A 144179-nucleotide genomic window follows, 5' to 3' on the forward strand; every position below is an offset into this window, starting at 1 on the left:
AAGGTCAAACTTTAATTCACCTTCGGTCTCAAAAAAACAGTCCTTACAGCTTTCTGACGAAAACATAGCTTTTGATGATCACATTATGACTATCTTGAAGTCAGGAACATTAAGTCTAGCTATATGCTTTATTCTAGAAATTCTTAGCTTTGCTATAGCAGCAGATTCACACCCCCCCTACCCCCCCTCCTTTTTCAAGTCCAGGAACAAACATAACTACTGATCAATTTCTTCAAGATAGATTCACTTAATACTGATTGAAAGTGTGTTCAGAAGGTAGCTTCTACCAAAATGATCATATCATTTCTGAGATAGATGTGTTGTGTTTAAAATATATGCAGTAAAAGAAACAAAAAAGATTTGTATTCTATTTCATTGTCTTTCTTTGTGCCTTCAATGACAATTATATTGCAAACATTCTGCAAGTAATCTGTGTGAAATACCAGTGGAATCACACTTTCAATATGAAATCTGAAGAAAAACTTCCATTTTTACTACTTTAAAATGTATTCCTTTTCCCAGAGCCCTCCATTTTTCAAAATTTGCAGTTTGAAGAAGCAGCTTTGGTAACTTTTCATAAAAAACTTTTATGAATGCAAACTTCGAGTGATTTTTCTGGTTAATCTAATTTAAATAAATTAGCTTTATTTAATTGCACACACAGCTGTTCCGTGCCCTGAAAATAGCCCAAGAGACCATTTAAAGTGCTTCAGTCTAAATGTCATGTCTTATCACTATGTAATATGTTGCAACCCACAAAAAATTTGTTGCTCATTGTAATGTAGATGTGATTGAGCTATAAATATGAGAGAACTTATTGTTCACTGAGTAGTACTTCAAGGATGTAGTATTCCTCTTTTCTCTGATGATACTCATAAAACTATAAGCTAAATGTAAGTAGAACTGACTTTCCTTTCACTTGAACACCATTTATACCATAATTAAAGTTATAACCCCCCTTTTTTTTAATTCAGAGAGACTGCTTCTATTCCAATGGCTTTAAACACCATCTCTAATTAAGGTTTCCAATATCCATACCACCAACCAATGTCTCTCTCTAGTGCTATGGGCCCTATATCAATTTCACATGAACATTAGCTCTCAAATGGTTCACAGGTCTAAGGGGAATTCATGATCTTTCTGTTAACCAACTAATCTTCTTGTATTCTAATATCACCAAATGCAGTTTCATTTACCGTCTGGAATACTGATTATCAAATAAAATTTGAGTCAAGATATCAGAGACCTGCCATCACCTCTATCCTTATACAGAACAGGCATTAGCCAGGATCACAGTTTGGCACATTGGAAAGAGTTGGGACTCTGGGACCAATTGATCTTGGCTTGAATCCCAGTCCTACTGTTATTGACTAAGTGGTCTTGGGTAAATTATTTTTAAAAGGCTTGATTTCCTTAACATTGAACTTTCCAACGACAACTAGTTACTATTGGAATATATCACATTTAATATACGTGAAAGTGTTATGTAAGACAAAGGTCTTATATAAATGTTGATGATTCTATTTAACATATTCCTAAAACAACCCAACAAAGAGGCTAGGCCTAAAGACAAAATAAACCATATTAGTTTATAAAACAACAGTCTACAAGTCACCATGACTATATAGACACAAAATGCAATTTGGTTCTCTGACCTTTTCTTAGGACTTGGTCAATTCTAATACCAACTAACAACACAGAGGGCAGAAGTACATTTTTCAGAAACATTTGACCCATGTGTGTATGTATGTATGATAGAGAGATATATATGTAGATATATTTAAATAGCTATATGTAGATATCTTTATATAGCTTTAGAAAAGGATTTTACTTGTAATATATGAAAACATTTTAATTGCTAGAAATCAATGTACAGTTGTTTATATCAAAGCAAAAGTCAGAATTGCTTCCTTAATTTATAATCAGGAAATGCCATAGGAATGTGAAAACTCATGGCTGGGATGTTATTGGCCTTAAAATTTAGATATTTGTCCCTCTGAAGGATCTTCCAATACAATAAAATTTAAATGAGATTCTGCAACTAGATCATTATTTAACCTCAGCAGTAAATTAACTCAGAATGGATAAAAGACTTGAATGTAAGTCCTGAAATCACAAAACTCATAAAAGAAAACAGTCAAAACACTCCATGACATTAACTTTAGTGACGTCTTTGGAGACCTGAATCCAATGACAAGGGAAAAGAAAGAGAAATTAAATGGGTATATAGTAAACTAAAATGTTTGCAAGTGAAAAAAAATTACCACAAAAGACAAAAAGGCAATCTACTGAGTGGGAAAAAGTATCTCCACAGCATATGTCTGACAAGGGGTTAATATTCAAAATATATAAAGAACTCATATAATGCAACAAAAAACAACCTACCCAATTAAAAATGGTCAAAAAGATTTGAACAGACACTTCTCCAAAGAAGACATGCAGATACACTATAGGCACATGAAAAAATGCTCAGCTTCATTTATTAGGAACATGTAAATCAAAACCCCGATAGTACTTCTCACCTATGAGAATGGGCTTAGATCAAAAAGACTGGTAATATCATATGTTGGTTAGGGTGTAAAGAAAAAAGGCACTCTTGTATACTGTTGATAGAAATGTAAGTTGGTACAGCTCTAGGGAAAATGGTATGAAGAATCCTTATAAAGCTAAAAATAGAAATACCATATTAAAAAAAAAATCAATAGGGCCTCCCCTGGTGGTGCAGTGGTTGAGCGCTGGGCTGCGAGGCTGCCCGCAGCCTCTGCAGCACCGGTTCATTTCCTGGCCACCGGCGAGGGTCCCACACACCAAAATTAAAAAAAAAAAAGAAAAAAAAAAGAAATACCATATAATCCAGCAGTACTAGTCTTAGGGATTCATCCAAAGGACATGAAAACAGAAATTCTAATAGATATTTGTACTCTCGTGTTCAAAGTAGCACTATTCACAATGGAAAAGGCAAACATTAGGAAACAACCTTAATGTCTTTTGACAGATGGCTGGGTAAAGGAGTTGTGATACACAGACTCAATGAAATACTACTCAACTATCAAAAATAATGAAATTTTGTCATTCATGGATGAAAAGAGGTGATATTGTAATGCAAAAATAAGTCAGAAAGTGAAAGACAGTACAGGAAACTTGTCTCATATGTGGAATATAAATAACACAAACCAACTAACATAACACAACAAATGCATCTCATAAACTGCACGGAAACATGGTGTTACCAGGAGGGAGGGAAAAGGATCAGTTGGTTGTGGGTCGTGGTGTGGTGAAGTTTATATACACATGGAGGCATGGAATTATACTCCTGAAATTTACATTGTAAGATAATGGTAAATCAATGAAATTTTATTTAAAAATATTTCAAAATGCACATAAACATAAAAATATTTAAAGGAGAGCCTGTCATAGGTTCCAAAATATTATTATGTCTCCAAATCAGCCCACCAAGCTTAAATATTCATGCCAAAATTTGGCATGTATGTGGTCTCATAGAGTATTATTTCATGCATTGATTTTCTTTAAAGATTTATTTATTTACTTATGCATTCAAGAATTGGGGTACAGGCCAGAGGTGTGGGGGTTGAGAGGACTCACCAGAGACAGATTGGGGAGCAGAAGAGTCAGATGTACTGAAATACACTGCTGAGGGGAGCAGAGGGCAAGTCAGGAGAGGTCTGCTATGCCATGTGGGTCACTTCCCTAGCCAGGAATCAAACCCATGCTGCAGTGGCTGCGGATTGCTTCATAGTGTTGCCACTAGGGAGGCCCCCTGATTTTATTTAAATTGGAAGAGCTGGCAAGTCCCCTGCTGATCTAGCCTCAACAAGTTGCAACAACCCTAAAACTGTTGAGAAACATCTGCATCCAAATGACATTAGTCTGATCAGAGCATCTTTTCAATAAGTAAGTCACTCAGCCACGTATGCAGTCACTGGGATTTTTCCACTTTGAAAAAGTAACTAATGGCAATATCTGAAAACAAAATTTTAATCTTTTTCTCCCAATAAAGCAATCCAAGTTTGTCTGTGTTATACCTTCTAATATTCATGTCACATAACCAACCTAAACACCCACAATGTCCAATTTTCACTGCACTGTCATTGAGTTTGTTTATACAGCTAGTTTAATCTCAGGTTCAAACCTTTATCACCCCCAAACATTTGAGGACTGACAGTTTTATCTCATCATATTATGTCAGTCTTTTGCAAGCAAGATGTAGCAGGTAAGTTAATATCTTGGGAATAATTAGTCTTGCAATTATTTGCAACACTAATGATCCTTTTTCCAAATTTTATTGCCGGGGACCGCCTCCGGCAAAATGTTGTGTCAGGGGTTCCTGAAAGGATGAAACGGCCTAGGCGACCTGTAAGGGGCTGAGAGAAAGGGGGTTAAGGAGACACTGATACTGGATGGGGTGCGAGTATATTCTGCTGAGAGACTCAGCAGGTCTTTATTTATTCATTTTTAGTAATCAGAAAAATTACATCATCATGTGCAAAGCAGAAACAATTAGTGTATTTTATTCCCATGGACTACTGGCTCCTAAGGGTCTCAGCTAGACGGTAGCCTTCAAGGTTAATAGATAAAAAACTAAACCTAACACTAAAACTTAATATTTCAGCTAGACAGTTACCTAAGACAGTTGATAGTCGCCAGTACATTCCTATCAGCTAAAGCCTAAGCATCAAAACTCTTCTATTCTTATGGCCTTCAGCCGGAGACCAGCTGCTAGACAGCTATTAGAACTTTTTCTACCTAGAAACTTAACACAGTTAACTTCATTTAAAAACTTTCCTAAGAAACTTCTAAAAAAGCAAAAGAAGAATTTACTATAATTGTTGTGCTGGATTGCTTGTCAGATATATACAATAAATTGTCTCCCATTGTCAAGTGGGCCAAATTGTTTAATAACTAATTTCTAAACAGATAATTTTCCATGCTGTTTATTTGCAGTATACTGATGCATATAATTTATTGCCTAAATGTACTTTCTGATAAGTTTTCTCTCTCTTTATGACCAAGAACAAAAAATGAAGGAATGTTAGATCTTCTGCCCCACGGTGTGAGACCCTTTAGCTTCCCTGCTTGCCAGTGTCTTATCTAGCTGGGGCAACAAGGCCCCCTGCAGCATTTTATGGTACAAAGGTTTATGCTTTATTAGTTTGCACTTGGTTTTTTCTTTGATATTTTTCCTCCTGTCTGAGATTTTACAAGTCTACATTTGTATTATTCCTACAAAGAATGTATTAGACTCCGAAAGGAAGAAAATGATTATGTTAATACTGAAAAGGTCAGATGCTGGTCTTTATGAGTAAAAACATTATAAAACTTGGTTTTGTGTCTTTCCTAGGAGGTTAATAAGTAAATTTAGTTAAGGAGCATGTGCTTCAAGTGTATATGCCCACCAGCATGACTTCAGTAAGCTAGTATATTTTTAAGAGACTAGGTTAGACTAGGAGGATCAACTCCCCCCAATACTGAGCTCTCAGATAGGTCACTATGCAAGATTCAAATTCTCTAAGTTGAGAGCATAGGTAGAGCAGAACTACAAATTGACCTAAGATGAAACTGTGACTCTGTTTTCTGCCCCCAAGTTTATGCCTTTTCCAGAATGTCATAGAAATGGAATTATACAATATATTACGTTTGGAGTCTGACTTACTTCACCAAAGAAAATGTACTGCAGAGTCATCCATGTTGTTAGATCAGACTCGTGTTCCTTTATATTGTTTTCTGTTTGTTTTATTTATCTTATTTTATATAAATCTTACATATTTTTTCATCTTTGCACAATGCATGCATTTTCATTTTGGTTATATTACCCATACAATTGCACCCCCCTTATTTTGACGCTAGTCCTTCCTTTCCCTGCCCCTTCCTCCCCCTCCCCCGCCCTTGTAGTGTGTCTCTGGTTTATAGTTGCTTGTTGATTTTGATTTTCACTTTGTGTTGATTAGTCTTTTTCCTGGTCTCTTATTTAGGTTTTCTAAATTCCTGCTATGAGTGAGACTATTGGTATTTTTCTTTTTCTTTCTTTCTTTCTTTTTATTTTGCTGAGCATGATCCCTTCCAGCGCCATCCATGTTGCTGCAAACTGCATGTGTTTATCTTTTTTGACTGCTGAGTAATATTCCATTGTGTATATGTACCACATCTTCTTGATCCAGTCGTCTATTTTTGGGCATTTGGGTTGCTTCCATAGCTTAGCTATTGTAAATAGTGCTGCTATAAACATAGGGGTGCAGGTGCCCTTTGGAATTACTGTTTCTGTGTCATTTGGGTAAATACCTAGGAGTGGGATTGCTGAATCATATGGAAGCTCTATGTTTAGTAGTTCAAGAAATCTCCACACAGCTCTCCATAGTGGTTGGACCAGTTTGCACTCCCACCAGCAGTGCAGGAGAGTTCCTTTTCTCCACAACCTCACCAACATTTGTTGTTGCTAGTTTTTTTAATATGTGCCATTCTCACTGGTGTAAGATGGTATCTCATTGTAGTTTTGATTTGCATTTCCCTGATTACAAGTGATGTTGAACATTTTTTCATATGCCTGTTGACCATTTGCATTTCTTCTTCAGAGAAGTTTCTTTTTAGCTCTTCTGCCCATTTTTTGACTGGATTATTTTCTTTGTTGTTGTTGAGTCTCATCAGCTCTTTGTAGATTTTTGTGATCAGTCCTTTATCATTAGTGTTGTGTGCAAAAATGTTCTCCCAGTTGGTGGGGTTTCTCTTTGTTTTTGTTATTGTCTCTTTTGCTGTGCAGAAGCTCTTTAATTTGATGTAGTCCCAGCTGTTGATCTTTGCCTTCACTATCACTGCTTTGGGTGATGTGTCTGTAAAGATGTCTTTGATGTGCATATCATGTAGTGTTTCGCCTATATTTCCTTCTATGTATTTTATGGTTTCAGGTCTTATGTCTAGTTCTTTAATCCATTTTGAGTTGATTTTTGTGTATGGTGTGAGGTAGTAGTCAAGCTTCATTCTTTTGCATGTAGCGACCCAGTTTTCCCAGCACCATTTATTGAACAAACTTTCTTTGATCCAATGCATATTCTTTGCTTCTTTGTCAAATATTAGTTGACCATAAATCTGTGGGTTTATTTCTGGATTTTCTATTTTCTATTCGATTCCATTGGTCTGAGATGCTGGTTAAGAACACAAAGTTGCAGTTATGTAGGATGAATAAATCTAGCATTCTAATGTGCAGGATAACAACTACAGTTGATCATACCCTAGTGTATCCTGGAAATTTGCTAGGAGAGTAGATATCATTTACTCTCATTACACAGTTACAAACTGCTGACTATGTGAAGAGACAGATATATTAATTAGCTAAATTTTAATAATCATTTCACTATGTATATATGTAAATCAAAACATAATGTCATGTAATCTAAATATATGTTTATAAAACCTGTCATTCTAATAGGTATGTAGTAGTATCTTAAGGTTTTAATTTGCACTTCTTTAAAGATTAATACTTTTGAGTATTTTTCATATGCTTATTTGCTTCCTTGGTGAAGTATCTGCTCAGATCTTTTGCCCACTATTTATTAGTTGTTTACTTATTGTTGAGTTTAAAGGATAAAATGTCTTTATACTTCCTTTTCCCCAGATGACATCTGGGTGATGCTGACACACACGGGCCCTCAAGCTAGAGAAGGCCCTGGGATCCAAGCATTGTGACCTTACGCTATTGTTGACCCTTGTTCAGAATGGCCCTTTGTTACCTCCTGGTAACTACTCCTGTGGCATCAATTACTGAAATCTTGGCTGAAGTCTGCATCTGATATTCTCTACTTTCTCTTCACTTGCCAAGGCCTGGAGTCCTCCTTTGGTATAATCCCAGCTCAGCACTTATTGGCCCTGAAGATTACTTTAATATTCAGTTACATTTTCTTTCTGGTCTGTGACTTAGAAATTATGTATCCCACAATCCCTGCAGAATTTACTGTATACCTTGCTTTGGCTGCCTTCATTGAAGGTCCACTTTTTCCAATCCACAGGCTACAGAGGGAAACATCTGTATTTTTTCCATAACTGGGAGTCACTGTAGACTCTGCAGGTAGACTCTGCCCTCATGGTATATGGTGCACACCCATCCAGCATGGTGGTCTCCTCTTGGCGTTGAGTGAAAATACAACTGTATAGTTTCATTTGGAGTCTTTTTTAAATGACATTTTGGAACTTGGTATATAGATTTCAGAAAGTAATGGATGAAAACTTCCTAATTGGCTTGGTTATATTTAATGTCTTTGATGACATTAACCACATCTTTACCCATTATGGCATAGAGGAGGAAAACAAAATTCAAATAAAACTGCCTGATGCAATAAATTCTAATAGAGCCAGTCACCAACTAATCAAGCAACTGAAAAAATGTAGATCTAATTCCTCCATTGTAATGTAGATGTGGTTGAAGCTATAAATATGAGTTAACTTATTGAGAAATGCACTTTTCTCCTTCATTTCTTGCATTGGATTTCAAATTATCCCACTTTAGCAGTTACATAAAACGCTCTACCTTTGCTATGTCCTACTATAGCTAATTGACTCCACTGTATGGTGTGCCAATTTCTAACAGTCTGTGGTTCCCATTGTCAGGCTTTCACAGATTTTCCCCTTACACTATCAAAAGCATAGAAGAATAACTTTAGAAGCATCACATATATATGTATGTAGGTATGCATATATATATACATATATATATTCAAGTAGCTCATAGTTATCTCACTTCTAATAATACTGTATGAGAGAAATAATTCCTATATTTTCATAGGAATGAAATATATCTTTGTATTCTATTGCTCTAAACTCAAGACTCATGATAATTTCACTTCAATCCTTTAGTTTTTAAGGTATAGTTTCTCAGGTCTCAATCAAACCTCATACCTCACAATCAAACCTTCTTTATATTCACTGAGGGGGTGTCCCTCCCCAATCAAGAACTCAGCTATACAGGCATTACTGTCTCCAAGAGTAGCCTTGCACATTAAACTTTGTTTTTTGAAGTCAATTTTTCTGAATTGCCCTGGTTTTGTTTAATTAGTCCATTAGCCTATTCAAATCAGTGCAAACCCCTTTTCACAAGTTCTCTTCTTTTCATGCAGATACACAGATGCCCTCATTCCAGGTAAGTGTTGCCATAGCAGTTCAGTCATTAGGGGAGAGGGTGTGATTTCAATGAAGAGGCTCCCATAGAAATCTTAAAATTTGCAATGATTTCAACATTGCTAATTAGAGTCAGGCCAGGAAGTAATCACCCAACTGGTTACAGTTGCAGTGAAGTCTTAATGCGATTATTAGGGAACAATTACTGATGATCAGGTGGCTGACCTGGTTTATTTTAGGTCATGTAATTTTAAAACAGAAATGGGCCATAGACATCATCTATTAGAGCACTTTTTAAAGTGTAGTGTATGCTGAATGTAGTTCATGAGGTAGTTACAGGATCAGACATCTTGATCTTGGTTGTTAATATTTCCCCACTGCTGTATACTCATCCAGAGTGAAAACAAAGACTAGGGAGGGAAAAAGGGACAACTGATGAAAGAGTTGGGCAAAAAAGGTCATTCAGAGGATGAGAGGGCAGGAAGCCATCTAGAGCTAAGACGGAGCAAGGGTGTTTGACTCCCAAGACTCTGGGTATTGTGAGTTTAGGGGGCAGAACAGAGTGTGAGCATGTGCATGAGTGTGGGTACACATGTGTCCAGGGGAGGGGGCCAGTGGGGGGAGAACAGAGAGGGAAATGTGTTCTGGTGATTTATACTGACTTTGCAGTTCTTTTCTGACAGCTTGAGGTCTCTAGCTGTAGAACTCAACACCCCCAAAAGAGCCATGCTCTATTGAGAGTAGGAGAGAAGAAATCTCGGAAGCCATATGGAATTAGAAATGGGAAGGTATCTAGAATGGGAAATAAACAATAAAGCTTTCAGAGACAGATTGAAATTTTAATTCTCAAACTAGCTCACTAGTTTGCAACTAGGAAATGCAACTAAGAATGGGGGAGCTGCAATTTCCAGAAATCAGCCAGCAGGCTGATGAGATGCTAATGAAACGAGAAGGCTAACCTGCTGTTTGGTGACTAGACTCCTGGAAGGAAACTGGAACACTGGCATTGTCTTCCCAATGTGCAACTGAACTATTCTGAATTTTGGGGCAAGTAAGTCTCCGTCTACTCTGATATAATGCAAGATAACTAAATTTATTATTATCTCTGTGCTTTTAAATTAACAGCCATGTTTTGTATCTTTTTAATATTTATAGTAAACAGCTTGGATTGATGACATTGGTTTTCCATTTATGATAGGGGCAAAAGGTTTCTTTTAAAGTAAATTTATTAAAATTAACAAGGAAAAATTCATAGAGAATTAAAATCAAGAAAAATGTTACATTAAATGAAGTACAATGTAGCAAATAAACAGGAATCCTGGAAGCCACTGATTTGGGCTGAAATACACTTATGGCTATGTAAACTTGGCTCTGCAGTTAGGTAATGAGGATGATGGTTGTACTTAGATCAGTGTTGCTGTGAAGATTAAATGAGCTAAGATATTTAAAGTTCCTAGAATAATATCTGGTATATTTGTATGTTGTTTTTATCTTCGAGCATGAAAATGACAAAAATTATTTCAAATTTCCTGGAAGGTGTGAACCTATTCCCTTAGTCATACACAGTGTTGAAACCAAAGTTACTTCAATAAAGAATAGGATGAGAGAAACATACTTATTTTAAGGCCACAGGGGTAAAAACAAAATGCTAAATGCAAACCACTTTCTTGCTCAAATAGCCGTGTCCACAAAAGTTTAGGAAATACTGGTTGCTCAATATCTCCTCCAGAATTTGGGTCAGAATTCAGTTTTGAGTCCTGCTTCTATCTTCTTGTCTTACCTACATGTTTTAAAATGAGTGTTTTCACTTCTGCTACTTGCAAGACAAAATAAAACACCACTGCATTACAAACTTCATAGCACAAGGAGGAGCATGTCCTGGTGCAGAGCAGTATCACAGAAGGAAAAACAGCCATTTCATTCATGAATCTCATATCTTTTTTTATCATCTTAAAGCATGATGGTTATTACCATTCCTGCTTTTGGGGAGAAACAAAAAAAAGCAAATGAGTGGTGATTGCACAGTAAGAGATAATAAAGACAACAGTGGTGAGTGCCTTCTCTCCCAGTGGTGGATAACTTTGCAATATGGATAACCTACAATCAGCCACCTCATGGATTCGCTGAAAGAATCCTACAATTCTTAACTCTTCATTTGCCACAATAACCACTGGAGCATACATTCTTTGTTTAGTCATTCGATTTTTACAGATTATGTCAAGTATAACTTTCATATCATTTTTTCATTCATTTTCATGTGTACCTTCTGGTTAACATACACACAAGTGAAAATCCTTTTTAAAGAATCTCTCCTAATAACTCATTGTTTAAAAAGGCAATCAGAATATCAACCTCTGTCTTATAAGGCTGGGTGTTTTCTTAAATAAGTTCAGTAATTGTGTCCTTGTTAGGAGCTCCTTAAAAGCTTTCAGAATACACAATTTGAGATAAATAATGCTGATCAGACACCTCCCATGAAAGAAATAATAGAAAGGGATCAAGTGATAAATGAAATGAATGTTGCTCTATCAAAGCAAATGGTGATAAATGGAAGATCAGTGCTCTTGCTTACACTGGCACTTCTGCAAGCTGGTCACAGTATTTATAATTGTGTTTTAGCATTTTGCAGACCAGTCATTTATACTAAGAGTAACATTAAAGTGATAAATAAGGAAGAAGCAGGTTGTCTAATCAGCAGATAAGCAGTGAGGCCACTCTGATCAAAAGGAGAGTCATCCTGTTTCTTCTCCATGTTCATCATTAAGGCCTGGAAAGATCATTTGGTTCAAAGGGAAATTTGCCAAATGTGCAACCACTCAAATTATTTTTTGTATTCTCTTTCTTTTCAAAGTGGAGTTTCCTTTTTATTTTAGCCCTACTTCAAATGATCTATCTTTTACTTGAATCACCTAAGAGAAAGAATTATAGTCAGGCAGTGCTGTAAAAAGAAGTCATTTCTTGTACCTTAACTATTCGGTTTCAAAAATTTAATATTACATACAGACAATCCTGCTGTGACTTATAACTTTACAAGGAAAGCACAGTCAGCAAGCAATATAGTACTGTCTATTGGATTTTAATATTCCATTAAGTTCCTTCTTAGTTAATATTTTATATATCTTATAGTGAAGATTTTTAAGAAAATATATAGGTGTATTTAGTATTAAAAATGTATACTCACTAATAAAATGAATATTCATTAATAAAATGACCCACAATTGATAATGACTCTGTTTAAAAAAATTTTCAGTGATGAAATATTGTAGTTATTTCAGGCAGAGGACTGTATTTTGTTAACGCTTTGGTATCCTGAAGTGATTTTTTTCTGGTTTAGAAAACTTTCCTTTTTACCAAGATCAACAAACTTACTTTCTACTTTGGGGGTTCTCATATGCTCACATTTGTAGACAGTTTTTATATTATGAGCTCGTAGTTTATTTTTGTTTTATTTTTCCCTTGATGTCTGTATTCTGAGAGAAAGGTATCCGGTGACCATTCGCCACTGTTTGTGTACTGATGTTGGATCTCCCACTGGATGCTGTTTTACAATGTTTCCCTTATTTTATTCTAAAGTTTCTTGTTATCTATTGATCACTTACTTGGCTTTGAAACTACCAGAAAGGCAACAAAACTACATAAAACAACCATATAGCATGAATACAAGAGAGTAAGAAATAACAAGGAGGGAAAAAAAGGCAAAACACATAGAAGAAGAAAGGTAAAGACATTAAATAAATAAATAAAGCACCATGATCAACACTTTGGTATAAAAATATGGCATGAAGAGGGTGAGCAAACTACTCTGCCCAGGGACGCACCTGGTTTAACACATTTTTCATGTGTGGGGAAAACATTGAACATGAGATCTACCTTCTTAAAAAACTTTTAAGTGCATCACACATCATCATTAACAAATACAGTACTATTAACTAACACAGAATTAACTAATAATTAGCCATTATTAACTTACATAAGGCCTAAAGTAAAGCTGATTTCTAGAATGTAGTCATGTTGCATAAGAAAAACTTCATACCCACTGAGCAGCAATTCTGTATTTTCCTCTCCCACAAGCCTGGCAATAATCATTCTATTTAATTCTATTTCTTTCTATGAGGTTGACTATTTCACCTGCCTCAAATGAGTGGAATCATGCAGTACTGTCCTGTGACTGACTTCTTTCACTTAGCAAAAGGTAGGTCCTCTAGATCACCCATGTTGCCATGTGTGACAGGATTTCCTACTTTTATTAGACTGAATTGCATTCCACTATGTGTAAATACCATGATCACTTTATTCAATCATCATGAATATTTTTTCTCAAATTTTGTTGATTTATCAAATGTTTACATACCTATATGTAAAATGAGACTCTAATCTTAAATTGGAAAGGTTCAAATTTCGAGTTTTAAATTGGTAAGGATATGGTTTTACTCAAATATAGGCGTCAGAAAATAAAAAAAAACGTTAAATCAAGATTATTTTAAAGATCTTACTAAAAAAAATAAATCTACAGGGTGAGCCTTGTGGAAGTGGAATGTTCTAAAACCAGGTTCCTGTTTCTTCCTCATCATTGAATTAGTAAGACTAAGTGTATTTCTTTGGTTCATGTGTAGGTTTATTTTCCATGCATTTTCTTAACAGTAAATAATTATTAATAATGAATATCAAATTGATTAAAATAATCTTTTCTTCGTTCAGCTTTATTTTTTTGGCAGTGGAGCTGGTACCTTGGCTACACATGGGGAAATGATGACAGGAGAAATGTGGGGCCACCAAATATGACAATAGCACTTTTTCTAAGGGCAACAAGCGGGTTTTACTTACCATTCAGCGTTTTGAGACACCTGATCTCATTGTTCGCACTTGCTCGCTAGAGGCTAAAGTATTACTTTTAAAAGGGGGGTGGAGTTGTGGGAGCATCACCGCGGCTGGGGGGCGCGGGGATGAGCTCAGCAGCTGCAAGTCCTCCCGCTCCACAGCGGAGAGCGGGGCTCCTTCCTCTCCCGGGGTCCCTCCTCTGCACCCCCCACCGGGCTCGGTACCGCCCCCCGGGGCACTACCCACCTGGCTGCCCTGCGGGCTGGGCGCCCGAGGCTTTGCACCCTGGGGCTTCCCGGCTAGAGAGCGTGGCCACCCTCTAACCCCTAGGACGACCGTGAGGTCTGGCGGGGGGCGCACTGTGGACCCGGGCGCACCTCCACGCCCCGAGCGGCCAATGCGGCCAGTAGCTACTGCCCGCCCGCCTGGCCCCTACACCAGCTGCCGGGTTCAGAACTCCCTGGCGGGTGGAGGGATGCCGTGCAGCTCCGGTGCAGGGGGGAGTAGGAAAGGCCTGACCTTCCACCTGGCCGCTTCACCTGCCGGCCCCAAGGCCAACCAGCTGAGACCTCTTCTGGCGCTCCGGAAACAACACAACCCAGGCCTGGCTGGGGGAAGCCAACCTCCTCTATCATCTGGCTTCGGGAAATCCAAAGGATAGTAAAAAGTATAGAACATGATGGAGCTGGAAGGGATCATGCTCAGCGAAATAAGCCAAAAAGAAAAATACCGGATGGCCTCACTCATAGCAGGAATTTAGAAAACCTAAATAAGGGATCAGGAAAAAGACTAATTAATACTAAGTAAAAATCAAAATCAACAAGCAACTATGAACCAGAGACACACTAGGGGGGAGGGAGGAGGGAGTAGGGTCAAAATAAGGGGGGTGGGAATTGTATGGGGAATATAACCAAGATGAAAATGCATACATTGTGGAAAAAAGAAAAATGATGTAAAAATATACAAAATAAAATAAAAAGTATAGATTAGCAAGTAAGTACTTCCAGTGGTCTCCCAGATGACAATGATTACAAACACTGGAAAAGATTCTAGCAAAAGAGCTTTTTGAAATAGACACTAGATGTGGAAGAAAAGGAGATACTCGGCAAGCCAGCAAGAGGGTGACACGGGAGTCTGCCTCTTCTCAGAGCTGGAGCCAGAATGCAAACCACCCACACAGGATTGAACTACACAACATTTTTAAAGAGGCACAGTCCCTGATGAGAAATAAGATTGTGCCATTTTATAGCGGAGGTGACTGTGTGACTGATGAATTTGAAGATGGCAACCAGGTTATCATTCTGAGGCCGACACATGTGAAAACTGGAGTGAAGGTCTTGCAGAAAGCTTGCACCATACACTGTAACCAGAATCTTTGCAGTGCAAAGGATTTGCGAAGACTGCAGCAAAGTGCAGACTTCTCCGTCACTGTCTGAGGCTGCTCATCCTTCCCTCACCAAAGCCAGCCTGTTGCTCTGGGAGATGAACAAGGCCAGAGGCACTCTGGTCACCCACCTGATGGGCAAGAAAAATGAGACCTGCAGGCGCTTGAATGGGTGCCCTGGGGTTGATGGGAGATCTGAACTATGGATGTCTATAGGGGAATAGAAATCAGAAACTATCAAGTAGTAGATGAAGGTATCAACAAATGATTGAAGTGTTTGGATTTAGAATAGCAGATACCACCTGCTTATACAATGTGGGACAGAATCATTCCATTTTAAGGTGTCAGAAGACAAGTGCAGTAGGCCAGTAGGCCCCGGAGCTTTGTAGCTAGTCAGAGCATGCAAGCTGTCAGTTAAGAACCCTAAAACCTTGGCCAGCAGCACTGAGCACCTGTTGGGCACCGAAGCCTATGACTGGCACTGGGTTGTTTCTCTGGAGCCTGAAAGAGCCATTGAGGTGCCCAGGAGGAAACAGCTCACCCTTATCCTACCTGCTAAAGGTGCCACGTTTCTGTAGCTGCTTTCTGAGGATTCAGTTTACAGTGACTTGTTGAATTTCCCAAGTTCTGCTGTGACTACAGACAGATCTTTCCGTGGCTGCCTTCACAAAGGAATTACAGTAGAGCATATTTTTCAAACTCTAGTATATGTTTTTATTTTTAAAAGATTTTTATTTATTTATTTATTTATTTATTTATTTATTTATTTATTTATTTATTTATTTATTTATACAAGAACCAGGGTAAAGGCCAGAAGTGCGGGAGGGTGAGAGGATTCACCAGAGAAAGCGGGGAACAGAACAGGCAGACTGACTGAAACACACTGCTGAGGGGAGCAGCAGGTGTGACAGGAGAGGTCTGCCACACCATGTGGGACCCTCGCTGGCATCAAACCCGCGCTTCAGAGGCTGCGGACAGCTTCACAGCACGGCGCTCAACCGCCTACCCCACCGGGGGAGGCCCTAGTAATAGGTTTTTGAACAACTAAAAATGAGATAAAAAAATAGCCCTGAAACCCTACAAGAGGATAAAAGTGTAGCCCTAAACAAATTTCTTAGCCCCTGTATTTCCCAACTGTTAAAAAGCCCTTGTTAAGCTTTTCTCACCAGATATGTCCTAGAATCATTGGATTGTGGCATCAGAGGTGTTGGGAGCCTCGCCACACCCCGCAATCCTGGCACCTCAGTGTCAAGTTCCTGGGTGCTCATTTTGGCCAAAGCAGTTTTAAGTTTCTCTTGGGGGTTGTCATTGTCAGGTGCACATAACATGTTCTCAGTGGTGCACTGGAGATCAAGGCTGTGCCCACCCTGGGCTCGGCTACTTCATCTTTCTTTCCACATTTGTAAGTCAGATAACAGCATTTCTTTTAAAGAAGTAGTTGAAAACAGATCTTCCCTAAGGTGCTTTTCGCACCCTGAGCTCTGTAGCTGTCCTAGTGGTTCAACAACCCCCATATCCCACCCCCCATCCCTGCCCCAAGCTGTTGCTCTTGGGGCTGAGCTTCCCCAGACCTTTTGTGACCCTTCTCCACTGCTATTTTGACTTTCCCACATGGGTCATTTTGGCCATAGAAATGACCAAATTGGCCTTGATGGAATGTTCAGGCACGATGTTTTCTGTTTAGCCTCTGCTCCAGTTCCTTGTACCTGATTATTCTTGTACCATGAACCTTAGTGACCCTAGATTTCTTTTTTTTTCTTCTGGGGAGATGTCTGTATTAACATGGCTGCTGAATGTAATTTTTAAATTGGACTTATTATATTGTATTGTCTTTTTATGATCTTGCATGTCAAGAATATATAGTGGAAGTAAAGCCCACCTCCTAAAACTGTCTGCCCTTGGGTCTGCATTAAACTGTATAAAAAAGAAAAGAAAGGCTTCACATAGGGAACAATTTCTTCTGCATACCTGCAGCTCCAATAACATTAAGAACTTTGGATACTCAGCATCTGAATAATGCAGCTTTTTATTATACAAGGTTTCCTTGATAAGGAGCAAGAATTAAATTTCAGATTCTGCTTTATCTCTTGCATCTTTGCTATAAGTTGTTTCCAGATTAGTGTCATTAATCATATTTTGTAGACAAAGAAATGAGACACAAAGTAAGAAGCGCTTTTTTTTTAAAGATCTTAAAAGTCTAAGAGACATAAAAGAATATTTTATTTTCCCAGTTTCTAGTTCATGCTAATCTTTTTAAAAAATCCATTGCATAATTTACAACTTGAATAAAACAATAGTAAAAATTGGAAAACAGTATCATTCTTTGTTAGGTTTTCTTTAGTAATAAGATTATTAAAATTATTATAATCACCTGCTATTAAACCAAACTTTTATTAAAGTTATTTTCATTTTAATAATTTGTTGATTAATGACAAAGTCATCAGTATGATTGGAGAAAACTAATAGTTCTACATTGATATATTAATTAATGCAAAGTAAACACCCTCCACTAGGAGACTTTACCAGAAATCCTATTATACACTGCAAATGCTAAAGACATAAGCAAAATGCTTTCTTGCCTACAGCAGTCTACTTTTTCTTAACCCCTCTGGATTGATTATTGAGAAAGAGACTAAATTTTGGTAAAAGGTTAAAGATTTACATGATCTGAGAAACTAGAGTAAGGGAAGATAAGTTTTGAGTCCTAACTTTTCACTAGCCGAAAAAATAATGTGAATGGGATGATTAGTTTACAAGGAATATTCTTTCTGCTATACTACCTAGAAATGTTACCTTTAAAAAATAAGCAGGTTTGCATGATAGAAAATCCTTTAGGTCAAAGAAATGAGGAGAATAATAAAACAGATGCTGAATATGAAAACTCTTGTTTATTTGGAGGCTGGTTTTATGCTACCTATATGTTTATGAATTAAAAACTGACAATAAAATATTAAAAATTGATTTCAAGTGGAAAAACAAGAGCACATTATACTTAAAGTTAGCAGAAGGAAGGATGTAATAAATATTAGAGCAATAATTAATGAATTGAGAAAATAAAAATAGAGAAAAATCACTGAACCAATCATTACTGGGAGAGAACAAAATTGATAGAACATTAGCTAGACAGGCTGAGAAAAAAGAAAGAAAACTAAAGTGTCTATGATGGGGGATAAAAGAGGAGACATTACTACTGACTCTACAAAAATAAAATTAATTACCAGGTAATACTTTGATTAACTACATGTCAACAAATTAGATGAAAGAAGAAATGGGCAAATTATTACAAAAATGAATTAATGAACCTGACTAATAAATAGAAAATCTGAATAGTTGTATAATATATTAAGAGGTTGAATTAGTAATGCAAAACACCTCATAAAGAAAATCTCAGGTCCAAATCACTTTGCTGGTGAAGAATACCCAAAATTTTAAAAACAATAACAAGCACATGTAAACTCTTACAAGAAAAACAAAAGTTGGCAACATTTCCAAAGTCGTTTTATAAAACCAATACTATCTCAATACTAAAACCAAAAACATTGTAACAAGAGCAAAAAGAGACAATAGCTCTCTTATGAATATAGATGTAGAAATCCTCAAAAAATTATACCTGTTCCTCAAATATATTATGTCAATGAGAACAATCCCAGCGAACATTCAACAAAATGATGTATTCCAAGTTTTTCTTATAGGTTTTGTTTAAAGTCATTTCCCAAGAAGTTGTCAATGACATAAGGATTTACTGTACTCCTAGCTGAATCCAGAAACATATAACAAAGATTATATGTGACAAATTCAGAAGTCACTCACAAAAGAGCATATATTGCATGATTCCATTTCTATGAAATGTCAGAATAAGCAAATCGGTAGAGACCCAAAGTAGATTGGTGGTTTTCTAACCAGGAAGTGAACATTTACTAAAGGGCACGGGGTTTCACTTAGGGTGATAAAAAATTTCTAAAATTTCTTGTACTAATAATGGTTGAAAAACTCAGTGAATCTGCTAAAAATTTTTTTATTGTACCTCAATAAACCTGTTTTATATATATATATATATATATATATATATATATATATATGTGAGATCTCTCTCTCCCCTATTTATCTATTTAAGCCCTTAGCATTGCAAGTGTTATTTAAAGGTATTTTTCACATTTGTATCTTCAAATCTCGTTGAACATAGTATTTTATTTCTATTTTATTTTGCGGGCTTTGGCGAGCTTGACAGAGAGTTACTTAATCAGTTTGTACCCCAGTAAACCTCTCTAAAAAACTACATGGGATTTTTGTGAAGACTAAATAAAAGTTTATGAAAGACTCTAGCAACATTGCCAGGATTATAGTAGGAATGATAGTCTCTTTTAATTTTCATCACCAACCATTGACAAGGCGCACTTTTACAGATGAGGATCCAATAGGGTTAGATGAAATGCAGAAGCTCACCAGGTCCACAGTGGGAGAAATAGCAACAGTTTGATACCTGTGTCCATGCTCTTTCCCACTGCATGGTACCCCCTGAGTTTTAACCAAGCAGCAGCTACTTTTACCTTAGAGAGACATGGTAACATGTAGGAATTTAATATTTTAAACTATTTCTTGACTTAAGCAAGTAATTTGTCATGCATTCGAAGTCTTTTCAGATGGGATCTATGTTATTTTTTTGTAATTTAAATTCCTTGCCTATCTTATCTCTTTCCTTTGAATGATTTATCCAAAAAGGGAAATTTTATTTTGATTTTATCCAAAGGAAAGGAACCCTTGGATTCTTTCTTAAAGGCAGAAGAGTAGATGAATATGAAGAGTAGATTGGCACTTTATTGACTATTGATGAGGTCCTATGTTTCCAAGATGCAGAAAATCCCCCCTTTGAGTTCTTTCTGTCATTGCCTTTGAGAAAAATATGTCACAGAGATCTGGGCAATTGAGAACTTTTATTTCATTACTTTAATGAAGAGGTTTAGTATAGAGCACTATTTAGACATTATCCCCATTTTGACCAATTTATAAATTATATATAATTAATTTAATTTAATTTATAATGATTTAATTTATAGAATACATATTAATATATTAAATAATATCTATAGAATAAATTTATTTTGTCTGCAATGCACTGTGTGGTTCCTTATGGAATCCCAGGCAGTGGCTGCTACAGATGTACACCCAAAAGCATTTCATGAGTTGCTGTTCCAGAAAGAAAATAACAATTTTATTATTAAAATCATAGTACATACTTTTCAAACCAGAATTATGCTTTTTTGCTGAGTTGGGTCATCAGTGGAAGGTATGTAACATCCATCTTGTAACCAACATTAGGCTGACCCTTTACTTAATAGCTGGGGAATCCAAATAGGAAAAGAAGAAGTCAAACTATCACTATTTGCAGATGATATGATAATATACATAGAGAACCCCAAAAACTCCACAGAAAAACTAATTCAACTCATCAATCAGTTCAGTAAAGTGGCAGGATACAAAATCAACACGTAAAAGTCAGTAACCTTCCTATACACAAACAATAAATCTGAATAAGAGGAAATCAAAAAAACCATCCCTTTTATTATCGAAACAAAAAAAATCAAATACTTGGGAATAAATCTAACAAAAGAGGTAAAGGACCTATACAAAGAAAACAATAAAACACTGTTAAAAGGAATAGAAGAAGACGCAAAGAAATGGAAAAACATCCCCTGCTCATGTATTGGAAGAATAAACATTATTAAAATGGCCATCCTACCAAAAGCAATATACAGATTCAATGCTATTCCAATAAAATTTCAATGTCATTCTTCAAAGAAATAGAACAATTATTGATGAAATTCATATGGAATCACCAAAAACCCCAAATAGCCAAAGCTCTCCTGAAAAAAGAAAAAGGGAATGGAGGCATCACACTCCCAGACTTCAAACTATACTGCAAAGCCATAACCATCAAAACTGCATGGTATTGGAACAAGAACAGACACACAGACCAATGGAATCTAATAGAAAATCCAGAACTAAACCCACAGATTTATGGTCAACTAATCTTTGACAAAGGAGCAAAGAATATGCATTGGAGCAAAGAAAGGTTGTTCAATATATGGTGCTGGGAAAACTGGGTCACTACATGCAAAAGAATGAAGCTTGACTACTACCTCACACCATACACAAAAACCAACTCAAAATGGATTAAAGAACTAGACATAAGACCTGAAACCATAAAATACATAGAAGGAAATATAGGCGAAACACTACATGATATGCACATCAAAGACATCTTTACAGACACATCACCCAAAGCAGTGATAGTGAAGGCAAAGCTAAACAGCTGGGACTACATTAAAGAGCTTCTGCACAGCAAAAGAGACAATAACAAAAACAAAGAGAAACCCCACCGACTGGGAGAACATTTTTGCACACAACACTAATGATAAAGGACTGATCACAAAAATCTGCAAAGAGCTGATGAGACTCAGCAACAACAAAGAAAATAATCCAGTCAAAAAATGGGCAGAAGAGCTAAAAAGAAACTTCTCTGAAGAGGAAATGCAAATGGCCAACAGGCATATGAAAAAATGTTCAACATCACTTGCCATCAGGGAAATGCAAATCAAAACACAGTCTATGAAGGGTGGGGGGTGGGGAGGGGAGGGATTGGGGTCAAAATAAGGGGGTCGCAATTGTATGGGGAATATAAAAATAAAAAAAATTATATTAAAAAATAAAATAATATGGGTGGTGTGTTGATTATTATATATTTATAACCATAGGTTTTAATAAGCAGTATTATATAGCTTATAATATTTTAATGACCAAGATATTTGAGGGTTTCAGTAGTTTATGATACTGAAACTTAATGAGTGGGATAATTTTCTGCAGCCTCCCTTTCTCTCATATAGAAATTTCTATTCTCTATCTCTCATTGTCACTACCTCAGCAGAGCAGTTGTAAGAAATTATTATTTGGGTGGGGAAATAAGAATGATGTTGTTCAAGGGTCCAAATTTGCAATGAGTAGAAAATAAGTAACAGATGTCTAATGTACAGTATAATGAATATTGACAATAACATATTACTACAGTTATCACTATAATGGAAATCATAATATACATACATCATAACATAAATCTGAAGGGTGTGATTTTATACCTCTAAATCACATGCTGTGTTGCAAACCAATGTTATCATAATTAAAAAAAACCAGAAGTAACATATTGTATACTCTAAATTTAATAGTCATATATTGAATTTATTCAATAAAGAAGAAAATAATTTTAAATGTTAACTGAGAAATGCAGAACACAATATGATATGTGTTAATTGTATATTAGTGTGCAAATGTGTCTGTGCATGACAAGGCTGAATTTGCAATAAGTATAAATACACATTCTTCATTATTTAAAAAAAATAAGAACCTAAGCAGAGCCATTCAAAATTTTGTCCAAAAAAGCTGCATATGAGGTAATTTAGTAAACTGAGCAAAACCTCCACAAGACCCACAACAAGCCCAATATACTGGAACTTCCAAAAGCTGCTGATAAAAGAGAGGTTGTTGAAAGCAGCAAGAAACAGCTCATCATGTCTATACTCATCTTGAACTACTAAACTACGATTACCAGTTGATTTTTCATCATCAACTTTGGGAACCAGAGGGCAGTGAGAAAACATATTTAAGTCAGTGAAACAAACAAAAACCTGTCAGCTGAGAATTCTATATCCAGTAAAACTGCCTTTGAAAATGATGGCAAAATTAATATATTCAAAGACAAACAAAAGATGAAGAACTTACTTTCCACTAGACTTGCTCTGTAAGAAATACTAAAGGGGGTGCTTTGGTTGAAATGAACAGATCCTACATAGTAAATCATAGGCATGTGAAGAAAGATTTTTGATAAGGCTAAACAAATGAAAATGTAAAAACTAATATTGTTGTAATACTGATTTTAATTATACTTTATTTTCTATGTACTACAAAAGAAAACAAAAATAATTATGAATCTGTTATTTTATATGTAAGATATATTTTGTGAAACCAATAACGTAATAGGATGAAGTAATATAGGAATGGAGACTTTTTGTATGCAACTGAAATTAAGTTGCTATAACTCATTAGATTGATGTAACTTTAGGATGTTATATATATCCCTGCAGTAATCATAAATAACTATTAATATACACAAAAAGAAATAAGAAGGGAATTAAAATGTGCCACTATAAAAAATCAACTAGACACAATGGAGGAGAGTAATGGAGGAAATAAAGGGGGAAAAAGCTATATAAATCATACAAAAAATGTCAAATTGGAAAAACTCTTGTTAGTAATCACTTTAAACATAAATGAATTAAACACCTTAAAAAACAGAGATTGGCAGAATTTGTTTTTCATAAACTTGTTGACATTTATTGAACTGTGCACATAAAATGGGTACATTTTACTATATATAAAGGATACTTAATAAAGTTGACTGAGAAGGAACAATAACAAAAAGCTTGCTCATGCATTGGCTTATCCTGTTACTTAATTAAATTATAAACGAGCCCCAACTATAATATAAACAGTGAAGTGTCAGCCTCTTGGAACTACAGAAGAGGCACAGCAATGATCTACCTTAACAACAAAAGGAATCCAGAATATAGTGACACATCCTGTCAAAATAAGTGAGCACAATTACTACATCATGATCAAATCTGCTCTCAGGCTGAGCATATTTGTGGAGTCAGATATTGGATTGGGGCTCTCTGTTCTCTGCAGTTCAGTAGGATAAAAGGTCAAGGGATGGTCTTAGTCTAAGTGTACAAATTCATGCTTTATTCCCTCATGAGAGAGTGGTATTTGTGCTGAGCATGAATGCCTATCAGTTGAAGGCACTGACCTCCCGGAGACTGTGTATTAGTCTCCAAATATAAGGCTCCCTCTTTACCTCAGATTTGTTTTGTCTATAGTCCAGTCAATACAAATAAAACTCGAAGTCTTTCTGGTCCTACCAAAGTTTGAATTGTTATGTTGTCGTGATTTTATGAAATTTAGGCCATCAGGTAAGCATTACATATGACACAATATAGACACACCCCAGGCAGCTTATAGCACTTAAATTTTTTTTGTTTTGGTGGTATCAATCATGGTTTACATTTCTTCGTAGTGCTACAGAGAATATTTTTAAAAATTATGGTCAATGGAGAAGTAAAATATCTTGTAAAACAACAGCAGCAATACGTAATGCTTTTCATAAATGCCAGCTTTCCTAATACTGCAATGTCAAGCTCAATTTTACTATTTTTTTCTTCTCAGGGCTTCCCAGTCTGCCCCTGACCTGGGGTCTATGAGGGAATAATGACCAGTGAACTTTGTAGGCTCTGTTGTGCCTCTAGAACTGGTATTACTTGTTTTAAGTGAGTGGGCAAAACCAAGGAACTCTGAGGCTACCCTATTGACAAAATCTGATCAGTTTTCTTTCCATTTCTATTTCCTTTACACTGGCTCATGGAGTGACTACTGTCTATCATGGCTGACAAGCAAAAGTTGAGAGATTTTTTTCTTTTGGTGTATTTTCCTAACTTTTAGTTTTCTAACTTCTTCTTACTATTATTATTATTATTTTACTCAATATTGATTTTGATGATTATATAAATTTCGATCTGTGCAATTCCTCCAAGTTGACTCTGAACATAAAGAAATGTCCTAGGCTTACTATTTAAAAAATGCGTATTTCTGTAATTTTTTTCCCTCCACCAAACCACGTGTGACCATACTCTATCTGCCTCCTCCCTCACTCCCCGCTCTCCCTTATTCCATCTGGTAACCATTATCTTCCCTTTGCTGAGTTAAGTTTTATTTCTTCTATTGTTTTTGGTTTAATTTTATTTTTAAGATTTTCACTATGTCCTTTGAGATGACTGCCTTTCCTTGAAGTTCTTGCTATGAATATATGTATTATGTGATTAATATTCAATCTAAATTTTCCCCTACAAGTCATTCTATTGAAAAAATTTGTGTGGTTCTAATGCAAGTCCTAACGATTTTTCCTAATTTTAATTCTATTTCTAGCAAAGCATCATGCCAGTTATACAATTAGTTCCTCACTTCAGCCATGCCCATCAGATACATTTGATCTTATATCCTATTCAGCTTCAAATTTGTTTTAAAAAAGCTTATTTGGCTGCCTAAATTGTTTCACAAACTTGAGTTTGAAAAACAAATCACACAGTTCAAAAGGCATTAGTGAATTTGTCAAAGATGATGAGATTTTGGTACATATTTCTCTTTCCTACTCAAATCTTAGCAAAAAAGCACGAATTTAATGCACACAAACCACTGCCAACTGACATTCAGGATTTGCTTCCCTGAGTACCGTCCAATTCACCATATGTCAAGATATTTCTATGTATTAATCCCAATTATGTGATAACATCTATTCATATTGCTCAACAAGCAGTTCTGTGGGAAGAGAAGTCACATTTTGTAATCCAATTGACCGCAAAAACAACTATTCATGTGAAAATAGTAACAAAATGTGTGATGACTTTGTAAGTCAGCAAAGTTTAAAAATTTTTATTATGGGAATCATTGCTTTTCAGCAAATCATGTTTCTATGTTTTTACTTTTCGAGGGTCTACACTTTAGAAGGTCATAAATAATGGTAACAAAAGTAGAATAGCATCGATTTACTTCAAGAGAAAAGAAAATTAATACCCAAACTATGGGCCTGCCTTCACTAATGAGGAATAGTTAGGAAGGATGGTATAGATTTTTTTAAATGTATATGCAATAAATGCCTTATTTATACACTGTGGCATAAAGCTTATAGAGGCAGTAAAAATCAGAAGGGAATGTATTTTCTTTTTTGCACTTAATGTCAGTCTCTAAATTATAAGACCCCAAAATAAAACCAATGAATCAACATCACAAGAAATGAAGTGGGAGTGGGAAACAATCCTTTCCTCTGTTAACAAGGTAAAATTCTGTAGAAGCACTAAATGATGAACTGAGCTTTGTTTCCCCCCCGGAAATATACCTACTACATTCTGTTCAATTTTAAGAAACTCTTGAAAGGGATACTCATTTATATGTCTTGTTGGGTATCTACACCTGAGGTAAATTAAGATGCACGAACTTATATTTTTATATGCATAAACTATATATTCATTCATAATAAATTTCAAAAAAATTACAGAATGTCCCCAAACTAAATACAAGAAAATTTATAATTTAATCTTCTCATCATTAAACATCAACAAACTAAAGGGACAATTCAGGTTCTAAGGAAGACGATAATAGCCACTATTATATTATGGGAAAATAATAAGTATAACAGCATGATGAAAGAAAACAGCCATTTAAAAAAATAAAGGTATCTCTCCCTGGTGGCGCAAGGGTTAAGACACAACCTATGAAGCTATCCGCAGCTACTACATTACGAGTTCGATTCCCAGTCAGCCAGGGAGCAACCTACATGGCGCAGCAGACCTCTCCTGACTTGCCCACTGCTCCCCTCAGCAGTGTATTTCCCTAGATCTGGCTGTTCTCCCCACTCTGTATCTGGTGAATCCTCTCACCCCCCCACCCGCCTCGGCCTCTGGCCTGTACCCCAGTTCTTGTATGTATAAATAAATAAATCATTAAAAAAATCGTTAAAATAAATAAAAAATAAATAAATCATATAAATGATTTTATATCTTTAAAAATCAAGAGATATCTCTATTGCAAATCAAAAAAGGAGCAAATGCAAACTGACTGAAAGAACAAATAGAGAGGGAATTAAAATCATAAAGAATAATATTCTTGAAAATTGGTTGATGTATATGGAAATCTTTACAAATTACTTGGTTTCAAGAAAAAATAAGGTAACCAAAATTCAATTCAAGAAATAGAAAATTTGAACCAATTTTTGAAATTTGCCAAAGACCATGAAAAAAAAATTGTCAAAAAATGTCCTCTAAAAGAGTCTTTTCAGTGTAATGGTTTCCTTCCAACTAAACTTGTAGTTTTAAGGACCAGAGCATAAAGAATATGAAAGAACTACTCATAACCTAATTGAACACAGAAAAGAAACTATTCTAATTTATGGATGTGGTTGTTAAAATCTTAAATAACACATGAAGCTGAAATCTAGCTATTCTATACAGTCAGGTAGATTTTTGTTGAGGATTTTTGCAATTTCACTTTATGCACATCAGGGATATAAGTCTACTTTTCTCTTTTTTGTATTGCCCTTGTTTGGTTTTGGGATCAGAGTAACGTTGGCCTCATAGTATGTGTTTGGGAGTTTTTCATCTGCTTCAATTTTTTGAAGAGCTTAAACAGGGAAGGTATTAGGTCTTTTTGAAGGTTTTGTAGGACTCATTGGAGAAGCCATTTAGCTTGGGCTTTTGTTTTTAGGGAGACTTTCTATTATTCTTTCAATTTTTGTGCTTGTGATTGGACTGTTTAAATTTTCTATTTTATACTGGTTCATCCTACATTGCATGATTCTAAAAATTTGTCCGTTTCTTTTTGGTTGTCCAGTTTATTTGCATAGAGACATTTGCAGCAGGCTGATATAATCCTTAGTATTTTTACAACTTCTGTTGCAATTTCACCTCTTTCATTTTTGCTTCTATTTATTTGGATTTTTTCTCTTTATAAACCTAGCTAAGAATTTGTCAATTTTGTTTTTTGTTTTTTTAAAGAATCAACTGTTGGTTTCACTGATATTTTGGACTCTTTTTATGCTTTCTATTTCATTTATTTCTGTTCTAATTTGTATTATTTCTTTCCTTCTACTCATATTCAGATTTGTTCCTTTGCAAGTATCTTCAGCTGTAGAAGTAGATTCCTTATTTGAGATTTTTAAATTTAATTTTATATATTTTTTACATAATTTTTCATTTTTGCACAATATTTGAGATTTTTGTTGCTTTTAAATTTGTGGGCCTATATTGTTCAGAAGCAATTAGTTTCCACTTGTTTTGGTTTATTATGGGAATCTTTTTGTTGCTAATTTCTAGTTTTATACCACAGTGATCTGAGAAGACAAGAGAGACAATTTCTATTTTCATATGTTTTCTGATACATGTTTTGTGTCCCAGCATATTATCTATTCTTGCAAATGTTCCATATGTACTTGAGAAGAAAATGTACTCATTTCTTTGGGGATGGAAAGCTCTGTAAATATTCAATAAATCCAGCTGATCCAATACTTCACGTAAGGCCTTTGTTTCCTTGTTAATTCTCTGGATGATCTAGTTCTTCGTTTCAGTGGTGTGTTGAGGTCTCTGACAATAATTGTATTTTTGTTAATATGCTGTCTTAGCTTTCTTAGTAGTCGCTTTATATATCTAGTTACCTCTGATAGGTCCATGAATGCTGATAACAGTTATATCTTCTTGATGAATTGTTCCTTTGATCATCCTGTCCATCTATGTCTCTGATTATCTTTTTTGATAAAGATAAAGTCTAGTTTATCTAGTTTATCCAGTGTGAGAATAGCAGGTATTGCTTTTCTCTCTGGATCACTGGCTTGTGGCACCTTGCTCCCAGGTGCCTTTTACTTTTACTTTGTTTTTGTCTTTCAGTTTTAAATGGGTTTCTTGTAAACAAAGCATAGATGGTTGAAACTTTTCAGCCCATTTGTCATTTTGTGTCCTTTTATTGATGAGATCAGGCCATTTATATTTAGGTTAATTATTGATATGTACTGTATCTATCAGTCATTCTGTTTTTAAAACATTTTTTCCTACTGTTTCTTTTTTCATTTGTTTCTCTCATTTGGAGGCTTTCCTTAGTGATTAATTTTCTCCATTTGTTCTTCTATGTGCCTCCATTCTAGATTTTTGGTTATTGGTTACCATGGGGGTTATATTTATTTCATTATGTCTAAAAAGTCTTTTATGAACCGGTGTCAGTTCTCCACCATTTAACTCTACAGGTTCTGTCCATTTCTTCCTCCCCTCTGTGTTTTAATACTGACTTATAATATTCACACATGGGCTGCAGATTTTGTATTCATTCCTCTTGTCGCTCAGGGATTGTGCTTCAAGATTTCTTTTCCAGTAGAATTCCTTTCAACACTTTTTCTAGGACAAGTCTGGTGGTGATAAAGTCCATTAGCTCCTGTTTGTTTAGGAAAGCCTTTATTTCACCCTCATATTTGAATGATAATTTTGTGGGACAAAGTATTCTTGACTGGTAGTTCTTGTCTTTTAGGTTTGTGAATACATCATTCTATTCTCTTCTTGCCTGGAGGGGAGACTGGGGTGAGGAAAAGCCTAATTTGGATGTTTTCATAAATTATCTTCATCTCATGGCTTCCTGAAATTTTTTTTTTCTGTGTGTCTTGGTGTAGATCATTTTGTATTTAGGAAATTGGGTGTTCTGTTTCTTGGACATCAGTGCTTATTTCATTTCGTAGGTTTGGGAAATTTTTAGCTATTATTTTGTTGAAAAGTGTCTCTCCTCTCTTCACCTCTGATTACCCACGATGCTTATGCTCCCTCTTACCTGAGTGTGGTATTGCTCATAGAGTGTACTCATTTTTCCTATGTCTTGTTTCTCTCTTTTCCTAACTGGGTGATTTGTGTATGTGCATCTTCTTTTTCTGAAATTCTTTCTTCTGCCAGATTATTTCTATTAAAAGCACTTTCTATATTTGTCTTCATTTTACTCAGAGTCTCTTTTTGTGTTCTTTTAATATTTTCAATTTCCTTGGAGAAGAACTCTCTTTGTTCCTGGATTTCCTTTTTCAGATCTTACACCTGCCTATCTGCCTTTGACTGACCTCCCCAGTATCTCATCTATCATTTTAATATCGTCATTTTAAAGTCTTTGTCTGACTGGTCCTCTATTTCTGTATCCTTTATATATGACTCAGAACTTCTGTTCTCGTTTTTCTTTTCCATCTTGTGTTCAATTTCTTTGCTTCTTAGGCATGTATGTTGCCTTATTTGCTTTTTTGTGGTTTGGGCCATGCTGGGTTAGTTTTGTTTCTCTTCTAAGTTTACCCTGGCATGAGATAGGGGTAGGAGGGGGGCCTGGGGATTAAATACTTAGTGGCTTTTTTGGTCAAGGACTGATGTTTGTCTCCTCTGCCTCCTCTCCTCTCTCCACAGCAAGTTCCATTTAGTGTTTCAGTTGTCCTGACTTGCCACACTCTCCCTTCTACTCTGTTCTGCTTCCAACTGTGATCCATGAAGCTTGAATCTCCTGGCAAGGTGGGCTAGGTGCAGTCCACAAGGCTCACACCGGGGTCAGTTGGGCCTGGCAAACAGGAGGCACCCAATCGGGCTGTATGCCCCATTCTCCAGCTATGACCAAGGACAACGATCTCCACCAGTCACCACCGCTGCCACCTTGCCACTAGAGACCAAGGCTGCAAGTACCACATTCCCTCTGATATTTTCCAAGGGAGTGGTGAATTCTCCCTCACCAGTCCTTCCTTCTGCTAATGGGTCTGTGATGGAGCCTGGGCTGACTCTTCTTCTTTTTATTTTTTAAAAATTTAATTTTTACATCATTATTTTTAAACAATATTTGCTTTCTGCCACCCCCCCCCCCAGGTAGAGTCCCTATAGAATTCCCTTCACCATCACCACAGTCTCCTGTGCTCCTCCCTCCCTCCCTCTGATACCTCTTCTTCCTCCTCCCCTACAGGATGTCTCTGATTTATAATTGTCTGTTTTTGCTTTGTTGTGTTTTGTGTTTTTTTTTTTTTTTTACACTGATGTCTTATTTGGGTCACCTATTTCCTGCTATAAGTGAAACCATCCAGTATTTTTATTTTTCCTTCTGGCTTATTTCACTGAGCATAATTCCTTCCAGCTCCCTCCACGTTGCTGCAAATGGCATGAGTTTATTTTTTTGATTGCTGAATAATATTCCATTGTGTATATATACCACATCTTCTTGATCCAGTCTTCTATTTCTGGGCATTTGGGTTGTTTCCAGGTTTTACCTATTATAAATAGTGCTGCAATAAACATACAGGTATACAGGTGTTCTTTTAAATCAAAGTTTTTGTGTCATTTGGGTAGATTCCTAGGAGTGGAATTGACTCTTCTTGACGACTCTTTGATCGCTTCTTGCAGGGAGGGGAGTAGGAGGAGAGCTATCCTTGCACTGGTTGTGAAATCCTCAATGTCCCAGGCTGGATCTATGATTGTGTGTAACCTCATTCCATTTCTGAAATATCCCTCCAAGGAAATTTACCATGCCTGAAACACCCGAGAGGGCTGTGGAAACCTGACCCCTGGCCATGGTATCTACCTTCCCAGCCATGCTCCTCTTTGCCTCTTCCAGTTCCTTCCCAGCAACAAACCACCAGCTTTAGTGTAAGTCCTCCATGGGAAAGTCCTGGAATTCTCCCAGGGAACTTGTAAATCTTCCAGAAAGAAAGTTTATTTTATAGTTCTAAATGCTATCTGCAACACTTTTAATATTTAACTTTGAACTAACATAACTTGTTTACCGAATATTTTATTTTAGCATTTGGGTACTATAGCCTAAGTACATATATTCAAATTTTGGACCTAACACTTACTAGTTTTGGTAAGGTATTTAAATTCCCCAAGCTGCATTTTTCTCATTTGTAAAAATAATAATTTTATATCTCATATATGGTTAAACACAGAAAAGACTTAGAATATATGGCACAAAGAAACAATAAATATTGACTACTTTTTTTAATAAAAAGGCCAACCACATTATGGAAGACATTTGGTTGAACTTAAGATTGCCCAGGGGTGTGCCTAACTATGGATTTCCTATGAATTTATTATCATTTTTATTTGTGAATCCCTTTAGTAATTTCTTGTTCTTTTTATTGTCATGAAATATTATGGGATTCAGGGTCTCTCTGGTAGCACAGGGGTTAAAGTCTCAGCACGATCATGTTATAGCCAGCCATTGCAGCATGAGAGCATGAGTTCAATTCCTGGCCAGGGAGCTAACCTACATGTAGAGCAGCAGACCTCTCCTGTCTTGCCCGCTGCTCCCCTCAGCAGTGTATTTCAGTCAGTCTGCCTGTTCTGTTTCTGGTGAATCGTTTCAACACCCCCCACCCCCCACCTCTGGGCTACACCCCAGTTCTTGTATACTAAATAAATGATTTTTTTAAAAAAGAAATATGGGATTCAAATTGAAGGTCATTTCCTCCTAACCACTGACCTTCTTTGACCTATTGGCAACAGATCTTTATTAAGAATGAGGTTGAGAGCAAAATGTGAAACTCAGCCTGACAGTACCTTGTAGTGATGCTGCAATAAGACTGACAGTTTATTATGCATGCTGAGGTAGGATGGCAGATTACTCCTGGTAGGAGAACTACCTACACTAATCCAGGCCTCAGAAGATTTCAGTTATTTTGGTTTCAGACATTTATTTTGAATTTACTACATGGCTAATGATGGTGATATTACATTTATTTTTTAAGCTGATAGCTATACCTTCAAGCAAATGATCAATGTCAAACAAATCACTTAGCTGACTAAAAGGATATTGCTTATAGGCTTTCTACTACCTGAAGCAGAAGAGAAAAGAATAGGATTAGGATCTAAAAGAGATTTGATGGCTGTCATTTCCACAATAGGAATGTTGACAGGTGGAATAAATAACTTCTGGAGAGCAACTTGTTAAACTGAGTTAAAAGAAGATCTGTATGGGCATGGCTGAGCCTGATGCTGCCTGCCAATCTGATTATATTTTATTACTCAGCTGAACTGTATTCCATGATTTGGTTTGTGGTTATCTAAAGGGGTCACAAGCTGCAGTAGCTCATATTTCCTGAACATATTTTGGCAGAAATTGTGAATTGTTTTAAGAGAATGCCAACTAGTGTCAGAGATAAAGACAAAGGGCTTCTTTATAGTTATTTACCATTATCAAACTACCAACCCAGGAAAAGCAGGTAGCCTCCTTTGTGGGATTCCAGGGTACATTCAAAGTACATTCGGGAACATCAGAGAGTCAGAAAATGTCATCTTTACCAGGAAACCAAATTTTACATATACAGGATTTATATATAAACACCAAGAAGGCCTCTCATTAAATTCAGTTCCTCTGGGTAATTCCACATTGTATTATTTTGAGATTTCCATTCTTATTTAATTTCAGCAGCCTCTCCTGGGTATTGTCATCATTCACTTTTTGTGTATTTCTAAAATTATTAACTCAAGTCTTTCATTTCTCCAACTACCTTATTCCCATATGGGCTTACTGTTTTCCAATTCTTTAACTTCTCTTTTTTTGTCCCAATATATGTCTCCTCTTGGCTTCACATATTGACCTGTCCAAAGGCAATCTCATAGCTAACTAGTTTTTTTTTACCTTCTTATTAGCACCATCAATCCCTTAGCCTTCAGCCTTCAGCAACAATTGTCCTCCCTTGGGTCAAGTTAACCATGCTCCCACTCTTTCCAATACCGAGTTGCTAATATGTCGCAAGACCCATATGCCAAACCTTCACCATCTTCTCAAATTCTTCCATATTATATTGCCTGCATATTCTCTCATAAATACATCTAGTCTCAAAAAAAATCTCTTTCCTCCCAAAGAAATTAGATATTATCAGGATTCAATGCTTTCAATTTAGAACCCACCTCCTCTGATTTACCTTTGTAAGGAACTACTTAGCAGTGTGATTTAGATGGGAGTCACAGGGGCAGTGAAGCCTCCTTGTACCATTAGTACATTACTATTCATGGAGTTACAGCTAAGAGAGGGAGAAAGATCATCAACTGGGTAACAAGCAGTCCTATTGTACCAAATAAGATGAGTGTTGTAGGAAATGGTGTTCTGAGATTGATGACAACGACAAGGAAAAATCACATAAGAGAGGTAAGGAGACCCTCTCTGAGGAGAAACAATTAAGCTGACAGCTGAAGATTGGAACATGTCCACTACACAAAGAGAAATGAGGAGAGGTTCAGGAGGAGATACCTTGTTCAAATTAAGTGCCATAACTGGACAAGAGTGTTGGAAGCTGGATTTTGGCCCACTCTTCTTCAATGACAACAGGAAGGGTTATCCCTGGCTCTTCCTCTCCCATGACACTGTGTACACCTACTTCCATGTTTTTCCACTAGACTAGCAGTTACCTGAGGATAGGGGTACACACTTAGTATATATAAGTGCATACTTAATATATTTAAGTGATAAATAATAAAAGAAATGCTTATTAAACCATTTAGTGATTACTTATCCTTATTGGTATTGCCCATCTACTTTGGGGGGGTGGCTAAGATTTTGGTAATTTCAAACAATGTCTTCCCATTCTGTGTGGTCACTTCCTGTTCCTCGGCTTTCTTTTATGTGGTTGGTCTAATGAATTTGTGCAGTCAACTGCTGATCATCTAGGTGTTAATGAGACTTAGGGGCTGAGGTTTCTATGCTATGTTAGCACAGTTTCAATATTTTCCTGTCACTGCCAACTATTGGGTTTATATCAAACAGGTGCTAATTAACATCAAAATTTGGCCGAGAAAATATTGAGAAATGGTAGATTTTTCTTGGGAGACTTATGAATATGCATGTTTGAAACTGCTCTTCCTTCAAAGTGGCCTCCTGGAGAGAATACTAAACTGGAAGGTCAAAGCCCTAAGTTTTATTCTTGACTTTGCCACTCACTCCCTCAGTGACCTTGGACAAGTTGCTTAGCCACTCTGCAGGTAACTGTTTCTTTGTTGATAAAGATGTGAGTGATGATAGCCGAAACCACCTTCCATATAAGGAAGTTGTGAAGATTAATGAGATACTGTTTATAAGGCACTCTGAACTCTCTGAAGGAAAGGCACTGTATAAATACAGAGTGTTGCTATTGTTATTCAACAGGATCTATACTGCAAATTCTTTGTACATTTCTCAAAACCTGGGGAGAGTGAGAAAGTCAGAATATTTGGATTATTTCATATGATATGCATCTGCTTCCATTTCCAGTAAAATGTCCACTGAGTTTGTCTCTATCCTATTTTTTATAGGAATAAAATAGTTATTTGAAATTAAGGAAGACACAATTTTTTAAAAATTCAAATGATTTTAGAGAAAATCATCATTTGTGGTCCTGGGAGAAAGGGGAATTATTTAAGACTGAGAGCATAACCCTGATTTTCATAAGTTACTCAAGAAACAAGATTCAGGTAATACTTTGTTATTAATGACAATTTCAATCTGGCCCTGCACCCACATCTCCCAAACCACTAATCAGGCCATGAATTGGAACCAAATTGCCTGTTTTCATTTTATTTCTTCTCCCAAAGGTTGAAGGTCCTTGGAGCTGCAAAGAAGGAAGAGGAAAAAAAAAGAAACAAGGTTCATACTAACTCTCACTGATTAGACCCCAGATAATCAAGAGTTTACTCCAGTGTGGGCATACATGCTAAAAATGTGAGCCAGGCAGCCATTCCTTTCAATTGTATCCATTATACCTCAAATATTGTGTTTTCCAGAACTAGCTAGTCTCTTAGCTACCTTAATATTCAGAATGTGTGGAATGTGGGGAAATTGATGTTCCTCTGAGAATCTCAATCTTGCATTAACAGAGTCTTTTGCATTTAATTTTGTCCCTTGTTTATATTAAAGGCAGAAGAGGTCTCTTTTGACATGAGAAATTTTAAAATGTATATAGGTAAAGTACTTTAGAGAACCCTATTTTTCATCTACTTATTAGGAGTGATAGGAGCAGTGCTTTTCTCAGATTTTAAAGTTCCAGATGAACCACAATTGTCATAGGAGCATTAGCTTCATGGTGTATTTGTTTCTAGAAAAGAACTAGAACAAGTACTCTGCTAAAATGCATACACATGGATTATTGTGTCAGCTTTTGAAAATTACTGATTGTTCCCTAAGACATCAAAATTTCGGAAAGAATATTCTCTACTGTCAAAATTTTTCTGAGTTTAGAGGAATGCAGCCAGAATTTGATAAAATGAAACCTAGGAAATAATGCCACATAATAAATTGTTCTGTTTTTAATTAACATGGCTACATGTCCTTTCTTTTCACCATGGGAAACTTGTTTTAGGAATTCCATAAATGATATATTATAGAGCAATACATTTCAAAATAATTAAAATTGCTATTTTCGAAATTTATAGACATTGAGGCATGACCTCTGTATCACCTCTATTTTAGACCAGTTTTTCTTTGAAGAAGGAACAACGGGGTTGACATATATTTCAGTGACAATAGAAGTGCACCAAATTACATTTTTGGATCTGTAACAAATCAGACAGAAACCTTTGAAAACAATAGATTTACAACTAAGACACAGAATTTATATTCCATTGCTGCATTTAACCTCTCCCATACTCTAGTCCACTCTGCCTGCTAGGATCAGATATTCTAATGTTTAAAGGTAGGGAGACAAGACAAATGAAGGAGGAAGCAAGAAAGACAGAAGGAAATAGGATCAGCCTATTTTTTTCTACTAGTTTTGCTATCAACATTAGAAAGGAGAAACCACTTGTGGTGGACTGAAAATAGTTCCCCAATGATAGCCACTTCCAGATCCCTAGTATCTATGAATGTGTTGTCTAATATGATTAAAAGAACTTTATAAATGTGAGTTAAACATCGTGAGATGGAGAAGTTATCCTGGTGGACCCATGTAATTACTGGTCATTATAAGGTGCCATTATGGGGTAGGGGTAGGGGGAGAGACAGAGAGAGAGAGAATATATAAAGGCAGAAACAAAAAACTGAAAGGGGAGAAAATGCTACATTACTGGCCTTGAAGATGAAAGAGTCATGAGCCAAGAAATTCGGGTGGCCACTAGAATTTGGAAAAAGAAATGAAACAGATTCTCCTCTAGAGTCTCCGGAAGAGACACAGGCCCTCTGACATCTTGATGTTAGCCCAGTGAAAATGATTCCCAACTTCTTACCTCCAGAACTGTAAGATAACAAATTTGTGTTGGTTACACCACTAAATGTGTGGCAATCTGTCACAGCAGCAACAGGGAATTCACACATCATCATGAAGTTACCTTGCCAGTGCCATTCCTGCTTCAAACTGAGTTAGTGAAGAGTGTTCCTCGTGAATGTAAAGAAGGAGCCATCATATCTACTTCAGTTCTCATGTGTAGAGGGAAGCAGTTACTGCCCCAAACATATGACCCACTGGCTGAAATTCTGGCTGGACATCAAACTTGGAAATGAAATGAAAAGGTACCCAAGAGACACTAAATGCACCTTCCCTAACCTTCCTTCTCAAGTCCTCAGATTTATAAACAAAAAGCATAATACGGTTTTTTCAAGTCTCATCTTGAGATTTTTATACTATGATTGATATGACAGTATCATCTTAGAAAATAGCTCAGTAGGAAGCAAGAATATTTAGTGCAAAGGCATCCTGCAGAATAAGTAAACTGCGTGGGAGAATGCATGGTATGGGGTGAGAGAAGCAGATGCTCAAGAAAAATACCTCTAATGAAAACAAGAAGTATACACATAAAAAATGTACACATAAAAATTTCTAAAATATTTACTAAAGACTCACCAAACCTTTTACCAGTTCCCAAAATATTTAGGTATGGCTTATAGTAATGTCCCATAATTTTATGATATTTCAGCTAAAAATAATATCCCAAATTGCTAAGTTAAATTTTATGTTGGTCTCCTGCAAGCTTTCTGAAGGTATTTGTAGGGTAAGGAAAAATGTCAGGCTTTTCTGCCCTCCCGCCATCAGGATAGATGATGGATCCTTGCGGTCCTGAATGCATGCCTGATGGCGGGCACCTGAAATAGGGTGTGGGCATAGGTAGATGGCATTCACCTGGGCTGAGACTGGGCTTTTAAGGGCGGCCTCACGGGGACGCCAATAGAAGCTGAAAGAGGAGCAGAGAAGCGAGAGAGGAGCAGAGCCATGAGAAGAGCAGAGAGAATGTGAGAGAAGGTCGGAGAGCCCAGAGTGAAGACCTGCTGGGGGCTGGGAGGCCTGCCAGCCTCCCGGCACCCCAGCACCCCTGCCTGCCATATGCCTGGTGAACCCCAATAAAAAACCTGCAAAAGTCACTGAGGACTCTGACTCCTTTACCCGGTCTGCATGGGATCCTAGAAAACCTGCTCAGTGGCCATTCCTGCTCCCTACAGTATTTTATAAGTACCACCTACAACCAGAAGAAAGTCAGCATGGTACAGAACAGAGATTGAAAGATTTAGAAACAGGTAGATTCTAGTAAAAATCAGCATTTTAAAAAGTTCAGCAGTGAGCCCTGACCCTGTGAATCTGGGTATGAGCTCAAGAACTAGATGTAAGCTTATTTATCTCAAGGTCAGAATAGCATCAAGGAGAGCCAAAAGCAGGCAGAAACCCTCTTGCCTGGGCCTCCCCTGGTGGCGCAGTGGTTGAGCGCTGGGTTGCGAGGCTGCCCGCAGCCTCTGCAGCACCAGTTTGATCCCCGGCCACCAGCGAGGGTCCCACACCAAAAAAAAAACAACAACAAACAAACAAAAAAAGAAACCCTCTTGCCTTCCTTCAGGATTAGTCTAAGCAACAGGGGAAAGGAGCTCTTGTTAAAGGTGGTATCAAAAAGCAATCGTACTGGATGTGAGGGAGACTTAGTTCAAGACGACTGCAACAGGGGAGGAAGCTGAACTGTACTCTGAGTTGTAAGTGCTGGAATGACCTAAGGGAAAAGTACCAGAGGTCGTGAGGAGGAGGCTGGTCCATGTGATCAGACCATCTGTGTTTGCTAATTGGAGCTTATGGAAATCAGGCTCCTGTTCTCCCATGGACCCTGGAAGCAAGGAGTGCTACCTTACCTGATGATTACAATCCAAAGGGATGGCTCCTAGAATCTGGAGAATGACACTCTTGCATTAAAAAACTGATAATGATGCGGTAACGAAGTATATGTCTTTCTCTCTGTCCCACCAGATAAGCTCTCCCATTTCCTTTCTTTATTTACCCTTTAGGCTTAACACATGTTTTTTCACATTCCAAAGAAAAGAGCATCCCCAGGAAGATAAAGTCAGAATTGCAGACCACCAGCGAAAGCAAGCTGGCATCAACCAAAACCCGCAGACACTTGTGTTGCAAGGATGGACAGGCTGACCCTTGCCTGCTCTACCCTTCTACTCCCTTGTAAATCTGGATAAATACCCCCAACCTCTGCCAAAGAGTAGGACGGTGGTCTTTCAGACATGAGTCTGCTGCCCTCCTCAATTTGTGGGCAAATTAAACTGCTATCTTCTCAAACTCTATGTCCTTTTATTGGCCAACAGAACCAAGACTGGCTGGCATTCTGGACAGTTAGAGAGTGAGAGAAGATTTATATTTCAAAGGGGCAGAGAAAAAATTTGCATTTGCAAGTTCTCTAAAATAAATGCTAAGAAAAGGGAGGTCAGGGACTTACAGTCAGGAAGAAACTTGTCCAATATTTAATGAAGCTGAGGGGAATGTTAAGGCTCTTTGGTCAAGAGAGAATAAATAGCTGTAGCTTTGGGAGTTTTAAGTACAATCCCCCAAAGACCTGAATAGTACCCAATTCTAACACGGTATGTTAAAAAACAGTGTAATCTTTTCAGTGTCTGGTAGTCAGTGACAAAGTAAAAATCATGGTTCCTCTTTGTTTTCTACAAAGGACTACCTTAACACGACTGGAGGGTTTGTTTGGTTTTTTTTTTAATTCCCAAGTCACATCATTGTAAGGGCAAAATGGGAAAACTTGACAGCATTTCCTGGGCTTACTTCCTCCAATTGTGAAACCTCTGGAACTCCTTTCATTCCCTTCAATGTCTCCACCTCCTTCCACCAGCTATTTCTAGGAGTCCCTGGGGGTCTCTTATTGGTAAGTCACAATCAGATCCTTTGAGTAGTAAGGACAACTCCCATTCTCCCCTTCTTGCGCTGACCGCCTTTGGCAGTCCCACAGCTGAGCCCTTGTCCTGCTCCTGTTGATGGTCCCTGTCAGAAAAGACTGAGCCAGTTTCATCCTTTGTTTCAGTGTCTGGCGCCTCCAGGCTTCACTGGCACTGCCACTGGCTACTGAGGAAGCTATGGGTGATGGATATTGTATAAATAAATAAATAAATAAATAAATAAATAAATAAATAAATAAACAAACTAGCCCTCACTATGACTGGAGTCACAGTAGAAGGATGTGCTGGAGCATAAGGCGTGTCAAATGTCCAATGCCCAAGGGGACAGAATGCTTTTCTCCTGGAAACCAAGATATTTTGGATTTCCAATGGCCCCATTGAGCTTCTGAGAAAAGTTTATTCAGCTTATTCTAAGTTTCCCTCCTAGGTCACATGACCTTGGGACCTGGGAGGGAAACTTAGTATAAGCTGAACTGCCTTGAGAACATGAGTGGCAACGTATTGCATTAAGAGCTAGCCTGCTTTCCACTAACTGAGCTGGTTTACAGACCCAAATTGAATATAAGTCTTTCTCCTCCCTTAGGATGGGATCTTTTCCAAGAGGCTACTCAATTCCTCATACAAATAAACATTTCTAGGGCCTGACCTGCCAGTTTTCCTTGCTTACCCAGATCACTGCTTACCTAGTTGCCAGTGTTATTCCCGGCCTAGACCACCAATGAGCCAGTAGAGACCCAGGATAAAAGCAGCTAGAAAGAACACAATTGACTGGTTAATTTTATTACCTTAGAATTCAGAGTCAAATTTTATTTGGTCTTCTATCAAGTAGGCAATTTTAGCTTGAAGAATATACACGACTTTCCGGTGGTACTTGATATTTTTATTATCACTTGGAATGTTGAGAGAAAAAAGTTTCCCATGAACAGTTTCTTTTTCTGAAAGTTGCCCTTGTGCAAAAAGTTTGCCGACCATACATTTAGAGTCAAATAGCCTTTGCCCACACTTTCATATTTCCTTAGAAGATTATTTCTAATCAATTTGGGATAAAGGGAGAAACTTGAAAGACAGAACTGATTGAAGAGGCTGGTGTGTTTCAGAGAGAAGTGTTAAGTGCTGATGGACAGTAAGTGTTCCACTCTAGATCTACTAGAATCCCTTGTCCTCAGACTGTTGAACTGGATTCTCCCCATTGAAAGTACAGATCACCAGCTTGGTAGAAAGAATCACAAAATGAAATTTTTCTCCTTGTTTACAGGAAAACATATCCTAAAATGAACATATTTTTTATCTGTATACATTTTCATTTGTTAAAAATGAAACAGGTGTCTGAGGGAAAGTTAATTTTCTATAGAAATTGAAGATTGTTGAAAATAATCACTGGATGAATATGTTTGTCCACTAGGCATCCCTAACAAAAGTGCTTAGAACATAGTAAGTTCTCAATACATCCTAAATGGAAATTTGGATAAGTGGATTTATAAGAGGATTTATAAGAGATGGAGCTGTTCATCTCTTATTTATTTATTTATTTGTTTGTTTGTTTGTTTGTTTAAGATTTACAGTGTAGGGGTCTGTTCTGGATTCTTTATTTTCTCAGCAAAGTACAAACTTTGGAAAAAAATCTCTGTAAGGCTAATTTTTTTTTGTTGTCTTATAAGTACTAATGCACGAAAATCAGCATATCTGTGATATTTAAGTTTTTCCTATATTTTAATTTTTTAAGGGGAAAATTTTTTAAATTGAGGAAACACTGGTTTATAACATTGTACAAGTTTCAGGTTTACAGCTCTATACTTCAACATGTCTATAAATCTTCCCCTTTAAAAAAGAAAAGAGGCCCCCCTGGTGGTGAAAGGGATTAAGCACAGCATTGTGAAGCTACCCACCAGCCTCTGCAGCACGAGTTCGATCCCTGGCCAGGGAGTTACCCACATGGTGCAGCAGACCTCTCCTGTCTCTCTCGCTGCTCAGCAGTGTATTTCAGTAGATCTGCCTGTTCTGCTCCCCACTCTGTCTCTGGTAAATCCTCTCACCCCCTATACCTCTGGCCTATACTTCAGTTCTTATCTGCATAAATAAATAAATCTTTAAAAAAAAAAAAAAGAAAAAAGAAAAGCAGGTTGCTTCATCTCCACTAGGGAGCAGGTATTTAGACACAAGAGTGTTTAAGAGTGACCAGAAATGCAAAGTGGCTGTGGCATAGGAAAGTAAGTGTTGTAACATTTCACACTTGAACATCACAAAATATTTTACAAGGAGAAAATATTGACCCTATTTGACATATAACAGACTGTGGTGTATTCTGAGCAACTGGCTTGCTTGAAAGCAAAGAAATTTCACCAAAATAACAATTTAAACACCCTGTCTCTTAGCTTTGAACATTGACCGTCACTCAACTGAACTACAGAATGATGGAACCTGAAAATTGCTGGAACAACATAGAGATTGTTACAACAATTAAGAGAGAATGATCTACTAACTCCTTCAATTTCCATTCCCCAGCAGTCAGCCACACGGCACCCTGAGGAAGCCAGCTGGAGGTGTCCTTCAGGGTGACTTCTTTTTGAAGCACTCAGGCATAATTTTTTTAAATCAAAGAAGAAGAAATATCTTGAAAAAATTGGCTGCTAGTTGTACTGTCTCTTCCAAGTTGACATCATCAATCAACCAACAGTGTAGGAGAGCTGTCAAATCCCGGCAGCATGAGGGACAAGAGAAATCGTCAGACACCTGAAAAATGGAGATCTCCTCCACAACACAGCTGGAGCCCTCTGTGGCTGATTTCTTGGGGGAGAAAATTTAATGTGCTGAGAGAGGAAAGGGGTGGGTGTTCAGGGGAAAAAAAAAACATCAATTAAAATGGTCCTGATTCATAATTTTCTCTATTTCTCAGCAAAATAACTTTTGCCCTGCCTTCTGCATTGTGCGCGGCTACCCAAGGATTCATTTTTCAGCTGTTATTCATACTTCAGTTCGGTGTTTCTGAATGTATTCTTCCCCACAGTAACTGTTGACAGGTCCAGCCCTGTAACCATCTGGCTCCTGAAGTAATGAGACCAAATGAAATGGAGCTTGAAGAAATTAACATTCTTTCCTTAATCTATTAATAACTGAAAAGTGTTGATTTTGGTGACAGCTAGATACTTTATTATGAGGCATATTGGTTAATTAAGAACATCATAATGAAGGTTATAGGAACGCATATCCCTCCAGAAATACACATATTTTTAATAAGCATAATTTGATTCTTCTCACAGGCTCAAAAAACGTCAGTGAAAATGATATGCACAAAGAAAGTCTCAACAAAGAATAAACAGATGATTTTGTATGTATGTACCATGGTTAGTGTTGTTTTATTATGTTAAGTGTGCCTGTGTATATCAAATACAGCTGCTGTCTATCAATAGAAGTTGCAAATAATTACATGCCTTCCAAGTACATTGCTCTAGTGTCCCATGATTCTCCCCCACCTAATATGCTCTGATGATGTTGGCAGTTTTATAGGGTCTTTAATAGGGGGTTGGGGGGAAGGAATCACCCACTTTGCCAAAACTGGAATGCACAGCCTTTGATATTTAGATCATAAATACTTCCTTGTTCTTCTTTGATGTTTGAAAACATTTTCCTTTTGTCTGTGAAAATTTTATAAATACTCTATCTTGCACGCAGACCTGTCATTAATAATAGATTGGGTGCTGCATCTCTTTTCTCACCTTTTGGTCACATTGAGCTCAGAGATGTTCCGGGAGCCCCTTGTTGCAGAGTTGGTGTACAGCTATTGTTAGTCCAAGAATTTGCCCCCAGAGCTTATTAAGAAATTTTATTTTTCCTGCATAGTCTTTGTTCAATTTTAGTTGGCATATGTGCGTACTTTTTAGGGAAGTTCAGTATCATTTTTCTTCCTGCCTGACTTCCCATTAAGAAGCACCCACAAATAAATTCCCAAGGATTTTACTATTGAGTTAAAAGGATTTGTGTGTGTTTTCATCACATAACTTGGCCCCACTCCCTTCTCTCACTCCCTTTAATTTTGCCTTTGTGCCACTATCTAATCAGGAATTCCCAACAGAATATTTGATTTGACTCTAGCCCTTTCTCTTGCAGGACATACTATGCAAGACTGGGTGGAAAGGTAAAAGTAAATGTCTAGATAATTCAGGCAAAAACCAGCTAATTACAATCAGGGCTGTATTTTTCTACTTTCCACTTGTTCTCATTCATCTAATCTGGTTGTCAAAGTTGAAAAATTACTTAACCAGGACCAGGTCTTCAATATAACTATTGCCTTTCTGAACAAAGAATGTTATCTATTTCCTCTTTGTTTTCCTACCCCTTTTGCTGTGTTCAGCCTCCACTTAAGTTATTTCTTTATATTTCATTTTCTGGCACCTTTTCTTCATTTTTTCCATCTTTTCTATTATTGACACCAAATGTGTGTTGGCTCCTTTGTAACAAGGCACCTCAACATCAGACTCAGGAGGTAGGTGGGGAACATGCTTCCTCATTCTGAGACATGCATTTCAGTTAGTTTCCATTGACACTTGTCCTTGTTTGATTAGAAAAGAAATTCTATTTTCCAAACACAGATAATTAAATTACTAGGCAAAATGCTAGAGTCAAATATATTTAGACAACTGAGTACTTTGCCTTTCCTTAGGGATTCCCAGCCATGGTTCTGCATATCAGGACAACCAGGCTGAGGAAGTAGAAACAGGTTCAAGGTCATTCTGAGGTCTGGCTGTCCTTATCTGCTGTGGCCACAGTGAGATCTGATTCCAAAGCCAGGACTGGTAATTTCTGATCTCACCATTTGAGCTAGAGGCCAGAAAACTCCTAATGCCATGTCATGAGCCATGATGACTGGGTCAAGACTATTCTTAGAATATTTGGCACCAAGAATTAGAATAGTGTTCAACTCAGATTGGGGATAAGAAAAAAAGAAGAAAAAACTCTGTTGGACAAAGCTTTATCTAAATCAGGATCCCTACAAAAATGATAGCAAGATGACCTTGGAGAATAATCAGGAGTGATACTTTATTTTAATTATACCATCCTAGCTTACTGTGGACCCTTTCAATGGAGCCCCTACCTCTCACCAAATACTGTTACTAATGGTTATAAAAGTTCAGTGTCAGGCACAACTCCCTGTCTCAGACAGAATTTTTTTAGACCTTCACCACCAGAAAATACATACTCGTGACCTTCTCGGGTCTTGATCTGGTAGCTTTCACTCTGCGCTCAGATCCTGCCTTCTTCCTCCAGTTGTCTTTGCCCTAATGTTTCATTTGGACACTTTTCCCTGCTTTGAACTCTCAGTACAACCTCGGTCACTATTTAATTATTCTGTTCTAGTACCATATGCATTATAGTAAAGGATAAGAGGTGCTGGTGTTATTCGATTAAGGTTACAAAAATTAATACCAACCCCACTGGAATAGCAGAGTTAGATACTACTCTGCTGTTACTTCCAGACTTACTTTACAGTTTGTTTAGATATTCAAGAATTAAAAAAAGCAATTACATGGAGAATGTAAGATTTTTACATGGCTTGCTGATTACCTGGTACACATGGCCAAATGCCAGTGTATTTCTCTAAATGCTTTTTTTTTGCCAAAGATGAAGCAGAAACACTGGGTCATCCCATTTTGTTATAGGTAAAAGGGTATAGGTGGAAGTCTGCTAATATTAGCATAGAAAACAGAATTTTCAAAGACATAAAAAATAGAATGATGGTTAAGCCTATAAAATTGGCCAAATTCAAGCTATGTTTCTATTCCACACCACAACCTATATTTATCTCTAAGCATTTTACTTTCATTATAAACCAAAAAGTATATTCTAATCTAATAAATGTATAATTTGTTTTACAAGACAAAAAACATATCCTACTAACACTGTCCTTTTACAAAAAGGAATATATGCTATATGTGATGTATTCACTAATTCAAATATAGGAAATACCACAAATTAGGAAATGTGTATTAATTAATTATTTAAGAATGTATGTAAGTGGCCTCATATCATTTCTCAGTACTTGTTACAAGCTGAATTTTCTTTTTTAAAAAAATTATTTATTTATGCATACAAGAACTGGGGTACAGGTCAGAGATGCTGGGGGTTGGTGAGAGGATTCACTGCAGAATGGGGCACAGAACAGGTAGATTGACTGAAATACACTGCTGAGGGGAGCAGTAGGTGAGTCAGGAGAGGTCTACTGTGCCACGTGTGTTGCTCCCTGACTGGGGATCGAACTCGTGCTGCAGTGGCTGCAGATAGCTTCACAGGTTGCGTCTTAACCCCCAGAGCCACCAGGGAGGCCGACAATCTGAATTTTCTAAATCAGGAATTCTAAGGTGAAATTCTTTTTTCATGGTCATTATTTTTCTGTATTTTGGGAATAGTTTAGTGGAGAAAAAACTGTCTCTCAGTTAGAGAAAAAGATCTTGTTTTAATATGAATTTACTTGGCTTACCCTTCTTTTACGGAATTATCCTGCAGTTCAATCACCCCAAGTTCAAGTGAACAAAGTAGCATAACTTACAAAGGTTTTAGCATACCAAAACTTATGATGCATCATTTTGCTTTGTTTCCAAAGGAATATCAGATCTCCCACTTTATACTAACACATACAGATCAGATGTGTCAGTATTCAGGCAGGGGAGCCAAGCTCCTGTGAATGTTAAGGGATGAGAGATTTACTGTAACAGGCTGTGTGTGAAGTCACTCTGTGGGGTGAAGTTGGGTGAAAAGGGGATCACTATGCAGTTTCTCAGAAGTATCCAAACAGGTGGGCAAATAAGTTTGCCAGGGAATTTGGGGAGCTGGGAATGTCTAGTCTCTAGAGTAGGGTCATGAAAGCAGCTTGTGTGGTCCAGGGAAGGCTGTTGCTTGAACACCTAGAGAGATACATGGGGTCTCTGGATGCGTAGCTTAGCATGGGGACAAGCTGGAACCCAGCACCAGGTCTGTAGGTTAGCCTTGGGGGCTGTCTATAGCATGTCCACCTATGCACCCTGACACCTGCCACTTTCCCTCCATCTTCTAAAGTTCATGTCAACTTTTGTACCACCCTAACTCAGAAACATAGGGAAGAGGATTCTGGGAAATGTAGTTTTACTTAGCCTGTTGCCACAATACAAGCCATCACTGTCACATTAACCGAGCATTGCATTAAGGTATTATAGGGAATGCAAAATACACAGCATGCATAGCCCATGTTTATGAAAAGGACATTTTCTCAAAGGAGAGCCAAATAGTCCATCCCATAGTACAAAGGAGCATTCCACAGTGTCAGAATAAATGCTTTAGCCAAACTTGAAAATGCTGAATAAAATGTCTTAGAAGACTTTTTTAATTTTTTTTTTTTTGCCATCTAAGAACATTTATTTTTTTTAGTGGATCTTAATTATTATTTTATTTTATATATTTTTACATCATTTTTCATTTCTGTACAATGTATGCATTTTCATCTTGGTGAAATGTCAGTTTTGTTTCCTATCTTCTAGTTTCAGTTTCTTAATAAATTTTAAAAATTCTAAGTAGGAAAAAAAAGAGAGAGACAGGTTATAATAAGCACAGAAAGAGGAATATCTTGCCTAATTTCATTCATTAGAATGAAGGATTTCAAATTTTTATGGTTTCAGAATAACCTTTGCTGTATCACATTTGCAGAACATATGCTGTTTGAGTCAACGTGAGCCCATTTTGTTGAAAGAATAATGTCTTTTCTAAGTTTAAAACCTTTTCCTTGGTATCCAAGAGAAACAGACTCAGAACCACAGGGTAAAATGTATCGAAATGTGTTCTGTTTGCCAGATGTGTAATTTCCAAAGCTCTCCTTTCTCACAGGTACCTCAAGGGAGAGGCATATCCTTTGAGAGGGAAGCAGGAGAGAAAAGATCAGTTTGAATGATAATGAGGCTTACAAAGAAAGACCTTTACCTTTTTCACACAAAGAGATAGCTTTTCTTGATGTGAGTTTAGAACACCTATTAGCTTTGACAGGAATTATAGGTCCATCAAGAGAAGAATATATCCCTATAGATGAGGTAGCAAAGGTTTTCCTCTTTGAGTTTCATTATTATTACAAAACACTCATTCACAACACTAAAGGGAGGTAGACACAGATTGGTAGACACAGATTTTAGACAATAGATCTCATGGAGTGGAGCACCATTCTGGAAGTTTCTAAGTTATGCACATATGGAAAGAAAAAGATTGGTGTGGTGTTTTCCTATAAATTAGTCTCTTTTATACTTTCTTCCACCATCACCAACTTCTCCCATCCTTGCAGCCCCCCATAATGCCCCCGCCACACACACCATGCAAGAGCACATTGAAGTGGTCCACTGTGGTCATAGGAAGGCCCCTAGATTCACAGACCCAGCATGTCCATCCTGGGCTATAGGGGTTGTTCTCTGTTGCTAAGAAAATCAGCTCCAGAAATATTTGTTGATCAGATCCTAGAAGAAAAATGACCTCCTTGACGTTTCAATTTTTAGATCACTCTTTGACAGTTAATAAGTCTTGGTACTATCTATGGAGATGTTAGGGGAAAAGTATGGCCTGGACAAATTCCACACAGGTTTTGTGGACTCTACCCCCACTCCAGACCAAAGCCATCGAGACACCAAGAAACACCAATCCCATCATCACTGATGGGACCTGAGGGTGGAATTAAGCATCCAGGTTTGGTATAAAACCAGACATGTAGGCCTTGGGGGTCCTTTTGGCCTCTTGGCTGTTCGCCAGCTTTCAGTATGCCATTGGGACTGCAGGTCAGTGGAACTGGTAGGAAGCATTCAGCAATTTATCTCCCTCTCTTTCTCCCTGAGTTATTCATTTCTTCATTTCTCCTTCTTTTGTAATTAAACCCTTTATTAACCTTTTTGTGTGTGCCTGCAGTTGAGTAGTATTATAAGTCCCTTTAAGCGCACAGGTGAGGACCCACAGTCAGGCAACTCATTTCATATTGGGGTTGCCCTGTAACAGGTAACTAGTTGCATTACAGACCCTATGGCCTGCATAAACTATTTAATATTTGATCTTTTATAGCATTGTCAATCCCTGATCTCTGACATCCTCTCCACTCTCAATGAAATAGAAATCAACTCTTTTAGCTGTTTCTTCTGGTATTTAATTCTACATGTATTAATGTCATGTTTATAGCTAGCCATTATCCTACATTTTAAAAAAGACACGTAAACATACACAGATATGCACATGTGCTCCAAACACGTACACATGCAAATGTATATGACCGCTCTGCATTCATCCCAAAGTACCCATAAGCCTCTACCACAGACCATTGGATCCTTTTTCCCTTTGCTCCAGCCCATCCCTTTCCAGCCCTAGCTCCAATTCTATCCACAGATTTTTGGGCCTGTTTTGGTTTGCTGTTTATTCCTTCTCTTTCTTTATATTCCATATGACTGAAATCACCCAGTATTTTTTTTCTTCTGACTTATTTTGCTTAGAATAATCACCTCCAGTCCCATCTATGTTGTCACAAGTCAATATTTCATCTATTTTTCATAGCTGAGTAGTGTTCCACTGTGTATATATACACCACATCTTCCTAAGCCTCTCAACTATCATGAGCACTAGGTTGTTTCCACAATTTGGCTCTTGCAAATAGTGCCACAGGGCACATAGGAGTGTGTTATCCCTTTAAATAAGAGTTTTGCCTTCCCAGGGTAGATATATAGGTGGATATAGTCTTATATGGGGACTAGTCTATTTTCCCAGCAACAATATATGAGGGGTCCTTTCTTTTTACAGTTTGTCAAAACTTCTTGTTTCTGGATTTTTTTTTTTTTTTATGTAAGCCATTCTCATGGGTGTGAGGTGGTATCTCCTTGTGGCTTGATTTGCATTTCTCTGATAAGTGATCATGAGCATTTGTCATGTGTTTGTTGGCCATATGTACATCTTCTTTGGAAAAGTGTCTATTTCAGTGTTCTGCCCATTTTTTGATTGGAATTTTTGAGTTTTTCTGTTGAGTTGTATAAGGTCTTTGTGGATCTTGGATATTAGTTCCTTGTCAGATATATCATATGCAAATATCTTCTCCCATTCAGTAGTGAATCTTTTTATTTTTATGAATTAGTGGTGGGTGTTATGTGGTCTATACATTTTTCAAGCTGTGAAACTATACTTCTGAAACTTGTATTGCAAACCCACAGTACCTCAACGTTTAAAAAAGTTTTAATTCTAAATAAATGAAATTATATTATGCAGTTAAAAAATTCCAAGTATAGCCTAGAAAGAAGGGAAATGAAATATAAAGCACATGTAACATGAGATAAAGAAAATGATTTGAAATATGTATGTAAATGGAGTCCTAGTAAGAGAGAATTAAAGAATGGGACAGAAACAATACTGCACAGAATAGTGGGCAATACTTTTTTCAAAATCATGAAAGTTATTGTGCCACATAATCAAAAAGGCCAACAAACCCAAAGAAAGATCAGAATAAAAGGGAACTACACACAGGCTATATCAGATTAAATAATACCCTACCCACCTGAAAGAAAAAGGGGAAAGAAAGAGAAAAAGAAAATCTTAAAAGCAGCTAAAATATCATTGGCATAGTAACAAAGGCAACATATTGTAAAAACAATGTTTTCAATGAATTGTGATAAAACAAGTGAATCATGATGGAACAAGTATTTGAAAAAAAAAAAAGAAGAAGAAAAGAAAGAAGGGGGAAGGATCAGGAGAGAAAGGAAAATTAGATACAGACCTATAGACTTTATGCCATTTACAAAAATTAACTCAGAATAAATGATAGACTTAATAAATGATAGACCACAAAACATCTGGAACACAGGAAAAAATTAGATGACCCAGGAATGTAAATGTATTTTTAGATTAAAAAACCCAAAGGCAAACCATGAAAAAAATAAGCTGTATTTAAAAACCTGTGCTCTGCAAAAGACAATGTCGAGAGAGAGAAGATAAGCCACAGACTGAAGACAAAATATCTGCAATAGGCACATTTGATAAAGGACTGTTGTCTAAAAAATACAAGGAACCTCCAAAATTGAACAACAAGAAAATGAGCAAGACATTTAAAAAATGTGCCAGAACCTGAACAGATACTCAGGAAAATATATACAGATGACAAGCATATGAAAAGGTGCTCTACACCATATGTTGTTAGAGAATTACAAATTAAAAACAATGAAATACAACTACAAGCCTATTAGAAAATGGCCAAAATCCAGAACACTGACAACACAAAAGCTGACAAGGATGTGGAACAACAGGAACTTTCATTCATTGCTGGTTGTAATGTAAAATGGTACAGCCACTTTGAAAGACAATTTGGCAGCTCCTTACAAAAACTAATCATAATAATGACAGATAATTACCTGCATGCAACCACATGAATAAATCTTGCAGACATGTAAGAAAGAAATCAGACACAGTAGAGTAATTGCCGCATGATTCAACTTTTATCAAGTTCAAAAACAGGGACTTGAGATCTATAATAATGGGAGTCATAAGAGTGGTTATTTTGGGGGTTGTAATGACTGGGAGGGCACACAGAGACACTCTGGGGTGCTGCTAATGCTGTTCATCTTGATTTAGGTGATGGTTACATTTTACAAAATTTTACTAAGCTGCACACTTTGTACAGATTTGCACACTTTTCTGTACTTTTATTTTATTTGTGGGTGAAATTCTTCTTAAACCTTCCAGTTTTATACAAATTTCAGGCTTACATTAATACTGTTTGTATTTTCACATATCAAAGTAATTTTAATTTCATAAAAAATCAAGATTACATGGGAAGAAATGAAATGTGTCAGCTGTTCACAGTAATTATGTAGTGACAATAACTTTAAGAAAAACTTAAATATAGATTTCAGCAAAACAGAATTGTGTGTGTGCCTGTGAGCACATGCATGTATCTGTGTATGTTTATGTATCTTTTTTAAAATGTAGGATAATAGCTAGCTATAAACATGACATTACTAAATGTAGAATTAAATACCAGAAGAAAAAGCTAAAAGAGTTCTGATTTCTCTTTCATTGAGAGTGGAGAGAATGTCAGAGATCAGGGATTGGCAATGCTGTAAAAGACCAAATACTAAATATTTTAGTTCACACAGACGTTAGGGTCTATAATGCAACTAGTCACCTTTATCTTTGTAGTGTAAAAGTCTCCACAGACTATAAATGGGCATTTGTTTCAATAAAAATAATTTGTTGAAATAAAAATGGTTTTGGGTATTTTTTTTTTTTACAAATATAGCTGGTAGGGTATAGTTTGCTGTCCATTGGTATGGAAGATTATAATTTTTAGCTTAAATGTTGCCTTGAGAATACCATTATTTCAAAGAAAAAAATCAAAATATCATTTGAAGGTCTTTATGACATCTGTAGCAGTAGTTTTCGAATATTTTTCTCCTGCTTCCTCTAAAATTATTTTGAAAACTTACATGCCCTTTGCATATTTTTAGTTATCTAAAAATCTTGATCATAATTCTTGAATTGAGGTATATTATAAATATTGTCATTTAAAAATAAAATTAATGTAACATTCTTTTAAATGTAACCATTGAAGACATATAAAAGGCCAAGAGGAATATATAAAGATGTTCAATGTCTTCAATCATCAGTGAAGTACAAATCAAAACCACAATGAAATATCACTTCATAACTGCTAGGCTGACTATCATCAAAAAACAAAGACAAGGGCCTCCCCTGGTGGCGCAGTGGTTGAGCGCTGGGCTGCGAGGCTGCCTGCAGCCTCTGCAGCGCTGGTTCGTTCCCTGGCTGCCGCGGGGGTCCCACAAGAAAACAAAAAACAAAACAAAAAACAAAGACAAGTGTTGGTAAAGATGTAGAGAATTTGAAACCCTGGCACACACTTTGGTGGGCATGTAAAATACTGCAGATGCTATGGAAAACCATATAGCACATCTTCAAATAAATTAAAAATTAATTACTATATGATCCAGCAATTCCAATTTTGGGCATATACCCTAAAGCACTGACATCAGGATCTCAAAGAGATATTTGCACTCCCATGTTTGGTGCAGCATTATTTGCAATAGTCAAGATATGGAAACAACTCAATGTCTTTCAGAACATCATTTAGCCTTTAAAAGGAAGGAAATCCTATCTAATTCAACATCACAGATGAGCCAGTAGGACTTTATGCTAAGTAAAAACAGCCAAACACAGAAAGACAAAAACTGTATGACTTCACTTATATATAGAATTTAAACATTTTAACTCACAAAAGCATTGGGCAGAATGGTGCTTGGCTGGGGCTGGGGATTGGGGTGGGTTAAATGGTATATGCTGGGGCCTCCCTGGTGGCGCAAGGGATCCCTGGCGGGCCAGGGAGCAATCCATATGGCACAGCAGACCTCTCCTGACTTGCCTGCTGCTCTCCTCAGCAGTGTACTTTGGTTGATCTGCCTGTTCTGTTCCCTGCTGTCTCTGGTGAATCCTCTCACTCCCACACCTCTGGCCTGTACCCCAGCTCTTGTATGCATAAATAAATAAGTCTTTAAAAAAATAGTTAAAAAAAATGGTACATGCTAATCAACAAATATAAAATTTCAGTTTTACAAGATGAGCAAGTTCTAGAAATCTACAATATTATGCCTATAATTAACAATACTGTACTGTACACTTAAAATTTGTCAAAAGAGTAGTCATGTTAAAGTGTTCTTATCACAATAAAAATTAAAACACATATATCCAGTGAACTCCAAATGCCATTATAATTGAATACCCATAATTTCAAGTTTAAAAATTCATAAACAGGCTCTTCCTTACTAGTAAAACTTCACAATACTTCATTTTTCTTTCATATAGCTATATATTCTGCTTGCCTCTTCCTTTTAATTCCACCCTATCCTTTCTGCATTCCTTCTTCCCCTTGCAATTCATTCTTTTTAAACAGTTATGTTTAAAGTTTTAAGTTAGTGATAATTCATAGAGCAGTTTTAGTAAGACAAATTGTGCAGGGAGTTCCCCAAAGTCCCACCTATTATTAACATTTTGCATTAGTGTACATGTTTGTTACCATTGTCACATAAATAATGACACATCATTATTTATTAAATTCCACAGTTTACAGTATTCACTCTTTGTTGTATAGTTTTATGGGTTTTTGACAAATGCCATGTAGCTACCATTATAGTATCATACAGAATAGTTGCACTGACCTAAAATTCTACCCTATATTCTACCTTTTCACCATTCTTCCTTTATCCATTAAATTATTTTTTTAAATTTTCATTTTATATATTTTTACATCATGTTTCATTTTTGTACAATGTGTGCATTTTTATCTTGGTTATAGTGCCCATAAAATTCCCACCACCCTTGTTTTGATACTACTCCTTTCCCCCCGTAGTGTGTCTCTGGTTTATAGTTGCCTATTGATCTTGATTATTACTTTATTATAATTAGTTTTTTTCCTGATCCCTTATTTGGGTCTTCTATATTCCTGCTATAAGTGAGACCATCCAGTATTTTTCTTTTTCTTTCTGGGTATCTACCCAAAGGACACAAACACATTAATTCAAAAGGACACCTTCACCCCTATGTTTACTGCAGCACTATTTACAATAGGTAAGCTATGGAAACAACCAAAAAGCCTAAAAACAGATGACTAGATCAAGAAGATGTATATATACACAATGGAATATTACTCAGCAAGCAGAAAAAGATAAACCCATGCCATTTGCAGCAACATGGATGGAGCTGGAAGGGCTCCATTAAATTATTTTCTTAAAACCACTATTACCAATACCAAAATTACCCTATATTGTCACCAACAGAAAAGAAAATGGGTTCATTCATTCCTGGGCATGTTTAGTAACAATGATTCATATTCCATTTAGTATTTCATATTATCATAAAAAACAACTGTTTCTAGGGATAAATATACTGAATATACTATAAACATCCAAATGACTTGCTTAAGGCTCATAGTTGAAGATGGATATAGGAGGTGCCAATATTCATATTTACTGATGGCTGAATCAGTGAGCTCTTCAATCCACCACCTTTGAGTTTCTTCAGAGAAAATAAAAGGACAATGGTTTGTGATTGCTAACTCTCAAGGATTCTGTCAGTCCCTATCTATGATTTATTCATCAGAAGGTAGATGTCTAGTGTTACTATATAAACTTTGGTGATGTGTATTTTTAATAATATGTCAGTAAAATTCTACTGAGTGAATTTTTAAATATTCTTTTTCATTACCCAGAGGATATAATATTTTCTCTTATTCCAATTCTCCCATCTAATATTTAGGAGTATACTACCTGTAATGAAGTGCTACTATCATATATTTTAATCATATTAAGCACACTTAAATAACATCTCAGGGTTTTAATTTTTAACTGCACTCCTTTAACTATGTTTTTATTTCCGTTTTTCCAAACATTATGTATACTACTGCTTCTTAAACAAATATAAACCTTTTAACCTGTGTAGAGACAGACTCAGTCACATCTGTTTCAGTTTTTACAAATACTTTCTATGTGATGCAGAGAGCACAGTCTTGTTTATGCTGACAGTTGTGTGTGAATATTTTTACTAATTTGAGCTGTGAACAGGTTGAATTTGGGGGTGCACAGGCAAGTTAATACTTTGTTATGGGCACAGTGGCACTTCCTTGAGGATTAAAAATAGATTTTCTTCTTAATTCTAACTTTTTTGGTAATACTACCAGATCACAAAATGTGTAATAACTATGTATAAGTTCCAAAATTTTTCACTAAATGCATAATGAGAAATCTTTCAAATTCAATCAGTCAAATGATCAATCATATTAGCAGATAGCATTAAGGGTGGGATGATGCAGGAAATAATATTTCAGCCAGATATATATTCCCTTCTCTCCTTTTCTTGTAAGACAGATATTTTTAAGGGCTACTGTGATTTATTTCATTGACTAATACATCAGAATGATAGCTAACTTGTAGTTCTCTGAATGCTACTTACTAACTGCTATCTTAAATTTCAGTTAGACCATGAAAACAATTAAATTGCTCTACAAGATATGGATCCAACGTTTTAAAAAATTTAGACTTTATTTGTAGAGATACTTCAGGATTATTGAAAAATTGTACAGATGTACAAATAGATCCCACTTACATGCTATGTCTACCCACCCCATATCAAGGTATCATTTCCCCTTTATTTGTATCTTGAATTGGTGTTGTAGATCTGCTATGAGTGAGAAACCAAATTGATATATTTGTATTACCAAAACCACAATTTAAATTAGTGTTCACTGTGTTATACAGTTCTATAGGTTTAAAAAAATGCATAAGTTAATATATCCACCATTACAGTAGCATCAGAATAGTTTCACTGCCCTAAAAATACCCTGTATTTCACTGATTTATCTATTCTCCCTGGAAACTGCTGGTCTTTTTACTTTCTTTGGAGTTTTACATTTTCTAGAATTTCATTCAATTGATCATACTGTATTTAACTTTACAGATCAACTTCTTTCACTTATCAATATGCATTTAAATTTCCCCCATGTCTTTTTGTGACTTGATAGCTCAGTTATTTTTATTGGTGTATAATAATTCCATTATTAGATATTACACATAATATATAATACTATTCCATTGTAAGGGTGTTCCATACTTTTTCCATCCATTCACCTGTTGGACATTTTGCTTAACTCTCTTGTTGGTAATCATAAATAAAACTGCTATAAATATTTTTGTGCTGATGTCTTTGGGTTTCCCTAATGACTGCTCATGAAATTAAGCCTGATTCCTGACATTCTGATTCTCTATTAAAATATAGGAGCCCTGTAGATGTGGTGGTAAGGTAGGAGGAAAAGGAAAAATTCTGTAACCCTACAATTAGGTCTCAGTTTTTTAGTGGGCCTGTGGCCCTGGTTTGGGAACTTCTCAAGTGATTCTCAGCTCCCTTCACTGTGGGTCACACAGGAGATCCAAAAGGAACTAAACTTGGGTGACTCCTTTCCTCAATATCAGTTCTTCTCAAATGATATACACTAGGGCCTGGTAAAATTTTCCTGTGAGAGCCGCCCTTTGTTACAGAGAACAAAATGTTCTGGGTTTATTTCAAAATTGTTCCCTTTTCTCATAGAAACATGAAAATTTTCTCTGATCTTTTCTCTGAGATCCTATGGGGTTCCTGGAGGTAAAAGTCATGAGTGTGGAGGAACTTTTAATCTGGGACCCCTGATGTTTTTATCTCTCAAGCTAAGTCTTATCAATCTCTAGTGATTAGGTAAATGCTATTTAATTTTTCCTATCAGTAACTGGCTCTTGGCAGTTTCTGCTCCCAGTAAACCAGAATTCTCAGTATTTGCCCATCTCTCCAGTTACCAGGGCTGTTATTTACTCTCTGATCTCAATTTTCTGGTAGATCTGATAAAGGGTGTTGATTTTCATATTTTTTTTCTTTCCTTGTGAGGTCAGAGAAGAACTTCCAAGCTTTTTACATGTCAGACTGAGAACTGGGAGGTTTTTTTTTTTTTTCTCTTTGTATCAGTCATTGGTCCATTATAGAAGACTATTGATAAAAAAAGAGGTAGTTCTTTCCCTGAACCTCATCAAATTTCTGCATATTGGGGGTCACCATTGGCCAAGGGTCCTCAAACTTTTCCAGGCATAGCAAGGTTCTCTTATCAGTGCTTTAGGGGGTGATCCGTTTTGAGAGAACTGAGTCACAATAACCCAGATAGGAGAAATTGACATTTAAAAGAGGAATTGGATTTATAAAGTAATAGAAATGTGGTGGTTAGGAAAATCATATATTCACAGTCTATAACTGGCATGGGAAAAATAATCATGAATTAAGCCATGAGCAAGAATTAAAGGACAGGGAACTGAATATTCATTCTTATGGAACACACCCTCAAACAATCGCAGGCTTCAGGAATTACATATGTCTCTTTTTTATTCAGAGATGATCTGTCCTATTCATACTGGGTACTTATATCAGAGTGCTACTGCCTATCCTACTCCCATTAGCATCACTGATATATCTATCACTTTGACATTTCTATACACTGACTTTCTTTTATGTTCAATACAGACCACTACTCATCTATTGTGGCTACATTCATTTAGATAAACTTAATTAACTAAATAGCAGTTTATCTTAGCCATAATTAGAAAGGTCCTATATCTTAAGGTAAGATTTGGGACTTCTCTCTTTTGTCTCAATCACATGAATCAATGATTATTTACTAAATGGCCAACTGCTATGCAAGTAGCAAAAGAAGGCATCACAGACCATACCTGTTCTTATAGAACCTATTCTTTCTAATCCATTCCTTTAATAAACTGAATACATTCATTTTCTGATGCCTCTTATGAGCTTCCACTTTAAAAGCTAACTTTTTTTCCACTAGGTATTAAAACTAAGAAAATAAGTGTGATGCTTCCTAAGCACTGCCTTGTCACTTAGGACCAATGCATGAAATCATTCCTTTTGCCAAGAAATGAAATTGTCTAGCTCAGAATCAGTAAAATCAGGATACTATAAAATCAGAATTTGTTTTCTTGTTTCACAAAAGGACAGAGATTCTCATCTCCTTTCTCTTTAGTTTTTGACTCATGAAATAACCTTGAAAATCAAGATCATACTGGCCATGAGGTCTCTTAAAGCAGAAATATACAAGAATCTGAATAAATCATTGATCCAAGAAATAGAGGTGTCTACTCCATCTTCACCTTGATAATGGGTATTTGTAGCTTTTTTACTATAATTTGTCTCAATTTCTCTGCCAGGAATCATGTTGTGTTAAGAATAGTTAAGTAAAGAGTGTTATGGTCTTCACTTGATAGACATTACATTTTAGAGTTTTTATTAATAGTACCTTGTTGTGCTAATCAATTTCTTACTTTCTATAAAATTGAAATAAATGCTTACTGATATAATATCCTTCCTTCTTTTTATACCACAATTTTTTGATGTAAAGAATTAAAAATTTTCCATACATAGTAGAATTTATCTAATGGAAATAATGGGTTATAAAGGATTCAGTCTTAGGAATATAAAATTTTATACACTTTCATTTGAACTGTGCTTAAACTTATTCTTAGGTAGTGAGTCACTTTGTTTTGAAATGTTGTTGTGTGCCCAATGAAGCGATGGTAGCCAATCTCTAGGTTAGGATAGGAAAAGGACGCCTCATTCATTGCATAGAGCAATAAAGAACAAATATCAACCAAACAGAATCTTTTCCCTAGCTTGCAAGTATTGATGTTATTAAATGTGGCTACAGTGAGGAAAAATTGTCTTGATTTTGCAGGGTGATGGAGCAAACAAAAGCTGACACTGCTCATTATATAGTTCCCTCAAAAACAAATCAAAAAAAATAAAAACCTTAAAATAGTATGAATGGGACTTTCTACAATGACAGAAATTTTCTGTGGTGTTCAGAATGATAGCCACTAGACACTTGGGGTTAGGAAGCATTTTTAATGTGGTTCATGTAATTGAGGAACTTTAAATTTCATTCAATTTCAATTAATTGGAATTTGAATATTTCTTACTGTTAGTGACTATAGACTTAGAAAGAAAATCACCACACATAATGGGAAAGAGTTGTAGAGAATGAGTTATTAGAAAATAATTACATAAAATGAGGAATCAGATTTAAGGGATTGTTAAAACGGATATATATCAGTCAGGCAAGTTGGGTTTAAATCTCAGTTCTACTGAGATTTAATTTTGTGACCTTTATCAGTTTATTATTATGTTCCCTTAGACTTTGTCCTACTTTATAAGCCAAGTTAATAAATACAGTAGTTCTCAACAAATTCCCACTAAGCAAAATACTTTCTGAAAATATTTTACTTTTATTGAAAGGAAATAAGTGGCTAAATAACTGACACAGCAATTTCAAAAGACACTTTGAAAATAACTATATTATTACTAAAGATATAGCTGTACAACATTTAGTGAGTTTTTAGAATGTTCTGGCCACACATATTATCTTGTTTAACCCTCACAACTGTATTCATATTAACACCATTTTAAAATGAGAATTTTCAGGCTGAGCTATTAAGTAAATTGCTTGTCATATATAGATATTAAGTAATACATGTTCCCAAGAAAGTGTTCTTTAGCATCTACTTTAGTGATTCCAGATATCAAGATGGTAAGAACTATCATATCCATTTCATCAAATAAGGTTTATTTGATATTATAATATCCTTCCTCCTATAAAATATAAAGAAATGCTAGGGGAAAAATACAACAAACCTCCTATTAAGCACATATCTAAACATGCACAAAAGTGAAAGAAATTTCTAAGGGTCGAAAATAAAGAGAAAACTGAAATTATTGGTAAGTGAAGAAACCCAATGGTTTCTTGCATGACACCACCAGTACAAGCAACCAAAAAAATTGGACTTCATTAAAATAAAAATTTTCTTATTTCAAAAGACAATCAAAGTAAAAAGACAACCCACAGAATAGGAGAAAATGTTTACAAATCAAATATCTAGGGACTTGTTTTAAAAACAGTAAAACTACAATTTGATTTAAAATTGGGTAAAACATTTAAACAGAAATTTTGCTAAAGATGATATGCAAATGACCAACAAGCATATGAACAGATGCTCAATATCATTACTCATTAGAAAATGCAGATCAAACAACAATGAGACACCAGTTCATCCTATTATAGGATGGTGATAATAAAAGAGAGATATAATAACAAGTGTAGGCAAAGATGTGCAGAAGTTTATGCTTTCATACATTGCTGACAGGAATGTAAAATAGCACAGCTGCAGTTAGTGGTTCCCAAAAATGTTAAAGTAATAATAATAATAATAATAATAATCCAGACAAATTCTATTTCCAGTTAGATACTTATAAGAAAAAAAATATCCACACAAAAGTTATAAATGAATGTGCATAGTAATATTATTAATAACAGTCTCCAAAGTGGAAACAGCTCAAATACATATGAGTTGACAAATGGATAAACATCATGTGGCATATTCACACAAGAGATTATTATTCAGCCATAAGAAGGAATGAAATGTTGATGTATGCTACAACATGGATGAATAACAAAAGCATTATGCTCAGTGAGATCAAACACCAACAGTTTCAATTGTATGATTCATTTTATTTGAAATGTCCAGAATAGGGAAATCTATAGGGATAGGAAATAGATTAGTGATTGACAGGAACTGGAAAGAGGGTGATGGAAATTGACTGCTTATGGGTATGGAATTCCTTTTGGAGTAATGACATATTCTGGAATAACGTGGTGGTAAGGGTCACACAGTTTTGTTAATAGACTAAAACCCAATGAACGGAATAATTTCTAAGTGAATTCAAAGGTATGTGAATTATATTTAATAAAAGAAGAATTCACTGCCACCTAAGGTATCTAACAGCTAAGACTTTAATGGTTGAGAAGGTATTAGAAACAAAACCTTGGGAAATTGAAACTGAGATATTCATTATAGCCTAAGTTATGATAAAACTATACTTTTAGTGAAAGGGAGCGTTATTAAAGGATTATCTACTAGCATACTTGTATGGTCCGAGTAGGTGAAGCCAAAAAATTAATTTTGGATACAGTGCCATTGAAACCTACCCTGTATACCACATCTAACTTCTATGGGATAAAGTGTCCTGTAGCCAGGCCTCTCAGGATGTCCATAAATTGAGATAAACCAAATTTAAACTCCCAGTCTAAAATGACTAAGCACTCAAAGTTACCAATGTTGACCAAATGTTTCACAAAGGCATAATTAGAAACCCAAGTGTGCCAAGTACTTGATTACCAGATATAGGAATATGATCAATAATTACAAATTCAAGGAAATAAAAGCTAATCAAAAACTTGCGCAAGGATCAAGAACTATAAAAAGCAAAAAACAGATTAAGCTTCTAGAAATGAAATTATACACATAATTTTAAATTATCTAAAAACCAGTTTTCAATTTTTGTTCAATGAAAAATAATTATGAGTTTAAAAAAAAGACAAAATATAGGAGGATAAAGAAATAAAAAGAGGGCCTCCCTGGTGGCGCAAGAGGTTTAGACACAGCCTCTGCAGCACAGAGTTCAATCCCTGGCCAGGGAGCAACCCACATGGCACAGTAGACCTCTCCTGACTCGCCTGCTGCTCCCCTCAGCAGTGTACTTCGATTTATCTGCCTGTTCTGTTCCCAACTCTGTCTTTGGTAATCCTCTCACCCCCCCACACCTCTGGCCTATACCTCGGCTCTTGTATGCATAAATAATCTTTAAAAAAAAGGAATAAAAAGAAGTAGAAAAGTACAGTTATAAGAAAGATGCAAAGAAAAAAATGCAATAATCTAATTGAAGGGGGATGAATAGAATGCAGAAGAGAAGATATCAGCTAATCCAAAAACTGATGAAACTTGGAAAGAATAATTATGGAAAAGAACATAAAATGGTACAGAGTACCTGCAGAGATATGAATATGGGACTGAGAGCTGTTGTCTCAACAGCACCCATCAAAGACTGAAGTGGTAGACTAGTATTTTCAAAATTCTGAGTGAAACTAACTTCCAATTGAGAATTGTGTCCCAAAACAGAGATAAAAATATCACAGGCACAAGCTGCTTCACCACCATCAGCCTAATTTAATAGAGTTGTTTTTTCTAATAGAATTTTTAAATTATATACCTCAAAAATCCCAAGAGCAAAGTCTGAGATGCATAACATAAAATTAAGCAAATCAATTTGGTATACTAAAACAGAGAGATTCACAAAAGGGTTTGCAGTTATGGGGATTGGTAGTGAAGAAGTGATCGGATTTTCCTCAGATGTCCATAGGACTAAGTTCTGCCCTCAGTATTGTTACTGATTAGCCACAGCTTTTACCCGTGTGTGTGTGCACGCACGTGTGCAAAATGGCTCATAAATGCCTGACAATATTTTCATGTACTTCACAGGTTTTTCTTTGTTCCTTTGCCAGAATCTTGCAGTGAGTTCATCTAGTTCTGAATGGGCAGCACCTGCTCTGCTTTACACACAAATTCTATTTACCAGGTGGTATGAACAGTGACAAATATTTCCAGGCCTCTGAAAATCATATGATCCTAGAATTGCACATGAGAATTCACAATTGGTTACTCAAGCTTCAGAGATAATTGGAAACAAAGACTGTATTGAATTCCACAATCTCTTTCTCTTGAGAATCATTTCATGGTTAACATTATCAAAAACCTCTAGTTTTTAAGACAGTGAAACCCTAGACGTCTTATATAGGATATACAGTCATTAAATTATCTTTTTTCTTCATCTAGCTCAGATTCCATGATTTCCATGGTCAATTATTTACTGACAAAGTGAAAGGACTAAAAGAAGAATTTTGACTATTGGATGAAAATTCAACTTTGAGGGTTCACGAAGCTCATGCTAAGGTAGATCCTAAAATGAATCTAGTTTTTCCCATAGTTACTGCTCAGAAAAATGGTGGTGCATACTTAACCAATGGTTTTTCATCCCCAGGTGTCCAGAAACAAAATAGATGATTAATCCAAGTAGAATTTTTAGCTTCTCAACAACATGAGTCTATAATACAGGGTTATGTTCTAACAGTTATCTTAGTTCTGTGTTATAATTTTAGCTATAAAAGAAAGTCTTAAAAATGTAACAAATTCTAAAAAAAAAAGTAACAAATTCTGTTATTGGAAAGATCACCTGATCCCATCAACCAAACAATAAATATATAAACATATAATTAAGCAAGGTGGGTAAAAAGTTGTCCTATCAAATGACCAAGCTCATTTGGAAGAAGATGTCTTCTTAATAAATCGGGCTACTTCACTGCCTTCATGCACAGGCATTCAGAATACATGCAAACATTTATTTTTATTAGCCTTTCATTTGTTTAATTTCTTTTGGCAGTTGTGGTTTTTACAGCATAGATGATATGACTAATTTATGTTTTCCTAATTGGACAGCTAAATATTCTTGTATATATTAATTTTGCAGAGCCTAGATGTTTCCAGAGAACTCTAATAAACTAATTAAATAAACCAACACACAATCCAATTTATGATTCATCCATCATTCATCTGCTACTGATTCCAATATCCCTTCGCTTCCCTGGTGTGCATGAGCTAGCAGAATGTATAAAGAGAAAAACACTATAATAATGCATGTATTAGATTTCCTATATTGACTGATAATTAATATTAGCAGCTTACCCTTGCATTAGCAAAAGAGCTATACAGCATCCAGTGTTGGGCTCAATGCCTTTCAGTTCACGTTATGAGGCAAATTAATGTTAGAACTTTACAACTTGTAATAATGAAATCTAGCAGTTTCCTCACCTTCTACCCAGTTAAGAATAGCTGCCCTTCAGCAGTCAGTGAGGGGAGTAAGAGGAAACCCTGTAACTCGTCTCATTTTCACTCCTGGAGAGTGAGTTTGAAAAGAGAGTTGCAGCGTTCAGCTCCCAATGACCTGAAGGTACAGCCACTTGCTTTCATTAATGCTTTTGTTGAAAGAACCCAACTCTTACAACTCTTGCTCCTCTTACCAGAATCTTAGTGTAGAAATTCTGAAATATTTTGATAATCTACCTTGGAAATATTTTACAAACAAGTAGATTATATAAATATCATGGAATGTAGGAAATAAATTTAGTAGGAAGCTTAGTATTAAACTGAATTTTTGTTATTGTTAGCAAAACACAGTATTTGCTCAGAGCATTTAAATATTCTTCATTTTAACTGCATTACAAGGGAATAGAGTAAATACAAGGAACTAAAAATCCTGGAGATTATTATAATATATTCTCCTCAAAGATTAGGGAAAATCTAAAATCACAAATCACCTACCAAATATTAATGGAAACATGAATAGATAAATTTGCTCGATCTTTATTTAATTTAAATACTTCCTTACTCATGAGTTCCTTTTGTCAAACTAAATCACAAATTTAACAGTCACTTTTCAGAATAGGCAGTCTTGAAAGCCTCAGGGAAGTCTGTACATTGCCATCTGCTGGTTGGTTTTTTGAGGTTTTAAGATCTGTCTAGGCTCTTAAAGGTCACATTCAAAATACAAATCTCCAAAAATCAACTTTGGGGAAGGTGAAAAATGACCTATTATGTTTTATTTCTTTAATTTAGATTTCCAGGTCACAGCTTGAAAATTGGAGATACGTAGCTATGTCACAGATATGTCAGCTTTACTAAGTGACTTGTTAATCTCACCTCACTGATTATGGCTCTTCATTTTCTTTTAAAGTGCTGTATATTGAAGCAGCTAGACCAACAGGAACAGAGCCCAGGGACAGGGGAAGGAAAAAAGCAAGCACCTGTAGGGGGTGACACCACTTCTGAGACACACGTCTGGAGCCATTTCAGATTATTCTTGGCAGGTGTATCATAAACAGATCCTCAGCCTATGCCAGGGGGCTTGGCCGTTGTAATTAAAGTTACGTTATAAAAAGCTCCTGCTGTTTTCTTCTGAAAAATGCTGACAGAGACTTCCTTCGACAACTATGACAGTATTTCCAACACCTCTGCATTTGCTATTCCTGTGGCTGCAAACAACAGCATCCACCTTTACTTCAGTTATAATGCAAATTAGAGTGTGCAGGGAGACACAAACCATATAACTGTACAGGAGACAGGACAGTGTGCCTTTAGGGTAGAGGGCAGCCTTTTCAAAAAGTGACAAGGAAAGGAAAGGAAAGGCCATTTGGGTTTTTAAAACTCAAAAGGAAAAACATTTTTCCTAGCTCGGAAAAGTATGATATCACAAGTAGGGATAAAATATAAAGAAGATTATTAAAAATTAGGAGTCTGATGCTTCAGGGTGATACCAAAACAGGTCATGCCATTTTATTATTTTTTTCAGGAAATTTTAAGAATTTGTAGAGGGCTATCTGTCTGGAATGATTAAAAACCCAGAAATAGAGGAATGCATTAAATGACTTCTTTAAGATTTGCAGTCATGTAATTACAAATGAAAATGCATACAATAATATTTCAGCACTCTGTATCTAAACTTATTACTTGTAAGAACTAAAAATAGTGACAAAGGTAGCAGCTGCTTTGTGGATCAAAATACTAGCTTTTGCTATCACTAGAAGACAATATTAGATACTTTAAAAAATAGTGCAGATGAATTACTTATATAACTATGAAAGTAATAGCAAATATGATAGCTAGGAATAGGACAGGACAGAACAAGAGAATTTGCGTTTGTAATGTCTACCCTCCTCAGCATTGACGTGCCAGCTTTCCTAATTCTTAGGTTGTCTATAGAGTTGTTTTAACTGTGTGTTCAAAAAAAATCTCACTAAAGAAGGCAATAGCTTTATTTATTTATTTTTTATTATAAATTTTATTTTTATATTCCCCATACAATTGCGACCCCCTTATTTTGACCCCAATTCCTCCCCTCCCTACCCCCCATCCCCCATAGAGTGTCTCTGGTTCATAGTTGTTTGTTGATTTTGATTTTTACTTTCTTATAGTTATTCTTTTTCCTGGTCCCTTATTTAAGTTTTCTAGATTCCTGCTATGAGTGAGACCATCCAGTATTTTTCTTTTTCTTTCTGGCTTATTTCGCTGAGCATGATCCCTTCCAGCGAAGAAGGCAATAGCTTTAAATTGTTAAGCATAAGCTAGTCCCCAACAGATAACACTGCTTGAAATTTAAAAAAAAAAATCAGTTTATTAAAAAATTACATCATTCTTTTTCCTCCATGTGTTCAAGATACTCCTCTCCATGGTCATTCATTCGTTTCCACCAATATGTTTACTGAGTGTCCACTCAGAGACTTACCAAGTGAAAAATACAGCGAATACCAAGGCATAGAGCAATTGGAGCTTCACATTGTATTGTTAGGAGTATAAATAGTTAAGACCACTTTCAAAGACTGGCAGAACCTCCTAAGGCTAAATGCGTACATTCCCCTTATGATCTATCATTTCTACTTCTAGCAAAATAGCCAGCAGAAAGGAGAATCAATGATGAAGAAAAGACATGTATTAGAATTTTCATAGCAGCCTTATGTGAAATAGCCAAAACCTCCAACCACCCAATGTTCACCAATAATTCAGGGTAAATTGTGGTATAGTCACAAGATGCAATACTACACAACAGTGAGAATGAATACAGCATGAGGACAGATGACAGTATGAATGTTGTAATACTGATGTAGCATTACACACTCAGACTAACATCAGTACCTCAGCTCTCAGTAATTACTTCAGTACTGAGCAAATGTAGCCTGGCATAAAAGGATAAATAGAATATGATTCCACATACAGAGAACAGAAAGGCAGGGAAAATAACCAATGGTAATACAAGACAGAAAAGTGGTTACATTTTGGAACTACTGGAAGTGGAAGGGAAAAAACTGGAAGCTTCCAGCTCACTCTAACTATACCTGTACTTTATATGGGCACTGGTTACATTATTTATTTTGTGATCTTCTGTCCATATGCACATACCTAACATAACAAAAGGGTTTTTTATTTCATTTTAAACATGTTTATTTAAAAAGACAACATCAGAAATACTTAGAAGCTTTATCTGCTAGGTCTCCCAGTCTACCCGAAGATTTCACACCCACCAAACCTGACTCAACTCCATAGTAAACTGCATAGTCTTCCCTACATCCTGAGCGCTCTGCGAAAACCAGCCAAATCCGAATCATTTGGTAAATTTTTCTTCGTGCTGTCCTTCCTTTACCCTTATACTTCATCCATTCACTTTAAAGTCAAACTGTGATAATGATTTGCGACTAAGATCCATTATTTTAATTGACAAGTTTCCATAGCAGATTGCAGCGTGTTACTATTTCTGTGACTTATTCAGCAGGCAGGAGCATTTTGGAGGCTCTATTAATAGTAGTTTTAGAAATAGCAGGTGAACTTCTAGTAAGGAATAAATAGTAACTTTTGGATGGAACAGTTTTTGGGAATTGCAGGCCAGGGTGAGGTGCCATGCCATTGAAGGGCTTGCCAAAAGAGATGGCATTAACCATGCCCTCAAGTGGCTGCAAAGTTATTTAAAATGGCAAACATTCTGTCACTTCTCCATAAGTTCCTTAGTAATAATGTCCTATGATGTGTCACCAACCCATTTTTCTTCTGGATTTATCGTCAAAGTATACTGTACACCATCTCATGGCAGTCCAATATGCTATTAAAAAGGGATGTCCTTCCATTTGGTAAAATTCATTTTAACACCAGCATGTGAAGAATTCTTTTTATCCTAAGAGTTCATTCTTTGCTTTAGAATTCCTCCTCTGCATATAACTATTCCTTTAAGTAGATTTGCTATGTTATGAATGGGGGAATTCTCAGTTTCAGAATATTTTTCAAGCCATGGGTGTCCAATGGTCACCATTCTCTCTGCCTTCTTCATCCATTTTCCTGTTTTTTTCCAGAATCATTAGACTAGAGTGATTGAACACCCCAGTTTCACTTGAGCTGGCATCCTGTAAAGTTCTTCCCTATGAGGCTAAACATCTGCCCAGGTATTTCCACTTTCCATTCTGGCTGTGATGGTGTACAGTGTAAAATAAATGTCCCACTCAACTGTTTGTTGGTGAAGCAGTGGTTTGACAGTTGGGATAAGCAGACAACTAGGAGTCACAGAGCCCCACTATGCCATTAGCTTTTCTGCTCTTCTGAGGAAGAAAATTTGATCAAACTTGCACTCTTTGAATTAAACTCATACCTGCACCATAGCACACACTCACTACCTCTTAGGTCCAGGGGTTACTAAAGGTAGTGTGGTTGAGGGCAGCTTGTTATAAAGAAAAAAATGTTCAAGTGAGCATTGGTACAATCTTTTGTCAATTGATTATCTTTTGGAACTAAGAAAAGAAGCCACCTATGTCCACATAACTCGACAGTTTATTCCAAGAAGGTAAAGCCTTAAACCATATTTTGCTTGTTGCTTGAAGAAATTGTTGCAATCCATCTTTGACAAAGGAGCAAAGAATATGCATTGGAGCAAAGAAAGTTTGTTCAATAAATGGTGCTGGGAAAACTGGGTTGCTACATGCAAAAGAATGAAGCTTGACTACTACCTCACACCATACACAAAAATCAACTCAAAATGGATTAAAGAACTAGACATAAGACCTGAAACCATAAAATACATAGAAGAAAATATAGGCGAAACACTACATGACAAGCACATCAAAGACATCTTTACAGACACATCACCCAAAGCAGTGATAGTGAAGGCAAAGATAAACAGCTGGGACTACATCAAATTAAAGAGCTTCTGCACAGCAAAAGAGACAATAACAAAAACAAAGAGAAACCCCACCGACTGGGAGAACATTTTTGCACACAACACTAATGATAAAGGACTGATCACAAAAATCTACAAAGAGCTGATGAGACTCAACAACAACAAAGAAAATAATCCAGTCAAAAAATGGGCAGAAGAGCTAAAAAGAAACTTCTCTGAAGAGGAAATGCAAATGGCCAACAGGCATATGAAAAAATGTTCAACATCACTTGTAATCAGGGAAATACAAATCAAAACTACCATGAGATACCATCTCACACCAGTGAGAATGGCACATATTAAAAAAAAAAACTAGCAACAACAAATGTTGGCGAGGGTGTGGAGAAAAAGGAACCCTCCTGCACTGTTGGTGGGAGTGCAAACTGGTCCAACCACTGTGGAGAGCTGTGTGGAGATTTCTTGAACTACTAAACATAGAGCTTCCATATGATCCAGCAATTCTACTACTAGGTATTTACCCAAAGGACACAGAAACAGTAATTCCAAAGGGCACCTGCACCCCTATGTTTATAGCAGCACTGTTTACAATAGCTAAGCTTTGGAAACAGCCCAGATGCCCAAAAATAGATGACTGGATCAAGAAGATGTGGTACATATACACCATGGAATATTACTCCACCTTCAAAAAGATAAACACATGCAATTTGCAGCAACATGGATGGAACTGGAAGGGATCATGCTCAGCGAAATAAACCAGAAAGAAAAAGAAAAATACCGGATGGTCTCACTCATAGCAGGAATCTAGAAAACTTAAATAAGAGACCAGGAAAATGAATAACTATAAGAAAGTGAAAATCAAAATCAACAAACAACTATGAACCAGAGATACTCTGTGGGATTTGGGGGGTGGGGAAAGGAGGGATTGGGGTCAAAATAAGGGGGTTACAATTGTATGGGGAATATAAAAATAAAATTAAAATTAAAAAAAAAGAGAACCATTGCAAAAAAAAAAAAAGAAATTGTTGCAATCCACTTTATCCAGGCCAACAGTTTGCTTCTTTAAGAAAACAGCTCTCTCTTCTTAGGATAGAGATTGCTCATGTGAGCAAACAAACAAGTTTTCAGAGAACAGTTCACTTTTCAAGACTTCTACAATACCCTTATTTTGCTATTTTGTCACAAGCTCTAACTATTTAGTCACAAATTTGCCCAGTTCTATTATTTTTTTTTACATTGAAACACATTCCGTAAAACACTTAAACTCAAACACCCAAACTGTGTATATATTCCTGACTTTACTACAGTACAAGAAAGGTTTTAAATATGTCATACAATTATAATTGAAAAAGGAAATGAAGAGACTAACTCACTTCAAAAAATATTTTAGGAATCCCACTTCTGGACAAGGATGCCATGATAGTAGATTACTCTTAAAAAGAGATTTTTAAAAATGATCCCATGGGTGTCTTAAACAACGTGATGGCTTGACAACACCAGCACCTAAATGGTGCACCGAGATTATACCACTTGAAATTCAGGAGAATGTTAAAATAATTTCTATTCCAAAATGCCAAATTCACAAAGAAGTAAGTTCCAATTTAAGTCTTCTTTATAAATGAGTAATTTAGGTCTCCAGTCTCTCATATAATTATTTTTGTATGTCTGTGTGGTGATTCTATGAAGTCAACTGTTGTTTAAAGAACTCAATGATTTTATTTTATATATATATTATATATATTTTAAGATTTATTTATTTATACAAGAACTGGGGTACAGGTCAGAGGTTCAGGAGGGTAAGAGAATTCACCAGAGAGAGTGGGGAGCAGAACAGGCAGACGGACCGAAGACACTGCTGAGGGGAGCAGCAGGCAAGACAGGAGAGGTCTGCCACGCCATGTGGGTTTCTCTCTGGCTGGCCAGGAATCGAACCTGCGATGCAGAGGCTTTGGACAGCTAATTAATTAGTGGATTAATTAGCGTTCAACCTGCTGCACCACTGGGGAGGCCCCAAGAACTCAAGGAATTTAGATTAAAATTTAATAAGGAAATTTTTAAGCAATCTCAGAATTAATATAATGATGGTGATAGCAGTAAGATAATCTATAAAATTTAAGTTTCTCATCTTTCTATTTTTGGCCCCATATTTCCTCTTCTCTCAATTCATACAATTAAACAACAACAAAAAATATAAAACACATTTTCAGTAAAAGTGTACAATTTTATAACTTTAGTTCTTTCATAGTTTTAGGTCAGCAATTACATCTATATACTGTACAAAGGTGCTGTCTATCAAGGAACTTTGGTGCTAATTGCAGTGATCCAATACAGAGCCATGTTTTTCTTTTTGAAAATTGTCTTTGTTTATGACATCTAGTATTTTAATTGCTTTTGAAATTATTTTTTCACTTGAAAAATAATAAATGCCATTTTGGAAATATGTGGCATTTCTAAAACTTAAGAAAAAAATGCCTTACAATCCTATCTCTCTAAGATGGCCAGTGACAAAACTCTGGTGTGCAGTCTTTGAGCCTTTGTTTCCCTGCAAATGCACACACTGACATCACATTGCAAATTGTTGCGTATTTTGCCTTTTCACTTAACAATGTGTTACTAGCACTTTTCATTTTCAGTTGAGCTTCAAAAATCATCAATGTTTTGCTGATAATGTATCACTTATTACTCCACTTACATTGAGGAAGGGAGAGGAGAGGAGGCACTAGAATATTTGAAAACAAATCTCAAATATCTTTTCAATTTTTAAATATTTAAGAACATACCTTTAAGAGTTAAGGCATTATTTTATTTTATTTTTTAAAGATTTATTTATTTATGCATATAAGAACTGGGGTACAGGCCAGAGGTGTGTGTGTGGGGAAGGGGTTGGTGAGAGGACTCACCAGAAACAGAGTGGGGAACAGAACAGGCAGATCGACCGAAACACACTGCTGAGGGGAGCAGCAGGCGAGTCAGGAGAGGTCTGCTGCGCCATGTGGGTAGTTCCCTGGCCAGGGACAGAACTCGTGCTACGATGTCTGTGGATTGCTTCATAAGTTGTGTCTTAAAACTCCTTGCACCACCAGGGGGGCCCAAGGCATTATTTTAAACCTTTATAAACCTTTATATTCCTCTACTACTGTATAGCAAACTTCACTTTTATCCCATTCTAAAGAATTATTATCTAATTATATCATAGCATAAATTTCAAGATTTCTTAATTTTGAGAACACAAAATAAACTTACTTTTAAAATTACTTTCTTGTTTTTATTTTTATGTGAAATTTTTTTCATAAGTTCTATGATATTTATTTATTCACCCCTCGAAGAGGAAAAGTCATTCCAGACCTGGGATTTGTCATTAATAAACTTAATTAATGCTCTTTTCCCTTCTCAACATCTACCAAGATTTTCAATCTGAAGGAATTTTTTTCAATTGCAAAACTGTCACTACCAGTTTAGTGAATCAATATTTTCAAGAGAGTAGATATGAAGTTGGAGCCATATTTCCTAACAAAGTTTGTATGAAAACATAAAGCAAAGTTAAAGAAAACAACTTATAGTCAAATGGAATAGAAATCTTAACATACAATAAACAAAGTGCTTAAACACAGCCCATTTCTACCAGCCTCATCTAGTGCCCAAATGACTATTTGGCTGAGGTTGAGTTTGTTAGGTTGTCCTCATTGTAAAATTACTTACCCTTCACCATGCTATAGTTGGTGGAAGTCACTCTGCCCAGCCCACAATGAAGGGGTGGAGAGTTGACTCCCCTCCTTGAAGACTATCTAGCTACATAAATTCATACAGTTAGATAAAATGGAAATATTTTACATGATGTATTTGTGGCCCCCTCACTTTTTATTTATAAAATCAGATCACTGTTAACTCATGGGCATTTATTTTACACTTTAGGTTAAATTCTAACATTTTTTACTTCTCAAATTAATCTAACTTTTGACTTTGGAAGTGCTTTTGGTTAGCTTCCATTTGACTTGCCTGACCATCTTGGGTTTCCACTTTAGTATTCCCTTACTCTCTGGTTCTAGAAGATATTTCAGACTCATCTTGAATAGTCCTGTCCCAGTACTGGAAGCAGTCATTTTTCCAAGGAACCCTGACTTCCTTACTCATGAACATAATCAGAATCCAAGATCTATGTACTGGAGCCTCAGCTGACAGAGTAAGGAAATATCATGGGTACATACACATATCAATAATTATTTCTCTCTGTATAACAATTTGTCTGTACATTATGCTAAATGTAAGTTTATACTGATGTCTCTAACTCTAAATCAATTAGTATATGCATCATTCTAGTCTCCTCCCCTTGGTTATCTGTAAATTCCCATGCTTGAAGTGGAAGTTTCAACAGAGCATGATTGCTAGTGCTACATGGTTTCCATGTGATGTGTTTCCAGCCTCTCCAGGGCCCACTATTGTCTTTAGGCCTCAAAGAATTCTGATAGTAATGTTCTGGTAGGATGCACTCCACTTATTTCGATGACGTCGCTCTAATTTCTCAGAAAATAAATTGTTTCAATATCTTATCTGTGGTTCATTTTGTAGTTGAAGGATTAAACCCTGGTGATCATATTGTTATCATAACCAAAGACTATAAATATCATATTTATTATTAGGTTTAAAGAAGAATGGATTGAGGTTATTTTCCTCATCTGCAAGTCTCTAGACATTCCCTGATGGGCCACAATGAGCATTCAGGGATACAGGAAGACACTCCTCTGTAATGTCCAATTTAAAATATTCTTTTTTTTTTTTTAAAAAAAAGGATAAAATATTCTTAAGTGAAAGGCAAGTATGTGCTAGTGAAATATTAGTCCATTGACTTTGTAGGTGGAAAAACAGTGCTGAACAGATTCCTACATTTATTCTGCAAAGAAATGTTCAAATTTTAATTTAATTCCTATTTAATAAAGAGAGAAATGCATGTGGAGAAACTTTTCTACATTTCAACTTATGCTATTAGTTGAATGTTTGCCTCTTTCTCAGTAACACCAACCACTGGTTTCTGATGAACATCACTTTTCGGATTCATTCTATTTTTTAGGTAAAAATGAGTCTTGTAGCCTGAAGTTACAGTGAGTAGTGTTTACCATCCCTACAGGCTTGCTTACTTTAGAAAAAATTTAGGCTCCCTAATCCTCTGTTTTGTTGCAACACACCATGTGGCTTTTGCTAATGTTGAAAGTAACAATGTGTTTTAAATCTAATATACTAATGTGGAACAGCTTTCTTCTGAATCACAGTGGTGTAACCATTGACAACGGGGCTTTGGCTCACGTTGAGTGTGAGTGCGTAGGATCAGGAAATAAAATTTTCCAGTATCTCACCATCCCTATTTAATCTTCACCAACCTTAGTGAATTAATTAGCAAATAGTAAGTGATGATATATCACTAAATGTTTATGACCAATTAAGTGATTTCTTTGAATGTTTGTCATCCAAAAGCCATGTCACCCAGTTCAACCAGGCTTTTATTGCATTTTCTTTTACTGAATGATTTTTAAACTCTGTGTACAAAGAACAAGTGGTTATTTAAGCCATTCTCCTTCATGTTCTCCATATCACTGTCATGCTAGTTGACGTTATTATTTATTCACCCAACACTCATTTTTCCCCCTAGGCCTATGTCCTTCCTCAAGCTTCTTCCCAGAAGAGAGATGCTCTACACTCTTTCTAAAGTAAATGTTCTCTCTCATCACTCTTTCTGTTTGAGCCCCTTTGGATGAAATAAATAGAATTTCTCTTATCTCTTTTCTGTTTTGAAATAAGCTCATATTTCTCTGGGTTTGAAAAAACACATAGAAATAAGCTTTTTGAACTTCTGGGCTACCATCTTATTCTCCTTGGGTTTGTTGCCACTTTCTTAAAATCTCCTATCCACCGTGTATCACCTCCTCACCATCCATTCTCTGTAGTTTCCTGAATTCTAGTTACCCTCCCAATCATTGGACTAATAATGCACCCACAGAGGACACCAATGACCTTATTATCAATTTTATGACATCCCAACTGCTCATTATATTTGTCTCAACACTGTCAGATTTAGCTGCTTTTCAAACTCTTCTGTTGGTTGGTTTCCATGACACCATAATAGAGTGTTCTCGTTACTTCATTGTTTCCCCCTTTCCAATTTATTTTTTAAACCTCCCTGCTCTCTAACTATGATGATAAAATTCATTAACTCTATCTCCTTTATCTACACCTTCTCCTACATAAAAGCACACCCAACTTCAACAATTCAACCACAGAGATGATTAAAGTCTATGTCTCTAGGCAAAGTCTACCTCATGAGTTTCTAGTCCTGGATAACCTACTGGCCACTTTCATTTCTCTGCACCTCTTTATCTCAAACACAGAATGTATAAAGTAGAATTCTTTTATTCTCTAACCCCTAAATTGGTTTATCTTTCCATTTCTGTATTTCTTTGGGGATTTTTATCATTTTACTAGAAACATAGGTTATCCAAAACCTTGGATTTTTGTGTCTCCATTTCTTTTTCTACCCTTATCAATCAGATTTCTCCCTTTTCAGTCTTAAGTCTTCTAATCTAGTTCACAAGTAGGTTTACCATATCTGGATTATTTGCCAGAGACACCTAAGCAAGGGCCCTTATCTCAAATTTCTCTCTATATCAAAATGCACTTGCAAACTGAGATGATGCTAATTTTGTTTTTTTTTTCCCAAGAATGAAAACAATCCAAACTTTCTTAACAATTTTATCCCACAACCGGCTCTCCTGAAAAATAATACATGACTTCTTTCCTGAGTATGCAGGAGAGATCTTACTATGGAAGATCTTGAATGGCAAGATAAAAATTATGGGAAGACTTTCGAGGGCTTCTAATTGGGCAGCTATGTAAAAATAATGAAGAAAGTGAATTTGCTTTATACTGTGGTGGACAGGTTGGTGAATCATCTTTGAATGAAATGATCAACAAGAAATTAACATGATATAGAAGGAACAACCTCAGAAACAGAGGAAGGAAATAATCATCAACCATTGGAGACTGACTGATTATAAGGGCGAGGGAGAGGGAAAAACTAGAAATAAATGCTGGTCTCAGGACTGTGATTGTGGGCCTGGGCAAAAATTAATTGTTAAGGAAGTAGAAAATACAACTGTTTGGGGATAGAGAAAGTTTGTGATTTCCTTTTGAAATATGGTTTGCTAACTGATACTCTCAAGCAATGTGCCAAAGAGACAACTTGAGATATATCAGGAATTTTTAAACATAGGATTCCTTCTCTGAACAATGTTCACAGTATTTCCTGAAGGAAGATATGATAGAGTCATATATCTAATATGACCAATATAATGGACATATATCCATATGGACAGTATATCCATATGGGAATAGTCCTTTATTCCTGAGAGGGTATGAGCTGCCACTTTAGAGAAAGTAGGCACTACAGATTTCAATTACACATCACTTTCAGAAAGAATAATTACAAACAATAATAAATTATCAAAATTATGATAAATACAGAAAATAATTTTTTACTACATTGCTCTATTTGTGCGTCCTCCAACTTTGTGTTTTTTTAAGATTTATTTATTTATGCATACAAGAACCGGGGTACAGGTCAGATGTGTGGGAGGGTGAGAGGATTCACCAGAGACAGAACTGGGAGCAGAACAGGCTGACTGAATGAAATACGCTGCTGAGGGGAGCAATGGGTGAGATGGGAGAGGTCTGCCATGCCATGGGGGATTCTCGCTGGCCAGCCAGGATCGAACTCATGCTGCAGAGGCTGTGGACAGCTTCACAGCACTGCACTCAAACACCTGTGCCACCAGGGTTGGCTCAAGATTACTTTTTCTATATAAGCATATTCCTATCTTGTTTCTTCTGGAGTGAATCAAGAAGGTTGGATAAAGAAAGGAATTGTTAACTCATCCTCATTATTTATGTCCCAAACACATCAGTTGACTTTTTTTTTGTGATGTTCACACCTAATACCTTTTTGACAAATTCATTCTTTACCCCCTCTGTTCACTTTATCTTCATTTTGGGTGAGGAGTAGATATTTCAGTTATGACATTTTCTGTTAAAGCAATGTTTTTCTTTTTTTTTTTTTGCCAAGAAAAAAACAAACAACTCATACAGATCTCTACTACTTTCAGATACAGAGCTGTCACCTGACTTTATGTAGCCGTTTCATAAAATCCATTTTATCTCTTTAAGTAAAAACTAAATCTGCTCAAACCTGCAGACTGATTCCTATCTAGACCTTTACATAAATTCAGAACAAGTTCTAGGTAGAAAAATACCACAAATTCTAACACAATGATATGATAGAAATTTAGAGCAGATGAGGTCAGGATCTCATGCCAACAGTAATCATTCCATTGTCAGGAAACTCACAAAGAAAAACCTGTGCTTTCAACTGGGCCTCAAGACTGGACATTGCAGCTAGAACACACTGTGCAGGACAGGCTGAAACTCATATACAATAACATCAGGACCCAAATCTGTTCATGTCTAGGATACCCTTACAGGCAGCAGCACTTTCAAGGTTCCAATTGCCCAATAGCTTCTGTAAGCACAAGCCACATGTCAGTGTCCAAAGCAGAGTTCCTATCACCAAATTATTAGCCCAGCTTCAGTGACATGGGACAGATGATCACTGGCACATATGACACACTTATACATTGAAGAAATAGATGTAGCTGTGTGTGTGGTCCCATGTTTTATACACAATATTTCTCACTTGCTACAATAGCGACTCACTTCTCTGTCATTTTATAGTCTAATTTCTGACTATAAAGTGGCGGAGCCCCTTTAATTCTTTTTATAAGAATAAAGATGAAAGAATTAATATATATGATTCAATAGAAGTTACATTTCAACCTAAAGATATTCAAACAAATGTCCAAAGAGGAGGAAACATCTAGGTATGCAACCAGAGTCTATTTTCACCATAAGGTTAAACTTCTTCCTCTTGCTTTGGGCTTGTCCTCAATAACATTGAATATTACGTATCTCCCAAACATTGGCCCTCATCAAGAGTAAATTTTTTTTGCTCCCATCTCTAAGATTCTAACTAATCTGGTAATAAAAAAGCTCTAAGATATTAATAGTTGATAATGGTTTCATAATGTCATTTTTAATAGATCAATGCCTTTATGAAATAAGTAATAAAGATGTGTGGCTTATTGTAAAGATATTTGGGAACAAAGGCCTAAAATCCATTTTAATTTATACAAATATTCTTAGTATATGAGTTGTATCAATGTCATTGACCTCATTAAAGGACAATCTTGTTTTCATTGATTTTTTTCTATTTATTTTATTGATATCTGTTCTGTTCCTTAAATATAGGTGTAGGTGGACTCTTCCAACTACAACTAAGTGAGACCTTTTAAGTAAAATTCAATAATTGTTTCAAATTATTTTGTTCTTCCATCTTTTTTAGCCTAATGCTTATATTTGGCCATCAAATCTTGCCACCAGGCTACCACCTGATGTGAAATGTAAGGGCAGTTGTGAATATAAAAATGAATGCATTTGTATGGATAAAACTGTATCAAAGCAAATAATTTATTCAGCCTCTCAGTCCCCTCCAATCTACTTTATTTACCTTTCCCTCCAATAAATTGGACAACACTTGAATATGTCCAGGAAAGACAAAAAGTATTTTCTCTCTTTTCCTACAGGTCATGCAAAAAGAATTTTACTCTGCTAAGTAAGAAAATGGGTTCCTGCACATCCTTTCCAGGGTCTATGTTACTTCAGGGTGGAATGTACATCATAAAAGAAAGTACTGGATAACGTGCTATGTACGGTCTTACCTTACCCTCTGGACAGCCGCAGGACTTCAAACTACAGCAAAGCCTGGTCAGGGTCAAGTTGTCCATCATTCTGAATTTAGCTGTGGTCTCTTTCCCTTAAGCTAAATGAACAAAGTAACAACTTCAGGTTGTTGCTTAGTAGCTCTTATTAAAAAACAACAAATATTAATGATGTATCTATTATGTGTCAGGTACTGCTAAACAATATTCATTATTTTTGCCATGACAATTTTGGTGTGTGTGGGGAGGTGTTTAGTCATCAAGATCCACTTTTCATTTTCATGACACTTTGTGATCTCTGACTAATTTGAAAGGAAAAGACCAATGTGCCTGGGAGGTTCATATTTTCTTTCAATAGCCAAACCATCCCATGGGAAGGCTGTCAATGTAGTATCAATTTTAATAAGTTTTAGGAGACCCCAAACCTGCTTCTCATAGCAGAGCATAATGAGACCTTTTTCCAAGACTACATCAGAACCATTCATAGCATCTGATGAGGCAGGAGAGACAGGTCAAGTCACCTCCATTGCTCTATTTGTCTCCTCCCAACAATTATTGGACCTTCTTGTGATTTCTTACCATCTCTTGATACATTTTATAAGACAGTTGATCATGTGTGTCTGTCCCCAAAGCAACCCTCAATTTAAGTCTAGAAGCACTATATCCTACTTACCAAATACATAAATGACTAGAGGAATTTGAAAACCTGTAAGAGTACAGGTTATCAATAGTGGCTTTGGAATGTATAAAGCAAAAATTGCTCAGACCAGAAAGGCAGGAAGCAGGAATGGTGCTTAAACCTGGATCAGCAAAAACTAGATTCTCACTGCTTAAATGGAAAGTATAGACTATACCTTAAATTCTGATGCAGGCCTTTAAAATTTGCTTCACTAGTTATACTATGACAAAAGTGCTTATTGTACTAATTACTTATTTCTAAATAATCAGAATTTTGAAAATGGATACTCTATTTCTGGAAAAGATTTCCTTCTCAATAAATCTTCTCTTTCATATTAAGTTTCACACTAAGTTACATTCTGCATTGCAAACTTGCCCTGCATAAAATTTGTATTAATAAACCTCTTTCAATTCAAGTACAAACACTAAAATCTTGTCCAAATATCTGTTTTCTCCAGTAAATGCCACAGTAATCTTGGCATTGTCTAATTTTATATTCTCAAATGATTTTATTGAAAAAATAAATCTGACCAATTGCAGATTTTTGTTTTGAAATTTTCTTCTACTTCCTATGGTACCTAAAAACATATTTCTCCTTTAGCTTAAGAAATGAGTTATAAAATGGTAAGGACAGCTTTATGTACCTTTTATTTCTATTGCACATTGACACTGGGCTGGATACAAAATAACCTCAGGATCTATTTCCCCTTTCCAGAATTTTGAATTGTTTCTTTTGAAATAACTACTTAATGTCTAGAGGAACTTCTGTTTTGTCTACACCTCCTATCCACAGTTCATATGCATTTCAGGATATCAATGTGGGAAGTAATTTTTTTTTATATCCAGTTTTCTAACAAGGAAAGGTCATAAATGGTAGGTGTTCTGTATTGCTGGGATTCATGGACACATTTATATTCAACTACAGAAAATAAATTTTCAGGTAGAAATCAAGAGAATTTTTTTTTTACAATTTGGGTTGTTTTAAAAATAGAAGCACAATGTTAGAGACCAAAATTCTACTCATGATGTAATGCATTCCCCTCATGCAACTGACTGCTTCTGTAGCATCTAGAAGGGAGAAATTTAGCATCTTCAAATTAAAGTATTTTTTTCTCAAATTTATTATATACTTGATAAAATCAATGTGTGTTTAGACATTACTAAGGCAATAATAGGAGCATAATTCTTACCAAGTTTCTGTCCTGACTGGATAGATCAACATGACTGTAATCTCTGTGTCTTCAGGAACAAGTTTATCACTCACTCGCTAAAGGCTGTTGTGATCCCAGAGAGCCAATGAGTCACTCTTGTGAGCTCAGCATATGCACAGTGTCTCACACAAAGTACTTAAAGATTATCTTTTAAATTATTTTGGAATAACTTAGAAGACTATTAACTCAAAGAGTTTACAATCTTTTTTTAAAAAAAGATTTATTTATTTATACAAGAACCAGGGTACAGGCCAGATATGTGGGAGGGTGAGAGGATTCGCCAGAGACAGAGTGGGGAACAGAACAGGCAGAGTGACTGAAATACACTGCTGAGGGGAGCACTGGGCGAGACAGGAGAGGTCTGCTCGCCATGTGGGTATCTCCACTGCCAGCGGGGATCGAACTGGCACTGCGGAGGTTGTGGACAGCTTCACAGCACTGTGCTCAACCACCTGTGCCACCAGGGAGGCCCGAGTTTACAATCTTACTGTCTACATTGAACATGAACAAAACAAAAAGTCTGAGCTCGATTACAAGGAAGGAGGTATATTCTAATAAAGGAAATATCAAAGTTTATAAGAAGCAATTTAGTAAATCAACTAGCTTCTGGATTGACTCCTATTGTTCTTATACTTAAAACTAAAACTCTTGAAACAAGTGGGTGTGAAGAGAACTAGATTTGAAGGTCAAGAATACAATCAAGGCTTAAATAACTTTTAACAAACTAAACACATTATTGATTTTTAGTAAACAAATGTATTTGAATTGCCAATAGTGACTATAATGAAGGGAGGAAGTAACATTTATTATTGACATTGAAAGAAATCCAAGAGTTTATAGCTCATTATCTCAAAACTTTTGCTTTTACAAAGGGCATATTTGCCAAATATCCAAGCTATCACATTCCAGTGGCATTGAGTATTTATTGATAAATTTAAGTAGATAAAGGAGACAACAGGGCTAGATATTATAGACCATGGTTCTATTCCAGAGGAATAGAATCCCAAAATGGTGACATCAAACAACACACAAAAAATAATATAAATACCCAGAAATGATCTAAGACAACCTGGTAACAAACCTTATATAATTGTTTTAAGGGCTGTGACTTACAATCTTAGTGTCCAATGACAGAGAATTGGATTAAGAGGATGTGGTATATACACAAAACGGAATACTATTCAGCTATAAAAAAGGCAAACTCTTGCCATTTGTGACAAATGGATGCAACTTGAAGGGATTATACTAAGTAAAAATAAGTCAGAAGGAGAAAGACAAAATACCAGATGATTTCTCCTACATGTGAAATATAGAGAAACAAAATAAAGGAACTGAAAAAACTAAACCAAAATAAACCTTAGACATATGACAGCACAAATGAGGCAACCAGAGGGGGAGGATGGGGGAAGGGGTGTAAAGGTCTATGGTAAAGGACTATGGGTGCTCTGGTGGTGGGTGTGTTGTGATGACAGGCATCTGGAGAGGTGTGAATCTATCCCCCTATATCATCATCAGTGTTAGTTAAACTAATGTTATCTCCAAGAAAAAGAAAAAATAACATGTATTTAGATGAGTTAATTCATACAAGTGCTGCAAATTTTTCAGATTCAGTCTCCTTCACATACTAAAACCCCAGTATTATCATGTCCTTTCTTGTTTCTTGTATAACCTTTCAGAATTATACATACCCAAGCACATATATGTATGTACACATATACATACATGTTTTCATATATCAAAGTTTCTTCTATAATCTGAAACACTGCAAATATATAGAAATTACATAATATAGTAGAATTCTGGACTCAATACTCAGGCTTTTAAGAGTTTAACATTTTTTTGGTAATGTGTATCCCAAATATAATTTTTAAAAAAATGAATAGCTGGAATTTTAGTTGAATACACTCAAAATCCTGCTTCCTCTCCCTTCCCAAAGGTTAACATTATCCTGAAGTATGTATACTATCCAAGCTTTTATATTTTTAATATATTTAAATGATGGTAACAGAAGTGGAATCCTGACATCATAAAAAATCAAAAATAGGTTCCATTCAATGACTGAACAGGTGGTTGGTGCCAAGAAAACCAACCTGGTACATTGGAAAACATGTGCTCCTTCATGTGCTCTGGTAATACAGCTGCTGCCACTATTGTCTTTGATAAGTAAGAATCCAGGTCAAATGCTTCTCAAGTCTGTGACTAGAGAGTCACCAGATTATTATGATTCACTAGCTGCTGTTCTTTGCTGATTTTAGCAAAGTATTACCAAAAAAGATATGAGTTCAGGAAAGAATGGACTTCTTTTAAAGGCCCACTAAAATTTCTTAGTCATATGGAGAGAGGGTTGAGGCAAACAAAATTAAGGGTGCTGTCTTTCTACCTGATTTTATCTTAAGGTGGCAACCATTATATTGAGGGAGGAGAGGAGATAGTATAGCAAGTATTCCCCGCAAGCTGGAAACTGTGGGAGTTTTCTGCTTCAGTGGAGGGATACATTTTGTCACTCACATTGTTTAGAAATGCCAAGATATTGAAAAGATAAGAACTAGTCCATCTTTTTGGTCTATCGTTGCTTTTAAAATCTCTGCAGACAATGCAAACCTATAATCTCTACCCTGGGCAGATATTTCTCCTTGCTTCCTCTCCTTTGCTGTGTTATTAGAACACAGAAGTCATATCTCTTTTCTCCTTCAATTCTATCATGATTATTTTCTACCTCTGATGAGCTGCAGTCATGCTATGATGAAGCTAGCTATGGATTTCAGTTATTATCCTCTTCAATATTGTTTCATGTCACTCTACAACTCTTATCAATATAAAACTCTGAGCCATTTTCCCTTCTCTTCACTACATTTATTCTGTCTGGGAGTAGTTCTATCAGATTCATGTTGGGGTTTGTCACTCTTTCCTTCACATCTCTTAATCATTGTTCAAGGTGGTATAATACCGTCCTATAACATTCCAACTCACCAGTTCTCCCTAAAATTGCCCCACCTCCACATTTGAAAGTTTATTTTATACAACGGCTTTATTAACATGCATCATTCTATATGTTCCTTGCAAATATTTATCCAAGTATTCTAGCCTATCTTGTGATTTTCTTTTTAATGTCCTAATCATCTTTAACACCCTTGTTTAAGTCACTTTCAGATTGTTATCTTTTTTCAAGCCCTCTGGATATTAATCCTATTTTTCAAAGGTCTGTTATGTATCTAGACAACCAGGAGTCCCTGGTTGTCTAGATGGTGTAAATGTCCTAACGAAGTAGTTTCACTTATATATGACTGTCACCTGTTATATAAAATTTCCTGGTCCAGGACCAGTTTTATGTTAATTTCTTTGCTTGAAATTCCTGAATTGTAATGGCACTATAAATTCAGACTGCACACCTGCATATGCCACATGTTTGCAGTTTCAAATCTTAGGTCATTTTTATAATTTTACCCATAATCTTAAATGAAGGCAACATTTTTGATTCTCTCAAAAGTTTTTGTGGCTTGCTATCTACAAATAGGCAGCCATTTTAAAATCATTATTATTATTACTGAGGTAAAAATGGTATACAATATTGTTGTGTTTTAGACGTATGGGATCTCCCTCTTCAGCTCTTTGTCTTGCTTGGGCATAGAGCAACCACGTATATTCCCATGTTGTTATTAAACCCACTACCTGGATCATATCTTTAAGCTCTGTTTCCAAATCCAATTTTCTCATATATAATGGCAGCTATTTCAGTTTGTGAACCAATAACTCGATTTCCATTTCCCCTTCATTTCTAGCTCCTGAGCTATTTTCTTTTCTTTTTTGAGCATGATATACATAGAAATTAATTGTAGTTACTATATTTTATTCATCATATCTATATGCTTGAAGTGAGAGGGTAATCTGTGTTAACTGAATATGCATTGCTTTTAAATTCTTATTTTTTAACACAGTCACACTGTTCTGTGCTGCACTTTAATAGTGTAGCAATTGGTGATTATTCTGTGTCAATAACTATTGTTGCCTCTTTTTAATGTTAGTATAGTATCCCATTTTAATAATACAGAGTAATTCATATAACCAGACATTGGCTATTTCCAACAACATGTTTAAACTAACAAAGCAATATTTTCACTGTACAAAGTGTGGAAAATATAAAACATATTAGTGCATATATTTCTAGCATTTTGTCTTTCATATATATTGAATTTTTATGTAAACTTATTATATGATTTGGTAACTAAAAGTAGGTTTTAAAAATAGTGAGCATGTTTTGTGTCTTAAAATATTCTTCAGTAACTAGTATGATTATAAAGTAGTGCATTTTAAAGTATATATAAAAATGTATTCAGAGGTATCATATTTGGATATTTAAGCTATCCTGAACTAGTATAAATAATATGAGGTACATCCATATATAGAGATATATATCTTATTATTGCTGATTTAGAATCAATTGTTATAAGTGGAAAATTCAAAGGTACACATATTTTTATGATTTTTGTAAAATGGCCTTCTAAAATTGTATTCCAAATTGCCTAAAATCCCTCCCAAAAGTATAAATGCCTATTTCCTTATATCTTTTTCAATGTTTTCACATTTTTAAATTTTTGTAAAAATGGTGGGCAAAAATTGGCATTTCAGTGTTTTAATTTACATTTCTTTAGTGAAGCCAGGGATCTTCTCATATGTTGAATTTTATTTCTTCTGTGGATTGCCTATTTGTTCTTCTTGTTCAGTTTTTCAATTGGAATATATTTCCTCTGTCATATTCATTCATCATTTGATCATTTATAATGTACCATATTTCCAGAAGGGGACATAGGTGTTTCATTTAAAAACCCTTCTAATCTTTGACTACCTTTCTCTTTTCTTCATGTATGATTTATATCTTCTTAGTATAAAACAACCCCCCTCCCAGGTGATTCTGTTATAGATCCCATTCTTTTTTTTTTCTTTAAAGATTTATTTATTTATGCATAGAAGAAATGGGGTATAGGCTAGAGGTGGGGGAGGGCGCTGAGAGATTCACCAGAGACAGAGTGGGGAGCAGAACAAGCAGATCTACTGAAATACACTGCTGAGGAGAGCAGCAGGCAAGACATGAGAGGTCTGCTGCACCATGTGGGTTAGCTCCCTTGCCAGGGATCAAACTCTTGCCACAGTGGCTAGTGACAGCTTGATAGTGCTGAGACTTTAACCCCTGTGCCACCAGGGAGGCCCGGATCCCACACCTTGAAAAAATACAGTTATAAAGGGAGGATTAAACCCTTGGTTCCCAAGTATGGTCCTATTAAATAGTGCTTGTAGATCAGTTTTACCTGGAAACTTGTTTGACAGCTAAAACTTGGGGCCCCAACCCAGACCTGCTGAATGAGAAACACGGGGTATCAGCCCTGTGATCTCTACTTTAACAAACCCTGCTCCAGTAGATTCCATTGCACACTCAAGTTTGAGAAGTACTGAACTAGTGAGTCAGAAATCCTAGCTTCTAATCTGAGATGTGTCTCTAGCTCCATGACCAGAAGAAAGTTAGTCACTCTCTCCAGATCCTGATGTCTATTTACAATGTAAGGATGAAAGACCAAATATCTTCCAAGGTATTTTGATGCTTAGTCTCAAACTATTTTGTAATGTTATCAATGTTACATCTCATTACTTCATGAAATAAATTGCATTTGTTGACCTTATGAGAACTATCATTTGTATTCCATAGGCATGCTTTGGGGTCCAACAGCATATATTCCTATGAAGTTAATCAATGAAGCCCAGAATAATTTGCTAATAAATATTAGCAATAATCCTGAGTGGAGATTGCATATAATTCCTCTGAATAGTCCACTAGGAAATAATATTTTTTTTTCAGTATAAAAATCCTGGGATCCATGAGCATGTGGTTTACCCAGCTCATTTTCTTCATCTGGTTCATTTGTTCTTAATTACTAGGGCGAGTTCTTGAATTGCAGCAGCTCGTTTTAAGGAGCATATGGCAGAAGGTGCTAAGCACAGGCAGCAGACAATGTGTTACTAAAAGGAGAAGAATTTTTCCTTTACATAAGAAGCCATATGTAGTCCAAATTTATCCATACTGTATCACTGAAATGTGTATTTTAAAACTTCATCTATGATTTTTCACAGGTATTGGTTTCATCCTTTGCATATTTAACATAGAATCTACAAAAAACAAGGTGAAGCTTTTGGGTTCATTTGAAAATACTCCCAATTCTTTCATCAGTAACTGCAGAGGCCACCATCAGTTGTCTGCTCTTGGACAGTCTCACTGAAGACCTAATACCCTTTGGGCATCCTACACTACACATCAGTTTTCAGGTCTCAAAAGGTCTTGTTGTCAAGATGTCCTTTCCCTGGAAACAGCAAAACTGTGAGAATGCCCACGCTTCTACCTTACGAGGTAGGAAGGTAGAGTCTGCCCTTTCTCTCTGTCCTGACACCTTTGCTTTCCTCTGTAAGAGACAGAGGGTCTCCGGGGCTTCTCCCTTCTACACCTTAGAGAACACCTGTGAAGCATCAGAGCTGGGAACATGGCAGAGCGCCAGGCATCCGGACGTGGCCTTTTGCAAACTGTCTTCAACACACTTCCCCTTTGAAATCATGTCTTGAAAACTGTATCCCATTTCCTCTCACCTAGTTTCATTTTCTGTCACCTTTTTTCAGCAGCAGGACGTGGAGTGTACACTTCAGATACTCAGTCTTTAGTGAGCTGCTTTTTTCTTCAACAACTGCTCAGTCTCATCATCATCCTTAGAGCTTCAGATTCCCAACTGTGGCACCTCCAAATCTAATTGCTTGGCACCGCATTTCTGACATCACAGTCTGTTGCCATGGAAAGTGCCACCAATTCAGCATGATGACTTCCCTGCCAGAAGGAGAGGATGCTCTGAGAGGGAGACAACATTTGTTTAAGCATAAATATCTTTGATATTTAGCAAAGAGGCAAGAGACTATATGGAAGACAACAGAGGAACCAAAAATTCTAGTTTATAGGATGCTTTGCCTCTTCAGTAAAAGTCAGGTGGCTCAACTTTCTTCAGGTCGTCACATTATACAAGCATTTCCAGGTGATTATTTCTTTGACTTGTGGGTTCACTGGAATAATGCTAGAGCTCAATGACACTTAGTGTTCAAAAAGCAGAACGCCCCTTTGAATGCTACATCTGCTTTTTCACATTGCTATTGATGATTATCTTGATAGAAAGATGAGCAGCAGTCATTCTAAACAGAATTGCTCATCTCAGCACAGTCTTTCCAGTGAAGCCAGTTTACAGACAATTTCAGTAGCTTCTCCCTCCTGCCCTTGTGCTAAGCCTCGGGCCCCATCTCTGCCAGGAATAAACCCTAATAATATCTACTGTTGCATTTACAGGGTTTCAATGAACAGTTTTTGTAAGGATGTTGCCAAAACTTAAAATCTGTTCTTATCACATGGATGTACTTATTAGAGAGAAACATGAGAATATTTTGCCTGGAAAATTATAAAAATTAGTCTAGTTTTTATTGTTACCTAATGGTAAGTTATAATCTGTTCCCTAGGATTCTGGGTAAAAAAGTAAATTTGAATGAATGTGTCTAATTTTCATAGTCCCCTTTCTAAATTCTTTTAAAAATGATTTTTTTTAAAAAGAAAAACCATATTGTTTTCTGGATACAAGATACTCCAGGCTCCCATCAAGAATTTTGAGGAATACCTGAAAGAACTGGGTTAAGGACTAGGAATATGCTCACCTAATGGTGGTGTGAGAAGCAACAATTTGCCTGAGAGGACCTTTACATCCTTCTGTTGGACAGGCGAGATGATATGTAGGTGTTATATTCAGGCTATGTGTCAATTGGGAAGTTCCTCTCAGTCCCATCAGGCCTGGGCAATGCAACAGGCACCAGAAAATGTACCTAACAAGAAATCCAAAGTGACGCTTACTCAATTTTCATCTATAGTAGAGGGTTCTCTTTGAAAGTTATAGGGCCCCTGACAGGGCGAAGTAGGTTGGGTGAAGACTATTAGCTGCCATGTCAAATAAAGAAAAACCGGAGCTGAGAAGGGAACTAGGTTCCCACAATATTCTCTCCTGTCCTCATGGCTCTTTTCTATATAAGTTGTTGGGGTAGCTGAACTGTGTGTGGCACAGTGTACCAAGAAAAACTCCTAGGTCCTTTCTTTTTTGGTCTACTATATCTGGAATATCCAAACAGAATTACAACTTCTCAAAGAACCATGCTGGCTGGGAATACTAAACATGGCTAGATCACCCCTAATAAAGATGAGAGAGAGGAATCATAGGATTGATGAAGAGATACTGAAGTTCAAAGGAATCAATACACGTGTCTTATATGAAATGGTTAATGCAGGAAACACAATCATTTAGACATTTTCTAATTCTCTTTCTCAAGAGAACTTTTTACCAATAGTCAGATAACATAAAGGAGAGAGGTTAGGACTCCAGGCTTGAACAAATCAAATCACACTCTGTGGTTTATGGGCTATTTATGGTTATAGGTTGATTATAAAAACTACCTTGTCTCAATTTTTACATTTACAAATGTGGTAATGGGATTGGTATGCATTTTAAATGAATCATTTGTGCACTTGAAAAAATATGTGGCACATACTAATTAGGCTAGAAAAACTATTCTTAGAAGACTAGAGAAGACAATCATAAATAAAAATAATCTAAAATCAGTAAATACAATAAGTGATAAAATATGCAAATGCTGTCTCAAAAGAAGAAAACCGCAGAAAACAGCAGATTTGATACTACTAAAACAGTTGTAAATTACATTAGAAGTGGTAGAATTCCTTCTGAAAGTGATAAAAGATAAAAATAGCAAAAAGATGCGGGTGTTTTAAAAAGTGACATAAATACAAATAAATCATATAATAACCATTTCAAGAGAAAGCTGAAAAAATTGGTGGAACTAAAAATCTAGATAAATATATAAGTGAATAACAAATGGAGCAGAAATACTAGATGGTGAGTAGGTTCTAGATTAGAAACTGGCAGTGTTAGTTGAGAGTTCGGCTCCTGAAGAGTAAAGGGGAAACAATGTATTCCATTCACAGTGGACAACATTAATTCTCTCAGACCAAATTTATTGAGCTGGCACTATTGAAAAATTGGGGAAAGAGCAGTCAATCAAACAATCCCTCTTTATTGGCACTTACATTCTAGTGAGGAGACAGGTTCATTAAAGAAAGTCATAGGTTGAGCAATTACCAGCTGCTGAATGCAGGTAAGGGAATTTCATGACTAGCTGAGTAAGAGGAAGAAAAAGCTGAAGAGAGTCCCCCCCCTGCTGGCACAGGCAGTTGAGCACAGCACTGTGAAGCTGTCCACAGCCACCGGTCGGTCGTGCCGCTGCTCCCCTCAGCAGTGTATTTCGTCAGTCTGCTTGTCTGCTCCCCGCTCTCTCTCTGGTGAATCCTCTCACCCTCCAGTGTGTCTGACCTGTACCCTGGTTCTTGTATGTGTGAATAAATAAATCTTAAAAAAAAAGCTAATGAGAAGGCTCAGTACGTGTGTGCAAGCCAAATATGACAGGGCCTGCTCTACTGAAGCTGTTGTCTCAACAGAGTGATGGATGGCCTAGTAACCGCAGCAAGGTGTCACTTCAGAGATAAGAGGCTGCTAAGAGGCACCATCCTTTAGGAAGCAGCATGTACCTGAAATCAATGATTATTGTATTATTCTATGTACCAAATGGGTAGAAACCATGGATCCAGATATAAAGGAAGAGAAGGAGTAATGGTCCAGTTTATCATTTTCAGTGACCCATTTGAGAATGTGGGCTTCTTGTCCTTATTACAGTGCCCTCTACAGACATAGGAGCCTGGTTTCTAGAGGCTGACACTTCTCATAGGAGAAAAAGCAAGAACTTCACAGAGCATTAAGTGACAGCAGCTACCTGGGCACTTTAATATGGCCAGGAAATAAAAAGAAGAGTCAAGAAGGCATAATCAGTGATAAGTAAGTGATTGAGAGCATCAGAAGGTCCTTAGTGAAATAAGAAAAAAGACAAATTACAGAAATAGAAATGGATTCCAATCTGCATAAAGTCTGAGTCTCAGGAAAGATTTAAAAACAAAAAAACAAAACAAAACAAAAAAACCCAAGAGAAAAGAAAGCTATTGATGCCCTAAAGGGTACACACACACAAAAAAAAACAAAAAACAAAAAAAACCAAAAAACCCTATTAAAATTTATTTAGAGTTAAAAATGGGCAAGACATTCAAAACTTCATTTTCTATTTTCTGTTCATTTCTCAGGCCATTCATTTGTTTGAATTTTATTGTACTTCTTTGATTATCTAGTGCTCTTGTATCACTTTGATTTGCTTTTCTGCATTTTTTAAACTCTGATTTTCTTTATTACTGCAATTTTGAACATTTTATCTATAGGGAGATAAAATTTTCCATGTCTCAGTGGCTGGAGTCTATAGAATTATTCTCACCTTGTGATTTTACAATCCCTTGAAGTCTCAAGGTGCAATGTATTAGTACTATTTGCCTGCCCATTTTTTGCTGCTTTTAAAATATTTCTGACAATTCAGTGGTTTAAATCATCTGAAAAGATAATCAACTGGCAAGGATCAAAACCCTAAATAAAATGACAAAGATAATTAAAATTGCATCACAACATTCTCAACAATATAAGGAAAAAATCCCAAGGAGTTTATGGGAAGATCTTAAGTCCATCATATTCTCTCTCTCTCTCCAACACCCCCCCCCCAAGGAAAAGAGAGAATGATGGATTTAAGATCTTCCTATAAACTCCTTGGGATTTTTTCCTTATATTGTTGAGAATATTGTATCTGATATTCTATCTATAATATCTTATATACCTCTCTCTCTCTCTCCAAGGAAAAGAGAGAGAGAGGTATATAAGATATTATAGATAGAATATCAGATACAATAGATAAGATCAGATATTAGTGTGTGATGGAACTGGAGATTGGCAGTGGGACCTTGCAGAGAGGTACCTAAAATTGAGAACTTTGCATAAAGCTATGAACTTTGAAAGGGTTTCACCATCAGTAAATAAATTGGGCTGGGGCGGGGGGCAGTCTTTAGGAAAAGCTGTCTCTGACAAGCTTAAAAAAAAAAAATAGAGGGAGGGTTACTGTTGGGAGCCATAGCAGTTGGCTACTCTCATATGGTCCAGTTTCCATTTACATTTCCTGCAAGGTCTGAGAAACCTCAGATAAACTAAATTAAAGTGGACTTCAACATTTGAAAATCAATGTAATTCACCATATTAACAGACTAAAGAACAAACATGTCTGATTATCTCAATAAATGCAGGAAAAACATTTGACAAAATCATACCCTTTCAAGAAAAATCTCTCACAACTGACAAATAGAAGAGAAAGTGCCTAAACTGAAAAAAAAAAAAAAAAAAACAACTTTACCAAAAATATTACAGTTAACATCACTCCTAATGGTAAAAGACTGACTGTCTTCCTATAAAATCACAAGTCAAGGACATTCTCTTTTATAACTGCTACTCATTGTACTGGAAGTCCTAGGTAGTGCGCTAGGACATGACAGAAAAGCACTCATATTCAAAAGGAAGAAATAAAAATTGTCTTTAGTCACAGACAATATGACTTTTATATAGAAAATCCCAAATAATCTACAAAAACTCCTAAAACTAATAAATGACGCATCAAGTTCTCACAGCAAAAGGTCAGTATAAAAAATCTATTGTAATTCTATACACTGGAATAAAAAAGTTGAACTTTGAAATATTTTAAAGTACCATTTAAATGTCACAAAACACTGTTAGGTAAAAATATAACAAAATATGCATGAAATGTGTATTCTGAAAACTGTAACACACCATTAAAAATATCAGAGACCAGAATTAGCATGTTCATGGAATGGACTGCTCAAAATGTTATAATGAAATAAGGTCTCCCTAAATTCATCTATAGATTCTATGCAATCTCAACAAAAATATCAGCATATATTTTTGTAGATAACAACATGATTCCAACCACTGTGGAGAGCTGTGTGGAGATTTCTGGACCTACTAAACATAGAGCTTCCATATGATCCAGCAATTCCACTCCTAGGTATTTACCCAAAGGACACAGAAACATCAATTCCAAAGAACACCTGCACCCCTATGTTTATAGCAGCACTGTTTACAATAGCTAAGCTTTGGAAACAACCCAAATGCCCAAAAATAGATGACTGGATCAAGAAGATGTGGTACATATATACCATGGAATATTACTCAGCATTCAAAAAAGATAAACACATGCAATTTGCAGCAACATGGATGGCGCTGGAAGGGATCATGCTCAGCGAAATAAGCCAAAAAGAAAAAGAAAAATACCGGATGGTCTCACTCATAGCAGGAATCTAGAAAACTTAAATAAGGGACCAGGAAAATGAATAACTACAAGAAAGTGAAAATCAAAATCAACAAAAAACTATGAACCAGAGACACTTTTAGGGGGGCGGGGGCGGGAGGGGAGGGATTGGGGTCAGAATGGGGGGCTGCAATTGTATGGGGAATATAACAATAAAATTTATTAAAAAAAAAAAAAAAAAAGATAACATGATTCCAAAAAATTGAATGAAAAGGGAAAGGAACTGGAGAAGCCAAAACAATTAGAAAAAATAAGGACAAAATTGGAGGACTTGTGTAATCTGATTTCAATGCTTCCTATAAAACTACAGTAGTCAATACATTGTAATATTGCAAAATGTACAGACACATACATCCGTAGACTAGAGTCCAGAAACAGATCCACATAAATATAGTTAAGTAATCTTTCACAAAGTTACAAAGATAGTTAAATGAGGACAAATGTCTTCAGTATCACTTTTCAACAAGTGACAATGAAAAAATTGGATTTTCATATGCCAAAACACCAAACATGAATCTCCATCCTTTATACAATAATTAACTTACAATTCACCAAATGTGTAACATAAAACTGGAATTGTTCTAAAAAAAAATCAGAGAAAGTCTTTGTGACCTAACTTGAATTTTGGAAAGGATTTTTGGATATAACACTTGAATACAGATCTATAAAATTAAAAAAATGATAATTTCTATTTTATTAAATTTAAAAGTCTTTCTCAGTGCAGAGAATGCAAAATGAAGCTACAGATGGGGAGAAAATATTTACAAATCATATTTCTGGCAAAGGAATGTAGCCAGAGTACATAAAGAGTTGCCAAAACTCAACAACAACATAAAAATGGATTTTGTGACTATGCTTATATAATGGTTGAGAAAATACATTAAAATGAATAAAACGATGGCTAACATATCTCTGAATTATATATGGTATCGTATACCAATGTCACTTAAATAAAATTTATACAATTATTAAAAAGTTTAAAAATAGACTGAAAAAGTAAGATTCTGAAATATATATGCAATGATTCTGTGATATTTAATGATAAAAGATGCAAAACAAAAACATACTTTTTAATATCATATATATAGTGTAGAGAAATGTGTAAGAAAGAGGACACAAAAATCAGAATAATGTTTATATTTAAGTTTAAAAGGAGATGGTACAGAAGGATACATGAGAGATTTAAACTATAGCTGTAAATTTTAATTCATTGCAAATTATTTGTGGCATATGTGGGAAACTATTAAGTCTTACTAAAACTGAGTGGTGGGTATGGGACATGCATTCTCTCTTTTATGTGTTTTAAATATTTCATAATTCAAGCATTTTCTGATTGAACACTTGAGTATTAAATTGAAAGCAATCAATAATTACAGACAAAATTTATGAGAGCAGACAAATATCTAGATATATTTTAATTCCAAAGACAAAAGAAATATTAAATTCATCAAAGCAGAAAAAAGTAAGCTACTTACTAAGCAAAACATCTTAGGGGAACCACCACGAAATGTCAAAAGTCGCAGGGCAAAAATCTACCTAGAGACCAATAATCCAAGTCAATAACCTCAAAGTGATGTTATAAAGTAATTGAAGATGAACCATGTAACCTATAAGATGTGAAATTAAACCCAAATATTTGAGTAAGATTTAATACCATGTCAATAATAAAACTTGACATGTAGATTCATATCCCCAAAATTTGATAAAATTATAGTTCTAAATTTACTGAATCAACAAAAAATATAAAAGTGGAAGAAGAGATATAAGGAAGTGTTTAGCGATTTCACATAACTGAAGAATAAAAAAGAAGCTTCTCTTTGGGGACAGATATAGTTTTGCTTTAATTCTCAGGCAGCAGAATGACTTGAAATATAATCAGGAGATCTAGTTTCATTTCCAGTATGTACAGACTGTAGAAGTTATCACTTAGAAGAAAAAGTTGGGCAAACTGAAAGTTTATAACATTTCTTAGGCCCATCAGAGAACTGATATCTAAAATCTGGAAGGAAGGATGAATCCAGAGTCATAATCCAGATCTGCTTAACTGGAAAGGAACCAATGAAATTACAAAATGGTGGAAGAGTAAATAATAATGTGGATGAATTGCTTGCATCTGGGTGTGGACTAACATGTGAGAAACTTCCTGGAGCAGCAGTCTTAGAAGAGCTCCATATTTTCCTGGGCTTTGCCTTTAGGAATCACACCAGATGGTAAAAACTTGAAAAAGATTCATTCATGGCTCTGGCACAGAGAAGGGAAGACAAAACCTAATGAAATACGCCCAGAGCTTTCTCATTAACAAAGGTGTTACTCTCCAGATAAAAGGATTTACCAGAACCTTGTTTAAGAGACATAGGGGAGGGCATCCTCTCTCATTCCAGCTCCTGTCTCAGCTAAGGGAAGGTAGGAGTAATCCACAGGTAATGAATTATGTCTCCCAAATTTGTATGTTGAAGTCCTCACTTCCAGTACCTTGCAATGTGACTATATTTAGAGACTGGACGTTTAGAGAGGTAATTTAGTCAAAATGAAGTCATTAAGGTGGACCCTTACCTAACATGAGTGATGCCCTTATTAATAAACAAGATTAGGACACAGACATTCACAAAGGGAAGATACAGGGAAAAGACAGCATTTGTAAGTCAAAGAAAGGCTATATAGAAACATTGATATTGGCCCTCTAGCTCCAGAATCATGAGAAAATAAATTCTACTGTTTAAGTCACCCAGTCTGTGGCACTTTATTATGGCAACCCTAGCAAAATGATTCACCACATACAGAAAACAAAAACAAAACCTATGCAACATATATATTACAGACATTAGTCCACTAAAAGACTGAAAGTTAAATGGATCATAGAATAATTTCCTCTTCCATACTTTATTCCATACCCATACAGCTCCAGTTTAGGAATACTGGATTACAGCTGAAAGAGGTTTAAGACAGGAATTTTCTGAAGAGAAATACTCAGGAATTTCAAATATTTGACACATACAGCTACAAAAGAAAAATGAGAAAAAGTCTAATTCCTAATAGATGAACATAAATCGCACACCAGACACCTATTTACCTCAATTCCTATTATACAATACAACATCTTCAGTTTTTAACCAAAAATGAAAGACATGTCAAATCTCAAGAAAAAAAGTTTCAAGATAAAAAGCAAGTATCAGGGCCAGACTCAGATATTACACTAATTTGAAATGATCAGACAAGGAATTTAAAATAACTGACTGATATGTTAAAGGGACTAAAGGAAAAAGTATACAATAGGCAAGAACAGACAGGTAATATAAACAGAGTGAAGGATGTTCTAAGAAACAATCAAAAGGAAATACTAGAAATCAAGAGCAGTAACTAAAATCAAGAATGTTTTTGATAAAATGTCTGATAGACTCAGGAAACTGAGAATTAGTGCGCTTGAATATAGATCAACGGAAACTTCCAGAATTGAAATAGAAAGGAAAGCAAGAATGAAAAAATAGATACTATGTCTAAGAACAATGAAATAGTTTCAAAGTATGTAACAGATGAGTAATTGGAATACTAGGAGAAGAAAATTAGAATAGCATAACAAATCTTTCAAGTGTAATAGCTAGGAACTTTCCAAGATTAGTGATGAACATCAAGGAACAGATCCAAAAGTATATAACAACAATGACAACTGTACCCAGATAGATGATATTTGAACTGCAAGAGACCAAAGACGAAAACAAGTCTTGAAAGACGCCTTATGAAATATACAACTTATATAGAGAAATGGGTTAAGATTTACTGAAGTTTTCTTATCAGAAATAATGCAATCAAGAAAATTGGAGTGAAAATTGGAGTGAAATATTAAAAATGTTGAAAGGAAAAGAAGCACCCAACTAGAATTTTAGCAAAATTATCCTTCAAAAGTGAAGGAGAAGAGTTTTCCTCAGTGTGAAATAAGAATTGACCACAAACTGACCTGCCGTACAAAAACCAGGAAAATATTTTCTTTGCATAGTAGGAAAGCACAACATATCCAACATTAGGATACCAAGAAGAAAGGAAGATGATCAGAGAAAGAAAAATTGAAGTTGAGTAAAATCTTTTCATTTTTTAATGAAATATTTATATAAAAATATGAAATATGTATAAATATGTATATAAAGTAAGTGTAATGATATACTGGATTCTTAAAACATATTGATAAGTAAAGTGAATTATGGGCCACAATCCACACCTTAACAAATTTAAAAGATGGAAAATTTACAAGCTATGTTCTTAAAGCAAGATAGAATTGAACCAGAGATGAATGACAGAAATGTCTTAAAAACTCCCATATTTCCAAATTAAAGAATACATTTAAAAATAATGGATCAAAAAAGGCTCAAACATAAATTAAAGACATTTTTAACTAAATGGAAATGAAAATGCAGATTACTAAATTGTGGAATGCAGCACAGCAGTGCTTGGAAGAAAATGTATAGCATTAAATGCATGTATTAGAGAAGAGTAATCTAAAATCAGTAACTTAAACTTTCACCTTTGGAAACTGGAGAAAGTAGTACAATTTAAACATAAAGCAAACAATGAAAGAAATTTAAATAAATTAAAGCATAAATCAATGAAAATGAAAACAGAAAAAATAAATTCAATAAATCTAAAAGTTGTTTTGTGGAAATGATTAATACAATTGATGAACTTCTAGCTAACAGATAAAAAGATAACATTTACACTCAAATTAAAAATGGAATTGTGAATACTGATCCCATGGATATTAAAAGGGTAGTAAAGAAAACCATGAAAAACTTTGGGAGATACCACAAACTACCAAAACACACCAGGGAAAAAAAAGATAATTTGAATTGCCCCACATCTATAAAATAAATAGATTAAATAATTAATAATCTTCTAAAAAAAAAACAATAGCAGGCCAGATGGGTTCACTGGTGAATTTTACCAAATAATTATGCAATAAATTATGTCAATTTTCTACAATCTCTTCCAGAAATAGAAACAGAAGGAATGCTGCTTATTCTATGAGACTAGCATTTTTCTAATACCAAACCAGAGAAAATCATTCAAGAAGGAAAACTATAAACCATTATCTCTAATGGACATAAATGCCCAAATTACCACAGTATTAATAAAAATAATCAAATAGTATTGTGTACGAGGTATTATATGCACTGACCGAGGGTGACTCATTCTAGATATTCAAGACTGGTTCAACATTTGAACATTCAGCAATGTAGTCTGCAACATCAACAGAGTAAACAAGAAAACCCTATGATTAGAACATTTGACACAGAAAAAATATTTGATAAAATCCAACATCCATTCATGATAAAAACTCTTAGCAAATTAGGAATAGAGAACTTCCTCCACTTAGTAGAGAACATTAAAAAAAAATCTGAATCTAACCCTACACTGAGTGGTGAGATATTGGATGCCTTTCCCTGACATCAGAAATAACACATGGCTGCTCCCATACCTAGTCATTGTTGTAATGGAAGTCCTGTCTAGTGCAATAAGAAATAAAAGATACACAGATTGGGAAGGAAAAGTAAAACTACACAGATGACATGTAGACAATTCAAAGAATCAACTATATAAAATCTCCTGGAACTAGTAAATGATTACAACAGGTTTCAGAATTGAAGGTTAACATTAAAAATTCATTGGCTTTCCTATATGCCAGCAATGAGTGATTAGAATTTGGAATTAAAAAAGAGATTCATTTATTATAGCCCCCTCCACATACTTTGATATGACCCTAACAAAATATGTACAAGGTCAATAAGCAGAAAGCTAATAAACTCTGATGAAACATATCAAAAGAGATCTAACTAAACACTCCTTTTTCCCTTGGATTAAAGACTTATTGTAAAGATATCTGTTTTTCCCACTTGATCTATAATTCAACACAATCCCCATCAAATTCCCAGCAGACTAATTTGTACATATCAATAAATTTATTCTAAAGTATTCCTTTTAGAATGTCAAGAACATAGAATAGCCAAAAAAAAAAAATGCTTAAAAAGAAAAAAGTTGGAAGACTCACAATACTTGATTTCAAGATTATAAGTCTACAGTAATCAAGACAGCGTACTATTGGTGAAATATCACACATATATATCATGTAGCAAAGCAGAATCCACAAATGGTTCATATAAATGTAGTCAAGATTTTTGAGAAAGGAGCAAACACAATTTGATACAGAAATAGAAGTCTTCTTTAAAAAGGTACCAGAACAGGGCCTCCCTGGTGGTACAAGGGGTTAAGACACAACCTATGAAACTATTTGCAGCCACTGTAGCAAGAGTTCGATCCCCGGCCAGGGAGCTGACCCACATGGTGCAGCAGACCTCTCCTGACTCCCCTCAGCAGTGTATTTTAGTCAATCCACCTATTCTGTTCCCCACTCTGTCTCTGGTGAATTCTCTCACCCCCTGTATCTCTGGCCTGTGCCCCAGTTCTTGTATGCATAAATAAATCTTTATTAAAAAAAGTACTGTTAAAAGGTACCAGAACAATTGGATATTCATAAGAAAAAAAAATTGCACATACAACACTGTGGTGAGGGAATACAGAAGCTAACTACAAGAGTCCCTAATAGCCAAAGTAAGAACAATTTAGCATTATAATAAATGAGCATTGGATCATAACCCAAAGTATGTAATCCAAATAAATACCTATGCATCCATACTGGTATAAATGATTAAATAAATGATGAAAGGGGGATGAAAGGGAAGGGCAAAAGGGGAAGGAAGAGGAGGGAGAAAAGGAAAGAATTTCTTTTCCAGAAAAGAGAAACAGAAGGAATACTGCTTAACTTCTTCTATGAGAATCTAGAAACATCACCTGTACAGGATTCAAAGTAATTAATGTACCACACCATACTTAAAGAGAGCATACTTTCTCATTCTGTAAGCATGACCTGAACATAGTGACCACATTCTGGGGGACAGAAGGTAAAGAAAAACATAACTTTACAATGGAAAAAACAGACAAGCACTATTTCAAGACAGGTAACTCAGGTTAACTTCAACAGTGATAAGTCATGTTGATAGTATCTATCCTTTATATGCTATAATGAGAATGGCATTTCACTTCAGTGATCTTCCAAAATCCTATTACCCAGCCTAATCCTGAGAAAAACATCAGACAAATCCCAACTGAGAGACTCTGTAAAAATTACTAGTACTTCTGAGAACTGTCAAGGTCATCAAAAACAAGGAAAGTCACAGAGACATCACAGATAAGAGGACCCTGAGGAAATACGTCTAAAAAATAAAATGTGGGATCCTAGAACAGAAAATGAATATTACAGAAAATGTGACTAAGAAAATGTGACTAAAGTATGGGCTTTAAAAAAAAAAAAAAGATTTATTTCTTTATAGGCCAGAGTATAGGCCAGAGGTGTGGGGGGTGAGAGGATTCACCACAGACAGAGTAGAGAATAGAACAGGCAGACTGACGGAAATACACTGCTGAGGGGAGCAGCAGGTATGACAGGAGAGGTCTGCTGCACCATGTGGGCTGCTCCCTGGCCAGCTGGGGATTGAACTCATGCTGCAGTAGCTGTGAATATCTTCATAGGTTGTGTCTTAACCCCTTGCACCACCAGGGAGGCCCCTGGGCTTTAAAATTTTAACAGTGATGTGTAAATATTGATTTCTTAATGATGAAAAGTATACTATCCCAATGTGAAATATTAGTAATCAGGAAAATTAGGTCGAGGACTTATGAGAATCCTCTATTATCTGAAATAATTCTTTAAATCTAAAATTTTCAAAATTGGGGACTCCCTGGTGGTACAAGGGGTTAAGCACCACACTATGAAGCAATCTGTAGCCTCTGCAGCATGAGTTTGATCCCTGGCCAACCAGGGAGCAACCCACCACGGTGCAGCAGACCTCTCCTGTCTCGCCCGCTGCTTCCCTCAGCAGTGTATTTCAGTCAATCTGCCTGTTCTGTTCCCTGCTCTGTCTCTGGTGAATCCTCTCCCCCCACCCCCGCCTCTCTGGCCTGTACCCCAGCTCTTGTATGCATAAATAAATCTTTAAAAAAATAAAAAATAAAATTTCCAAAATTTATTTAAAATATATGAAAATATATACCCTTTATTTCAATAATATGGGTGTACTTTTGTGTTTTTATTTTTAAAAACAAAACTGGTAACATCAGACCTTACTTTGCTGATGGAAATGTAAAAGAGTATACCCACTTTAAAAAATGATTCTATTCATATATCATTTCAGGAGTAATGGTCAGACTTAGCTACAAAAAAAAATTGTACAAGAATGTTGGTAGCAGCTGTTTTCATAATAGCCAAAAGCTGAAGAGTCAAATATCCATCAACAAGAAAATGAGTAAACAACCTGTGGTTTCTTCTTACAATAAACAAGATTTAGCCTCAGAAGGTAGAGAGCTACTTACATCCTCAGCAACATGGATGAATGTCAAGACAAGAAGCCACACAGCAGGCATGAGGAATCTAATGCAAAATGATTCAGAACAGTTTTATCTCTAAGTGAGGAGACATTTCTAAGGAGAAAAGAATTTTTTTGGGTGAAGAAAACTATCTTTGTCTTAATAGGGGTACAAATTATGTGGATACATGCTTTCATCCAAATTCAATGAATTGTACACTTAAGGATTACACATGTCACTGTATGTCAACTTTACCTTTAGCTGCAACTGTAAACAAACAAAAAAAGCAATGTCAATTTACCTCCACTGGTACAGCCCTTGAATTAAGTACATTTAAATTGTATTTTGATTGTCTATTAACATGCTTACTTCCATACATGATTTAAGATGATTTATATTAAGTTGATTGAGAATAAATTAAAATAGATGATTAGCATTTTTGCATATTTACTATGAAGCATCACTGGAGCAAAACACCTATGGAATAAATAGTACCCCCTTTTAAAGATGAGTAAAGTAGGACACAGAAAAAAATTCTCTTGCTCAAGGTTACTTAAAATAGGTAAAATTTCTAGTAGCTTTGTAACCTGCTTTTAACTAGGTGGAGAGGGGTTGGCATGGAATAGAAGTCAGGAACAATAATGTAATTGAACAGTGAATTCAGCTCTCAGTTTTCAGGCATCCAGGGTAAAAGAGACATAAAAATGAGCTGTGTAACAGAAATTGCCTGTTCTAAGGTATCACAGCATCTGACCAGGAGAAACTAGCATTTTCCTGACACTGAATTTTAAAAGAATTGGAGAACTCAGCCGAAGAGTGCTTGTGGAAGAACCATGAACAATATCATACATCATGTATTAAGAAAATAGCGGTTTTACAGAACATGCAGGCACGTTCCTGACCTGACCCTCTCTCACCCTGATATGCCATAAAAACTGGAAACCTGCAGCAGCTGCCTTGCTCAGTTAATGACCTTCCTGTTGATACAGTCTTCTTAGGGGCTCACTTCCAACATATCCTATTTCATTAATTGTAGTCTAAATTAATCATCCTATTAGTAATCATGCTAATTGAACTATTTGTTGTGAGTTCAATCTGATCTGCTACTCAGGAAAATAAACATCTTGGTTTATCCATGACATGTGTTCTCAAGAAACGGTTCACTTAGCACCCAGCTGTAAATCCAAATAAAATTGAGAAGAGAAATTTCCATAGACAAATGTTTTGGCTAACTGTCTCCTTTGGCATTTCAACTGAAATCTTCTCTTTAAAAAATATAGCTGCCATTTGAACTGAGATTTCTTTAGTTTATACCATTTCTAATTAGTGGCTCAGTTTAGTGCTGGCATTTCTCTTGCAGCAGCTGCAGTAGAATCACTGGGCCTAGAACTGCCTCCCCTTTTACCTCCATGCCACTTTCACTGAAGCTCACAGGCCCAGCACAAGTGCCAGGGGCGAAAGTTGCCCTGGACTATCTGCTCTGGTATATTCCTTAACACTTCAATGAGTGAATGGCAGTAGGAATCTGTCAAAATCATAGCTATTTCTGCTGTGGCTCCAAGTAAAGGTCTTAGAAGCAAAAGGGCTGTTAAAAGCAATCACACAATTGCAACTGGGTAGGGAAGGGGTTATTCTGTCTCTCAGCATTATAGCGCATAATATAAGCACTGATATCACAAGAAGATATTACATATTTCACATATTCACAAGAAATTGTGAAGATTCCCATCTTAAAGCTTCTGTTGAATCTATGGAAGCATCTTTGAGCTTGAGGTGAAGCTCTACGCTGGTGCTGCAGCAAACAAGTTATTCTTTCTCTTTCTGCATTGATACTAGAAATATTTGCAAGGACTTGGTTTTGAAAAAGCAATGGAGCGAAGGCCTATAGCCCAAGGGCTTGAGAAATATTTCTGTCCCTCAATGTCTTTTTCTCCAACTTGAGAATTTAGATTCATTTAGGGTTGAGTTAATGACCATAGAATAAATCTCCTCAAATCGTAGGATGTGACTGTATGTGACTATCAGGTAAACAGTCCTCCACTGAACTGCCCAATATGGTTGCCACCAGTTCCATGTAGCTTAATACATTCATTAAAATTTAAAAATTAAAATGTGCATTTCCTCAGTTGCATTGGCCACATTTCAAGTGCTCTGGAAGTAGGGAATAAAACATTCCTATCTTGACTGGAAGAGCTACTGGACAACTCTACTCCCTGTAAGAGAAAAAGGCCCTGCAGACCCAGCAGTAGACAATTAGGGTGTTGTTTTTATTATTCCCTCATAGAGAAGACCATGATATAGGACAGAGGCTTTTGGTCTGACTGCATAATTACTGATGCTCAATTAGGTCAGAGTCCTACTTGTCATGACGTTAACACATGCACCGTCATGTCCAAAAAATGCAGCATACTGAACATCTGACTCTAGTGCTCAGGTCCCTCTTGACTTTCTTCTCCACTCCTTTTGTCCATGTATCTCTCTTTATTGTCCTCCCTCTTTCTCTGATTATTTTTCCTTGCTTGCTCATCAGTGAAAGAAACCTATGCTCATTTATGCCCCACAAGTAAAAGATTCAATACAAGAAGTCATGTTGCTAGGTTTGAAGACAAACGTTTTGACACCAGACGCCTGCTCCTGAGTGACTTCTTTGCATATTGTTATAAAATATTTCTATTTTCCTTCTGAGGACTAATAGCATCCACCAAGATACAGTGAAATCTTTGGGTATGTTGCAATGTCTTGCCAGACGGATGAACTGGTAACTGTCCAAGCTTATCAAAATGCTATTGTGATGTCAAGACAGCTGCAAGACTGTTTCCAGAAAGCCTAATTACAGTGGCTGGGAGATGAGCTTGAAAGGATAAATGCTGTCCCTAAGTAAGATAAGCCAGTGGAAGTTTACAAATGTATATTCCCGTCCTCCGTGTCTCCTCTGTTACCAACAGGCAGCCAAAAAGTCAGCGGGGTTCTTTCAAAGTCTGTCTTTCCATTAGGACTTAGTGGCATTGGCAATGAAAGGTGAGACAGAAGGGCATGCAAAATGGAGTTGAATGCCACCCTGGAACCAAGTTCATTATGCTGAGAATATACTTGTTGCTATGCTAATGGGACAGGATTATATTTCTCTGACTATTTAAAATTTTCCAGCACAAATGAGGCAGTGTAGTGGGGCTGTTACATCATGTAGCTTTCTGGAAGGGCTGGTGGCGCCTCTCCATTTACACCTCCTCCTCTTGCACATGGCCCCTTTCCTGGTGAGAAGATGCTCTAGCTTTTTACAAAGTGGTCCCATTTGCTAGGAAAACATGGTGAAATTCAATTAGGGCTTGTAATAGCCAGATTTCATGAGAAACCCATAAAGGTAAAAACATCCTGGTGACATTCCAAACATGTTCTACAAGCACCCACCCATCCGTCTCACAGTTCCATGGCTGCTCCATCAATACCATGTGTGGGGAGGGGTAGGAGGAGGGCCACTCAGTTGAAAAGAAGGGCACAGTTTAAAGATTTGGTTTAGGTGTTTGTTTTTGTCTTCCAGTTAAACTGGGCTCCACGGTGTGGAGAAGACAACAGCAAAGAGACATAAAGCTGGAGAAAGTAGAAGAGAAAGAAAAGGCTCATATTTGAGAAGTTTATCATTTACTGAGGATAGTTTAAAACACACCCAGGAAACAAGACAGACTAAGTTTCACCGGGAAAAAAAAATCTCCTAAGATCATCCAGAAAACAGCCTAAAATCTATATCTCATTTCAACTTACACCTGAGGATGCCTGAATCCCCACACATCTACATTACTGAAGGTGAGGAACCACAACACCCTTGGATTTGGCAGGGTCCTAAGAGGCAGCGCAGAACCCAAAACACAGCAGAGCCGGGCACCCATAGTGGCAGCCACAGCTGGCAGTGCCAGAGCCAGGAATCAGCATAGGAGGGTCCAGATTTGGGGGAAATATATCTCTAGAACACCTGCCTCCTGCCCCTGAAGTTGGAGGTGGTGGTCAGACTTTGAACTCCTGCAAATTTTCATTACCTGGAGTGGTGGGTAGAGGCCCCTCTCCCCATCCCTCGGAAAAGTAGAGAAACCTGTTTCCAGCATCTAAGCTTCAACCTCTACCAGCTAAAAAATTTGCCCCATATCTCCCTCAGCTCCTGACCAGCTACAGTGGTGTGAGCTCTGCTTGCTACAAGGAAAACTAGCAGCTGGATGGGCATAGATGTGACTTATCAGGGCCACTGCTGGCAACTTAACTGGGCATCTCAAAGAATATCTGATCCTCTCCACTTGGACTCCTGGGGCTTCCTGACTATTGAAAAAGTCAAGCACTTCCTACTTTAAAGAATAAAGACAGCCTGGAAGAGTTAAGCTATACCTTGGCTATTGGCAGCTAGCTTGAAGTTCCAAAAGATGCCTCCCCCACAATCCATGTGCCCTCCCCCACATGGATTTCAGGGTCTTTCTCTGGTCTCATAGGCTACTGCAGACCAGTAGAACATAGTCTTCCTGCCACCCCCAAAAGAGCACTGATCATTGAGAAGTCGTGGAGTTGACACACAACTGTGTGACACCACCACACAGGCTTCCTAGATCCCCTAGTGCAACACATCTGGACAAGTGCCACATACTCTAAGAAGTGTTGATTGCTAAGCTGATGCTGAGCTGATAGCACCTTGGGCTGCTGACGGCTAGCTTGGTGACCCCAAAGCAAATCGTTCTCCTATTTGGTTTTAGCAGGCATTTGGGTAGCCTAACTTCTACCGAATCTGAAACTTCTCCCAATACCTGCCCAGACCCTTGCATCACTATTTACAATAGCCAGGTCCTGGTAACAACCTATATGCCCAAAAACAGATGAACTGATTAAGAAGATGTGCTATATATACACAATAGAATATACTCAGTTATTAAAAAAACAAAGATGAAATCTTACCATTTGCAACAACTGGTAAGGATGGAACTGGAAGGATTATGCTAAGTGGGACAAGTCAGAAGGAGAAACAAACACTGGATAAACTCACTCATGTGTAATGTGAAAAACAAACTAAAGGAGTAAACCAAACCAAACCAAAAAAATTCCTAGAAATCTGACAGTAAAACTGAGGCTACTAGAAGGCGAGAGTGGAGTTATTAGGAGCATTAGGAGGAGGGGCTCAACAGACTCTGGTGGAAGATTACTGGTGTGTTGGTGGTAGGCGTGGTGTGATAACGTACATTTGTAGAAGAGTGACACCACTCTCCCTAAAACATTCAGTGTTGTAAATCAATGTTACCTCAGTATACATAACTAAAACAAGGTGATAGCATCAATTAATAATTGTTAACCCAAGTACCTGAAATAAAGATTAACTCGAAACCAACAAATAAACCTTTGGGCCTCTCAATTCATCCACCTGTCTTAATTACTACCACTCTCGTAACCTAACATCTTCTCACAATAAATTCTAGTCTTCTCCCAACTGCTTTGCTTCAATGCATTTATTCCCTTCTACAAACCAAGTGACATTTTAACTTGTGTTTAAATCTCTTCAGTAATCTTTAGTGTTTTAAGATAAAGACAACCTAACAGAGTTTACAGGCTCTATAAATTCCAAGTCCTCCCTATCTTTCTTAGAAGCTTCAGCTCACATGACTCTCAGTCAGCCCTGCCCTTTTCTCAGTCTCTCTTAAGCATCTCATTCTTTCGAGCTTTTTTTTGTTTTTTTATAAGGTGTATTTTTTTTTTTTTTTAAGATTTATTTATTTATTTATGCAAGCACTAGGTACAGTCAGAAGAGGGAGAGGGTGAGAGAATTCACCAGAGCCAGAGCAGGGAGCAGAGCAGGCAGAAGGGCCGAAGTACACTGCTGAAGGGAGCAGCGGGTGGCAGGAGAGGTCTGCGCTCCACGTGGGACCATCCTCTGGTGGCCGGGGAGCAGACGGGGATTGAACCAGTGCTGCAGAGACTGCGGGCAGCTTCGCAACCCAGCACTCAACCGCTGCGCCACCAGGGAGGCCCCCTTTCGAGCTTTTTGCATATGCCTGTCTCTTCTGCCTAAGATTTACTCTCTTCACCGATTTAATGCCAATTCAACTTTTAACTCTCAGTACAACAGATATTTCATTAGAGAGCCTTCCCTAACCTAACTAGGCAAAGTCCTTTATGATATATGGTTTTCTTCTATCCTAAACTTACCTCTGTAATTGTTATCAAGGTTTAGTTTTTACACTCATTGTGTGAATGTCTGACCAATACTCCCTACCACCCCACTCTACCCTTAGCTTCAAAAGAGCAGGGGAAATGGCTTTCTTGCTTAGTTATATTCTTGGGGTCTACCTAGCACCTGACATTTAGTAGCACCTCAAAAATATTTGAGATAGATAACACAAAATATTTCCCAAAGGCACGGGACCTAGCACCTAGCATTGTAATAATTTCTAGGTAAATTATTATTGCTTTATCAAAAGCAGTTAATAAAGATTAATTGACAGAAAAATGGCAAGCACAGTAGGAAAAGGATTTCTGGGTACAACAATGGGCATATTAAGGAGAAAAGTCCATTAGGCGGTCTTTCCTTGATTTGGTGGATTTTAGTTGAGATGAGCCAGACTCAACATGTTCTAAAACACATGGCCAAAAGCAACAGTAGGGTCTCTTCTTTGAGGAATACACATTCTTGAATTTTCTTTTATCTGACATTAGAAGCAAAAAGAGGAACTGCATGGTCTCTGTCAAACCTTCAGATCCCCAATTAAATTATGCAAATGTACCAATGAGCTTACTGAAGGGTCAGTTGCAGAGTGTTAAAAAATAAACCTTCCAAAAATTAGACAAACATATTGACTTGCTATTTTCCCAAACAGAGGAAACTTCAGCTCACCAAATAAGGTAAATATATAGTAAAGTGTCTAACATTTGTCTTGTATGTTACAACATGGTATGTATTTAATCAATGTTCAGTCTAGTGCAATTTATGTGATGGTATTTTATACTGTTTCTCCTGGTCTGACATGACAGCAGTTCTCAAAACATTGATGTAATGTCATCCTGGATCTCCATCCAAGACAGTGTGTCTACTCTGAAACATTCATCCTGGATTTTGTGACTCATACTCCTGTGTATAGTTCCTTTAGTCACCCTGAGTTCCTAATACGATGGATGTTAGCTTGTTCATACCAACACTGTACCAAACAATACATTTTTGCGTTGTCCAATTGTCATTTCTAAATTGAGACATAAAAAGATAGTCTTAACTCACAATACTAAATCCATTATTGATCTTCCTTATGATAGTCTATGGCTAAGTCCCACAAGTGTTGAGAAAATTTTATAACAAATGTGTGTTTGCATGTTATATTTAAATTCTAGCATTAAGGTAAACTAGAAACTTGAACTTAATGATTTTGTGAGTAAGCTTGTCCAAGAAAGGCTCAAATTTATTATATTTTTGAGTTTTACTTAATTTTATAAAAACAAAAAATGTTCAAATTTGTTAACATCATTCTTAACTGGTTAATTATAGTATAAACACTATGATTTGTATACTGAAATAGAAAAAAATATCCTTAGAGACATGTTTAATCATTTGGATCTAGTAGTGTAGTGTTTATTCATTCATTTTTAGTCCATTAGAGTGTAAATTAGATTTGATTTGCTTGCTCTGATTGGCTTAATTGCCTCAGTTACAGATGAAGTACAAATAAAATTGTAATAAATTGAACAGCTGTTTAACCTACTCTACCAAGATCTTTAATAGTCAATTCCAATTGCAATTTCCATCCAGCAATTTAACAAGACCCTTAGGAAACCTATTTGATTATTAAAACAAGCTGTTTGTTTCTGTATGTAATGAAAACAAGACCACTGTGTCATGTGTTTTGGTTTGGTGAAACTTTTTTTGTATTTAATTTTATCTTTTGTGAGTAAAATATATGTCTATATACACATACATACACACACACACACACAAACCCACTAACACTTGCACACATAAATGAATGCATAGCTGCAGAAGTTAGCTAGCCTAAAAGATGGACATCACATTCAAATTAATGTTAAAGGAAAATTTTCCAAAATTATGAAATATTTCATGAAGAAAAAAATCCAATTGCATTTTCCACAAGCATCTTACCTATGTCTTTTTTATTTTTTCAAGACCAACGGGAGAAACCCACCTTACTTAAAGCATCAATTAGACAACAAATAACCAATTCCACTATTCAGATTTTGCACATCACTCACCCATGGCCCATGGAGAAATGAAAACTATCCTTACAAAACATGCATGATATTTCACTGTCTTATGCAATCCTTTTGCTTTAAGTTGACTGTTAAAATGCTGTACAACTTTTGCATAATCTTTTGTGACACTCAAGAAACACTCACAAAAAACATCACAATGCATCTCTTATATTTTCTCAAAAAGGAATTTGAGAAGAATTTTATGTCTAGTTCTATAATTTTTTTTAAAGATTTATTTATTTTTATGCAAGAACCAGGGTACAGGCCAGATGCGCGGAAGGGTGAGAGGATTCACCAGAGACAGTGCGGGGAACAGAACAGGCAGACTGAAGAAATACAATGCTGAGGGGAGCAGCGGGCAAGACAGGAGAGGTCTGCTTTGCCATGTGGGATTCTCGCTGGCTGGCTGGGATGGAACTGGTCCTGCAGAGGCTGCGGACAGCTTCACAGTGCGGCATTCAACTACCTGCACCACCAGGGAGGCCCTAGTTCTATAAATTTATATGTAAACTTTTTTTTTTTTTTTATAGAGGCATGCTTTATTTATTTGTTTGCTGGTTTGTTTGTTTTGTTTATACATGCACTGGGTACAGTCAGAAGCGCGGGAGGGTGAGAGAATTCACCAGAGCCAGAGCAGGGAGCAGAGCAGGCAGAAGGACCGAAGTACACTGCTGAGGGGAGCAGCGGGCGGCAGGAGAGGTCTGCGCGCCATGTGGGACCCTCCTCCGGTGGCCGGGGAGCAGCCGGGGATCAAACCGGCGCCGCAGAGGCCGCGGGCAGCTTCGCAACCCAGCGCTCAACCGCTGCGCCACCGGGGAGGCCCTATATGTAAACTTCTAAAGAAATTCCCAGCTATACATTTGGGCCATGTTTAGGGACTAGGAAACCTAGTTTACTGAAAAGATAATCTTAGATTATGGATATAGAATTGTTGAACTGAAAACCAAATAGACTTTAGAGCCAAAATTCAAATGTGTATAGGAATCAGAAAAATAGTTTAAAGGAATGAGGCTCCCAGATGGAGCCACGGGGGACTGGAGAGTACCCACATCCTTTTAAGGGGGAACAGACTCACCTGGCTCCTCTCCATGCAGTCATTCCCATGCAGGTCAGAAGACACAATTCTGATTTTTCATAAATCATCCAGAATCAATATTTTTATAAAAACTCTCTTGATTAAAAATTATGAATGCTATGGTTACTTTACAATGTCAGGTAATGAAATGATGGTGAGATAACCGAACTCGTCTGTCTGGAAAAACATCTTGGGAGTCCCATCATACTTTTCATATTAGCGAAAATATTGCCAAGCATGTCTAATTTTCTTCAGTATTTTTGGCACTTTTTTACTTACAGGATACCTTATATATGACAGATCTAGAGAATGTGAGTGCATTTCTATTAATAAGAGAAGTCCACGAGGCATTCTCTTTGGAGTCAGAGCAAAACAAACCAGCATCTCCAGATCTAGTTTCTACCAGAGTAGTTGAAGAACCCATGGCAAACAAATCAGGGTCCCATTAACCACATATATTTAGAAGTGATTGATAAAAATAAGTCTGTTTGAAAAGTTTCTTTACATTTTTGTTTTAAAAGAGCTCTCAATCTATTTCCATTCCTATACTTTGATACTTTGTTTGCTGCTTCAACACCTAGAAATGTGGAAACTCAAGAGTGACAGAAGCATTCTGCCTCTGTGGCTAAAGAGCCCATTTGAAGATTCCTAGATAACCCTCCACCCTGACAATAAAATATTGCCTTCCCATTCCTGTGAAATCTCACCCAGAAATTCGTGCACAGGCACAGTGTGATAGCCTTTAACAAAATTGTGAAGCTTAGCGTTTGAAGGAAAAGTAAGCAAGAAGCAATTATGAGGGTCTCAAAATTCCTAGAACTCATTACCAATTTATTAGAAAAATGTCCTAAAATGTTCAGTTTCTCTCACAATTAAGAAACTTCCTTTAACCTCCTCCCAATTTAGGTGAGTTCACAAAAAATCTAAAGCAGCTATTGGCCTGCAAGAATATCCAGAGCATCTAAAATGGAAATCCAGAGGTCAGCATGTGTATAGGTGTGTATAGGAGAGTTCACACAGTAGAGTAGGTGCAATGGTTGGGTCCAGCTCTTATTCCTTAATTACTACAGTCATGTATCATGCTAGAATTTTAATAATGATGAATCAGCCACATGGGAAGAACAGACTTTAAAACTAATGAAAAAGTTGTAAAAGCTTCCCACTCTAGCTTTAACAAATTATCTCAAATTTAGTGGCTTAAAACAACACAGATATAATATTATATAATTCTGCAGTCAGAAATCTCACTGGACTGAAATTAAAGTGTTGGCAGGTCTCTGTTTCTTCTGAATTCATATGTTGAAGTGCTAACAACTGCCTTCCACCCTAAGTGGCTATGTTGGCTTTAAGGAATTTATTAAGGTTACATGAGATCATAAAGGTGGGGTCCTAACCTGATAAGACTAGCGACCTTGCGAGAACAGGGAGAGACACCAGTGATCTTTCTCCCTCCACACACACAAAGAGGAAAGACCACATGAGGACAGACTTAGAAAACTGCCTTCTACAAGCCATGGGGAGAGGCTACATCAGAAACCAACCCTGACAACACTTTGCTCTTGGACTTCTAACTTCCAGAACTGTGAGAAAATAAATATCATTTAAGTATTGTTTAAACTACTGCCTATGTTATTTTGTTATAAAAGCTTCAGATGGTTAATATGAGGAATGATCCATTGCTTCCTTATTTCCAGCTTCTAGAGGCTGCCTGCATTCCTTGTCCTGTGGCCCGTGACATCATCTTCACAGTCAGTCACACACCACTTCAAATTTCTCCACACCCCTCACCCACCACCAAATTCTCACATTTTCCTCTTTCTATGAATCCATGTGATTACATTGCACCCATCCAGATAATCATTTCAAGATCCGTAATCACAATGGAGAAGTTCCTTTTTCCATGTTAGGTAAAATATCCACAGCTGTAGATTTGATTAGGTCATCTTTGGAAACTCAGGATTCTGCCTACCATTATATTGAAATATACAACAACCAAATCTGCCAAGTCAGAAGTCATCTTTCTGGTGTGTGTCACTAACTACTGAAAGCAAGTAGTTGGTTTTGCTCAGTTATTTTCAAACTTTTGCTTACAGATACCTTAAATACGACAGATCCAGAGATTGTGATAGTTCTATAGAGAACCCAAGCTATCAAGAAGAGAATGGGATAACTTTAAATCCAAGGCCAGTTCACTGAAGGCTGAATTTGGAGTTTATAGCCTTCTTCAGGATATAAATTGGAAAATGAAAAAAAACAAAAACCGAGTTTGCTCAGTCCTGAGAAGACTGAGTTGTATACACAGAAGATTCACCCTTCTCTCACCTTGCTGAAACACCTAACCTCTCAAAAATAGATCCTCTTTGAATATAGTACATTTAATATAAAGAAAAAGGAAAAAAAAGGATATACAGACTTGTTAGGACTTGGATTGGACTATAAATAGCCCAATCTTAGTACATAAGAACTTACTGTTTGCTTCCAAAAATGTCTGTTGCTGTTGCAAAATGCTGTTGCTGCTTCATATTATTTTGAAGGCACATGCATGAGGGTGTTCACTAGTTTGGAGATTAAATACGTCCCTCTATGTCTAGATAATAGTATTTTCTTTAATATTTCTCCTTAGGTCCTTCTATTCCAACTCAATTATAATTTTTTAGATTCTCCTCTGAGACCATCTATTTTCCTGCATCTCGTTTCATTATAAATTGCACAGAATAGGAACCATAATATGCTGTCATTCTTCCACTGAAATTATTTCACAGCTCTTTTCAGAGTATTTTTGAAAAATGTATTAATTCAACACATCTAGGATTCGTTTTTAAAAATCTATGTCTGCTTACTAGAGGTAGAGATGAATTCAATAGCCATGTGATAAAAAGTGTATAAAAACTGATTATTGTACCCTTTTTGCAAAATGCCCTGCTTTCTGCATCCTAGTTGGCATTAGCTCCAACTAGCCAAAACCCACGGTACCAGTACAGTCCATATATTCAGGTGAAGACTTACTTGAAGCTCTCTGAAAGGGGGTTTGTCTTGACAGGCCTTTAAAAGTCATGCAAAGGACTTTAAAAATATTTCTGATGATTCGCTGCTGTGGAAAAGCTTTCTAACACACATTTAGAGCAAGACAAGTACATAGGCTTATATATAAAGTGAAATGCTGAGACAGGTAATAAAAGCTCAAAACATTTCTTTTTTGATCTCTTTAAATTATCTAGACTTCTATTTTTAAATTCATTTATGTTTTGCTACAATATTTGTTTCCAGAAACTTTTTCAATACCCTGAATTTAAATTTTAAAAATATTTCAAACACATTGCCTTATGCAATTTGTGTGTATGCTTGTGTATAACAACTTTATTGAGAAAATTCACATACTAGACAATTCACTCTTTGAAGAGTACAATTAAGTGGCTCATGGTATATCTGCAAAATTATGCACCCATAATCACAATTTTTAAAGATTTCACCACCCCAAAAGAAATTTCACATCCATTAAGTCACTATCCATTTCTCCCCATGGTGCAAGTCCTAGGCAACAATTATCTATATGATTCTATAGATTTAATAGTTACTGACAATTTATATTAATGCAATCATACCGTATGGGTTTTTTATTACTGTTTTCTTAAATTCAGCATAATGTTTTCAAGATTCATTAATGTTTTATCAGTATTTTTTCTTTTTTATTGCCAAATAATATTCCATTATAGATATTGCCATATTTCATATTCAATGATCAAGAGATGGACATTGTGTTGTTTCTGCTTTTGAGCTATTATGAATAATACTTTGAGTATTCATGTAAAGTTTTTCATATGGGTATTATATTTTTCTTTCTATTAGGTATCTATCACTAAGAGTGATAAATTTCTCCATCATATGGTAACTTAATGCTTAATCTTTCCGTGAATTATCAGACTGTTTTACAAAGTAGCTGCACAATGTTATATTTCAGATCAAAGGTGTACAGAGGTAGCACTTTCTTATCAACACTTACTGTCTCTATGATTATAGCTATCCTAGTGGGTGTGAATTGGTATCTCATTGTGTGTTAGATTTGCATTTCCCTGGGGACTAATGATGAACATTGCACTTTCTCTGTGTGTTTATTGATTCCATTTTTTAATTAGGTTATTTAATGTCATAAAAGTTCCTTATAGTCTAAATATAAGCAAGTCCTTCTTAGACATATAATTTGTAAATATTTTCTTCCCCCTTTATGACAATGTGCTTTGAAATGGGAAAGATTTTAAATTTGGTGAAGTAAAATGTCCTTATTTTTCCCTTTTTTTTGTGCTGTTGGTATCACATCTAAGAAACTTTGAGTTAATCCAACATCATGAATACAATTCTTAGGTGGTTTTTAAATATTTTTTGTAGACTTTTAGCTATTGTATTTGGTATCTGATTAATTTCAAATTACTTTTTGTATATGGCATGAGTTAGGGGTTCAAGTCATTATTTTAAAAGTAAAGATCCAGTTTAGGAACATTTTTGAAAACACTATTATACCGCAATTGAAATACCTTGGCAACCTTTCTTAAAAACTGATAGCAAGCATGAGTTTCTTTCCTAACCCACCTGCAATCCATCAATTTATCTTTATTCTATAGTATTAATTAAAAAGTATCTCTTTTACAGAAATTGTGGTTCATGGAAACAGTTAAGCATTTTAAACTAATAATAACACCAAAAAACAGCCATAATATGTATCCTAATTCCCTACTTGACTAATTAGTAGCTTGTAAATGTTAAGTGTTGCCTGTATATTGAAAACAGTGAAACTAAGGCAAGAACAAATTCAGTGTTAGTGCTACATCTAGGCCACATATGTACAGATAATGAACCATTGTTTACATTTTATCTAGTCATAGCAAATGCGCTTTGTCATTAAAATTAGTGCTAGAGTAAATTAAATAGAAAGATTAAAATACAAAAATCTAAATTCAAACATATTGAAATAATTCAAATCTGACCGGGTGTTATACTCTAAGAATCAGTGAAAATGCCTAGCATTTATTATAAACCAAGCATTATACCTGCATCATTGCATTTAATCCTCCTAATAACCTCATGATCCAGGTAAGAGGATTGCCCCAATTTATAGGTGATAAAAAGTGAAGGTGGAGAAGTTAAATAGTTTCTCAACAACACAGAGTCACTAGTGGACCGGTTGGGATTTGAACCTGGGTGAGTCTAAACTCAAGGGAACTAATAACCACTGCACTACTTTTTTCAATTCTGGTTGTCCAAATGCCCCAACACAGTCAAACTAAGAGTTGAAAGCTCTCATTTTAAAACATTTTAAAATGAGTTCCTGCTGCTATTTTAAATCAATCATCATATCAAATTTTTCTTATTATTATTACTAACAGCAAATTGGAAGGATTAAAAGAAATGAAAAATCTAAGTACAATAATGTATTAAAAATAGATGACTGGATCAAGAAGATGTGGCATATATACACAATGGAATATTATTTAGCAATCAAAAAAGATAAACTCATGCCATTTGCAGCAACGTGGATGGAGCTAGAAGGAATTATGCTCAGTGAAATAAGCCAGAAGGAAAAAGAAAAATATCAGATGGTTTCACTTATAACAAGAATATAGGGGAACCAAATGAGACATCAGTGTAAAAAAAATAATAACAGCACAAAACACAACAAAGCAAAAACAGACAATTATAAATCAGAGACATACTGCAGGGGAGGCAGAGGGAGAAGATCAGAGGGAGGGAGGGAGGAGCACAGGGGACTGTGGTGATGGTGCACGGGTGTGTTGGGGAAGGAAACTCTATGGGAATAAACCTGAGGGGGTGGGGGAAGCAAATTTTTAAAATGATCAATGATGTGAAAAAAAAATAGCATTAAAAATAAATTTTAAAAATACAACTAAAAAATGTTAAAAAAAAAGTTTCTGGATTGTTCACTACCTGATAGTCCAGGTTTTAGTTTTACACATTGGAACTAAGATTCAGAGGGATAAAGGACCAGCCCAATATACTACTCAGTGGTGAATCTCAGCACAGATTTCAAATATCACATTTTTTTCAACCACTGGTTCTACTCTGCTGAGCATCTGATATCAATTAGTTTGATACTATTCTGAGTCACACACTTGAAGATCTAAAATTTTCCAGGCTACTTTCTCTTATATTTCCCTTCAGATCAACTACCAATGACATCAAAGTTAACACTCAGTGACCCCACTCTTGCTTTGGATGCTTTTTTCCCAACTGTCTCAGAAAAGCCCTTTTCTTTACCTTTTATCTTCTTCTTTTCCAAATAACCATTCCAACTCAACCTATTTCCTGTGATTTACATGATATATTGGCCTCAGGTCTTTGGCATCTTCTTTTTCCACTTATGAACCTTTTGGTCAAAACTCAAGAAAAAATGTGGTCAACTTTGTGGTGGTGTGTAGAAACTAGACTTTTGGGGGTGATTGTGATAAAGAATATACAGATATAGAGTCAAATGATGAAATATAAATATATACCTGAAACATATGATGTTATAAACCAATATTACCTCAAAATTATTAAAAAAGTGAAAGACCACTAAAAGGTGGCAAAATGAGTTTCCATCTTCTTAAATTTTATGTAATATATATGTAATCTTTTCTTGCCTATAGCTCTAAAGGTCAAAGCTAACTTTGAAGCTTTAGTAAATGCTGTAATTGCCATTTAAACAAAGTTCTTCGTCTTTTGACATCTCTTGCTCTAGTTTTTGGTGTGCAAAAAAAAAAAAGTCTTACTTAAAAATCTAGGTACTAGTGCTCTGAGTGATATAGCTTAGAACCAAACATAAATGTTATAAAGGCTAATTCACAGTATTTCCTTATCAATTTACAAATATTTTACAAAAATCTACCCCCCATTATTTCTGCCTCTCACAAGCCGAATAATTAGTTTTTTTAATCATTAACTTTTCCTGCAGATTATTTTAATTATTACTTTTGTATCAGACTCAAAACACAGATTACAAAGCTAACTAGTAATATTTCAGTTGCCTTTTCAAGGTTTTCTATTTTACTCTAAAATCTTCAGTATACAGGTAATACCACTTTAAAAGAAGCATTTTATTAAAGTGAGATTCCTACACTTGGGGAGCAACATGTAAAGCTGTGATATGAGACGACAGTTGGTTTACTCTTACCATTTGATCACAAAATTTTTATGCCATCTGTGGGAAGCCACACAGGCAAATGTGTCATCACATCTAATAATGAAAAGAAAAAACAGACAGAACGTGCTGGAGAAACAGACTGCTTTAATTACCCCCTCACAACACTCCCTGAGAATTTGGAAGAAAAGCATTGTGCATGCAAGTTATTTATACAAAGACAGTATTCAGTGCTCAAGATTATTTTTCAAATCAGAATGAATGTTCTGGCAATTTCATCATGTCCAGTTGAGAGTAGAAACAGATACAAGGTGAAGGTTGAGGGGGAAATCTTGTAAGATATAGATTTGCTAGGAATATAAATAGTAGATCATTGGCTGTAGTCCACTATTCTCATATCCTTGACTCTCAAAATTATATTCTCTAAGTTTGACATAACCTGTACTGCAGTTCAGCAGTGGGAGGGCTGGGTGAGGTAGAAGGAACATAAATAGCGCCAAGACTGACCTGCCCCACATCTGATGGGGAAATGATTTTTCTCCTCAAAATTTACCCTTTCTCCATTCAAGCCTAAAGCAGTGACCCATGTTGCCCATGTTGTAATTATGTTAATCTCCCTAATATAGGTGTTCTCAAATATGTGAGAACACTGAAGCCTCTTCCTTTCTTCAAAAACAATGAGTTTGTTTCCTGAGATACTAAAAACAAATGAGTAAACATGGCAGCTTCATTCACTTGAACTTCATCCACGTAACTTCTATGATGCATGCCTGAAGGAAGTACCTTTATAGGTTACCTACTTTTCTTTACCTTAGTCCCCACCAATATTCTTCTTTATCTTGAACTCTTGTTAATTTCATGACTATGTGTCTTGATGTAGGTCTCATTGCATATAGATAACCAGGTATTCTTTTAGTTTCATGGGCTTACATATCAAGTATCATAACACAGCATTTTACTTAACAGTTCATAGATTTTTGAAGTAATTTATAACATTGAAAACTCCAATAAAAATTGTTGAAACAGGATTATTTATGATTTGGTGGTGGGTTTGGTTTGCTAACATAACTCTAAACAGGTTTAAACCTATATCCTTAAATCATATACAGTGTTCTAAAGCAATGTTACCTCAATAAAAAAGACAACTTTTTTTAAAAATAAGGGCTCTTCTGATTTAGATGTAGCATGACATTTTGGTTTGTTTCCCAATTTCTGCATTAATTTTAGTACTGCAGATATTAGTATATTACATAGTATAGAAAATGGTGCCTGCATTTTTTACTTTCATGAATTTATCAGATTTTATTGTGATCAAATTTTGTGACTGGTTCATGGGTACCTAAAAAAGGCATGGTGCTTTCACAGTGCAAAATCAAGTTATCTTGTTAATTATATAAGTCACCTATATCCTTGTGTTTAAATTTTTTTTAAATAGTATTTTCATTCTTTTTTTAAATTTTTTTTAAGATTTATTTATTTATACTAGCACTGGGTACAGTCAGAAGCGTGGGAGGGTGAGAGAATTCACCAGAGCCAGAGCGGGGAACAGAACAGGCAGGCCGACGAAATACACTGCTGAGGAGAGCAACGGGCGTAGCAGGAGAGGTCTGCGTGCCATGTGGGACCCTTGCCCGGTGGTCGGAGATCGAACTGGTGCTGCAGAGGCTGCGGGCAGCTTTGCAACCCAGCGCTCAACTGCTGCGCCACCGGGGAGGCCCTTGTGTTTAAATTTAATCAAGTATAGAATGATAGTAAATCAAAGTCTGTGTCTCCTAATGTGACTCTTCTTTTTCTTTGCAGATTCTATACTACTGGCCTTTTGATTATTAATGGCAGACTATTTGATAAATGGATATTCACAATTGCTAAGTATGTTGCAAATTTCATCCTTTATCTAAGGATGTCCATATTGTATCATCCAATGCATTCCTCTTTCAAATGATTATCTGTAATACTAAGATAGCAATCCTTGCTTTTCTGTTTTTTTTCCCTCATAGGTCTTTTTCCATATTTTAATTTTCAACCTTGTTGAGTCATTTATATAAAGTATACAATTGAGTGTAGCTTTGTAATTCTAATATTTTAAATCACATTAATATGTAAAAATAGTTGAATATGGAAATTGAAAAATTATATATTAATATTATTGAGAAGATAGTGTTTCCTTCTAGATCAGTACACTTAAAAAATTATTACTGGTTTCCCCTGCTATCTGAAAATAGAATCTTCTAATTTGGTATGATTTGATAGGTTTTGGGGTCTGAGAATGATCAAAACTTTTCTATATAAATTAATAATTGCATTCCCAGACCCCAGAAATAACCTACCAAATTATACCAAATAGGAATGTCTCTCTTGGATTGTGGGAAAAACTAGATAAGGTTATTTTGTAATTTCCTTTTCCAACATATTTTGACCACCTGCTCAATACCAGACACTGTTCTAGATGGATACAATAACGCATGTCATAGACAACATCCCTCCCTCATGGATATTACATTCCAGTGTGGGAGAACGATAATAAATATGATTTTTGAAAAGTACAATTTGAAGTATTGAAGAGCATGGAAAGAGCTAAGGAAAAATGAAACCACAGAAGGAAGATTAGGGGAGTTTTAGTTGGGGGCATCTTAACAGTTTAAAACTGAGCGCCAGGAAAGGTCTCATTGCAAATGTGACTTTTGGGGAAAGACCTGAAGCAAATGACTCCATGAATTATGTAACTATCTTCAGGAAGACCATTAATAATATTCAGACTAAGTACAAATAAATTTGACTTGTTTTCTACTTAACATTTGCCTCAGTGTTTTTTATTTTAAATTTCACAAGAGAAAGCATTATCTGTCAACACAAATTTAATCATGACATGTTTGATTTAAGAATTAAATATGTATCAAAATGTAATATAAAATTTAACTACATGTTAAACACTATCTTAAAAGGCATAAAATACTTCAGCATCTGATATTCAAAAGTTCTGCATTTTGTGCTTCTTTAAAAAAAAAGTCAATGGATTTCAGATTCCTATTTGCAAGTGCATTTCTGTAAACAACATATTGTGAGTGGGGATAGTCTTACTTTCCAATAAGTAAAAAGTTAAATGAAATAATCAGCAGTCTGGCTTCTTTTTAACATTGGATTTTAAAGTATCAATTCTGTCTTGAAGTTTAAAGGAGACATCTTGATCACATGAGTGATTAATGACTTATGAAGTTCGTGTTCAGGTGAATTTGTAAACTTATCATTATCTGTGTGTCCCTATTAAGTAACTGAACTTCAAAACCAGATTTCCTCATGCTACATGGAATTTATCAAGCTTGTTATGGATTCAGATTAAACAATATATGACCTAAAATAATAGAAAACATATAATATAGAGGTGTAAAATGGCCACTGCCAGAGAATGTATAGCAGGGTTTTGTTAAATAATGAAACATCCAAATTATTGACTCTAGGTAATGGTTACTGATCTTCAATAACTGCCTCTCATGATCATCAATCCACATTTGGAAACTCTCCATTAAATTTCAAAGGGAAGAGAAAGCATTGAGAGTTATTTCACTGCTTGACAGCTTAAATAATTATTTTATTGCTAAAAGGACCCCATTATTCTCTTTTATACTATGAGATGCCTGTAATGATTTGGGTAAACTCAAGTTGGGAAATGCTGTAATTCAGCAACACGGTAGCAAATCAAGTGCTGTACTGGTAGGAAGTACTGATTTCAATTGAGAGGAAGGATCTATATTCAGTAAAGTTGCACAATAAGAGTTCACGTGAAAGATAAAGTAGTTTTGGGCCTCTCTGGTGGTGCAAGGGGTTAAGCACAGCACTATGAAGCAATCCACAGCCTCTGCAGCACGAGTTCGATCCCTGCCCAGCCAGGGCGAAATCCACATGGCGCAGCAGACCTCTCCTACTCACCCACTGCTCCCCTCAGCAGTGTATTTCATTCAGTCTGCCTATTCTGTTCCCCACTCTGTCTCTGGTGAATCCTCTCACTCCACACATCTCTGGCCTGTACCCCAGCTCTTGTATGCATAAACAAATAAATCTTTTTTTTAAAAAAAAGATAAAGTAGTAAGTATGCAATTAAGAAGGAATTTCTGCACACAGACAGACATACAGGAGCTCAAAAGGTTTAGGAACAGTTTGTGGTCCAACGTGGCAAGTCAAGACGTTAATCAGAGGAAGCAGCCAAAGTTGAAGAAGAAAACAGCAGATCATGAAGCCTTGTCAGATATATAAATAAGCCTGGACTTTATCCTGAGGACATAGAGAGCCATCAAAGGATTTTATAATGGAGATAGCATTTTGAGTGGTCTATGAAGATAAATGAGGCTCATGGGGAGGGTATCTTGCTTTTTTTCTAACAGCTATACAGTATGAGTTACAAAATTCAAGATCTAGGGAATCTTGCTAAAGTAAAACCTTCCATTTCTTCTACCTTCTTGTATATTGCAGTTAGACAAAAACAATTATTGTCTTCATACATTCTTAGTTAAAAATCACAAAGCTCACTGAAATGAGGTAATGAGAGTCTTCAGTATTGCATGGTATATTATTTTTCTCCTAAGAGATGTCAATGAGGCAGATGGGTGGGACAGTTTTTCATAGACTTGGTGGTGAGTAGGCAATTGTAGGTGAATAATCAGTCTTTGGGAATTAGAAGACAGGTAGCCCAGAATTTCTAGAGATAATACTCGACTGGGAAGGAAGATATAAAGGTGGGAATTTGAGGAAGATAGGGCACTGAAGCTAGTTAGTGTAAAGTGGGAAGAATACAGGCATGAAATTAGAACTGAGTTCTAGTTCTTACCAATAGTGGCTGTCAGGAAATATGAAGGCTCTGAGATTTTACCCTGCACACAAGCTTATAAGTTATCTTACCATAGTTTCAAAGATGAGGGCAAAAGACAGACTCTTGGGTCAGAGACAAAGGATTATATTTTATTAATAGCAATAGCAATAGCTGCAGCATCCTCTTACTCCAGTTCTCTGACTCCCAGTTCCATGACTCCCAATTCTTGTAGCAATAGAGCAGGGAGCATGTGACACCTGCATATGTAGTATGTTCAGTTATAGGAAAGGACTCCTAAGCTTAGGAAAGCCCCATTTTTACAATGGGCAGCAAACCCAAACTGTCCAAGCCTGTTCTGGGAAGAGTCATTATCTTTGTCTCCTAAGATGGTTCACTACATAAGTTTCAAAAGATGTTCTAGAACAAAAAATCAGCCTATACAATATGCAGAAATGCTAGATATGGATGCAGAATTGTTCCCAGCAGTGGCTAACTATATGCTTGTGATCAGATTATCTGTCTTGTTTCAGATTATTTGTAGTTGTTACCTTAAAAATAAAATGAGGTGATATTATCTAACACAGAAAGTAATACAAAAATATTATCCCAAATTCAAAAGGAGTCAAGATGAAATAATTCACTTTCTATATACTGTTGGAGCATGTTTTGATAACGCTACTGAAAATGCAATTTTGTCATAAAAACATATTGCATTATAATTTATAACTGCTTAAAACACAGCTGATTAAAGGTAAGATTTACGGTTAACCTCTGAAATTGATAAGGGGCAGAAAGTTCATCATAAATCTAATTTAGCAATTGTACTTATATACATTTATTTTCTATATAAACAATTTTTTCTAAAACATTTTTTGAATTTGCTTTATGTCTTCTTACGGTTGCATTATAGAGAACTATTTTTAAATTTACAGATACTAACAAATTTGTTTTAAAAGTTTAATTTTCCAATAGGATTAAACAATATAACATACATAACTATCTAAAGGTACTCAGTGCGTACTAGTGTTCAATAAATATTGGTTCTTTCCTATTATAATTCTAACACTCTATAATTTGATGGTACCAAGAATAAATCATGTGAACTTTATCATTTTATAATTTAAATAATGACCATTTTCACCAGTTGCCATGTATTTTCAGAATTAACATAAGTTTGCCTGCAACTACTCCTGGGAAAATAATGACATGCTAGAACACATTTGTAGTTGGAGTATTGCTTTCAGCTATCTCCCTCTTGTGTTTTCTTCTCAGTAAGCAGACTTCTCTTTTTCCCAAGTTAGTCCATCACTTTAGTTTTAGGAACGGTGGGAGAGAAGTTTTAATCTTGAAAAAGGGAGGATATAGGGCTCCCTGGTGGCACGGTGGGTTAAACACAGTGCTGTGAAGCTGTCTGCAACCTCCACAGCGCAGGTTCGATTCCTGCCGGGGCCAGGTCGATTCCCACATGGCGCGACAGACCTCTCCTGTCTCTCCCGCTGTTCCCCTCAGCAGTGTATTTCAGTCCTTCTGCCTGTTCTACTCCCTGCTCTGTCTCTGGTGGATTCTCTCACCCTCCTGCACCTCTGGTCTGTGCCCCAGTTCTTATATACATAAATAAATAAATCTTAAAAAAAAGAAAAGAAAAAGGGAGGATATGATTTAGAGAGTTAGGGGATTATCCAATCCAGGTCAAAGGGGAAGGGAAAATGTTCATCTTTCCTCCCAGTTTTTTTTATGAGGATGAGAAAAGGAACATGGATAATAGTGGGGGCAACAGAGGGAGGAATCAGATCTTTGGGTTATCTGAAGTGCAGGGTTGGGAACCCAGACATGAGGGAGAGATTAGTTCCACTGGTTGAGGGGAACATGGAGAGTGGATGGCTTCTTTTCTAGTTCCCTGTCTGAGGCAAGTGTTGGTACACAGGGTCGTAAGCTCATTTCACACAACTCAGACATATACCAGTCCACATGGACAGAAAAATGGAAGATGAAGTTTGCTTATCATTCTTTGCTTCCTGGATAGTGTGAGCATTAAGTTGGAAGCCTTATGGAACTTCACAGTCATGGTGAGTTATGGAGCTGCTGTGGTCAGGGCAAGGAAACTCCATAGCAGTGGTTTGGGGTGATCAACATGAGCCAGGGGTCAGATGATAGATGAGGTATGAAGAAATAGAGAAACTGTTTTCTTTGAACATCTAATTACTGTATGAGTAAATGTGTGACCCGACTGCATATTTTTTTGACTGTTCAAACACTTTCCATTGTTATCAGGGAGGAAGCAGTTAAGGGAAGACCCCATTAGTGAAAGGGGGGGTATATTGAGTTTTGCTTAGTTTAGGATTTCAAAGTCCAGTATTACAGTTTTGTGGGGTGTTTTAGTAAAACATAGTAACTTCAGAGTGCAAAGGTATTCAACTTAAAAGGGCTACACGTAGCTGTACAAATTGCTCATTAAAGTTGATCACTTTGCTGTCCTCCAGTTAAGAGAATAACCTAGTGAAATATCTACAAGTGATATTGTCCACAGCCTGAATAGACTGGTAACTAAAACATTCATCCTGTGGCTACTAGCAGCAACCTCATTCAAATCAGTAAGTGAAAACTAGATCTGACTTATGAGTAATACAAAGTGTGGCTCTTGGGGAAATGGAAAGCTTTGTAGTGATTTAGAACCTGGTCATTTGAAAACTTGATTATAAGGTAAAATATGCAGAAGTTCTAGGAAAGATATAAAAATGTCATGTAAATAGGGGAGTAGCCAAGGAAGAGCTGAGATCAAATAAAATTTTCTCATAAGGTGTACCACTTTATTTTTATGCCCCAAGAGGCAATATATTGTGACAGTTAAGGGCACAGATCTGGAAACCAAACTGCCTGGTCTCAAATCCTGCTCTGCCCCTTATTGATCTTCAAAAAGTCATTCAACTTCACAGCTTCTGGGTTTTCTCACTTATAAATGGGGACAATAGCGCTGACTTCACTGGTTGTTGAGAATTAAACATGAGTGCGTGTCACATTCTTGGAAGAATGCCCAGGACATTAGCTGTGACTCTCTTAGCTGTTAATATTACTGTTATTAATATTATTGCAATGACACAAGTAATTTAACGGGCCCCAGGATTTTCATGACTCCTGCCCTCATAGAGCTTGCACTCTGTCTACCAACCTTATAGAGTAGGCTGAACAGTCTTTTTTCCCCCAGTTAAATCATTAACATGAATATGAAATGCATTTAAAATGTAAGCTGCAACAGGTGTTCTGAAAATTAAAACTACTAGGTAGTTTCAAATGGTCTCCTGAGAAGCTCTGCAGTTTAATAAATATTTTCAAAGATCAGTGTCTTTTCACAGATTGGCAATCAACAAATAAGACATTTCAGTAAGCAGTTTGCAAATGATAAAGGTAACTATGTCAAAAGTGCTTGGAAATTTGAGAATTTTTAACACATTAAGATTTTTCTTAAATTTTCCTTACTAACACATATAAACCATCTAGATCTTTAGCAAACCATTTAGATCCTAGGAAAAGAAGAAAAAGTTCAAATGGGCACTTTTGTATATTATTACAAACTGTTGAGGTCAAATTTACTTATACTTGATCCAACAGCAGTAGGCCCCCAAAACCAAATTCTGACATCTAGATTGTGGTATTTTATTCTTCTTTTTTTTTTTTTTTTTTATTTATTTATTTTTTTTTTAATAGAGGCATGTTTTATTTATTTATTTTGTTTGTTTGTTTGTTTTGTTTATACATGCACTGGGTACAGTCAGAAGCGCGGGAGGGTGAGAGAATTCACCAGAGCCAGAGCGGGGAGCACAGCAGGCAGAAGGACCGAAGTACACTGCTGAGGGGAGCAGCGGGCGACAGGAGAGGTCTGTGCGCCATGTGGGATCCTCCGCCGGTGGCCGGGAAGCAGCCGGGGATCGAACCGGCGCCGCAGAGGCCGCGGGCAGCTTCGCAACCCAGCGCTCAACCGCTGCGCCACCGGGGAGGCCCAGTATTTTATTCTTCTAAAAAAAATTCATGTAGTGGTGATCTCCTCCTTATTCACAGAAAGAAAAAAAAATTAACAAATATGAATACAACTTCTTGCATGAAAGTTTTTCTTACACAAATTTTCTTTAGTGTTTGATTGTCTGTTGTCGTAAGCAGAACAAGTGGTAACGAATTATATTAATATAGGTAGTGAACAAAAGTTAATGAAAAACCTGGAAAATGACAAGGTTCAGCTTATTTTCATGGACACTGGGCTATGATTGTGTAGAGCATGTGTTATATTGCTCTATTTTTGTTCTACCTTGCAGAGCTACATGTGCCAGCAGTTCATAGAGTCCCACAGCCCATGACTTCCTGGAGCCCAGACATCTCAACAAGTCTGAAACCATCATAGTATAGGCTCTTAGAGCTTTAATACAATCTAACAAAGAACCTATGTTTCCATGCCCAACAAGTCCCCTGCCAACTTTGCAGGCTATTTGAGAAGCGGCAGGGTGATAAGCAACCATTCACATCAGCTGTGCTATTTGTGATCTGTGGAGACTCATCCACTGGGAACAGAACTGAGAACATTGTATCCCAGAACATTGCATCCTTAGTGCTGAAATGAACAGCAGCTTGATTTGATTGCAAAGCACAGTGGGAGAATTTGGAAAAGCATATTGTAGCTCTAATTCCACGGGGCCTGTCCCCTTCCCACACCCTTTTGATTATTAGGAAGGACTTACCAAAGTTGTAGGAGTGATCCGTAAGTCGTGGCACCTCGAGTGGAAGGTTCGCTTGCCACGTCTGCATTTGTGACCTTGGGGAAATTATGAAATCGTAGTCAGTGGAATCCGACAGGGATTTAATAATGATGGCTTTCCCAGACATACTCTAGAGGAATCTGGGGAAGAAGAGGGAAATCATCTCTGTACTAAAACAGAGACAAAACAGCCTGAGACAAAACAAGGATATACTTCCTCATTTCCAGAAATATGCCCACCTCAGAGGCCCCACAATTCCTGGACCATTGTGGGGGGATCTTCCTCTGTGTGCCCAGGCACCCGTTCCTCAAAGGTCTCCAGCTTCTCTGTCCTTGCTGTTGTCTTGCAAGATATTACCTCCATACTGCTGGCCTGCTGGCTGCCAAAGACCCAGGAGTAGAACAGACCTAGAGCTCTCACCAAGAACTTATGATAAGCAGGGAATAATTTAAAAGATCTGTGAAATCCAGTTACTCAAAGAGCCTGCAAACCCAAACAGGCCTGACAGACCATTCGGAACGTATTCATTGATTTCAGCTGTGCTCCTGCTTCACACAACTTTTCCCCTTTCTTCTTAACTGGGAGTTTATGAGGGCCTCTTAAGATGCCTCTTATTTTTCAGAGACTCCAGAAACTTAAAACCTTGAATGCATGTACCATGAAGACAAGATAAATGGGATATATTATTCATAAAATATGAGTGAGAGAGAGAGAGAGAATTATGGGCCTGGAACTATTTCCAAACAATATCTTTTTGAATATCCAGAAAACCTGAGAAACAAGTGAAATCCTCCTCAGCCTTCTCATAAATTTCTGATCTTGAAGACGCCTTCAAAGATCTGAGATGTACAACATTATTCTTCAATCTGATGGTGCCAGGATTATCTGCATCTCAAACCCAAGCACATTTACATTAAGCTACAAGAGCCACACCTCAAACTTCACAGGAGATAGGCATAAAGAGCTATTTCTATTATGTTGATTTCATTCACAGAAGTTTTGCATTTAATGATTTTTTTTTTCCTTTTGAGAGGATGTTTTAGAAAACCCTATTTTTTTCAGTTAAATGTCTTACTGAAGTACCAGTGGTTTCCATTGTTGTATTTTGGAGGTCAGGCTCTCCCTCTTTAGGTCTATTACCATAGCACACCCAGCTCCAAAGCACCCAGATTCCCCCCCACAGTCTACTGCGCTCTCCCCACTTATTCTTGCCCTGAGAAATAATGGGGAACCGGCAAATGATCTAGTTGAAAATGACAGTCCAGTGATGCTCACAAGCCAGGTTGTAGCCAGCTCAGGGGGAGGAGCCATAACTCCTAACTCCTTTAGTGCCCTAATCAAATACAGTAGATGCAACTGCAAAGGTGTGAGGTCTGCATATTTGGGGGTCACTGTGATGGATCTGCTGGCCCTTTTGTACATCCTGTTGATACAGACAATAGTATCCTTGTCCCAAGACATGATTTAAAGAATGAGAAGATGCAAAATGTGTGGAGTTGACTCCTGATCTGAACACAGGTAAGAGTTGGGAGGATTGAGGTAGTCTGGTGAACAGAGTGCACACGGAGCACTATGTTGGCTGGGGAGGATGATGCTGGAAGGTTCTAGGCTTTGAGAAAGAGAAAACAAATACACAGCAAAGGAGTACAATGCTGTGTAGTTAGAGCAGCTGCAGGGGAGTGTGGTAAGAGTGTAAAGGGATCATGAGGATGAGCTGTGGGATTGTTAGTGTCTATGAAAAGCCAGTGTCCTGATAGCCAAGCCACTGATTGCCCAGCACAGCGTGGTGAGGTCCTGGAGCCCAAAGCCAGACTCTGGTCAAGAGTTCCTAGTACCCAGACCCAGTCCCACACCATGGGGCCAGGTGGATATTTCTGGTGTCTCACAAGCCAGAAGCAGGTCCTGTTAGGGGACTTTCACCCTACTTCACCGGAAATCTAACTTGAGCATCTGATCACATTATTTAATTTTTAACTCCACAAGTCAAAAGATTCCCATCCATTGCTGCGTCTAGTCTAACAGTTGTTTAACCTGAATCCAGGAAACTCTGTGGTGAGAACAACAGAGCATCCCTTGTGTTAAAAAAAAAGGAAAGGAAAAAGAAAGTCTATAAAATATAAGGGCAAACAAAAGGGACATTTCCTCTGACCTAGATTATATTTGCCCCATGACAGAAAGATCCTGCTAATCTAACCTTTAAGCTGCAATATCTACTTGCAAAGTGATTTGTAAACACCTTTGCAAACCTGATGGTGACAGTTTGGAAATGCAGTTGAATTTCATGGTTATCCTTGGTTACAATGTAGCTGTGTGTGTGCAGTGGCTATATCCTTTGGCATTTGCTCTATTTTGTAAACTGTGTCAGTATGAGCTTCTAGCGGCATCTTGGATTTATCTGGCAATATTCTTCAGAAAAACCTCACACTGCTATTCACAAATGTCATTACTTTTTTCTTTTAGGATTTTCATTGAAAAGATTCTTAGAGGCTGACATGAAATAAAAAATGCAGTCTTTACGTTGAGGGAGCTCTTCTATCTAAGCATTTCCTATTTCAGTGAGAATCTCTTCACATTTACACACACTCTGTAATTTTTCTCTCCAGTCTTCTACCTGCACCCACTGTCCTGAGTTTATTTTCTCTTAGGACTGTCTGTTGTCTTTTTAACTTCCTAAGTATAGAAAGTGTCAGCATTTCTAAATATAGAAATGTTGGGCCTCCCTGGTGGTGCAAAGGATTAAGACACAAGCTATGAAGCTATCTGCAGCCACTGTGGCAAGAGTTCAATTCCCAGCCAGGGAGCTGACCCACATGGCACAGCAGACCTCTCCTGTCTCACCCCTGCTCCCCTCAGCAGTGTATTTCAGTCAGTCTGCCTGTTCTGTTCCCCACTCTGTCTCTGGTGAATCCTCTCACCCCCCCACATCTCTGACCTGTACCCCAGTTCCTATATGCATAAATAAATCTTGAGGGAAAAAATATAGAAATGTTGAGGCTCTGGAAAAAATGAGGAGTGGATTTCATGGAAGCTAGGGTAAGAGAATTATTTGAGAATAATGGATCCCCTACATAACATCACATAAAATAATTTACTTAAAAGAGACTAAAGACAAAGATGTAAGAACTAAAACTATAAACTCATTAGAAGTAAACATAACAGTAAACCTTATGATCCTTAACATGTTTTCATTCTTCTCCTTTGCATGAATAGTATCAAAAGGAGATTTCATCAATATTGTTTCCTCTTTATTTTTCTCCCATCACCTTTTGAGGCAAATAGTGAAAATGGAATTCTGAAGTGAAATTCTGGACTAATTTTCAGTGTCAGCCATAGTCAACTAGTTCAACATTTTAGACTTATTACCTTATTGCAGAAAAGTAGATAGTATAACTTCAACAGAGATGACATGTTGTTACTTAACATAATTTTTTAAATTACTTGAAATGATTTGATGAGTCAAATGTTGTGCTACAGGGAATTACGTTCTCTTTTCTTTTTCATTCTTATCTCCAAATACTTAATGAGAATTCACATACTGTTTAGTTAATAACCTAATTAGTAGCTTATGCTTGGGGCTTTTTTCTTCCACAAAAGGCTTACAGTCTAGTAAACTACATCCAGCCTCTATGGAATCCTAGTACTTTTTTCTTAATAAGCTAAGTTCCATGCACTGTTTGCATTTAACAACAAAACACTTGTTAGACTTTCTATGTTTGAGAATAGTACTGAAGACTGATGATATGCTGGTGACCAAAGTCATCAGTCTTTCTGATTTTACATGGAGAACTGATCTACTTTGACTACACTTTCAAATTTAAGACAACTGAGAGGAGCAAAACTACAACTGGAAAAAGAATAAAAAACAAAAGACAGGATTTATTCCATGAAATCATGTATGAGGGGGCAAGACCTACCTTGATCAGGTAGGAATCACAGAAAGGATCACTAAAGAATAACACTTGCTTGTAATCACTAAACTGTGTATTTCATCTCCAGAAGTGTCCTTATTTTAGTTGCAAGAGTGTCTCCTTTAACATTCTCCAATTCTTTGACCTCCTACTTTCCTGGTAGTTACCATTTTATTCTTGTTTTTAGATTCCACACACCATTGCTATAATACTTGTCATTCTCTATCTTATTTCACTAAGGATAATGCCCTCAAGACCCACTCATATTGTTGCAAATGGCAGGATTTCCTCTTTTTCTTGGCTAAATAATATTTCATTGCATACACATGTAGCAAGTTTATTCATTCCTACATCAACAGATACCTAAGTAGTTTTCTTATCTTGGCTATTGTGAATAATATTGCAATATGTGTATGTGCATAGATATATTTTTATATTGTTTTAATTTCCTTTAGATATATACCCAGGAGCGGAATTGCTAGATCATATTGTAGTTATAGTTTCAATTTTTTTAAGTAACCTCCCTTGTGTTTTCCATAGTGGCTACACCACACATTCCCATCAATAGTGCACAAGGGTTACCTTCTCTTCACATTCTTGCTAACATTTGTGCACTATTAATAGGAATGTAGTTAGTATTATTAACCCTAGAGATTAGTGATATTGAGCATGTTTTCAAACATTCCTGCTGGTCATTTACATATATTCTTTGGGAAAATGTCTATTCAAAATTGCTTGGACCCTTGAAATTCTTGGGATACAAGGAACATACCTCAACATCATAAAGGCCATCTATGACAAGCCAACAGCCAGTATCATTCTCAATGGTGAAAAGCTGAAAGCAATTCCATTAAGATCTGGAACAAGACAAGGATGTCCACTCTCACCACTGCTTTTCAATATAATACTGGAAGTCCTAGCCAGAGCAATAAGACAAGAGAAAGACATCCAAGGAATCCAAATAGGAAAAGAAGAAGTCAAACTATCACTATTTGCAGATGATATGATAATATACATAGAGAACCCCAAAATCTCCACAGAAAAACTAATTCAACTCATCAATCAATTCAGTAAAGTGGCAGGATACAAAATCAACACGCAAAAGTCAGTAGCCTTCCTATACACAAACAATAAATCTGAAGAAGAAGAAATCAAAAAAACCACCCCTTTTATTATCGAAACAAAAAAAATCAAATATTTGGGAATAAATCTAACAAAAGAGGTAAAGGACCTATACAAAGAAAACTATAAAACACTGTTAAAAGAAATAGAAGAAGACACAAAGAAATGGAAAGACATCCCCTGCTCATGGATTGGAAGAATAAACATTATTAAAATGGCCATCCTACCAAAAGCAATATACAGATTCAATGCTATTCCAATCAAAATCTCAATGGCATTCTTCAAAGAAATAGAATAATTATTGATGAAATTCATATGGAATCACCAAAAACCCCGAATAGCTAAAGCTCTACTGAAAAAAAAAGAAGGAAATGGAGGCATCACACTCCCAGACTTCAAACTATACTACAAAGCCATAATCATCAAAACTGCATGGTATTGGCACAAGAACAGACATACAGACCAATGGAATCGAATAGAAAATCCAGAAATAAACCCACAGATTTATGGTCAACTAATCTTTGACAAAGGAGCAAAGACTATGCATTGGAGCAAAGAAAGTTTGTTCAATAAATGGTGCTGGGAAAACTGGGTCGCTACATGCAAAAGAATGAAGCTTGACCACTACCTCACACCATACACAAAAATCAACTCAAAATGGATTAAAGAACTAGACATAAGACCTGAAACCATAAAATACATAGAAGGAAATATAGGCGAAACACTACGGGATTTGCACATCAAAGACATCTTTACAGACACATCACCCAAAGCAGTGATAGTGAAGAGAAAGATAAACAGCTGGGACTACATCAAATTAAAGAGCTTCTGCACAGCAAAAGAGACAATAACAAAAACAAAGAGAAACCCCACCAACTGGGAGAACATTTTTGCACCCAACACTAATGATAAAGGACTGATCACAAAAATCTGCAAAGAGCTGATGAGACTCAGCAACAACAAAGAAAATAATCCAGTCAAAAAATGGGCAGAAGAGCTAAAAAGAAACTTCTCTGAAGAGGAAATGCAAATGGCCAACAGGCATATGAAAAAATGTTCAACATCTGGTGGGAGTGCAAACTGGTCCAACCACTGTGGAAAGCTCTATGGAGATTTCTGGACCTACTAAACATAGAGCTTCCATATGATCCAGCAATTCCACTCCTAGGTATTTACCCAAAGGACACAGAAACATCAATTCCAAAGAACACCTGCACCCCTATGTTTATAGCAGCACTGTTTACAATAGCTAAGCTTTGGAAACAACCCAAATGCCAAAAGTAGATGACTGGATCAAGAAGATGTGGTACATATATACCATGGAATATTACTCAGCATTCAAAAAAGATAAACACATGCAATTTGCAGCAACATGGATGGCGCTGGAAGGGATCATGCTCAGCGAAATAAGCCAAAAAGAAAAAGAAAAATACCGGATGGTCTCACTCATAGCAGGAATCTAGAGAACTTAAATAAGGGACCAGGAAAATGAATAACTATAAGAAAGTGAAAATCAAAATCAACAAAAAACTATGAACCAGAGACACTTTTAGGGGGGCGGGGGTGGGAGGGGAGGGATTGGGGTCAGAATGGGGGGGCTGCAATTGTATGGGGAATATAACAATAAAATTTATTAAAAAAAATAAATAAATAAATAAATAAATAAAAATAAATAAATATTAAAAAAAAAAAAAAATGTTCAACATCACTTGTAATCAGGGAAATGCAAATCAAAACTACCATGAGATACCATCTCACACCAGTGAGAATGGCACATATTAAAAAAACTAGCAACAACAAATGTTGGTGAGGATGTGGAGAAAAAGGAACTCTTGTGCACTGTTGGTGGGAGTGCAAACTGGTCCAACCACTATGGAGAGCTGTGTGGAGATTTCTGGACCTACTAAACATAGAGCTTCCATATGATCCAGCAATTCCACTCCTAGGTATTTACCCAAAGGACACAGAAACATCAATTCCAAAGAGCACCTGCACTCCTATGTTTATAGCAGCACTGTTTACAATAGCTAAGCTTTGGAAACAACCCAAATGCCCAAAAATAGATGACTGGATCAAGAAGATGTGGTACATATATACCATGGAATATTACTCAGCATTCAAAAAAGATAAACACATGCAATTTGCAGCAACATGGATGGCGCTGGAAGGGATCATGCTCAGCGAAATAAGCCAAAAAGAAAAAGAAAAATACCGGATGGTCTCACTCATAGCAGGAATCTAGAAAACTTAAATAAGGGACCAGGAAAATGAATATAAGAAAGTGAAAATCAAAATCAACAAAAAACTATGAACCAGAGAAACTTTTTGGGGGGTGGGGGGCGGGAGGGGAAGGATTGGGGTCAGAATGGGGCGTTTGCAATTGTATGGGGGAATATAAAAATAAAATTTAATATTAAAAAAAAAATTGCTTGGAAACTAGATCATATTCATGCCACATACCTAAAAATGGTAATTATGTGACATGATAGAGGTGTTAGTTAAAACTACCATGGTAATAATGTTGCAATATAAAAATGTATCAAATCAACACATTGTATACCTTAGAGTTATACAATGCTATATGTAAATCATATCACATGAAAAATTACAAGCTGAAATCTGTGAAAATAAATAGGGGAGCATAAACAAGTGAGGTCCAAACTGATAGGATGGCTTACATAGAAGATCATACTGTCTTGAGAAGGATTCTACATTTTTGAAGATAAGAAAAATGCCAGTATCTCTAGATATGGAGAATAAGATGATGAAGTCTGAGGGCCTCTTCCACAGAGGCGGTGATGGTTTTGTGTTTTTTTGGGGGGTTTTGGTTTTTAGTTGTTGGAGAGTAGGACTCAAGAATTTTTATTTGCAGTGGCAAGCTACTTATTGGTGGGGTCAGGCTTATATTTTGAAAACAGTCTGGCAGAAGTGTGGAGAAAAAAAGTAAGGAAGTCTAGAACTGATGAGTTGGGATCTGTTAGAAGTCTATTAGGAAACTAGAAAAGTGAGGAAAGTAACATAATTAGGATGGTTGCAGTTGAGATAGAAAAAAGTGGATTACTTTTAGAAATATGTAGGAGGTAAAATTGAGAGATTGGTAACAGAATAGATTTAAGACTAAGAAAGAAGGAAATGTCAAGGATGGCACAAAGATCTCTAACTTTCATAATTACACAGTGGTGCCAGATTAGGGAAATAAGAATGTCACAAGTTTTTAATTGCAAGATTTTGAATTTTTTGCAATTAAACACAAAAAATAGAGGACTAAGAGTACAGAATTTGCTGTTGGATAAAAGGCTATAGAGTTCAAGGAAGTCTGGCATGATGACATAAATTTGAAAGTCATCAGCATATAGATAGGACTGAAGTAAGTTCTGTTCTTGTTGAGATTCCCACAGAGAGAGTACGTAGGAGAAGAGAAGCCAAAATGGGACATAACTTTGAGAAAAAACATATTTAAATAGAGGAAAATCTGAAAAACAAATGTAGAAAAGGGGCTTAGTCAGGGTCAGGAGAAAGTACGGAAAATATCTGTGGAAGCGAGAATAACAGAATTTTTCAAGAGTCCCCTACCTCAAATTACATATAAAAATTAATTTTTTAAAAAGTGGACAGAATAACTAAATAGGCATTCTCCAAAGAAGACATACAGATGGTCAACAGGCACATGAAAACTTGCTCATCATCACTTATCATCAGGGAAATGCAAATCAAAATCACAATGAGATAGCACCTCACACTGTGAGAATGGCTCGTGTGTGTGTGTTTATAAAACAGAAAAAAACAAATGCTGATAAGGGCATGGAGAAAAATGAACCCTCTTACACTGTTGGTGGAAATTAGACTGATTCAGCTCCTATGTGAGAATCCTCAAAAGTCTAAAAATGGATCTACCATATGACCCAGGAATTACACTCTTAAGTATCTGTCCAAAGAACATAAAAACATTAATTTGAAAAGAAAACTGGTTTACTATGTTTATAGCAGCACTATTTACTAAATTGTCAAAATATGGAAACAACCTAATTCCCCAGACAGATGAGTGGATCAAGAGATGAAATACTACTCAGCCATCAAAAAAAAAACTATGCCATTTGTGGCAAAATGGATGAAATTGGAAGGGATTACCCTAAGTGAAGTAAGCCAGAAGGAAAAAGATAAATACTGGATGGTTTCACTGTTATGTGGAATATAAAGAAACCAGACAAAGGATAGACTAAGACAAACTCTAAAACCAATCCTTGAAAGCTGACCATAGTCTCGGGCATCCAGGAAGGGATGGAGGGCGAGAGACTGGAAGGCCAGAAAATGGGTGGAGAAGACAATTGACTGTGGTAGAGGACTTCAGGTGCTTTGATGGTGGGACAACTACGGCAACAACACCCGAGGAGAAATATCCTATACTGTGAATAAAACAAGACTATAAAACAATGACACATCATTAATTGAAAAAAGAATTCCAAAGTGATCAAAGCCTAAAACTATAAACCTCCTAGAAGAAAACAGAGGAATAAATCTTTGTGACCTTTTATTATGCAATAGATTATAGATATAATGCCAAAAGCATATACAACAACAAAAATTAGATAAATTGGACATTATCAAATTCAAACTTTACTTCTTCAAAGGACACCATCCAGAAAGTGAAAAGACAACCCATGGAATGGATGTAGTTTTTATACATCAGATATTTAGAAAGGAACGTGTATCTAGACCATATAAAGAACTCCTACCACTCAATTATAAAGACAAATATCCCAATTAAAAAGTAAACAAACATCCTGATATTATTTCTTCAGAGAATTTTTTAAAATCAGAAAACATGCTGAACATTAAAATAAATGCAAGTTGAAGCCCAAATGAGATACCACTCCACATCTCTAGGCTGGTGAGAATCAAGGGATATAACAACACAGATGGGTAACTCTACAGAAAAGTGTGAACCCTTGTGCTCTTCTGGTGGGAATATAAAAGGATACAGTCTTTTTGGTAAACGCATTCTGCAGTTTCTCAGAAACTGGTTAAATATTTGGCTCAACAATTTCAGATATATACTCAAGAGAAATAAATACTTATGTCTATACAAAAATTTGCACACAAATATTCATTATATTTATATTGTGAATTACAGCCCATGTAGTTATTCATAACAGTCCAAAAGTCATAATAACCCAAATAGCCATCAACTAATAAATGGATAAACAAATGAAATACAACCATGCAATGGAATATTGACAATAAAAAGTAAAAAAGTACTGATATTTGTATGAACCTTGAATGTATTGTGCTAAGTGAAAGAAGTCAGCACAAGAACTATATGCTGTATGATTTTATCACATGAAAGATTCATAACAGGCAAATTCACAAAGACAGAAAGTAGGCTGGTGATTGGATAGGACTGACAATTTGAGAAGTAGGGAATAACTGCTAATGGGTATGTTCTAAGTAGAAAATGTTCTAAAATTGATTGTAGTAGTGATGTTTGAAAAATTCTGTGACTATGGTAAAAACATCAAAATTTACATTTTAGATGAGTGGATCAGATGGATATGAAATAAATCTCAATAAAGTCACTGCTTAATAAATAATAATAGAATCATCAAGAAAGTTAAAGTTTGCTGAGAAGACCAATAAACACTGAAAACTGCCCTTTGAATTACATACACAAGTACCAATAATTACCTTACTGAGAGCTATTTTGGTTTGAAATATTGATGGGGCTGTGGAAGAGATTGAAATGGGATAACTAGTAAGTCTAAGGTGAAAATTTGAAGGCAACAAATCCTAAGTGTTGGTTCCTGAAAAATGTTCATTGAGCACTATTTATAATAGCCAAGATAGAGAAAAACCTAGGTGCCCAATGACAGATACATGGATAAAGAAAATGTGGTATATGTACACAACAAAATACTATAATTACCTATATAAGAAAGAAAATCCTACCATTTCCAGCAACATGGATGGAACTTGAGGAGATTATGCAAAATGAAATACATGAGAAGGAGAAAGACAAATATCAGATGATTTCATTATGTATAATATAAAGAAACAAAGCAACTGAATAGAAAAACAAAACAAAAATAAACCCTTGGTTTCTGACATCAGAATTGAGGTTTTCAGAGGGAAGGTACTAGGGGAGGAAAGTTAGGGGAAGCAGTGGGTAGAGGGATCTAGTGGATTGTGATGGAGGATTATTAGAAATTTGTTGATGGGCATGCTGTGCTATACATCTGAGGAAGTATGAAACTGTACTCCTAAAATATATACAGTGTATGCACAGTGCTGTAAATCAATGTTCCCTCAATTAAAAAAAAAAGAATTTTGGTTAAAAAGAGAGAGTGTTACCTGGATGGAATGAGAGGTCAATGACAGCAATGAAAGAGACTTGAGAATATTGAAATGTTGACAAAGAACATTTGGTATAGAAAGAAGAGTCACAATACCACTTTCCTAAGAAGACTGTAATGTTTTGGTTACACATACAGATTCTTGAGCAAAACTGCAAGGAATTAAAACTGGCTGTATCAGTTACTGACTGTGTTACTTTGGACAAGTTAGGTCATTATTTTTGTGCCTCAGTTTCCTCATGTGGAGAGTGGGGATAATTATAATATCAACATCCGAGGAGAGTAGTATAAGCACTTTGAATAGGATAGCATATGGGAAGCACACAGTGTTATTATAATACTGATTAAGATTCAAAGCAGAAGTGGGACAAACTTACCTTGGAAAGGAAGAGGAATATTCCTGCTACAAGAACCAGAATAAAGAAGGGAAGGGGGTTTGTATCAGTAGGTGTACATGAATAATTGTAGAAAATTAGATGAGTTCGTAACTGATGACTTCAATTTTTCCTGAGAAGTAGGAGATGGAGCCATCTGATGAGAAAGACAAGCAGATGTGTTTAGAAGCAGGGAGGGTGGGGCATGCAGAGAGATGAGGCTAAAGTTGACGAAAGTGAGAAAGTTTGATATATTATGAAATGAGGGTTCAAGTTGAGCAGAAAAATGTAACAAGATTATTAAACAGTGTGATTATTGAATAGTATGCTTTAAGGATGAATTTTAATATCTATCTGCCATTTGTTGTAAACTGATTTCTCCAGCAAGGCTCAATTGATTCTATAAGGGTGAAAAATAAAAATTTTTACAAAAACACAATGACGAAACTTATTTACAAGATTGTTATTGGAAGTATAAATCTTGGAATTTAAGTTTAGTAAGGAGGGGAAGAAATAAAAAATAATGCTAGACTGGGAATATATAAGTGTCTTTCAGTTGACTGGGAATCCCAATGAGATAAGAATAATCATGGTGGAAGCAGTTTAACAAGCAGGCTGGGAAAAAGAGGAGACCAGTGTCCAACAGCAGATTCATTGTAGGGACCAGGAAGTTTCTGATGGAATACATAGTGTGACTGCAGGGACTAGTGATTGCATGAAAGGCAATGCTATTGGAAATGACAATGACAAGGAACTGAGAGACCAGGATGTTGGAAGTGTTATACATATGTTAGAGTCATGAGATTATTATGGGCAAATACTTCTCTACACTGATTATTGGATTAATGGATGTTTCCAGTTTCCCTAGCAAGGGAATTTTGTAAGGAAGTGGCAATTAGAAGGAAGAAGACATGGTATTACAATAACCACTTAAAAAAAAAAATCAACAAACCCTGGCAAAAGGGCAGCCTACCCTCTCCACTCCACCACCCATTCATTCATTATGTTCCTTTGGAACATGCTGTCTAGGTAAGGAATTATAATATGCATATGCATAATTACATTAGTCTCAAACTTGATTAATATACAGACTCAAATTACATAGGGGAAAAATTTACCTAAATTGCACAAAAAAAGAACATACCCCCATTGCAAATGCAATTTGATAAACACTAAGAAAACTAAACTCGAAGGAGCGACATCAGCAATATCAGATCCAATGCTCTCTTTCTATGGTAAATATTTTTACTAACTCCTTTATTGACCTATAATGACATTTGCAGAGAATATACAGGTTTATATACATAAATTCGAAAAAAATCAATGCAGTGTCCTATTTGTAAAATGAAGAAATAAAGGAATGCAATCTATGATAAAATAATACATTAATACTTAGGTGTGACTATACCAGCAATCACAATAAAACATAACCTCATGGACAGGTTCTTCAAGTCCATGAAAACTATAATTTTTTTTTTTTGATAAAGGCTCAGATAGACCTGCTCCATACCCAACCTTATTGATCAGAACTATAATACAAGACTCCAGACTATTTTCAAATCCATGTGGGGAAAATGTAATTGTTGACTTGAATAAATTTTGATAACCTGAGCAGGAACTATGGGAGTTGGGTTCTTTACCCAGAGAGTTACACAGATTTTAGTGAGTGTACTCCACATAAACTGGGTGGGCTTATTGTAAGTTCTCCTTTTAAACATATTCAGTGAAGTAATTCCTCAGTAATATTTTAAGCACCAGCCTATTAGGCGACAGATTTAGAAGATGAAATATGACCAGCTCTGTGGCTTTTCTCTATGACTAGATTCTGTGTTTCTCTGGTTTCTGGAGCACAATTTCAGTTCTCTGATACCCTGGGCATATCTTAACCATGATGCTATGATTAATAAATGTCTCTGTTTGATTTGAAGCCCGTCTACTGTATTGAATCAACATAGCCCTGCATTTGTGCCTGCATGTGTTGGAGATGCTGTTCAAGCATCTGTCCAAATTAGCGTACTTAGCTTTATTTCTTTCCTTGGGGGAATCCTGTAATTTTTCGTACTCAAGTTTTTTAAGAGGCCCTAATTGTTTATTTTCCTTGTTTTGATGAGTCCCTTGGAGCTGTTAACAAATGACTCATAATAAGATGGATTAGATGATCTCTAAAATTCTCCCCCAGTTCCAAAATTCTATGACTTTATAAGTGGTGCATTAATTTCCCGAGAACTCAAGTGTCACAGGCAGATACTGCAAATTTGAAGATTTTGGTAAACTGTCACATACTTGCATGGTTTGAATACAATGTATACTGGCAAAGGTTAAAGGGCAAAGGAACTACTCAAATGCTCAGGATTACTAGACTTGGATGGTGTTTGAAAAGATTTCACCAAGTAGGATTATCTCTTTTTTTTTTTTAAAGATTTATTTATTTATTTATACAAGCACTGGGTACAGTCAGAAGTGCAGGAGGGTAAGAGAATTCACCAGAGCCAGAGTGGGGAGCAGAACAGGCAGAATGAGGAAGTACACTGCTGAAGGGAGCAGAGGGTGGCAGGAGAGGTCTGCGTGCCATGTGGGACCCTTGCCAGTGGCCGGGGATCAAACTGGTCATGCAGAGGCTGTGGGCAGCCTCGCAGCCCAGCACTCAACCACTGCGCCACCAGGGAGGCCCCAAGTAGGATTATCTTTTAAATGTTTGGAGCAGGGAATAATGTCACATATTGGCAAAGAGGCTTAAGGAAGTTCTACTGGAAAAAGGGAATGATCCAAGAGAGGATAGAAGAGCACAACGCAAAAGTGTGTGAGCAATGAAATTATAGATTCTTGTAGTAGACATTTGCAATTAAACTTCACAAGTTTTTATGGTCCACAGATTTTTTTAAGGTTTATTTTATTTATTTATGCATACAAGAACTGGAGTGTAGGCCAGAGGTGCGTGTGGGGGGTGAGGGATTCACCAGAGACAGAGTGGGAAGCAGAACAGGCAGACTGACTGAAATACACTGCTGAAGGGAGTAGCAGGCGAGACAGGAGAGGTCTGCTGTGTCATGTGGGTTACCTACCTGGCAGAGGATCAATAGAACTCATGCCACAGTGGCTGCCTATAGCTTGATAGTGCTGAGACAACACCTATGCCACCAGGGAGGCCCTCACTTTTTACATTTAAAAAGTAATAACATACTTTATAAACTACACTATTAGCAGCCACTGCAGCATGAGTTCGATTAATCCCCAGCCAGGGAGCTGATGCACATGGTGCAGCAGACCTCTCCTGTCTCACCCACTGCTCCCCTCAGCAGTGTATTTCAGTAGATCTGCCTGTTTACTCCCCATTCTGTCTCTGGTGAATCCTCTCCCCTAACCCCGCATCTCTGGCCTGCACCCCAGTTCTTGTATGCATAAACAAATAATCTTTTTTTAAAAAAGGAATAACACTTGAGATGGTTTCCAAGGCCCTCTTAGTGAATTAACTGCCAATAAATCAATCAAAGATTAAAGCTGTCTTCTTGGTAAGATTTGGTTATGCTCTAGAAGAGAAAGCTGATGTGTGGGTCAAGCTCCTTTCTATTATCATGAACCATACTAACATAGGAAACTGATTTTTCATTCCTGTTGGAAAATAGAGGGCAATATTTTCATATATATGAAAACATTTATAAATATTTTGTTACTTTATAATATAAAGAAAGAATGAATATGTACATACAGGAAGAGTAAGAGACAGAAAGTAGGTTTTACAAAGCTCTTCTACCCTCATTTCTGAGACCTCCATTTGTAGCGGATCTTTCAGTGCAAAGCTAATGAATAATGAAAATTCACATTTATTCTTTTAATTAGGGCATTGTTCTTTAGCCTATTTTACCAATCTTCATTGTATTTTCATATCTTCATTTCTAACTGCATTTCCAATTTCCTTTTTTTCTCTGTTCCTTTTCTATATATTTCTGGCTGAGATTTCCTTAAATGAATATTGGCTCAGTCAGTTTCATACTTTTTTATCATTCACCTAAAACAATTTCTCTTCCATTCCTTATTATTTCCCTAAACATTCAGTTGTGGAGGTTTGCACGGTTGCCTATGCCATTGCTTTGCTATTTCAGGATCAGCCTTACTTATTGGTCCTTCTGAGGCACAATATGATATTCACACAGTTTTCCATCTCTCATCTTATGTGTGTTTATTCCCTTGCTTCCTTTTCAGTACCAGCTCACTGTTACCCATCCACCCTTACTAGTACACACAAACACACACACAACACCACCACCACCTCCCATTCCTCTTTGCCATTTGCTTTGTCACTATGTTGTGTTTGTCATTCTCACATCAAAAATGTAAGTCCCTCATTCTCCCCTTGCCCAACCCCATGCCATTATACACCTATTCATTCTCATCTCTTTCTTCTATCAGACCATTTTAGTAGTGTTTATAAGAACAGACTATTTAATTAACCACTTCAGTGAAAATAAATGCCCCAAACCATAATTCAAACATTAAGGCGCAGAATTGACTAGAACCCACTCTTTCATTTAGCTACTATATGCAGGGTGTGACACTGGCTCCAGTTTTGGGAAATAGAATTATCAAATTTGACACCTCAAGGAAGTCTCCTTCTTTAGAAATAACAAAATCACAACCTAAATGCAATTGTCTAAAATGTGTGAAATTGGGGAATTTACCAGCCAAG

At 36.3% G+C, this 144179-nt stretch overlaps 3 long non-coding RNA genes across 4 annotated transcripts; 2 read left to right on the forward strand and 1 right to left on the reverse strand.

Moving 5' to 3' along the window:
* Positions 1–10107: 10107 nt before the first annotated feature.
* LOC129145780 (uncharacterized) lies at positions 10108–35280 on the forward strand. The gene is made up of 3 exons (XR_008551820.1): positions 10108–10171; positions 13235–13312; positions 35248–35280. It is a non-coding gene; the product is annotated as an uncharacterized LOC129145780 (long non-coding RNA).
* Positions 35281–35398: 118 nt separating this feature from the next.
* Positions 35399–79155, reverse strand: LOC129145779 (uncharacterized). 2 transcript variants are annotated; one of them, XR_008551819.1, is made up of 3 exons: positions 79119–79155; positions 40774–40839; positions 35399–35543 (listed from the first exon to the last, which is right to left on the reverse strand). It is a non-coding gene; the product is annotated as an uncharacterized LOC129145779 (long non-coding RNA). The 2 variants fall into 2 exon arrangements; XR_008551818.1 differs by having other exon boundaries at positions 79114–79148.
* An 8688-nt stretch (positions 79156–87843) lies between these two features.
* Positions 87844–106139, forward strand: LOC129145781 (uncharacterized). The gene is made up of 3 exons (XR_008551821.1): positions 87844–88063; positions 105319–105581; positions 105928–106139. It is a non-coding gene; the product is annotated as an uncharacterized LOC129145781 (long non-coding RNA).
* The last annotated feature ends 38040 nt before the right edge of the window (positions 106140–144179 follow it).

The sequence above is a fragment of the Talpa occidentalis genome, unplaced genomic scaffold, assembly GCF_014898055.3.
Source record: "Talpa occidentalis isolate TD23 unplaced genomic scaffold, MPIMG_talOcc4v2.1 talOcc4.14, whole genome shotgun sequence".
Classification (NCBI taxonomy): Eukaryota; Metazoa; Chordata; class Mammalia; order Eulipotyphla; family Talpidae; genus Talpa; species Talpa occidentalis.